Raw genomic sequence first — 144,179 nt, forward strand, 5'->3', positions numbered from 1 at the left:
TGTATGTATATAAGTGTACACTTACCCCATACAGGGGTGAGTGTCATCCTGGCTTGCATGAGAGTTGGATTCATGCATGCTTGTGTACCGGTCCTGTGATTTTCCTTTTGAAATTTTATAGGTGGGTGGGAGCTTTTTCTCCTCTTACCTGCATGTGCTGCCCATCCCTTTTCCCAGGGAATTGGGCAGTGATGGTGAGGGTTCAGCATCTTTAGATATAAAGTCAGAAAGGGAATCCTCCTTGGTTGCTGACTTGCTGAAGCTGGTCACATGCTGAGCCAGTAAGTTTTGCTCTTCACCTTGATTGACTTCAGAGGTCAGTAACTTGGGGCCAGACAATTGCCTGGGATGTCACATGCTGTTCCTGTAGCTCGTGGGAAACTTAATTTTACAGTTGAAGCATTTCACTGATAGTAGCACAACTTTTTTCAGTTAAACAGGATGCTTTTACAAGAGCAGGGCTTTTGAAAGCAATGTGGTGCTTTTTCTTTGACTTTTAGGAAATGCTCACTGTGAAGGCTCAGTGTTTGTAGAGTAGGTTGGCCTGTACATGAATGCAAGAGGTCAGGTGCTAATGGAATCAGCTGGAGCTGCATTCAGGTTCCCTGTGGCACTTGGCCTAGCTGGTCTTTAAGAGATGTTTTGGAAGACTTGTAGCAAGTGAGAATGATAACTGTGCTTAGACAGCACAGGCAGGTAAGCTCACTCTCTACAATTTAGTTGTAGCTGGGAGTTTTCCACCAGAGCAATGTGTTGGGTCAACCACTCTGCTGACATTAAAATGTTTCTGCAAAAATGTGGCTTTTTATTACAACCTTCCAGAGCTATGAGGACTGTGAGGCCTTCTTGGTTGCTCTGCCTCGTCTCATGTCAGTGCCAGGCTGCATTGGTAGGGTCCAGAATGGAAGCTGAGCTGCCCTGGGAGCTTGGATATTAGGCATACACCCTTTGCTTTTAACTGATGTTTTAAAAATGTCAGGGTTTTCTTTTTGCATGTATGTGGGTTTTTTGTTTGTTTGTTTGGGTTTTTGTTTTGTTTTTAAATACTTTCTTCAGATCATTAGAGGTAGAGTGGGGGAATCCTACAGCTCAGCACAGCTTAAAGCTAAAGGAATCTAGACAGATCCTCTGACTCCTTTCTTCCATATTAGCATGAAAGGTTTGGTTATATTTGACTTCTGCTCATTGAAGTTATCCCCGGAGATGGCACGAATAGCCTTAAATGTTACCAGATCAGCCATTTAAAGGTCACTGTCTTCTATAGCCTGTCACCTTTTCTGGGCCTCTAAGGCTATCATTTGTGCTGGAGTTTTCCAGTGTGTCTGGGATGAGATAGTAACCAGCACCAACCCAACCTACAGCCTCACAGGTGAGGACCAAGGATTCAGCTGTGGTGGTCTGCTGTGATGAATTTAAAAACCAGACAAAAATCTTTTGGCAAAACTAATTTTCTTCTAAAAGTGTCCTCCATTACACTTACCCCCTCAGTTTTATAATGGAATGCACACAACAGTACGCATATTGACTTATGTTTTCAGTCAATATCAAGATTTATTGTCCCCTGAGTTAAATGAATCACAATATTGACCTCATTGTAAGCCAATACCAGCTTAATGTATTTTTTTAAAGTATTTTGTATTCATTTTTAGTAAGGGCCCATACAGTAGTCTATAATATTCATTTGTATTCCCCTTCTTGCTCTTTCCCCCTTTTTTTTTTATTTCCTCATCTGTCTCTGTTGATGGCTATCACAGCAGTAGACACTGGATTCATTTAATGAATGAGAAATAAAGATGTCCAATAGCTGGTGTATCTCCGTTACAGAGACTGAATGAGTCATTTCCACAATCAGCTTGCCTTCAGCTTGAGCCAGGAAAAACAAGGTGCAGTGCCTCTAGCAGGCACTGGTATAAAAACAATAGCCAAGTGTTGCTTGTATCTTACCACTCCTTCCTTCCTTCCTTCCTTCCTTCCTTCCTTCCTTCCTTTTTCTTTTTCTTTTTCTTTTTCTTTTTCTTTTTCTTTTTCTTTTTCTTTTTCTTTTTCTTTTTCTTTTTCTTTTTCTTTTTCTTTTTCTTTTTCTTTTTCTTTTTCTTTTTCTTTTTCTTTTTCTTTTTCTTTTTCTTTTTCTTTTTCTTTTTCTTTTTCTTTTTCTTTTTCTTTTTCTTTCTGCATTTAAATTTTCCACAGGAGGGGAAAAACCCAGTACTTCTTTAATATTGAATTCCATTTATCTCCATAAATTGGTTATGGTATACGATCTAAAGGACTCAGCTGTTTTTAAAATAGGTTTATTCCTTTTCCTTTAAGATTATTTCAGATTATTTCCACACAGTATAGGCGAGTTATAAGAAGACTCATTTTGCAGACTTCAGTGAGAGCTGCACATTTGCAGTGCATCGTTTCAGATGTGGAATGTTGAACAAAGAAATTAAATTTATATGTATCACCTAAATTATTTCAGATTCATGGTTCAGCAAAGAGTTCAGATCCTAATCAAATATGTAGTTTGCATGGGCACTACACCTTTTCTCAATAATAATATGGCAGTTCTATTTACAATGCTTGACTAGATTTTGTAATAATGCTTTTACTGAAATTTACCTTTTGTTTTTTCTGCTGCAGTCTTGGCTGCCCATTAGACATGTGCACTCTTAAAGCAAAGGTAATGATTGCAAGTAACTTTTCTTGAGAGAAGGGTTGAGAGAGTGAAATCAGGGCTTCTGTCAAATATTCCTGCCTCTCAGACTTTTCCTATGACTACTAAAAGACATGCTCATATGGGGGCAAGTAGATCTATATTCTGTATTAAAAGGAACAGTTTGAATATCGAGGTCATGAGAAATTATCTGAAAAGCTGCCTCGCTAGAATTGCCCCAACTATCATCTCATCAACATCCGCTGCCTCTACTGCGGCATGAAGGAGAAAAACACCAGCAGAAGATGTAGAGGAGGAGAAAGGGTTGGGAGAAGAGGACTAAGACATTATTGGAGCTGAGCCCAGGGTGGGAAAAGGTGAAGGAGCATCCTTCTTTCATGTGCTGGTCCTGGCCAAGAAAGGAGGAAGCTCTGAAATGCCTTCTTTTGCTCTGGCCTTTGTAACAGTCCATCAATGGACTTCAGGGTGTTCTACAATGCAATCCCCTGCAAATTAAGAATGTAGAAGCAAGTAATAAGCAATCTTCCCCATTTTGTTGACTGCAGCTTCCCCACTTGTCTCTGAGCAGAGCCTGGATCTGTGAGAATTTGGGTGACTGTCCAGGGGAAAATCAGTAGCCCCACTGAAATAGTACTGAGCTGAAGCTGGGCCACAAAAGGCTGCACTTCAGTCTTGCCTGAGCTTAATTGACACACAGTGTTTGTTCTAGAATTGAGATTTTTAGACAGCAAGGGAAGAATATCAGTTTCCGTATTGTTGAGGGATGACTACAGGTGGATGCTGTGTCCCAGCATAGAACACCTGCAGAGCTGGGAATGCAAACACTCCAACCTGTATGAGCAAATCAGTCACGTGTGTTCCCCTGAACAACATTTCTCTGATGGGCAACGTGGATTCGCAGACGTGCCCCTGATGCAAGCCCTGCTGGAGTCCCTCCAGAGCCTTTGAACGAGACCCAGATCTTCACTTAGCCCACACTCACATGAGCCAAGGCTGCCAGGGTGGTGCCTGAAGCATCCTTAGGATAGGGATTATTGGTGGGGTCACAAGAGTGCGAGCGTGCATGTGTGTGCTTTGAGAGAGGAGTTCTGGGGTGTTGGAGAAACCCTAGGCAGCATGAGAATTACTTGTGGTTTTGTTTTTCTGCACTGAGGGTTGCTGTCTTGTGCTGAATGGTTCTGTGCTGCACTCTGAGCTCAAATCCTGTTAACTGGTGTTTTGCTGGGCTCTTTTTTTGTTTGGTTGTTTTTTTAATGACAAAGGAAAAATTCCTGCTTTGAAAACAGCATTGTGCCTTATTTTGGTCCATTACTAAGAATAGGTTTAGGTTGTCCTGTTCAGTGATTTCCACTGGTATTACACACCTCCAAGCCTGCTTCATGCCCTGATGGTGGTGGTTGTATTATTTTAAAAGATCTCTAATTTTATTTGTTATTTGGAACATGCTCTCTGTGTGCATCCAAAGATCTGAAAAAAAAGGACAAAATTATCTTCTAATATGAGTTTTTTGCTTCTCCAGTCCTTGTTAGGAGGAAGTGGGAAACCCAGAGGGGAAAGCAGTCTCCCCCAAAGAAGTTTTTACTCAGACTTTTATCACTTTAACTTTCTCTTTTTTTTTTTTTTCTGTGGAGTTGCTTGTCTAAAATTCTTATTCTGACACTGTGGGTACAGTAACATCACTGCTTCTGAATTTTGATGCTGAAAATAGGCGGATGGGGAGCACATGAGAAATTGTTATCTGTAAGGCTAACTTCCTGCTGGAAAAGTCTTGCCATCTTGCTGTCCCAGCGTCTTTTCTGTTTGAAGAGCTCTGACTCCCTGAGCAGCTACTCTTGCTTTGGCATGCATTCTTATCTGGAACCAAGTAATCCAGAAAACAGCCAAAGGATGATGTTCTACCCTCTAAATCCTTCCTCTCTTCTGGAAATACCGCTTCCTTTCTCCTTGGTCGGGTGAATGAAGACTGAGAGAGGAAGTAGATACAAACGAGATATGAAGTTCCTCTGTTTGTTTCTAATGTTTTATTTTGTTCAGGACAGAAACCACAAACTCAACGTTCCCAGAAATAATAAAATAGAACAGAGAAATTACACAGGAAGGGAAAAAGGAATTGCTTGGAGATGACTGCCCCACCTTATGTATTGGGGGTGAGATACCAGCTGTGTAAATCTTTTTGGCAGAACTTCCCCATTTCAGAGGTAGGAAGGAATTCTTCCTCTCCCTCACAGCTTAAAAACTGCAAGGTGAAAATATAAATACAAGTTTATAATTACATTTTAAAAGTTTCCTTCTGAGTCATGACATTCCTAAGGCTGCATGAGCAGTGAAGGGTTTCCTTGAAGCAAAGAAAAAACCAAAACAAGTGAGAAGCTTGAATAGTCAAGCAGGGAGTGAGCTGTGGTGATGCTGACAGAGAAGCTGTGAAGGAGCACACTAGAGAGGGCATAGAGAATTTGGATTGTGTATCCTACAGCAAAGAGAGTAGATCTCTGTTAGTTGTACATTAATTGGTACAGGAAGGCAATTAGATGCCAAAAACGGCAAAATGCTGGGCTTGTAAATTCAGTTTTCTGTCCAGAGGTGCGTCTTTGAAAAATCCCTGGCTTGTTCAAACTTTGATCTCATTGATCAGATGTTAGCACCAGGTAATTAAATGATAAAATAGAAAGAGATAGTCCAATAAAAGCTCCTTTTTTTCTTAATGATGATGAACTTAACATTCTCAGTAGCTGTTTTCAGGCAGAAGAATTACATTTGATATCTGGTCAATAGTGCATTTGCTTATTAATAGAGTGAATGATTTAAAATTAAACAAATGACCATTCAGATATTTATTAGTAGGCATGATAATGCCTGTAGTTCTAATACAGTGCTTAATTTATTTTAAAAAGTATCCTTCTCCTACTTTGTAATGTTTCTGTAATGTAGATGTTGCTTTACTGGGAGAAGGAATGGCAAAAGAAATAAAGTGGTTACAGCTCCATCCCTTTTATACATTGCTTGCTTGGTCTGGCACAAAATGCCCTTTTTTATTTGTGGGTTTTTTTTTTTTTTTTTGTGCTATACCTCCATCTGTGTACTGGGGGAAAAAATAATTTTTAATCTCAAGAAGGGATTTTTAGAGAAGAAACTAACAGGAGGCAAAAATAGCCAAAACCATCAGTTCTTCTAGGTGTGGGATTCAGCAGAATAAAAATATTCTGTGACTTTTGGGATTGCTGAAATGAAGTGAGTTCAAAAAGGCAAATACCAGTCTCCCACAGACTGAGTTAAGCTTTGGGGGATTAATGTGCAGCTGATGGCAAGCTGAGAGGGGAGGGGGCCCAAGGTGCTGGGTGTGGTGCAAGGGCATGCAAAGCGCTTTGCAATTTTGAGATCCTTGAACAGTGCCGGCTCATCCCTGTTCCACTGTGGAGGTCTGCTGGAAAAAAATGCTCAGGAAGCACTCGGGGGCATCCTGTGCAGCGGAGGTAGAGGCTCAAGGCAGAAGAAGTAATACGAAAGAGTTAAGTGGAAAGCTTTTTCAGTGGAGATGCCAGGCTGAACAGACCTGTAACACAAGGTGTGAGTCTGTTAAAGGAGATAATACCACGGGAGCTGGGTCATACCAAAAAGCATCATTCCCTCTTTTGCCCTGCCTGTGTTGAGTCCTGGTTCCCCTTTGTGTCTCTGCTGTGATGTTTAGAAGCCCCAGGAAGGGCTTTGCCCTCCTGCAGAATGCAACCAACGCTTTCAGTGAGCGCGTGGAAGGAGTTAAGCATGTGAGTTCAGCCTGAAGCTCGGTTTCCTGGCTATGTTGGTTGTTGCCAAAATCTTAATGTTGTTTTAATGCATTTTTGTGTTCATGAATCCATTTTCCAGAGCTGCCGATTGCACACACTAACCCTTTTTATGTGACTAAAAGCCAGCTGTAGTATCCTTGAAGAATCAAATGCTCTCATAGCTCTGGAAATTGCTCTGGGTGTGCATGGGTGTTTATTTGTGTGTCAGCTCTTTTAATCTTTCTACTGAAAACCTAATATACTGTAACTGGGACATTTTCAAAAAAGAGAACACTTCAAAACAATTCTAAATATAAATTAAATCCATTTCCAAATGGCTTGTTAAAAAATGCAGATGGTTTATATTTATTATATCATTTTTTTGTTTTATCACCTTGCAAAATTTTACAGCATAGAATCTTATTTAACGCGGGGGCATTTTAAGCAGCAATATTAGACAGCTGTACGTGCGTCATACTAAGAGATTTTTACAGGATATTAAAGTTGGTTCTGATGTAACCTGGTGTTTTGAGCAGCATTGATTAGGCATTTTCCATGTTTGTAGGTTTTTTTTAAGTAGGTGTTGTTTTTTTTTTTTGCCCCTCCCAAAATAGCCTTTTAGTCCTTGATTCCAATTGTTCTCAAGGTGTAAGGGAACTCAGGCCAGACTGATTGAGAAACTGCTCTCTGAGCTTATATGAATAACAAAGCGTGGCCCAGATATTATCTCAGCTGAAATTAGGGGTAATTATACTCTATAGCAAATTATATACATAGTTAAAATAAATAACAAAGCACAGTGTTCATATTCTGGTGATTAATTTTTTTCCCCCAAGTTCTGTTTGCCTTTACAATTTTTCCATTGCAATCAACATGCGAATATTGCTGGGTAGCAGCAGCACCTGAATAAGTGCCAGCCCCATTTGTTTTTTTTTTTTCTTCTCAGCCTCCAACAGGCACAAGCAGGTTTAATGCTAACTCAACTCCAGCTCCTCTGCTGGTTCTCACACCCTCCAGGTCAGAGCTAAATCCCCTATTAATTAAACAGAAATTATATCCGAAATAAATCACTTGGCGCAAGAAACCCACGGTGGAATTTTTTGAAAGATGTTTGCAATAATTAAACATTCTGTGACTGGTGACATTTTAAATAACTCTTAAAATACCAACCTGTGTTGATATTTAAAATAGGCTCTTCAGTGGAAAGACAATGATCCCATTGAGCAAATAAGATAAACCACGTCATCGTATAAGAAGGGGAAAAAAAGTCATCCAACAGCAACAAAAAACTCCCAAATGTTTTCATATGGCAAGAGTCATAAAAGTGCTTGGAAGATGGAGGTTGGGGGTGATTTTGTGGATGCTTGTGAAGGAAGAGCTGATAAACTTTCAGTATCTGTGCACTCCATCCCCAGTTGTTGAAGGGTGTGAGGTGGGTTTCCGGGCTTATGGGCACTGGTATGGGAACAGAAGGGATCATGGATTTTGGCTGGTCTTTTAGGGTTTTGCTGTCTGTCACCTCATGCACTGCACCTTTCCTCCTCCTGACCTGGCAATTTCAGGGGCATTTTGTGCAATCAAGCTGAAGCCCAAGTATTTCATCATTGTCCCCAGGCAATGTGCCACTTGGGCTGATGGGAGCTCGCAGCAGTGTTGCTGCACACTTGCACGGGCTTGCCTCACCCTGTGCCCACTGGCTTTGGAAAACATACAAACAAAAATAATACCTCACCACTACCAAAAAAATCCTGCCGTGGTTCCCTTCTCCCAGAGTATGTGGGGGAAATAAATAGTGAGTCTTGCCTGAATGCAGGAGGAGAGGAGGTGGGGGAATGGTGGTGTAGGAGCAGAAGGAACTGTGTGCCTTGTTGGTGGGGACTGGTCTTTGTGGTCAGTTGGAACATCTCTGTGCAACGCCTCTTGCAGGCTGGAGAGAGGGAGAGGATTGGGTGTCTTGCCAGGTTGGGGATCAGTGTAGGTGAAGTGGCTTTTGCACTTCCTTCTTGTGCTCGTGGCCTGAGTGAGTGTGGCCACCAGCTGGGAGAAGGCAGAGGAGAGCAGCCATGCCCTCTGCCCTGAGAAGGCAGGGAGTTTTTCCAGACCTGGGCAGACCTAGGGACCTCTCCAGGCCTGTCCTTCCCCTGCCCTGGTCTCTGTGAGCTCCTGCAGTCTTCGGGCAGGCAGGGGGTGCCTTGAGGTTAAGTGAAAAACCAGCATGGGAATGAGAAGGGTCTTCCTGTGGGAAGTACAGGCATCTCACATGGGTCTACTGCTAGACTTTCATTAAAGGTGCAACAGGTTATGTAGAAGTGGATTGTATCTATACAGTGACTGAAGACTGTCACACAGTATAGCTATACTCTAATTTCTTCAAGATGCCTCATGTCCGGCCTCTTTTCCAAGCAAACTGTCACTGCTGCATGCTCTCTTAGCTGCCTATTGCTCTCCATCTAGGTGGACCATGCCCTTCACCTGTAATCTCTGCCTAGAAAAGGACCGTGTGTGCAGCCAAACCTACTTTCTCAAGGAAAAGTCAGAAAGTCCTGTTTGTCTTGGTTTAGTCTTTTTTTTTTAACTGCATTTTACATTCCACCTGGATTTTATAGCAGGCAATTTCAGTGAGAGGCACAGGAACCAAGAGACTTGGCATGTCTTTACTTGAGGAAAAATTGTCTTTCTTACTGCTGCAGCAGTCTGGCTCCATGTCTGGAGCTTCCTTGTATTTTGCTGGAGCTTCTCTCCTGGCTGCTTGCAGGGAATGCAGCTGAGGAGTGCATGGCCAAGGAACATGGGCAGCGTGCTGCTCATTTGGAACAGTCGAGTGGCAGCTCAGACCAATGGCTCGTACCTGCGGGTTGGATTTGTAAGCATTTGGGAAAATACAGCTATTCTACCCAAACCATGGCTTTGCCAGTCTAATCCTGTTTTCTCCTTGAAGGATTAGTTTCTAAGATTGGGACAAATCTTTCTGGGGGTAGAAGAGGAGGAGTAAGCAAACACAACTGTCACTTGGAACAAGAATTAAGAAGATAAAACGTGAAGAAATGCTGACTTAGACTGATCTAGTCGCCAAACTGTAGTTCAGGGATGTGAGCTATGGAGCTGAGGCTTGGACTACAGAAGCACCTGGACAGGTAAAATACAATAATTCCTCTCTGTGCTGGTGAATGCATGTCCTCCTCCTGGTTTAAGGCCTGAAGGTCTGGCAGTCGTCGGCTTGTGACTGAGGTTACAATAGTGCCTGACAGCTGTGGCACCACTGCTCCAAGCTTCTGATGGTCTGGGAGGGTTTTCAGGGTCCAGCTCTGCCACTTGTGTTGAAACCCAGCCGTGATGCTCCTCCTGCTAGGGACGGTGGGCTGGGGACAGTGGGTCGCCTGCACCTATCAAAGTGTTCTTTTACTGTTTAATAGTTGGTACCGGCAGATATAAATTATTGCTTGTCCCAGTTGCTTGATGCTTTTAGGTGGAGGGTGAGGACTGTATCCTGAGTGACGGCGTGGTGGTTTATTACTCGTCGTTGTTAATTATTCGGGAAGCTCTGGTTAGGCTTGCACTGTGAGCACTACCGCAGGGCCGGCTGCGTGACGGCGGAGAGCTGCGGGCCGTGGGCGCGGCGGGGCCGCGGAGCCGGGGCTCGAACCCGCGGTCCCGCTCCGGGCCGCTGCTGCGGGTGGCCGGCAGAGGGCGCCGGGCCCCCAGGCACGGGGGGGAGCCCGGGCGGGGGGAGCCCACCGGGGCTGCCCCGAAGCCTGAGACCCCTGGGACACCGCCCCCTTCTCTCCCTGCGCCCCTTCCCCGTGGGCACGGCGCAGAAAGGGGGTGGGGGGAAGGATAAAATAAAATTTTAAAAAATGTAGGGAAAAGAAATTTAAAAAAAAATCCCAGTTTTAGCCAGACCAAACTTTTTTCCCGTGGATGCATCACCCTCCGCGAGGAGCGGCGTGGGGAGCGCTCCAGCACGCGGCCGTGGGACCGCAGGGCTGCCTGCGTGGGCTGGGGGTGCACAAACTCATCCTCGCTGACGTTCACTACGAGGCCGCGCAGGGAGGACTCACCATTCTATATATTCGTTGGACCACGTTTTTGGCACGTTGGGGCACTTTAAACTTGAGCGGATTCATGTACAAATCAATTCGGAATTGGGAAACCATCACTTCCCTTATGTATACATCTCTCCTGCATTACCAGTTTTCCAGCTGGGAAGGCTGGCAGGCAGACGGCTTCAGAGGTGGTTGCCAATGCTGATTCATGACCCAACCCACAAAGGATATTAATATGGTACCATAGGAACATTTTTCCCTCAAAGACAATGAATGTGTAACTTCTGTGATGCAAGTGGAGGTCAGTCTGATGCTGCTCTCTTGCCAGTAAGTTATACAATAAGTTTATAAGTGTACTTGTTGGACAGAGCCAAAACCTCAGAATCGCTTTCAGAGCCAGTTTTTTACCCCATTTGGTTTACTGTGAGCCCCTGGTTTTTTGGCCAGCTATAGTCATACTATAAATTAATTTTATTCTGCAATTTTAGAAGGCACTATAAGGTTTAGGAATATTTTTTCCAGTTGTCACGTTTCTAAATATGCTGTCTTTTTTTTTGCCATATTCAATGCCAAAAAGCACAGCTTAGGAATGTAGTAGGAACAGAGGAATTGCCACAACAGTCCATCTTGTCAGTCTCCTGTCTCTGTTGGCTGCCGGTGCCAGATGCAAATTCTTAAAGCAACTACGTAAAAGAAGTTCTCCTAAAATAAAAAATACTGAGATGTGGCGGGAGGGTAGGAAAATAAGAGTTGCAGGAGAGACTGGGCAGAAAGCCTTTCTATTTATTTTATTTATTTATTCATTCCAGCTACTTACAGATTTGTTTTACAGAACTTTAAGCTGATTTTCATTTTGCCTTCACTTGCTTACTAGTCCTCAACATATGGGAGGTAGCAAAAACAGATCACGGAGCTTCTTACTTTCTGTTTCAGGAGGAGGGAGCTTACTTTCTGTGTTAGGAGGGGACATAAAAGGCTTCAAAAAATGCCAATGATTTGTCAAAGATCATGGGAAGATGCAGCAGATCATTTAGCAGAGGCGACAGCGAGGATGCTTTGTGCAGCGCAGTGCCGGGAAGCAGGATATGCTGAATGTATTTACAGCAAGTTCATCTAGCCTGTCTAATGGCTAGTTGTTGTTTGAAGTGCTTGCATGAAAGCACAGCGCTGTGTGAGCGCTAGAAAATTCAATGGTACAAGGGAGTTATTTAGCTTATGCCCTTGAGATTAATCACAGGCTTGGTAACTTAACTCCAGAGCAATCTCTTCCTGCTGTAATGTGACTTACTCAGATAGCAGCTGAGCAGCCAAGGACTGGGCACTTTGCAAAAATCATGTCAAATATTTTTGAAGTGGAGTGGAATGCCCAGTTTCCGAAGAGCAGCTTTGCAGCCAGCTGAGCAGCAGGACCTGCTCCCTGCCTCAGTTAATCCGCTGGAAAACAGTGTTCCTTATTACCCTCGGGAGCCTGTCGGCCTTCAGTGGTGATGAGGCACATGAGGGAGAAAGCTGGAGCAGGTACAAATCTCGGGGACGCTACTGTGAGGTGTGAATGTTCCCGCTGATGTCTGTGGAATCATTTTTTATGCTGCAATTTAGAGTGAAATATCCTCCAGGTGCTCGGTGTCGAGGATTGTGACCTGGTCTTTTAGTGGGTTCATTAGCTGGACAAAGGGGACTCTTATGGCATTTCCTGGTGCTCTCGTGTGCAGGAAGCTTACTGGAGACTTCAGACGAGCATTCAGTGTGAAAGAATACAGACAATGCAGTGGATTAGAAGAGGCTTGTGTATAAAAGTTACTAACCCTATGATGGGTCATATTCATAAAGGATTTTAGGGATCAACATATTCCTCGCCCAAGAATCTTTCCATCCTCACTGATAAGTGTACTGGATGAAGGACATCATTAATTTAAATGAATGTCTTGTGCTTATGTCTGAAGCTTATCCTCGTTCACTGATGAGGAAAATAAATGCTTTTTTCTTCTCTTTATTGCAGCTCTGTGTGGTGTGGGCCACCAATATACAAGGAGAGATTTTTTCCATACACATGTCCCCCCAAAATGTCGCCCTAAATGATCAAGAGGAGAAAAAAATAAAAAGGACATTCCACATACATAAAATATGTAATTAAAATGATGAATTATTGTAAGATAGAATATTAGCCTTTTGACATTTTAATCTGAGCAGGAGAGAGTGAGAGAGTGCACTTGGAGCCGCTCAATTAAATTTAGAATTTTTTCCCCTCCATTGTTATGAATAAATAGAAAGATTCTGTAGCAGTCTGCGGAATTATTAATTGCAAGTACTGTAGAAGGTGCATGCACCGTATCATGAAATGGAGTATCATTGTTAGTGACTATATTTCTTGGTAATTAAGGCCCAGACTAATGATGCAAGTTTTCTTCAGCATGATTTTCATCTGATTATGAGGCTGCTTCATTAAGAGCACTCAGACTAACGAGCTGTAGCTGTAATAAAGTAATTTTCTGTCTTGTGCTCTGATTGATAAAGAGTTTCTATAGCTAAAAGGAATTGAAAATATAATTATAATTAGAAATGGTTGAATAAAGTTATTACAGGATTGCTGAAGGGTAGTGCAATTGACACCATAATGTTTTTTGGAAGTGTGCATCTTAAAATTAGACTTTATAAAAGGAAGGGGAGAAAAAACCCAACCCGCAACCCCAAACCCTCTGTGCTAATAAATGGGCAGAACGTTGCTGCTTCCATAAAATGAACTGCTAGATTAAAGTAAAATGAGGTTTTCCCACATTGTTCAGAACAAGAAAAACATATGCAGGAAGAATGCTGTTGCTTTTCTTCCCAGCATTCCTCTTAAGTGAAGTAAAGCTTATGAAAGTGCTTTTTACTCCATTTATAAAAATTTTCATGCTGCCATATGTTGCAAAAAAAGATCTTTTTGATTAAGCTGATGTGTTTTGAAGCATACGGTATAATTTCGGTGTTTCCCTTTAAAAATGTGCGAAGAGTTATGCGAGTCTTTTCTGTGTATTTGCATACAGTAACTAGTGGTCTTTTAATACATGTTTTTGAACAGAGTGGTTTTCCTTTCTTTCTGTCTTTTTTTTAGTCTCCTTGCATTGGCCAATATCAAAATATAACTGGGTCAAAGACAAGGTCTTTCTTTTTTTCTCTAGGGGAAGCAAATCAACTTTTTATCCCAGAAACCTTATTCTTTTTTATGATGTTCATATTATAAACAGCACAAACTCTGTTAGAGCAATCCTTTGTGCGTATGTCATAGGATATATATGCTGTATTGATAGAAAAAACTATAATAAGGGTTTTATTTAGAATTAGCTGATGCACTTTAGTACTCAGAAGTTGTTTGACTTATTTAATTTGGAGGCTTTCTGTATTGCTGTATCTCCCTCTTTGGAAGTCATGCATATATTTTAAGGCTACAGTTATGCACATTTGGTTATGTAAATCTGTCCCATGCAGACTCCAAGGAACTTTATTGTATTGTATTGAAACAAACAGTAGATCATCTAGATGTATATTTATGCTAATTAACTTAAAGCCAGCATTTTGCATTGATTGCCCAGTCATAATGCTTTTTGGAAGATTTTTAGAATTTTTGAAAATCATTCTTAACACATTATATGGTGATAAAAGTGTGTTATTGGAATACCATTAGCAGGAATAAAAAAAGAGCACAATTTTATTGGTTGTTCATTGAAAATGTTAGCTGTGATTAGTTACATAATCCTACATTAACCTGTAAATTAAAATTCCTTGGTGCAATTTGATGGCTGATTTAATTTTGTCTTTCTTTGTTTGCCGCAGGCTAATTCCATTATGAATTCTTTATACAGCCTTTTCCCTCAATGATTAGCAGCTTCTACTCAAGTTCTGATTACTATTGTACACTTAGCACTACATAAAGCTGGGGATTAATATTCCCCTGAAGAATTGTTGCTATGGATCTGCTCTATTCCTTCTAAGAGATGTTTCTGCAGCTTCAATTGTCCATAAATTATGATCTCTAGTGAATTATCAGTGGGAGTGAACTAAGCTTAACAAGCTGAAGAGAGCACTCTAGTTCTGAAAGAAAAAGGAAGAGAGAGATAAAAAGATTCTCAATTATTAATTGCAAGGTTTCCGTAGTACAGAAGTGGTGATATTTTCGCTATCTTCATTCCTGTGAGCATGTAAGAAATCAGGGTGAGTCAGAAATACTGAAGTCCTTACCCCCTCCAGCACTTAGAGATAAAACCTACAGGAGGATTTTAATTATGTGGAGACAGAGGTGGAAAAACCAGCCCCGTCATCCTGGGTTTTAAGTTTGTATTTTGGCTCTTCTCATTTCTGTTTCGCCATCTCTGTCCTGCTGGTATAGTTTTCAGTCTGTTGATAGGACTATTAGTGGCCTGGCTCAACTGCCTTTAAAATATAGTCAGGATTAATAGGGGATTTAATTGCAGATGTCTGAGGAGCTTTCATATTTGGAGAGGTTTTATTAAGAGACAGCTATTCCAGTTCAAGTTTGTGAGCACTTTGCTATGCTTCCATCTGTTCCCCTTTGTTAGGGCTTTAAAGTCATATTTCTCCTACTGATTCATGGCTGTTTTCCTTCTCCTCCCTTGAAAAATCTGTCTTGAAGGCTGCACTGCAGCGTTATTCTTTCTTGCCGGGTATGTTCGATTTCCCTAAATGAGATGATCCTGTCCTTCTGCCTTCCAGCCCCAGCCAAGCCCCCTCTTGCTCAAACTTTAGGCTGCAGATTGTTGGGGTTAAAGACTGCTGCAGATGTGAGTTTGTGTGTGCCTCGTTTTCAGGGGAGTCCTCGGGGGGCACACAGCTGGCTCTGAGCCACTGTGCCTGGCTTCTGCCAGGCTGGGGAGGCAGTGACCTGGCATCACTGCCCAGCAGAAGCAGAGCTGTCTTGCCTTTACTCAGGGTACTGGGTCAGAACATCTTTGGCTATTCCATGCCAAAGGGAACACAAATCTCTAGACTGATGGTGTGTTTTAGGTTGTCTTGAGACCCGAAGGCATTTTTAAAAATTTTCTTTATGCTAAAAGCACTGTTGGATTGCATCTGCTAAGCTACCTCATGCATTGTGGTACACTATCTATAGTGGTAAATCATATTTAGTAACACACAATGTTAGAGGGACTCTGTAACTCTAGGAGTTACTGTACTTTCTTGAGGCCTGTCTGATAACCTGCCCTAACCCAAAAGAGTTGTTTAGCCGCTGGAGCTGACAGTGTTTCAGACCTATTTCAAGAGAAAAAAAAAGACTTCTGACACGTGACTAATAGAAGGTGTTTTTTCATCTCCTTTTTCAGAGCTCCACTTGATAATATTCAGCAAAATCTGTCTATGTTTGAATTAAAACCAGCAGCTGAGTCCAACTGGTGTTTTGTGCTAGGAGCTAGTGACAGAAAGAACAAAGGTGGGTTAGTTAGGTTACTGGATCTGAATTCTGTGGTCTGCTTAGTCCACTTTGTGCTGCCTACTGAAACTGCTGGGGACGCCCATCAAAGAATTCACTGTGGAAAACCACAGTGTTGCCTGTTGTCTCAGCCTGTAACACAATCAACAGAATATGGTGTTTACAGAGGAGTTTTTGACTATCCCCAAGTGCTAGAGTTGGGGCTAAGAAAATTGAGGAGATTTTAGGGTGGTCCCTGCAGAAGGGCAAACTTCTTGATTTTTAAAATTTTTGTTTCTTTCTCACCTCTGTGTTCTCTGGAGTACTGAAAAACTTATTGTAATGCACAATTTGGCCTTATAGTTTCCATTCAGTCTGTCGTGTTGAATAAGCACTAACAGACTATTCTTGAAGAAGCTGATCTTTCCACTCTCTTGTCTTCATAGCCTCCTTTTTCAGTGGCTTCCTCAATTTAATTGAGAGCTGTTGAAATTTTACTCCTTTTGCTAGGACTTTGACCTGCCTGGTGTTATTTGGGGGTTTTTGGAGCTCTGTTGTGAAAAACAGCGTCTCACACATTTGCCTCCTGAGTTCCCATCACAATTTTAAATTTGCTATGTCTCCTTTAGATAGCTATTTTCCACCCTGAAGATTACTGCCTTCCTACTCTGTCTCCTCCTGTGATCAGGAGCTGGTTTTCCTTCTTTGCTCCTTCCCCATTCTGTTGGATTCTTTTCCAGGTGGGACAATCAGAACTGCCTGCAGTCCTCTAGACTTGGATGTATCGTGAGTTTGTCATAATCACATTTTCTTGAATTTATTGGCATTTTGTTTTCCAGTGCTGAACAAGTCCTTGTGGGCTTTGGATGGGGTAGTCCTAATATTTGCTCTCATGTGCAGACAATGATCTTTCTGTTAATCCTTCTATGTTGACAGTGAAGGCAAAAGAATGAATGTAAAAAGTTCCTTCATGTGAGTGTTTGTTACTCCTGTTAATTGATGTTGTTATAGCAAGGGTCTTCACTTAAGCCTCAGGCACAATCATGTCAGTGAGTTACTTACTGACATCAGTGCCATACTAGGCTGTGGTGGCCATTACTTCTTTTCCTTTAATTTGGCAATGGAAATCATCATTCTCCTGACTTCTCTGTTTTCCAGCTGAGATTCTAGTTATAGGATCATCTCTAGCACATCACTGATCAAATACAAGGAAGTGAAAGAGACATTAGTCTCTTAATCATTTTTGGGGGTTGGGTCTAGCTGTGACTGAAGCTGGCTTTGCTTCAGTTTCAATTCAGTAAGATTTTTACTAAGATCTGGATCAGTAGAATAGGTGAAATCTTGGTCTGAGCTTGTTTTCAGTTCAAGTTTATTTCTCCAGCAGGGATAAACCCCTTAAGTTCTCTGCTTGATCCTCTCCAGCCATCTCCATTTGAGTGCCTGATGTCTCTGCAATGTTATTACTGCCTCTCTCTCATCTCCCTGAAGTGCTGGCTTCTCTCTCTGCTCTGCTGTATTCAAATGGACTAAAAGTGGTGAAAGAGGGCAGCAGAGATCCTTTCTAATAGTGTATTTGCCTCAGCTATGAAAAGGAGAGCTCCTAAATAGAGAGTGTTTGTAGCAGCCTGGTGCAGGGCTGGGGATGATGCCAGTGGAACTCCAAGGGAGGAAGTGTGGGGATGGAGAATGATGCAGCACAAGGCAGAGATGCTTGTGTGCACTTTTGAAACCAAGTCAGCACAAAGCTAGGTCAGTCCTGAATAAAGTAAAGGTCTCAGAATTGTACTGATGATAGAGAAAATGGGGTGCAGCCCCAGAATGCTATAAACATTCAGGTCTAAATGTGTGTATCTATTCTACAGGTGTGCCAAGCCAAACTGAGCACTGAAAATGATGTTCAGTGATCTTTTCCAACCCAAAAGGTTCTCTGAATGTGAAGGTAAGGATGACCTAAAAGAGGGGGAAGTGTGAATAATGTTGGAGAGAAAGCAGTGAATCCCCTTGACTCATTGCCAGGGGGGTGTCCTCCAATTCCATGGAATACAGAATCCATTAAACACTGGGCTGGAAGGTATCCCTGCTGTGTGTGTGGAGTTAACAGCAATCTAGGTAGAATGGTTGGATGCTTTCCTGTGGCATGTTTGCCCAACCCACTCTGAGGGGCAATCGGTGATGGAGGTTATGTAGCTGCTCTTTCTTTTGTGGCACTTCTTTCTCGTGCTTTGCAGTGTTTGCTGTAGTCCTTACCTTTCATAGATGTGTCTTGAACCTCCCAGAAACGTCATCCCATTGCTGCTCAGCTGCATCCACTCTTGAAGTCAATGCAGTGTTCCTGTGAAGCCCTACTGACACTGCAGAGAGCAGGGAGATTATTCTGTGTGTTTTGATACCTGTTTATCTCTTCCAACATTATGTTTTCTCTTTTCTCGACAGCAGAGCCATGTGGACTCTGATCCAGTAACCCCTAAACATGTTTCTGGAGAACTGCTGTTTAACCACATGCCTCCTGTGTTTGAGCAGTTAAATACTCCAACATCATTTTTTCTGGTCCTGGTTTAATTTTGCCCTATTTTTTTCTGTCTTTTTCTGTGATTTATCAGGAGCATTTGAACCTTCTTCCTTCAGCTCTCTGCTACCATGAAATGTGCTAAACTTTATACAAATGAATTTTTCTCTTCCTTGATTTTAAATTGGGCCATCAAATCATAATTATTCTTCTTATACCATGAGCAGCTGACATACATTGTTCTGTAGGTCCCATTGTCCATGTAACCTTAAAGGAAAATTTTTGCTCCTTTGTTGATGGCTTTAACTCTTCCTACGGGAAATAAACCTGGAATTTCAGGGCCAGAGGGCAATTTTTCACGTTTAAGCTGTCTTGCCTAATTTGCCATTTTATTTGTTTCTAAGTCAGATCATAATGACACTGTGGCATTTTTCATTAAGGATGTATCTTCCTGTCAGAAAAGTCATATGACAGTGAAAAGTGACTCCCTAGAAAACTTCATCCACACCCTTGGCTGTCTTTCTCAGACATTTTTGAGTTTAAAGATTTACTTCACCTCCCCTCCTGTCCTCCTTTCTAGCAATGTCAATGCTTTATGAGAGATCTACATGGCAGAGGTACTCCTTGAAAGTTTCTGGTTGAGCACCAAAAAATATTTAAGCAATATGACACAGGAGCCAGTGCATTTCGTAGGAATCATTGCACATCTCACATAGAAGTTAAGGGCAGCAGCCCCTAAACATCTCAGTGCCCAAGAAGGGCACAGACTTGCTGTACTGAAAAACAGTAATAGAGACAAGAAAATGAGAGAGTAGAGGCAACCTAGGCAAGATGATTTACAGAGTGTTGTAGAAATAAATACGCTGCCAACAGCTTGTCACATGCTCCATTCACGCATTTACTGAACTCTGCAGAAATAGATGTGTTTAATCAAAGAACTGGAACTTTTTAAGATCTGTTGGCAAGTGAACCTCTGCCAGATTTGTTTTCTGGACATAAAGCTATGTCTATAGCAGGGTGGAAAATATTCCTTGATTCGAAGATTTACAGCAAGGATGAATTTACCTGTCAGGTAGATATTACACCACATTTTCACATGCATAATCCAAAGATTATATGTCTGAAAATGAAACTTCTAAACTTTGATTCTGAAATTTTATGGGCCTTATAAATGACCTATTTGGCATAGAGATGTTTACTTCTACTGAATCTCTTTCTCCATAGATGGTTTAACCTAAAGGTGAGGAAATCTTTTTGTGGAATAGTACCTCTAAATGAGAGTGGATGATTTGGAGTGCATGAAAATATGATAATTCTCATTATTGCCTTTCCTTTATTTTTATATTCAGTAGCTCCCACCCCTCTCTGCAGCAGCTCTGATAACCAAAGACCTACATGCTGATTGCTGTGGACTTGGTGCTAACTTTCATTGATGAAAATAGGCTCAGGGCCAAAAGTCCTGTGTGAATATTTGCAATTCCTGTTAACCTCAGCAGTGCGTAGCACACATTAAAATTCCTTCTGGGACCTTCACCATCTTTCCTATTAAATTGCTCACTTGTAATCTGGTGACTAGTGGTGTTCCCCAGGGCTCAGTATTGGGCCCAGTCCTGTTTAATATCTTTACCAATGATCTGGATAAGGGGATTGAGAGCAGCCTCAGTAAATTTGTGGATGACATCCAGTTTGGTGGGAGTGTTGATTTGCTGGAGGGCACGGAGTCTCTGCAGAGGGACCTGGACAGGCTGGATCCATGGGCCAAGACCATTTGTAGGAGGTTCAACAAGGCCAAGGGCCAGGTCCTACTCTTTGGCCAAAACAACTCCCCTGCAGCACTACAGGCTGGGTGGCAGAGTGGCTGGAAAGGGGCCCAGTAGAAAGGAGCTGGGGGTGTTGGTTGACAGCAGCTGAACATGAGCCAGCTGTGCCCAGGGGGCCAAGAAGGACAATGGCACCTGGCCTCTATCCGGAACAGTGTGGCCAGCAGGACCAGGGCAGTGATTCTTTCTCTGCAGTCAGCACTGGTGAGGTCACTACTCAAGTGCTGTGTCCAGTTCTGGGCCCCCCAATTCAGGTAGGAAGTGTTGGAGTGAATCCAGAGAAGGCCAACAAGGCTGGTTGAAGGGTCTAGATGATAAGTCCTGCAAGGAACGGCTGAGGGAGCTGGGGGTGTTTAGTGGGGAAAAAGATGGCCCAGGGGTGACCTTATCACTCCCTACAGCTCCCTGAAAGGAGGCTGCAGCCAGGCAGAGGTCAGGCTCTTCTACCAGGCAACCAGTGGCAAGATGAGAAGACACAGTCTCAAGCTGCTTCAAGGTGGGGTTCAAGCTGGACATCAGGAGAAATTTCTTGACAGAAAGGGGTTTTAAACATCGGAATGGGCTGCCCAGGGAATTGGTGGAGTCACTGTCCCTGGAGGTGTTCAGGAAATTACTGGACATGATGCTTGGTGCCATGGTCTAGTTGACAAGGTGGTGATCAGAGGTTGGACTTGATGACCTCAGGGGTCTTTTCCAACCTAAAAGATTCTGTGGTTCTGTGTAATGGCTCCCTATTAAATGTTAATATATTCTGCTCCTTTTTATTGGGTATTGTTCACCATCTATTGTCTTTCTCCACTTTTCAGCTTCTGTCCCTATATTTTCATATTTAAAGATAAACTAAGTAATGATCAGAATCTCCACGGACATACCAACAGAATAAAAACCATTGTGCCTCTTCAGACCAAAGGTTCAGCAAATCCAGCATCCTGTTCCCATTGATAGCTGTAAATGGATGCTTGGAGAAGATTAAGTGTGTAAGTGTTGAGATTGTTTTGTCCTTACCAGTACTCTCCTAATGCTATAGTACTTTCTGATCAAAAGATTTCCTGATCAATGTGTGGTATGTACACATGGAGCTTTCACCTTGAACCACTGAAATACTATGTAGTCCTAGCATCCTTTGCTCAGGAGTTGTCCAGGTGGCTCTTCGTACAACAGAGGTGTTAGACCTCCTTCACTGTGTTTTAAATTTTGCTTCCACAAGCTTTATTTGATGATCTAGTACTGGAAGATTTGGTTAATAGTCCTTCCCTTCTGTCCTCTTGAGGTTGTGTGCAATTGTTTAGGCTCTTACCACACCCAAAATAATTTCTCTTGCCAGACTGAAGTGTCACAGCCTCTTTTGTTTTGCATAGAAACATTGTTCAATGTGCAAGTGTGTGTGGGTGAAACCTAGCTTTCTGCCTGTGGTGGATGGCAGATGACTGAGCCGTGCATGAAGGCTGTTGCAAAGGAGGTGGCTGAGTCCAAGTTTCATTCATTCTCATGCCTGTCCACTCCAAGCAACTAATTTCTGGAATTAGTGAAGTGTTTGCTGTTCTTTCCCTCAACATCATCACAGTGTTTGTTGTTGACCAGTTCTCCTGCAGAGAAGCTGAGTATTTTGTTTCTGTTGTGTTCCTGCTCTGAGCTGGCATAGAGGAAAGAATTGCGGACAGTCAGCTCTTGGGCTGATATCAATCAGCACAGCCCTGTTGATTTCAGAAAAGCAGTACAGCTGGGTTAGCCAAGTCTTTTCATGTGCATGGGAACTGCTTAGTTTCCTATCGTAAAAGTAGTTAAGAGTGTGCCTGACTTTAAGCATCTTCCAAAGAATAGTGCTGAAAAGGAATTGATGCAATAAACCTTCTCCACAATACTATATTCCTCCTCTGATGTTTCAGTATATGCAGTAGTCAAAATGTTTGCACATGGGTTATTATTATTATAACCCCCAGTGAACTTGTCTCCCCAGCAGGAGCTCAGATATACAAGATAAAGTTAATTGGGCTCCCTTTCAAATGGAGAATTTAGACCTCCTTCCGGCTTTTCAGGTAAAGGAACGTGTTTTGAACTGTTGTTATCTCTCCCTTCTCCCTTGAGCTATGCTAAGTCAAATACTGTAAGCTGATAAACATTATTCTAACATTGGTAACACTTGTATAAACTCTAGTGCCGTTCCCTTCTTAACACCTCCCACTTCCTTGCATCCGTGTAAATTCTTTGCCCCAGCATGGTGCACAAAGGTCCGATACGGATCGTGTAACATACCCAATACAATGAACGCTTTCTTTCCATCTTTGCTGGACTCTGGAACTCTTTTGCTTTCCTTCTGTTCAGCGGTGAAACCCAGGCCAGCTTGCCAGTGATTTATTGGGTATTCAGGGTTTCCAGTGATTTACATTTTCCATCTTCCCTTGAAAGCATTCGTGCTGCTTTAGGAGGATGTGGTGTTTGGCTTTAATGTAAAATATTCTTTGCAGTGATTTGACTTCTGAATTCAATAGTCTTACCTTCTTTGTAGGAGTTTTAAAAGCAGTACTACCAGCTGGATTTGGGCTTGAGAAAGAATAAAAGGAAAGTTTCTATTTGCAAGCATATAAAAAACATAACAGTTTTGCTTTGGTTTTTCTTTGCTCTGGAAAGAGAGGAAGAAGCCTTGGTTTGACAGACCCCAGTGAATTCGTTTGGAGTATAAAATGAAGTCCATCTTTTCATAGATATTCATCTAATTGGAAGATGCTCTTTCTCTTCTGCTCAGGGTCTAGGCAACAAGTAGAACTCTTCCCTTCCATACAAAATCATTAGTGAAGGATCAGCCTTTCTATTTGGGAGCATTTCTGGGAATATTTATGAAGAGATTGCATCCTTTGGTTAAAAAGTACGATCAGACCATTCCTTTCTCTCCCCCTGCCCCCTGTTAATTTCCAGGTTAGTTGAATGAAAGTTGCCATTTAGCCTTTAGTTCAGGGAACCTGAAGACACTTGTTTTAAGGGATTCACCAGCAACTTCTAAGTCTTGTCTTTTGTCTTGTCTGATGCTTCAGGCAGTCAACTGCCACAAGAAAACTCCCCACCCTAAGAAGAGCTACATTCCTAGGAGCAAAAATTAGAGCTTCCTGCTGCAGTAATTAAAATCATTTTGGTTTTCCAGGTAGCTGGGTGTCTACAGGACACACCTCCCCTTTGTCTGGAAGGTCCAGCTGACCCCAGCATTTTGAACTGCTGGGGAAGTAATGTGGGCTGCAGAATACATGACTGAGGCTGTGCTTCCCTTTCCCTTCTGCTGAGGTGTGTCTTCCCTACAGGCACTGCATGCACCGTTGGAGAATGATTTATACATCCCCTGAAAGCATAGGAGACCAAAATGGCAGCTACAGCATAAGGTTTTGACCCTCCCAAGATACTGGCAGCCTTGTGGAACTGGCTGTCCTCCCAAGCTTTCTCCCTTTGTGCCTGAAACCTCCCAAGCATAAATTGGTTGGGCTCTGCTCCAGATACAAGGCACATCTTTCAGGTGTGACAGCTACTGCCCTGGGTATGACTGTAAGACAAAGTTAGCTGCTGGTGAACCTCTTCTTGCAGTCAAGAGTGGTTCAATCTCTTTTTTGCTGTTGACAGACTCGTGAACATAGAGTAGAGGGGGTAGCAGGAGAAGGAATAAAGGGAGAAGGTGGAAGTTAGTACCATGGACTAGTGCTGTTCCACAGTAGCATTTGCTTTCATTGTGAATCCAACAGCACTGAAATGAAACCACAGGAGAGCATGATTCTCCCTCTGTGATGGTTCACCTGCTGCAGTTCCACTGGCTTTCTCCAGCCTCATGGCTCAAGCAAATGAAAAGATCACTTAGGGCATAATGTCAGTTTGTTTTATTTAGCTGTAACATCCTTGGGCCCAAAGGGAATATCTCAAATCCATCAGACAGGATCACTTGTGATAACTTTGAATAAAGCTGTTGAACTTAAGCTCCTGTAAAACCTATAAAGCAGTTTGTCTTTCTCTTAATATCATTGTTGCATGCTAAAATTTTAATTGCAATGTTCTTTCTTGTGAGGCTTTTAAGGATTACTTCTTGAAAGGTGTTGGAAAGGTGAGAATGACAATTAAATCTTATCTCAAGTGTAATTTTATGGTTATATTGTACTATTCCCCAGAAGTATGGTTTTGAAATCGTTGTGGGCTGTGAGCAAATTTCTGGGGCATAACTGAGAAGAAAGTGTTTTAACATGACTCTTTAGCCCAATTATTTCTATGTCTGCATTGGAATGAATTTTCAGCTTCTGGAACGTCTTTGATCATTTCACTAGTGTCATTAAGTGATTATAGTAGAAGAAATAGTCCTATCCTTAAATGTGCTGTGTTTATCACAAATTGTTGGAAACTAGAGAGCTGAAAGGATTCTTTCTGAATTTCCAGAACCAAAACTGCATGTGTGTTCAAATGCAGACTTGCATAGGCATCTGAAATGTGCCTTGTAGTGACTTCAGTCCTGAGCATGACTTATTCTTTCTTGGTGTTTCAGTTAGAATTATTTTATTTTTCAGGCAAGATTATTCTCAGCTATCCCAAAAGAGAAATGGAGATTCAGTTTTGTGGTTATTGAAATTATTTGCAAGTCTGGATGAAATTCAAATGTTAGTTTGGGCTGAGTAAAAGGACAGAATCTTGGGAAAATGTAAAGAAAATGTTTTAATGTTGATCTACAGAAAACTTTTCTTTCTTTTAATAACATTTTTTCATTCTTAAAAAATACATTGTTTTAAAAATACTTTTGGTGCAATGTGACGCTTGCATTCTACCCCCAGAAAGATTTTCTTATTTATTCATTTTTGCTGAGAAAAATTTGGTTTCTGGTCATCGTGAGCCTATGCATTTTAAAACTTTCTTTCATATTCATGTAGCTGCAGTTAAATCTGCAAGGTTAGATCATGGGGATAATTGAATGAAAGGGAGAGTTGGAGGACATTGCCTCTGCAGAAGCTTCTCACAGCATGGGGCTTCCTTCAGATAGGGCAGTTTGTTAGTTCATGCCTGCAACCAGCTGGACCTTGAGCCAAATCTACCTTGAAGCCCATCCACCCTGTGGTCCTGACAGTGTCACTTCTTTGTGGGTGACCTCTTCAAACTGGAGTCAACATTCATGACCAAGCTTAAGCTTTTTTTCTGTGTGCAGTCTGCAGGGGCAACTTAAAAGCTGAGGTTAAAAGGATGACTGAGCCCAGCAAATGCATCTGCAGCTCCTGAGCAGAATGAGACTTTTGTAGAAGGATTGCCAACAGGAGATCCTCTGTCTTGCTGTGAAGGAACTGTCCAGGAACTAGCAAAGATGGATGGTAAATCTCAGATCCTGATCCTAGAAATGATCAGACTGTACTGGTTTCAGAGCTTACTCATCTGTCAGAACTTACTGGTTTCAGACTCAGCCCTGGGCAGTATTCCTCTGAGAGCAGGAGGAAACTTAGCATTTTGGAATGATTCTGCTTGCACACTTTGGAAGGGTGTAGCGTATGTACCTGCCTGTGAGCTCAGCCTGAACAGGTCCCAGGTAGAAGTACATTTGGAGAGGCAAAACCCCAGGAATTATTCCAACACTGCTAAGCATAATTTGCACAAAGAACAGGAAACAAACTGAATGTTTCTGCTAATAATATTTAAGCCTGCATAATATTACATTTTCATCAAAAGCTCATGTGGAATGTAATTTATTCTAACTTTTTTCCTTTTCTTCTTTGTATTTTAGATAGTTCCAAGATTATATTTACTGTCAAAGTGCTTTACAAATCGAGGGTGTTTTAAATTATTTTTTTCTGAAGGGATTTTTGAAATTATGTGTGTCTAACTCATATTTTTTAAAACTTCCTAATGAAATCTAGGTCTAGACAGAGGTTGATTTTGTAGAAGTTAGGCCATATTTCTTTTTCCCCCTTTGCAATCTCACAATTGAATGACTTCTTCCTGACATTAACAGGAATTGCACATTCATAAGGAGAAAAGAGCACATTCCCACCCTCTTGCTTTAAAATGTATCCAGGAGATAATATGAAAGGCTTTATAGTCCTAATGATTTTTTTTCCCCTAATGTTTATTTTAAAAAGTGTTCCTCTGCAGGGAGTTGATCCAAAGCCCATTGAAGTCAGTGGGAATTTTTCCATAGAATTCAATGAAGTTTGGATCTGGTCCTTAGATAGCTCCGGGAGGTAGCCTGCTCATTTTTTGCAGCTGTCCTTGGGGGTGTTGGAGGAGAGCTGCTGCACTGGCAAGTCCATTCAGTGTGGAGCATGCTATTGATTATAAAGCATAACTCCTGCAAAATTTCAGCTGGAAGGGAGTGGGAGGTTCCACATAATAATCAATAGCACAATATGAGACTGTATCAAGGAATTGGCTTTTTAACAAACACTTTTTAGAACAACAAAGGAGATGAGATGGTTTTCATTTAAAGGGCAAACTCCCCTTTATTCTTGAGATTCCAGGCAGATTAGCCCTGGTATGTCCTCAAATGCTGTACTGAACATATTTGTGATGCTTTCTGTTCTCTTTGCAAAAGCAGCACATGAAATACTTGCCTTTCTAAAAGTACTGGTTAAATTGAACTTTCTCGTTTGCTTTGTAAAGCTGCTCAGTATCTTGTGAGCCAGAGATACTCCAGCAAAAACCAGAAACAAATAGTTCAGAGGGAAGCAAACTGAAGAAGGTGATGAACCTGTACAGTATCTACTTCTTCCAGTTCTATATTTTCCCAGCATCTAGTGGCATAGGAGTCCTCTGAAACATCCATTTTCACTGCTTATTTGTTCAGTGCTTACTTAAGTGTGCTAATGAAGGGAGATTCATAAGGGCAGGTAATGCATGTGTACTGTTAGAGTGTATTAAGGTAAAAATCCTAATTTAGACCCAATGTTAATCTTGAAAGAGAAAGTTGGGCTCATTCTGTTCATGGCAGCTCCCATACACATTCCAGTCAAGGCAAACCTCTGTAAGAGTTTGCATGGAGCAGCTGGATGGAGAGGTTTACCAGCTGTGCATAGCCAGATCTCTGTGCCTGCAAGGAGTCCCATGGATTTTGGCCTAGCAGGTACTGCTCAGGTTCAGCACCAGGTATGTAGCTGAGGGGAGAGGACGGAGGACATCTAGAAATGTATTCTTGTCTCTTATCCCAAGGGTTAAATGAACAGTTTGGTTGTGGTGCCATTGATACTGAAACTATAATTAGTCAAACGCAGTGGTGATTCCATCCAATGCAGGGTGGAAAAACCCATTTGTTTTTCTCTGCACTACTTGTTTTGTATTGAAACATAATCACAAAGGGCCATGGATTTTTTCCCTTTTCCGCTACTCATGAAAATATGTAACTAAGGCCCCCAAACATCTGGAGATCAAGGTGATATGGGAATCTGAGGCTAAACAGCAGTTAGAAGGCAAATACTTAATGGTGATAATCTTCTCAAAATTAATTGTATAAAACATGATAGTCAGACAAGGCCATAGTTCAGTTCCACGTGGTGCAGCTGCTTCTCTCGGGCAGCGGGAGACAGTGTGTGAGGAGGCATTTCCTGGACAGGTTCTCCTAGCTTACACCAGATTGTTGTGATGGGGTTTTCTGAAGAGCTAGCCTTTATTTAAAACTCATCAGCGGGGAGCTTTTGTCCCTTTGTGTCCTCTCCCATAACTTCCCCATTCCTTCTTTGGCTGTTAGAGTTGTTGGTGTCCTGGGGCAGGACCACCAAGGTGAGAGTCTCCCTTTCATCTTGTAGCACTTCCTTTGAAGTTCATTTGGTATCCCTCAATTCAGGGTTGGAAAAGATTGACCATCCTGGTCATCATCTTCATGACAAAATTTTATCTCTTTTTCCAAATATGCGAATGTCAGGAGAGTGGGAATTGGAAGGATCAAGTTTAACACTTTTATATGTAGGCTTGTTCTGAAAAAAAGTCATTATTTTGAAATATTAGTGATTCTATTTACAGAAATCTGTAGTAACTATGTATTATTAACTTGGACTTTTGTACTAAAGTTTCTTGTAACTTAAAACACATTTGTTTTTGAAATTTAGCTCTTGGGAGTTTATTTAGTTTTGACTGAGAAACTGTTAAATTCCTTATTACTGTCATTTTTTTCTCATCTGATAGAAAGATTGTCCCATTTTATTAATGTTCTTATTTGTCACAGCAAAGGTATATACAATAGATCTGTTTGTATCTGTTTTGTATTTCTGCTTCTTAAGTCACCCAGCCTTCCATAACAAATGTTCAAAACATTTCTTCTCCTCCTCTCTCTCTTTATCTGTCTTGGGTTGAAACTGAATAGAGCTGATTAATGGTTGTGGGAGTGTGGGGTGATAGGAGAAAGGACTGTGTGAAACCTCTAATTACTTTAATCCCTTTTCACATAAAATTTGGAAAAAAAAATAGACTAATTCCCAAATGTAAAATGAAGAAAGCCACTGGCTCAGAAACAGAAGAGCTGCCCATAGGGCTCTGGGTGGATGGATGCAGGAGACTGGCTTGGCCTGGTGCTCCACCAGTGGAGTGGTGGGGTGGTCCTAGGTGGTAAAATACTTGAGTAAGTGCTTTCGGGGAACTGGTGGTATTCCTGCTGGTCACTGACAGTGGTTGACATTGATTTATTAGAGATGGGTTTGGTCCTTGGGGCAGGGGAATACAGGTAGATGAGCACGGGTTCTGGACTGCATTCTGTGTTGAAGGTTACCAGATTACCAGGTTCTGGACTGCAGCAATGATTGGAACAATGCTTCCAGTGGTTGTGTGTGTTCTCCAAGTCCCAGTGAAGATACATGTGTGCAGATGTTGCAGAACAGATGTTGGTCAGTGGGGTAAAGTATTCCCCAGTCAAGAGAGGGTGGGTGCTGCAGTACTTCTGAAGGCCTTGTGCACCTTCTACGTTTCTGCCCTGCAGCTGAGAGGGCGTGCATTGTGCTTTTCCCCTTGATGTTGCATGCTTTTAACATCTACAGTGTCAGTGTCACCTTTGTGTGCATGACATACCATATTTACTGTATGTCTGCCTGTGTATGTAATATATAGTATCTGTATATAATAGGCATGAGGTATGTTTTGGATTTAGCCTTTCCCTAAATTTGTTTCTGTATCACACGTGGCTCTCTGTTCCTGTATGTGCTTGGCACGGTTGGCTATGTTTTTATTTCCCAGAGATGAGTCTTTTCCACCGTCACTGTGAGGTGTGAAGGATCCTCGCTCTCAGTTGTGTTTAAATGGATTTAGGGAGCCAGTTGGCATTGACTGTTCTGGAAGTGTGATAAATATTTACTTATACCTATAGATGCATTTAAATCTCACTCCTAAGACCCTTTTCCCCCCTCCACTGAAGACATAAATGCTTTTTCTTTTTTCATCAATAGTTCTACAAAAGAAGGAAATTTATATTTAATGAGGGCCTGTCTCCTGGTGTTTACAAATTCCTCTGTGACGAGACTACAGCACTAGCACATGGAGACATTTATACTCTAATAGGATTTACCTTTACAAATATCTGAAAACCTTTTAAAGCAGAGATTAAATTGTTTAGCTCAATATTTAATCTGTTACTTCCTCTTTAAAGATGCCCAGTGGAATTTGTCATACACTGAGCTGATAACACATAATATTGATCAGTCATAAACATAAAACAGAGAAATCTCAGGAAGTCTTCTGCAATCCTTTTCTTTTTAATTAAATTTTGATCTGAACTGCTTTTGATTAATTTTCTTATTTGTAAGTATGTGAATTCTGGGGGCCAGCAAGTTTCTTAAGTTGCCTGGCATTGGTCTCTTGTGAGTGGCTTAGCTCGGGAACAGTATGATTGCATTTTTATGGTTTTCAGATATTTAATAGCTTCTTCCTGTCATTTTCTGAATGAGTGAATAAGGTTTAGCCCTCTGGGAGCCAGCGCAGCATCAGAGAGTGGAGAAAATGACTCGAATCTGTGTACTTGACTGATTGCCTTAGTCTTAATTGTTCTCTTAATTAGCTGCAGTAGCAACTGCATCTGGGGAGAGATCATGGTATTGGTAAACAGCTCCACCTTGGAGCCCTGTGTAATGCCTTTTGGAAACATGACAATGAGCTCTGCATCTCCACTGAGACACAAACCTGCCAAATCTTCTGCCCCTGAAGTCTTTGGTTTCCTCGTGTGATCTGTCACTCTTGTCTGTGAGATGCAGGCCCCCAACTGTTTGTTCTTAAACAAATTAAGCTTTAATATGCCAAAAGCCAGCTTTATTGAGCAGAATAAGGGAAGGGGAAAACAAAAGAGTGTCGGTAGAGGGTTGTTCAGACAACTTGAGGGTGTTATCCAGATTAGAAGTGGGAGACAGATGTGCTTTAGGGAGTCAAGGCAGGCTTGAAATGTTTTATGGTGGGAAACGCAGGCAAACTGAGGTCAGAGAAGATGTCTCCTGTCAAAGCAACCTTCTTCCTGTGGGGGTCGGCTTAAGCCTTCAGTGTGAGCTGCTGGCACAGCCCAGCCACAGCCTCCAAAGGGAGCTATTTGGCATGTCTGTGGAATGAAAAATATTGGGTGGTGGTGGAATTGCCCACCAGTCCAACTTCATTTCTCATACACTCAGTGATTCTCTGAACTAAACTCTGGGACTTGCAATGAGAGGTGTGAGGTTTAAGGTTGTATAAAGATTGGTGTAATTCAATCCCTACTTCAGCTTTGTAATGTAGTCTTGCTACAGCACAGAACCTGCAATAATAGGCATGGTGGATCACTAAAGCCGGTGGGTTTTAAGGATATCTACTAATTCTTAGGTGCTTTCATTGCTGAATAGGTGGCCCAAGATTTAGACTGAGATTAAACTGGGTTTTATTCATCACTGCATCCACACTGTGAGTGCCCATTACAGCGTGTATGGCATTCCATGCAACAGGGCACTGGCAGTAGGAAGTGTGAATTAATGGGATTTTTAAATCTGACTGAGGCAGGTTTGGTTTTGGAGACCAAAAATGTTTTGTTGTTTTTAATTAAATTGCTGCTTCTTTAATCCTGCAAGCAAATAAACTTACTGTGATATTGCAATATTCCCTTTTCAATAAAGAGCATATTCCTTTTCATGTGCCTATCCAAATGAAGAGAATACTGCTGGATTGTTTAGTTTTGGTGCTGCCAAAAGGAAATGCATGGAAAGGCATGGAAAGGCATGAAAAGGTTTGTTGCTGTGTCTCACCTGGCTTTCAAAAGGCCTGTTTTTAGACTAGTGAGTATGTCTTTCATAAAGGCCATCAGTGCCAGAAGTTGGGTGTTTTCTACCTCTTACAGAGGTTTAGCTCATAGCATCGTCTGTTGTGTTACTGTAACTCAAACCTATTTATTAGCAAGATTACACTTAGTCTGCACAGTTCACCTGATCCCTAATTAGCAGCAATTTGTGATTATTTTGCATTGTAGAGGTGTTAGATTTGGAAGACTTTTTCTGCAGGAATATTTTAGATATCCTTCTTCTGGAAGCTTCTCTGTGCTTAGATACTCTTTGTAACTCTAAATCTTCTATTGAACCTTTGACTGAACTTTAAGCTGTGGAAAGAAGGCAGGTTCAGGTGAATGATGAGCAGATAATGTCCATGGGATAAAAAAGGCCGTTTAGTCAGGTTTGTAGTAGTTAATTCTGAAATTAGTAGTGAAGGTTAAACTACATTTTATTATATTAGGGGCAATAAAATTCTGTAGGGAACTATGGATGCTGGAATCCAGTATCAGCAGTGGTTAAAGTTTTATGGCAAATTAACTCATCCTATGAAACAAGCAGAAATTAAATCTAGGTAGCAAATTCAAGCTATTTATTCTAAGCATGGCTTTACTATTTTTAGACTGCTGTGGAAAACTGAAAGGGCAAAACAGATATTTAAAAAAAGTATTGTTGAAGTGAAAAAATGAATGCATTCACTGTAACTGTAGCGAGTATCCTTCTTGCTGTTCTGCGAGCAACATAAGCATGAAAGCCATTTGCAGCTGCAACAGAGAGATGTGAGGTGAGAGAACATCCAACTGGGCATTAGAATTTGGAGAAATGTGATTCTAAATGGGTCATCCTTTCCTTGTTACTGCTTAGCCCTTCTGATCAAACATAAGACAGGTGTGAAGGTGAGTAGTAGACACTGAGGGAATAAATGAGTGGATTCTGTATCAGGGCTCTCAGATGAAGTTTTGTTATATGGGATGTGTAAAATAGAGGTGAATGAAACATCAAATTCTGATTTTTATTAAAAAAAAAAAAAGTTAAAGTGCTTCCTCCTGATATAGCACCCGGTTATTTCTGTGTGTATTCACTCTTGAAAGACACTTATGTCAGCTCATTCTCTCATGGTGACTAATGATAATATTAATACTCTACCATTTAAACCGAACCTAAACCCTCAGAGCCAGTGAGCAGACTATTACCACAACTGTACCAGTATAAATCCAGAGTTACCCCTGCTGACTTCAGTAAAATTGGGAATTATTGGAGAAACTTGTAGCAAGATCTTAATGTGATCTAACGTAAATACCACTTTTAAAAGCCTTAGTTAAAAGCCATGGGTTACTGAGTAATGTCATCTAAGGCCCAAAGATAATTAGCAGCAATACACCTAAAACTCTGTTTTCTAATTTTTGCTGTCAAACTGAGATTGCAGTTTGCTTTGCATTTGTCCTACAATATTTTAAAGCTAACTTGGGCAAATTCCACTTTGAATTTCCTATTCCCAGGTGGGTGAAGATGGCTTTTGTTGGAATTAGACACTTGTGCCTATTAGAAGTTTTTTTAATAAGGTGAGATTAAAGTGAGATTTAGAAATAGTTTGCTGGAGATTTCTTGTTGCTTCATTAGCTATGTGCCTTTCTCACATCTCTGTCTCAAGATGCTCCTTTGTGTTAAAGAGGATGATTCAGAAAAGTTTTGTCTGCTCTGTGAAACAAAAACCATCTGTGCCTGCCTAGTTTCCTGGTTTCTCCAAGCCCCTTCTGGATGTGCTTGTCTGCGCTGCTCATGGAGAATTATGCATGAAATCCCACAGTGTCTAGAAACCTCAAGGGCCATAATCATAAAAAAAAAAAAAAAAATTGACAGTCAACGCTTGATTATTGGGAATGCCAGATATGTTACGAGCATAGCCATAGATTCTTTCCCTGCCTGTGGTCTGGGAGCAGCAGAGCCATGTTTTGTGGGTTGCTGTGCTGCCTGGTGTGCCTTTGGGGTGTGTTCAGGGATCCCCACGTTCCACAGTCAGCAGCATCACAGATGTTCTTTCTCTGTTGAGTGCTCACTGTATGTCCCAAATAGTGGGTCATGCAGTTAACCCTGTTCTTTTTCTGGATTATTTTCTACTATGTTATTACACAACTTATTGAGAGTTCACCATAGTTGAGAGTGGTATTTCTAAACCAGTGTAGTAATCATAAATGTTAGCTGCAAAGGCAGAAGGTGTAGGTTTATCAAGATGGGAAGTTAAAAGCTGCTCTTTGTGATCCTGTTTTATAAACATGATGCTTATTGCTAGAAGTTAAAGTCCCTTACTCTGGCTTTCAATCTTACTATGTGCTGTTCATCTTAAGCCCTGATCAGCCCAGTGTGTTTATTCTCCTGCTCAGAGAAATTATCTTCTTTAGAGACCTGGGCAGCTGAGGCAAAATGAGAACAAATGAGCTCAAAGTTGCCAAGTTCACCCAGAAGGTTCTGGGGGGCAGGGAATGCCTTGAAGGGCATACTAAGCAAATCCATACAAAACACCTCTTTCCTATCCCAGCTTTTAAAGAGAACAAAAAGCTGATCATATTCTCAAACCTGTTTTGCATTTGTTTCTGCAAGTAAGGGCTATAAATATGTGCAGTTATAGTCAGATTTTCTCAGGGAGTCCATTAATCGCAGGTATCTGAAATTCCTCTCATATATATATATCACTGTGCTTCTAAAACACCCAAAATTTCACTTTGTGGTAAAATAGATTTGGATTAGATTATGGTTTGAATGACCTCAATATCTTTCTGTCATGTGTTGACTACTTCCAGTAAAATTATAGGTAGTGGATACATTTTAATTTACACCATGGCAATAGAATTAAGCAGATTTTTGGTTAATCTTCATAGTGACTAACTAAAAAAGAAAGATTCAGATCTGAGTGAATACTTAAATCACAATTAATAATTTATTCAATAAATTGTTTGTGCAGATTGCAGAATTCTCTGATTTATTTGCTGTAGGAAGTTGCTCACAAAGTTCTTCAATTAATAATTAATTGTTTGAAGATTGTTCATAAATACTTAGAAATAGTTTGTGAGTTTCTGATTTGCAATTAATATTTTATAATTGTTAGTCTTTTTTAGCCTGCTGTCTGGTTGGACAATCAGCTTTCCTGATTAATAAATGTAACTTGTGAATATTGCAATTCTGTATTGAGGTAGGCATAGAGATGACTTTTTTATTGTTTTGTTTGTTTGGTTTTTTTACTTAAAATGTGGTATTTTCAATATTTGATCACTTGTGCCATTCATGTCCAGGAATCAAAGTTTGGCTTTGAATGCCTACTCATACACTCAATTTCCATGTGTATATTACGCTGAGGAAGGATGATACAAAAGGTCAGTTAAATCAAAACCCAAAATGACAACAAAGGCAGCCAAAAAAATTAGTAAATCTCCTTTGCTGCATTGAAATGCATAGTCATGGACAGATTCCCCCCACTTGCCACTGTCTATTCAGGTCTACAAGAATCATATTCAGGTCAGCATAAAACTCTTTAATTGTCATTAATTCACAGGTTGATAACAAAGGTGACTGAGGTTTTGCTCAATGCTTAAAAATGAAAGTGTAATTGGTAACACTTTGGTTTTTTGGTGACCTTTATGTGTCTGGAGATGAAAATCTGGCATCACCGAAGATAACAGCAATCATCATGATTTTTGGGTTCCTCTTGGGTGCAAGAGTAAGGACTGATTATCAAAGTCATGTAATAGCTAAATTTATGTAACCTGCACAGCCTGGGTTCTGAGAATCCAAAGTTTTTTACTCAAATACTGATTGATACAATTTTTTTTTTTAATATATGCTTAATGCCAATACCTGACAAAACTTTGCCAATGGGAGCTTGTGGAGTAGGATTTCCTTTGTCTGTGACAGACCAAATCTCCTGGGTCTTCGAATGGGCCCCAAAAAGATCTCAGTTCCAGTGGTGTTGATCAGAAGCCAGAATGTTTTCCTAAGATTTAATAGGAAGAAGAGGTGTATTAAAAATTGTCCTAGGTGTTTGGAAAAGATCTCCATGAATTTGGGCATAAGAGACTTCTCAAAAGAGTTCTGATTAGCTTCCTACTAAACCAGAAGAAAGATGTAGCATCTTTTTTACATCCAAATTTTAATCGCTCGTTGAATACTATTAATTTTAGATAAGAATGACTTAACCTACTAATGTCAATCTTCTTTATTTTGTCAAGAACTGATTTAACTCACGTACTAATTATATAAACAACTGTCCACTCTGGGCCAAATTCCATCCTTGACTGAAGGTGCATTTGGGATACAATGGCCCAGAGCTGTTCAATGTAAATATTCCTGCAATTCTGAGCATTACCTTTTTTTTTCTCCTGACTCTCCATTGTATTATTTTTGGAAGGGAATAATGTCAAAAGCCTTTAAAATGTATATATATTATTTTAGTGATTATGTTATCAAAACCCCTCTGGGATATCCTTGCCTCTCTCTCTTTAACACACTACTTCCCCAGGTCTCCCTCCCCCTGCTCTCTCTGGTGTTTTTTTCTGAGAAAGCAAAGTAAAAATTAAATAATAGTTGACATCATTTGGTTGGACTTGTGCTCAGATTCTCTCTATTATTCATGTGATCTTTCTTATTATTTTTCTTTTTCATTCACTGTTATATTTTATTTACTTTAATGAGCTGGATGCTGGGCTTCAGCCTGGGACTGGAGAGAGACCTGGCTTGCTTTCAAACTATTGTTTCACTGTGGTTGAGATTAACGTCATCAGGATTTTCCTCTCTGTTATTTATTAAATCTTTTTCTTCCTCTCTCCCTTCCTGCCTCATGTGTGAGGAGCACCTTGGTGATGGTCATGAAATAGAAGATGCATACAAATGGTGAATAGAGGTTTGGAGTCTTTCATTCACACCTTTGTTTATGGAGACAATGTTAAGTGTAGCAGATCTCCAATTTTATTTGTTTCTCTTTTCAAGTCTGAGTGGGATTTTAGCAGAGGAAATATGTACATTTAAATGGCACTTGTGTAAATTCCCTAAATTCTCATTTTCTGTAGAAATTTCTGGTCAGCAACAGCTCTGTGCAGAGGTAGCCCTCTCTAATAAGCCAGTGTATATGTGCGGTGCTAGTAAAACAGTGACAGAGGGCAATTAAAGGCCTCCATACCTCAGCTGCAAAGGGCAGAATGGAATTGAATTGCCTTTGCAGATCCCGTCTGCAGAACAAGTGTGTCTTTTTGGTCAATTTGTTGAGCTAAATATGCACTTGAGGCTGTTGTCAGGTGCCTTAGATCCTCCCACCTGCTTTTTGCTGGCTCTAAGCACTCAGAGGTGCCTATCCAGGAGGAAATGTTACTCAATTTTAGACAGAATACAGGCTGTTGTGGTTTTTTCCCATAAAAGTATAATTTTGGGGAAGGAAATAGTTAAGCCGAAAATTTTGGTGTTCAAGGGATAATTTTTGTCTGAAAGCAATGTTTTCAGTGTGTCTGACAAGGTGGAGCATCTCATTTTTGGTTGATGGCCATGAAAATTAAGAGGATTTATACCTGGGAGTTCAGAAAATATTTCAGTTTTGCTTGTTCTTGAGATAGACTAGATATTAACAGCAAAAGGAGGCACATGGGTTGAGTGCAATAGCTGGAACAAGGATTCTTTCCTCTGCCTGTGCATGCCTCTTTTGAAAGGTACCTGTCTGTGCTGGCTTTTTTTATTTACTGCATCAGCAGTCTTCAACACTAGAATAAAAGGACAAGCTGAGAATGTAATGAAGTCCATGGCACAATTTCTCTTCAATGAAGACATACTCAAACGTTTTTTGGCTTTTTTTTTTGTTGTTTGTTTGGTTTTTTTAGGTTGTTTATCACATAAGATTCTCAGATGGGTTCCAGCATCCAAGTTGTTTAAATCAAGACTGTTTTTTCTGTTTTCAAAGAGCTTGGTTCCTAGGGAATCTACTTAAGCCTATTCAGGGGTGTTGAAACACGTTCCCTTTTTCTGTTGAACTACATTGCTATCTGAAATTTCAGTCATTGTGGAAGAGTATTTTTGATTTTGTTTGTATTTCCTCAGAGTTAGTCTTCATCCTTAACCCTCGTTCACCTGGAAAGGCGTTTGTATTGATCCCAACATGTGGGTCTCAGACTGTGAAACTTGGGAGCTCAGAGCTGACCTTTGAATGTCTAGTGAATCCATCCTCATTTGTTTTAGCACAAACAGGGACCTGAATGTCTGTTCTCATTTATTCTTTGGAATCACCCATTTTTCTCCAGCCACTACATCTGGGATAGATAATCTTTAAACTCTTCCCGTCTCTGAAAAACTCTCTAGGTTTACCAGTCCTGTGGAATAACATGAATTACAGATCTCTAGTTAAATGCGCACTGAGTTGGGGCTATGCTGTGAAGGCACCAATCCCAAAAGAATTTTAAGGCTTTAAGAAAATTCAGTCTAATCCATGCTCTGGAAAGCATCTCAGAAGGACTCTTTTGAAGGGTTGTTTTGAAAGGGATGACTCAGTGGAAGATCTGTCAGTTGAGGCTTTCCTTTGTGAAAACTCCTTTGCAATGTGATTCCACAAATGTTGCTTCTGCTTGCCATGTTAGTATAGAATAACTCTCTCTGATTCTTGTGTGTGAAATTACAGATAAGTTGATCCATAATAATTGATCTATACTGCAGATGGACCAAATTTGCTACTCAGGAAGCAACTCAAGATGCTGCCCTAAAGTTTCTGCCTTCAAGAGATACAGTTAAAGGGAAAAGCATGGTAAGGCTGTTTGTGTTTCGCTAAATACACATTGTCTTGGGCTTGGCACAATGGAGTTCTCAGGTCTTAATGGCTTTGCTTTATCCTGACTACATTTGCTGGTGTCTTATGGGCACCTTCAGTAATATCTTGAGCTAACCAGGTCATGCACCAGAGTGGTCCATTTTTTGGCATTAATTAATTTAAGGGGTGCAAGGGAGTGACTGCAGCAGCAGTTGTAGAACTAGTTCATAAAAAAATGCCATTTGTGCATTAACTCTATTCGTGGATAACAACCTGCCATCCATATGTTTCTGGCTTATCCTTGCAACTCATTTTCTAAATAAAGTTGGAACCTAACTAATATGGTATTGAGTCTCTTGCTGTTTCGGTTTGTCAGACTTTCCAATAAAAGGCCTGTGTATGATGGCTTCATGCTTTTGGTATGTGTCAGAAACAGTTCTATGCATATACATTACGAAATTAGGATTTAATTTTTGTTGTGTAGCCATAAAAAATTAGATTATATAATTATTATGTTTTCCTTTCTTATCTTTCATATTTTTAATATAATTTTTGAGGATGCCACAGGGCACTCCTGCTGTGAATTAGCTGCAATAAACTCTCTTAAACAGATAAACATCAAAGAGCAGTAATGTTTTAAAACGAAGCAACCTGCATTCAAAATCCAATTGCTTTATGTTGTAGATCTTGAATGCTTCAGCTGCTAAAAGTGGATGGGGTTTCTCAAGGGCACAGAGGAGTTGCATTACTGGGATTTTAATGCAATAGGAATCATTTGAGTGAAGTTGCTAGCAAAATACATATGTTTTCATAGGAACAGGCTTCCTTCTATTTTTCTTCTTCCTTATGGAAAATATCAAGATGTGAAGAAATTCTCTGCTACCAGGAATCCTACAGTTGTATTTAGACTGTTCTTATTGAAGGGGTTCACAAAATCTTGTGGACTTCATGGTGAATTCTTGTGGATAATTGATTAGCTGCAAACTTCAGTAGGAATATTAACTGAATAATTCCTTTTTAAATAGTTTAGAGGGTTTTCTGTAGTCCGGCATTCATGTTGAATCTAGAACTGCTACTAGAACTGAAGTACCAAGCCTAGATTCTGTTGAAATGCTGTCAATATGACAAAAGGTCCCAAATTTGGATTGTCTGCATTCTGGACATCTACATCATATAGCTAGGGCACTCTACCTCCTGAGGCTAAGGCTGCTTGGAAAAGCCACCTCCTGATGGTAATGTGAATACAGGATCAGAAAAGCAGGCACCCATGTTGCCCAAAAAATACTCTGTGAAAGTTAGTAAGACCTCACACACAGACTCTTTAGGGTCTTACCATCAAGGGTTATGTTTGGCCTGAGCTCTTCAAGATTCTCCAGTTTTCAACATGTCCTTGGTAACAGTTGTGCTTTGCAGGTGCAAAGGTAAAAATATTTATATTTGCGTACACAGCTGCATTTGGTTGCTCTATGCTTTTGATACTGCTTTAGCTGTGTTGCCTCTTTCATATAGTTTTCTGATGATCTGGGGTCCTGAAACAATGGTTGATAAATTGGTACTTTGTTTAGTTTTAACTTGAAATAGATATGAGGCTGGGGCAAAACCAGAGCTGAATAAAGCTCCCTATTTCTTCTTTTCTTCTTAAAGCAAAACCTGTGTTGAAAGATCCAACCTCCCTGATACAGTAATTACAGGGTGCTATCCTTAGTGATGTTAAATAGCTCCCTTTAGTGTATCTGTTTGATCTTGAGCTGTGAATTCCCATTCTCTCGTGGGTGTAACTGTAAACAAGAGGATTAACATTGCTTCAGTGATGTTTTGCTTAAGTGAATCAAAGTTGAAAGGGTGTCTTGAATATCTGTAGAAAGCTTTGTGTGTTGCAGGATTCCTGTTCTATATATATGCACAGTGCACCTTTCATGGTAAACTCCAGTGATGCTTTAAAGTTTGAGTTCATTTTAAGCTTTTTATATTTTGGTTGTTTTTGTGGAGTTTTGTGAGTGGGATGCTCTGTCTGTGGTAGTGGGTGACCACAAAGAGGCTGTGAAGTTCCAATCTATTATATCCATCCTTTCAGCTACATAATTTATTTCAAGACCTATCATGGAGAACAGATTTTCACCATAAGATATTTGCCAGATTTTAGGCTTTCTTATAGTGCAGTGATGGCAAGTAGTTACTACACCAGGGATGTGGGTCTGTAGGTGAGTGGAAGTCCTAAACCACTGTCTTCTATTGGTGCTTGGAATGCAAGCAGAGGAATATTGTTTTTTGACAGGAAGATCTGATGGCATCCCATGGCTTGGTGCCAGTGTGTGTTGTCCATCATATCCGTAAGACTCCTCATACATTGTTGCTAACCCAGTGCAGGACTCTGAAAAGGAAAAAAGAAAATGGGGAGAGAAGAGTGTGAATATTTTCAGTTCAGTCCCTACCTGACATGGAGAGGCTTCTGTGTCATTGTCATCAGCTGTGAGAAAGGAGAGGAAGGAGCAGCATCTCTAGAAACTTGTCCTTCCTCTGCAGGGCTCCCCCCGCTGCTCTTCCAGCCTTCAGCAGCCAAAATCTACTGTTAGGGCACCCTTTGCACATGCATTTTTTTTATCAGGACTCTAATTAGAAAATACAGTCCTCCTCCCTTCCCCCAGTTATCCAAGTAAGAGCCTAATATCTTGATTCCTCTTTTTTAACCTTAACTCAGCCAGATTCTTACTGTGCATGACACCTCTCTGTGACATGATTGATGTATCGAGGGTTTCCCTGTTATCTCCTACCTTCATCTGATATGACACTCAGAGCTTGTCAGTGCCAGAAGTTTCATCTGCCTCTTTAGTTGTGGCAGGAGCCCAAACCATGTCTCTTGGATGGGACTCCTCCATGATTCCTTTCCAGGTTGTCAATTAAGTCTGTTGTTTTCATTTCAGCACGCCTGGTTGCTCTGATCTGAAGGAGACGCTCTGCTCTGCTGGGAAGCAATACTTCCGGGAGGACAGCAGCAGTTATGTGGGCCCTGTTTTCCTGCCTGAATCCTGCGGAGGAAGAAGTGTTCATGTTCATACGCTATTCGTTGTTTCAAGATTATTTAAGAAACCACTGCTGTTGAGCTAGCAGGGGATCTTTCCTTCAGTGACCTTTGCCAGAGCAAGCTGATTGGTGTGCCCCAGCTGCAGGCCATCATTTTCTTGGGAAAGTTTTAAGATTGTCAGAAAAATGACCATCGTCTTTCCTAGCCCTTATTGACATGGATGGGCTTTGCTGGCCTTTCCAAATCCAGTGTGGGAGGGGTTGTTTGTTTTCCTTTTAGATGTTATCCTGCCATCCTCCTTTTTTTAACAATGCTGTATATACATGAAGACTTGCTGCGTATTCAGTGTGGCGCATGGATGGAATGGATGCTTTGAACTGCTTTTGCAACAATGGATTCTGCTTGACTGATAATGAAACCATGGGACAGACCTCAGGGAGGTGAGTCATATGTTAATTTGTTCTTGACGTTTCCTTGGTATGTTAAAAGCTGTGATCTTTCAGAAAAATCTCTTATTTTATTATATTTTTTTTTTTAAAGCTACTTCCTGGGGCCATGGCAGATGCTGTTTTGGAATGGCACCCAATGAGTTGTTCTAATGTAGTTCAGTGCTTGGTTGGCATTCTGCTATTGTGCGAATATTTTTGGTACTTCTTTTACCGCAAAGATATTTTATTAAGAGTGGCACATTGTTATACACATGTGGTGCTATGGAGCTCCAGAATATGCATGGGACATAATGTTGAGCTGCAGAAACACAATAGCAATGAGTCACTGAAATCCCTTGTTGGTCACAAGAGTTTGAACAACTGCAGTGATAATCTTTTGAGACAATGTACAACTCCAGTGGTATTTGCTATCTGCTCTGTGGTCTCCCTCAGTTAACTGCTTGATTGGCTTGGCTTTGTGGGTATCCTAATCATGTTGGCACAGTCACTTTGATTAACAGAGACATGCAACTTGGAAATCTCTGGGCTTACACCGACCTCAATAAAGTTGTGTGCTTTTTCTCTTTCCAAATTTCAGCAGCTTCCTGAGGGCACAAGAAATGTTTTGCACAGCTTTCCATGATGGCTGGTGAATATCAAAATGTGGGGTTCAGAGGAGTCCATGTGCTTCTCTGTAAATTGGAGGTTCAGAAAAAGGAAGAGTAAATAAAAAAAGAAGGAAGGGAGGAATGCAAGATTCTTAAATCTGTGGGGTTTTTTCATGGCCTTTCATATACGTCCCAGGTCACTTTAAGCATTAGCTTTAGTCCTTTCTTTGGTAGTACAAGAGAGTAGTCTCATCAACATGACTTCATTTGTGCCTAATCTGGCCAATCTTCTCCTGTTACATCTACAGTATATTTCTAGGCGTCATGCTGAATGCTCTCTTGATCTTAATTAATTTCTGTACTGTTCTGTCTTCTGAGAGAGTGGGCTTGTTTTTACAGTCAGGTAAACAGCCTTGCAAGTCCTTTGGCAAAATGAGGGAAAGCTTAATTTCTGTTATGCCTCAGACAAGAAGAAATAGGTGTTTAGTATCTCATATTACACTTACGGAAACTGAGGGTATATGAAATCCATGTGATGGTTTTACTAGTGGTTATTCCTCTGCAAGTTGACTATTTTCCCCAGTCTTCTGCTGGTGTTTTTTAAGGAAATACAATATTTTCAATGGCCATCATCTACTGCTATGTGGTACTTGAATTACCATCTCCACCACTGAAGGTAAGGAGGTCTTCTAAATACCCTTCAGTCAAACCAGAAGGGTATTTAACTTAGATACTGTGAAAGGTGAGGTGTCTAGTGCTGAAATTTGAAATGAAATGCGATTTTCGAGGGAGACATCCCCATCTATCCACAGACAAATATTTTTAAAATATGTTTTATATAGGGCAGTGCCCCCAGCTGTTGAAAGTGTTGTTTTAACAACAGAGAGTTTGTAGATCCCTGCAGTTACATTTAAGGTAGTTTCCAGGACCCGTTTGCATGGTCTCCTTGTTTCCAAAAACCTCAAGCCTGTTTCTTGAAACCCTCTCTCCTCCTTAACTCAGCTCTGCCTTGTCTCACAGGGGTTATCAGGTCACATGCGAATTTCAGGGGAGTCATCCTTCAAACTTAAAACCTTCCCATCCCTCTCTGTGATGTTGTTGTTAGGGGTCAAACCTCATGCTTCCATTTCTCATTGAAGAAAATGTTACTTAAAATATACCACAACACCTGCTGCCTTGACCCACTTTGCCTTAAGCCCTTTTTTATAAGATTTTTTTTTTTCATAGTGGTAAAGAGACGAGGGATCCTGAGGTCACTGTGTCATGTGGGACACCAACTGAATGTGCCAAATAATGTGAACATGAGTCTGCTCACAAGTGAGTCGTTTCCTGGTGTTGAAATTTCACCCATTTACATTTATCCTCCCATTCCTCAAAGATTTTTCAGGTCTTTAAAAAAATTTTTGTTCTTTAGTTGTAACTTACAGTAATAACCTCTTGTCCAAAATAATTTTATTAGTAATTACTTTACTCTAAAAAAATTAGAATCATTCTAGGAGTAGAATCTGCATTTTCAATCTTACAGGAAAAGGAAGGGAATCACATTTTTTAGCTTGTTTTGCCTCATTAGGAAAAAGCCCATTTCATTTTGTCTTTTTCTCTCTCCTCCTTCTTTTCTCTCTTAATTCACAAGAACATTTGGACTTATAGACATAAGTAATTTAAAAATAATTTTGGTTTTTATTGTTATAGAAGCTGCTGTCTTATCATGCATATTAATTTGACATTGTTAATCCTATACAAACACATTTCTGGTACTGGTTTCTTAGGAATGCAAGTCTTTAAAATGTATCAATGTAAATGGAGTTTGCTAGCCTGATGGTGTAGTGCATATGTCATTATTTCACTTGACTCTCCTGAGACACCACTTATTGCATATGACACCTTCTTTTGTGTTCTAAATTATTCAAGTTGGGGGAAATTTAAGCGCCCAGTAGCTATGAAAATTATCTTTTTTTCGGCTACAAGCTGGGTTTTTGCCTATGAGACATTTATTCACTTTGAAGGGAACTGGTATAACACTATAGAAGAATTTAAGACATTCGATAACATAAGCATCTGTATGAGAAGATGATTGTTTCTTTGAGAAAAGATCAAAAAGAGAGGACAGGTGGAGTTTTCCTTTGTTTTGTTTCTGCATGTTTCCAAAATGAACTCTAAAATAACGTGAACTGTAAAACAATATTAAAATCGGTGGTGGTGGTACTTGATGCCCTCATACTTCTCTGCCTGCTGCTGGCAATGCTTCCTTGCTTAAGTTAATGGACCATTTACCTTGGTAAGAAGAGTGTTGAAAGACTCCACCTGGAATGCTTCAGAGCAGAAACCCCGTGAGGATGCTCCCTTCCACTCTGGGCAGGAGCCCGTTTGCCATAAGGAACAGAAAAATCCTGGGGGAATCCACATGCACAGATTCAGAGGATTTTGTAAGTGGCTTTTGTCAATTGAAGCTGGAATTGCCCCTTATTTTAACAAAGAATATTCTCCTGTTACTTTGGCTGGGAGTTGAGTGTGCAATTTTATCTCAATGTCATGCTACTGCAGATGCCGGATGGGAAAAGAGGCCTTTAGATGGAGTCGAAAATACTGCAACCAAAACACTGGACAGCTTGGGCTGCTGAAAACCTTTTGCACGAAGCCCTGGCTCCCTTAAAGTAGCTGGCAGTGCTCCCATTGAGTTCAGTACAGCCAGGATTTTGCCTTATATATTTATTCTGATTTATGAAAAGCTCAGTCATCACGGTATCTAAGCACTGAGATACGGTATTTAGTTACAAACAATCATTTTAAGAGTGATGCCAAAATCTACACATGCATTAGACTTGGAGATTAAAGAACATGGAGCTTTGGTTGCATGGTGCTTCTCCAGTTGTAATTATTGTTCATTCTAAACACTGTAGACCTCCGTGCTGTCGGGCACAGAGGGGCTCCAGACTGAGACAAATCAGAAAGATTATGTGATATAGTAAATAGCTATAAATTAATGGATCTTGCTGAGGTGCCAATAACTACCTCGGTTTCCCTGTCAGCCCCAGAGGAATCAGTAATTCCTCAGATTTTAGCCAGCCATTGCAGGAAAGGATTTTAATCTTCTGCATTTTTTAACCGAAACTGTTTACCTTGCAGTAATTTGTAGAGCACTGTGTGCTCTCCACTCTGATGTTGCATTACAATAACTTGCTGCAGAAGAAAGCTGGTTGAGTTCAAGTGAAATCTATCCCAAGGAAAGAGTATCCAGAGCAGCTGGTTTCATTTATATATTTTATTTCTGAAGCTCATGAGCATTCCAGTGAGAGATGGTATAATTGATTTAAATCAAATTATGAAACACTATACTTTTTATTCTAAAATCCACTTTTCTGGCATTCAATTCTGTAATGTATCACTCACAGGTAATGCTGGTTGAAGTTGAAGAGGCTAAAAAACACTCCTCTGCACCATGCAGTCCATTGTTGCATGTTCTTGCCTCGGAGCTGAAGTCAAAGTTCCTGTTTGTAACAGAATCATCATATCATTAAGGAATTGAGGCTCCATTGCTTCGGGTGAGATACAAAACCTTATTCCTTGAATATCTTAGTAATAGAAATGTTCCTAGGTTTTGGGAGGAACATCTTGGTTCAGTGTTTTCTTTCAGCTGATATAAATGTACACAGAACAAATACAGGGCAAGCAGAACAGAGCTGTTTTCAGAAACGGATAGCGTTAGACATTCATTCCAGCACAGGTTAACCTGCATTTTAAAGGTTCAAAATATTCAGTGTTCAATTGTTCACTCAATTTTCTAAGTGTTTGCTGAGGTTGAAGGCCTTGTTAGTGTGTTAAAAGCTTGCCAGAGTGTTTGTTTTCCCTAATAACTTCTGAACTGGCCGATTTAAACCAGATTTTATGGAGGTTATGAAATTCCTATAAATTTTCTGAAAAATTTTGGCTCAGAGGAAAGAAGAGGGAACAACTGGTGCTACCAGTAATGGAAAGGCTGCAGCTGGAGCTCAGCCGCTCCCTGCTTAGGTTTGGCCACCCAGCTTGGCTGGCTGGGAGAAATATGGAAGTGTGGTGCACGTGTGCAGCTCTGATCTAGGGCCAGCAGATACCTGCCCGTGCAGGGCCGTGGAGGAGGGATCAGCTGTGAGCGGGTAGATGTGTGTGCAGAGGAAATGTGTCCTCCATAAGCAGCACAGCACAGGAACAAAGGTTCTGGAGAGTGTCCAGACAAGGGCAACAAAGCCGTGGAAGTGTCGGGAGCACAGTTCTGATGAGGAGCAGCTGAGGGAGCTGGGAGTGTTTAGCCTAGAGAAAAGGAGGGTCAGCAGAGACCTTATCACTCTCTACAACACCCTGAAAGAAGGTCGTAGCCAAGTGGGGGTTGGTCTCTTCTCCAAGGTAATAAATGATAGGATGAGAGGAAATGGCCTCAAGTTGTGCCAGGGGAGGTTTAGATTGAACAATAGGAAAAAATTTCTTGCAGAAAGGGTTATAAAGCACTGGAACAGGCTTCCCAGGGAAGTGGTGCACATCCCTGGAAATGTTCAAAAAATGACTGGATATGGCACTTGACATGGCTTAATGGTGAACATGGTGGTGGTGCTGGGTCGATGGTTGGACTTGATGACTTAAGAGGTCTTTTCTCACCTTAACAATTCAGTGATTTTATGTGAACCTTGCACAAATGACAATGTGATGACACACTTTACAGATCTCTGTAATTTCACTATTTCCAATGGCTGGTTTGAAGCAGCTGCGGGAGGATGACTGGGGACATGTGCCCTGACCTCACTGGCACCATACTGCTGCATACAAGCACGTTGGAGCTACCTGTGACTCACAGCCTGGGTTAAGATACAGGACAGCAGATTGGAAGGTGATATTGCAGCCTGAGAAACAACTGTACCTAGAGGCAAATTGCTTCATTAGGAGGTGTTACTAGCTTTAAGGAGCCAGTCATTACAAGACACCCATGACAACGGATTTGTATTTATTTACTGGCAGCCACTCAAACTGAATGTGCATCTCTGAGCAGTGTCAAGTTTCAGAAGTGCTGGTGCTATTCCATAGAATCCAAGCCCTGGCTGGTGTATGTGGACATGGTCATGGTTCTATGTTTTACGCTTCTGCCCTTTGCAGGGCCTATGGGTTTGGGGCATTCGTTTGCATGGACAGGCTGGTAAGCAGGCAGGAGATTCCAGCTTTCAAAAGCATTTTGCTAGAAGCTGGTAAATCAAATGCTTTGTGCTCTGAACTTACCCAAAGCTTGATGTGGGATGAAGGCCTTTTCAATGCTTCTCCTCTGTTTTTGTTTTCCCTTCCAGTAGGAACTTTTCTGCCAGGCTATGTCCACTGTAAGTCAAACTTATGTTACGTTTCTCAGGTGCTCAGTTTAAGTGTGTTTGAGAACCACACAGGTTTTGCTTAGTCCTCTAAGAGGAGTCTCTATCAGGGATGATGTATCCAGATTTCCTTCACAGCCCCTCTTGATGATGTTGGACAAACATTTATCCTGGACAAGGTGGTTCTCAGCTCCTGTAACTCAAATCTGTACTTATTCAGACGGACCTTTCAAATAAGTGTCTTGGTGGTCAGTAATTGTATTAGCTATTCCTCTCTGCTTAAGAATAGACTGAGACACCTGTTTTAAAAAAGGTCTACAGATATAAGTAATCCATTCTGATCAGTGCTTATACCATCACTAGCTGGATTTGAACCTGCTTCCAGTTCAATATCTGATTGCAAATGCTTTGAACTGTCTTTCAAGGTCAGTGAAGTGGCATCATAAATGAAGTATAAAATGTATCATACCAGTGGTTTACAACAAGCACAGCTCAGTTGGTTGATGGGCCATCTCTGTTTATGTCAGCTGTTAAAAACTCATGCACACAGCCACTCTAAATACTGATGCCATCAAATGTGGTCAACACAGACAGTTCATCCTGTAAAGTGAGCCAGAAAAGGCATTAAAATGCTTAGTCTATTACATACTTCCTTATTTTTGTCATTTTGACATTTATGTGTTGTATCATTGAGGCTTTTGAGAAAGAAGACCCAATTCCTGAAGCAAACTGAACTGAGATGTTCAGTTTATAATGCCACAGCCGTCTGGTTTGCATTCAATTCCAATTGACCACCTGCATGCTGTTAACCTCTGGAAGGTTACTGTGATCACAGTTGTTGTTGTTTATTTAAAAGTTTTGTAGCTCAAGGAAAATATTAGTAATCAGTTACTTAACCTACGCTGTTTACTGATCTCATTGAACTTGCAGATGCAGCTTTGCTGGCCAGTGAAAACTGGGAGTCGTTTGGTGCCAGTAATAGCTTGCACTTATTTTTTAGGCCGGAATAGGTTGAGCAATTAAAAGAATTTTTTTTTCATAAATATGCTCTTTGTCTCTTGGCTATTTGTCTTAAAAGTCAAAATCCAAAATATAACTTAGAGCATGTGGAAGGTAGCTCTAAATAAGCCAAACTTCCACAGAGGCATGCTTGAGTTTTGAGTGCTGCTGGTTACACATGCAAACCCCCAGAGCTGCATGTGAAAACATACAGGAATTGCAGAGGTAATTCAAGTGAACAAGACAGATGCATTCATATTAATGTTCTCTGGACAGGAGTACTTAAATTGCTGTAATGAAGCATTTTACTAAATGACAGCATTCAAAAATTAGGAATTACTTCTTCAAAAGTACCAGCATTTTTTAAAAACATGCTTTTTGTCAACACCCACCTAAGCCTGTGAATAGAGACCCTGTTGCTCCTTCAAACCACCCCTTTCCTCCAACAAGAGCAAAATGCCAGGACTTGGTGACTTTTAAACTGTGTCTTCAGCTGCATCTGTATTCCTCCAAGAGCTTAGCACAAGATCATAGAGTGGATGATCTCCAAATAGATGACGAGTGTTTGGTTTTATTGCAAGCATCACCTAACCTTTCAGTTTGAGGACACTCTGTTGGTGTGGGCTACTGGAAAAGCTTTTTCAGGTAGGACTGATTGGGTGTATAGGGGGTAAGGGGAGACAGTTATTTCTGCCTTCAAATTCTTGAATTTTAATAACAAATCAAAGGCTAAAAGTGGTTTGGTCTATGATGGTAAATATATATTCTAGCTCCAAATCCATTTCTCTGATGAACCTGGGTTTATCTGTCATCCTGGTTGTCCATGACCATAGTGTGCTGGGCTAACTACTTGGACTGAAGACTATGAGGATATGTGATGGCCGACCAAATAATACTGCAGCAGCAGTTCTAATTTCTAAAAGAAAGGGAATTCAGTTTCCAGCTAAAATTTAGTAACACTGAATGTCAACACCTTTTTCAAAGAGACTATGTAGTTGAAAACCAAATTTTCCACCAAAAAGCCATGAAGTAAAACTTTCTGCCAACCTCTCTTAACCTCTCTACTGCTTTATTGGGTTTTTGTTTGCTTGTGTGAGTGTCTGTGGGGACACTTGGGCATGTGGATTCAAATGAGCTGTTCAAATAGATTAAACAACTTTAAACCCCTCTGTGGTCTTTGGAAGTGAATTAGATTAAAGTGAATTAGAGCTATTTTAATTCTGAATGAGTGAGTCCACATGGGCTTAATATAGTTGTATATAGAAACCCACATTAAAATCACATCCTTAGTTAACTCAGATTGTTTCCCGTGTAGACAAACCCATCCTGTGTCTGTTTAGCAGGGCATACAGAGCTCGCTTCATCCGTAACTTGCGCTATCGACAAGCAGAGGAGCTAAATCAAAAATGATTTCGTACTGGTACAAATGGTTCCACAAACAGTCGGTCGGTAATGCATCTGGCCTGGGATGTGTCCAGAGAAAGAAGCTGGGCCTGAATAGCTTTTAGCTCTCATCATTGAAATCAACAATCCTTGCCAGAAGAAAGCCTTCAGCATTAATTCTATAAGCTATAAATTATTACGGGGCTCTGATTCCTTGGAATGAAATGCAATAGATAGATGGCAGAGAAATATTATTAATGGATGGTTTACTACGTTTCTAACTGCACTGACTTCATGAGAATACATTATATTACTATCTGGAATAGCAATACTCGGGATTTATTAAAATGACTGAATACACATTGTTAGCTAGGATACCAGGCTATATTGGAAACATAAAGTATTCTGCATCAAAGCATGTAATCTACATCTTTCCTTTTCATCCTTAATTTGATTATGAACTATTACCATGCTTTGTCATAAAATAGGAAAGTTGTACGTTTTGATGGTTTCTCAAATGCTGATTTTACTTTCTGCACAAATACTTTGTATCTTTTCAGCATAATTATTTAGCAGCCATTTCGGGTTAATTATTGTCATTAACAATATGAGTCCTATGAGGGTATATCAATTAAAATATGCACAGCTGAACTTTCAAATGAGTAAATAATTTAGTTTTTGAAAATGACTGGAAACAGCAGGGTAACAGTCAAAAGGGGAACAATTATTTTAATGCTTATTTGACAAATGAGTAATTTTTACAGCAAATTAGTTTCTTATTGTAGCACCCCTACTGGTAACAGGAGAGAAACTGTTAACACGAGTTTTAGAAATAAAACCTGCTAAGATATGCATGCAAAGTTAAGGAAATCATTTGTATGAAGAAAAGGTGATTATGATACACATTGTTAGCTGAAGAATGTTGCCATGGGAATCTAATTAGGGATATAAATCACACAAAATTGTGTTTATATATAGGGCTGGATACATTAAAATCATATGCACAGTTATACATCAATTTCATTCTTTGTCAAAGTATTGAAGATAGACCCTCATTGCTCTTCATTCTTGACCCCACTAAATAGAGCAATTGAAAGTTAATAATTTGATGGAATTGCTTATCACAGTAGCAATGGTAAGAAAAGTTAACAAATGAAGCATGGAATTCCAGGTGTGAATATATGATGTTCGGTCATTTGCATAACAAAAAAGAATGTAGAAAAACTTCACAAGGTGATTGAGTTTATCCCTGTTTTGGGGAAAGTTTTAACATACACATTGACTTTTTAGCAATGCCACCCTGATTGTTTATATAGTTATTTGGGAGGGGCAGGGTGAAAAAGTAAGAAAAAGTGTATAGAAATCACAGCTATTGAAAATGTTTGCGGTTTTTCTGAAGCACTGAGAAGGTGTTTTGAGGCCTTCTATATGAGTTAAAATGGAAAGAGAATTTCAACAAAGATGTCTTTTGTCTTTCTCTTATTTGCATGCTCTGTTTCATATCTGATTTTCATGTTCAGCATGATTACTGCCTGTAGTCAGCCCCAGTGCTGCTGATGGTTTCCCACAGCTATGATTTGGTGCAAGTGGGTAGTTTATAGTGAAACACTGATTACCAAAGACAATTCAAAATTTCTCTTAGGTTTCAGTGACTTTTTTTTTTTAATCCCTCTATCGAGTGTGTCAAACTGCACTACTTAGTTGCACTGAGTGCTACTGAGACTTGTGCCCAAAGGAGTTTCAGTGAAGGTGACCAAACCTTTTAATGATACTGGGGCTTGCTGGACCAGGGAGTGCAAATCGGGTGGCCCTGGCATGGTAAGGAATTAAAAGAAATTTGGAAAAAAACCGCAATGACAATGAAAAATGGAACTTGCCATTTCTTGACAGGAGTGGGGAGTTGTTTCTACTCTCACCAACTGGTCAAATTCAGTTTTAAACTTTGTTACCACCAAATGTTTTGCACTCTGTCCGTGCTAGTCCAGAGGCACATTTTGGGACCTGATTCTAACTTGCTAGGAAGTAATCTTCCTTTTCCACATGACCTCTGTGCAATAAAGGGAATTGCAGTACCCCTGGTGTGGTTACACACTTTCTGTTGACATCCACAACTGAGCATGTAATTAAGTGTGTAGATTTAGTGCTGTCTCATTCGAAAAGCTGCTAGAATTGCAATGTCGCTTTGACAGAGATATTCCCTTACTGGGGTATATCTTCCACATCTTTTTTTTTTTTCAGTGATGTAATGAGACAAAGGAGAAGAACCATATAAGTTGTTGAGAAACTTCATATTGTATGCTGGAGTGGCTACGGCTGTTGAAGGCTGGAGTCAAGGAACGGCTGTGAGCCAAGGAACAGCCTGTCTGATCTGTTTTTAAGGAACCTTTCCAGTATTTGTGTAAACATTTATTTCACAGTAGAGCCTCTTTAAGACGGTTTTACCTTTTTTACTCGTCCACTTCAACACAGCATTCTCTCACCCCACCTCAAGCCACCACACAGTTTCTCCCTGAAATCTCACAGCACAGAAATTCCATAGGAAAACACAATGATGTCATTTCAGTCAGACCATAATTTTCCAGCTGTTGGAAGAAGGCACATTGTGGTGTTTATTTCACTACTTATAAAGATTTGTGGCAAGGAGGGAAATACTTTACTTCCAAGATCATTGTTCAAGCAATTGAAACTGTTCATCAGGCTCTATGTGCCAAAGTGGGGGGAGACAGAAGGGATGATGTGGGAGAGCGACTGCATGCATGGCCTGTAGGTAACTGCATGGATGAAGCCTCAGAGGAATTAAGGGATATTTTTCATTTTTGTTCTTGTGGCAAGAAGGAAAGAGGCATGGAGTAGGCAGCTTTTCAGCATATCTGTGCCAATGTGAACTTTTGCAATTCCCATTACTGGCTTTGCATTTGACAAGGCTTCACGTGGATCAAGCAAGCTCTCACCTGGGCTGGTGTCAGGTTGTCTCTTGCATCTATCATGAACAAGCCTTTGTCCTGAGCTGCTGGCTCTGCTGTAAGCCAGAGCTCTATAGGTGGTAGAAATGGCTTATTGTAACATTGGTCAATGTAGATTTGAAAGCCTCGTGGCAAAGATTTCCAGAGTCAGCTGGGAATTTCAACAGCTTAGATTTTACTGAAAATGAAGATCCTTGGATGTTGCTTCAAAAACCGAAACCACCAATCAGTCCTGAGCCCTGGAATATCTCTGTTCAGAGTGGCAAAGCTGCATTGTGTTGTATTAGTGGCCCAAGTGCTCCTCATGCTTTACAAAAGCCCTTGCATGTGTGACAGTCTAGAGACATGCCCTCTCATCTTTGGAGATGACCAGCTGTCCTCAGGCAAATGAAGGGGGAGGAAGCAGGCAGGTATCTGAGAGACCTCACATACTTTGATCCACTCATTTCTCATTAGTTAAGTAGCGTAGGGGAAAGTGGGGTGGCTCTGACATGTGAAACTTTTGGGACAGTCCCTCTCAGTACTTCTGTCAGGAAGTGTTAGCCAAGCTCGCCCTCCAGTTCATCTGAGAACTCCAGAAGGGCTGGATGCAATAACAAACAAAAGCCTTTTGGATGCTGCTGTTGTTCATTTTTTCACTGTGTGGGTCCATTAAAGCATTGCTGCCTTTTGGGAACTCAGCTGGAAGAAGAAAACAGGCCTGGAAAAAATAACTGCATTATGTGAGACCACTGGCTACTGCTGGAATTGTGTCAGTTTGTAACATGTTAGGCAGGTTCCCTGTGCATCCGCTGTGAAGCTTCTGCTGACAGGACTTGAGGTCTAGCAACGAGAGCAGCCAACAACAGCAAAAAAAACCTGTGGGCTCTTGGATCCTGTGTGATCCCAGAGGTTGTGGGCAGCGTAACTCAGTAGGAGAGAAAATGAAACTGTTAAAATATTCCCCTGATGTGCCCTGCAGTTTGTAAAGACAATCACCTGTTCAAAGGTGGAGGTTTCTTAGGTGGAGGGAAGATGTGTAGATGAGTGATAGACAAAATAGCTGCAGGTTTGATTTAGTCCCCAGATTTTTCATTATGGTCAATTCCACATAATTTAACTTCACTCTTTCCCTGCTCTATGTGCCTTTTCTGTCACGCTTGGCACCACACCTACCTCTCAAAATGCCAGTTTAAGAGAATAAAAGTAGTCTAGCACAGAAATGTTTGCTAGCTGTACACACAGTAGCCACCCCTCACAGCCTATTGAAGCATGTACAGAAGCAGAGCTGAAGTTTGTCATTGATTGGGTCTAGAAATTGAAACAACCTCTTGAACCTGACACATAAATATAGTCACTTCAGCTTTTAACCCTGCTCCCCATTACCTCATCATATTTTACCATGAAGGAAACATATACTATAATGTATTCTTTGTCAGATACAGTCTGTACCCTTATGTAAACTGCATTTTCAGTCCTCTTCCCATGCAGACACATTCCCCAACAGGCATTCCTCAGACATGCCAGTTAACGCTTTGCTGCTTAGCAAATCTATCGGATTAACACAATTACAGTAAAAGTGCGGGACAAAATAAATATTCCCCAAAGAACCTTTAGGAGGATTTTGCCATTTCTTGGTTAGTAAGAGATGATCCCTCAACAGACACCAGGCTGACCCTGCTTTTGTTTCTCTTATTTCATTCGTCCCAATGGAGCAAGAAAAATATATCACTGTATAGGCAGCAGGAGAATGAGCAGCCTGGTATTATCTGTACTTTTTGATGCAGTCTGCAGGGAAAGCTGAGAGTCAGGGGAAGAATCAGGGAACTTTGTGTTCAGCCAGATTCCAAAGCCTTTGGTGTCTGGCCAAATTTACAAAACTTAATTGTACATTTGTATTGTGTGTTGCAATATCTTGGAGATTTGCAAAGTTGTTCTCGTGGATCCCTTTCAGGTGCTCAGCTACTCCAGACATTCCCACTAAACACGTGCACAGCTTCCATGCTTACAGTACAATGTCCAGTGTCCCCACACTCACTGGTATGGTGGTCCCTTACCTGTCTAGTCATCCCAAGGGAAACACAGAGAGAGGCTGAGTTGCTCAGTTGATCAGCCTGGAGCTGTTCTGAGGCATGTTTTTCCCCAGGGTGTTGGCATCAACTCCTGCTTCCCCATCAGGAACGTAGCAGAAGTGGGTGAGAGCTCATCGTACCTGCCGCAGTGTTCTCTTCCAAAGTGCCCTGAGGCAATGTTAACCGTTTTGGTTGTTCATTGTTAGTATTTTCCTTTGAATCTTGTTGCAGCGGATGGCAATGCTGCTTTTTCCTTACAGAGGCACCAGTGATGTTTTTTTTCCCACCACTCTTAACTTCTTGGTCCAGTTGAGTCATTCAAGCTTGGAAATCTCCAGTGAGTTTGGACCTGAATGTGACTGGATTAATCTGTGCTACCGCCAATACTTCTTTAGGGGATAGGGGGAGAGAGAAAGGGAAAAAATGAAGACAAACATTGAATTTATAGCACTCCAGATGTCAGAGAAATGAACATAAAAGTGCAGATGCCTTATAGTCAGGCAGACTGCTCAAATGTATGCAAATGGGTGACAAGTTTATGTGAATATGGTTGAAAAAAAGAAAAAGTGAGGGAAAAATGCTTAAATAATCCTGTTCTCATTGCGGTAAGTCTTGGAAATTGGGTTTGGTGGAAGTCAGAATTGTGATGGCCTAAAGAAAGCCAAAGCTCTGGTAAATGTGGCCAGCTGGATAGACTTTGATTGGTCTTAATGTTCTTGGACATACCATTAAAGTAACATAAATTCATACGTTCTAAGTTATGGGGCCTATTGATCAAGCTTTTCCTTGCACAGCAGTATTTAGATTATTCTGCAAATCATCTTCATGGCTAAGTGTGAGAGATGGCTACAGTGTCTTCAGTTAGGTTGGTGTAAATGTATGGATTTAAGTGAGAGCAGATGTACTTGCACGCACATTTCACATAGGAGCTTCTCGATTGTTTGGGGGTAACAAAAACAATTCTTTCTGTCAAATGTGCTTCCAACTTGTGAATTAATTATATCTGCCTTCCTGCAAACTGTTTAAGAGCAGCTGGTCTTCCTGGCATTTTTATTAGCACGCGAAGAAGCTTCTCCAAAGCATGAAATGCCAAAAGGAAAAGCCTCTGGCTAAGTTCTACCATGGATACACAGAACTGAGTGGTGTTTGTCTGCAGCCAGATGAAGGAAAGAGCCAGTGGTCATCAGTCTAAGGCATCCCTCTGTGCAGGGCCTTGATTAACTTTCTGTGCCTTTTTGCTGTTGGATAAAAGCAACTTAAAATTATAGTCGTAAGCAGCCATAATGTTGAGGAAAACTGATACAGTCTGGATAATCTGCTGCTAAACAGCTTGTGTGGGTCTGTGTCCAAACCCCATTTCTTTAAATAATATTTCAAGCCAACTAGCTTTTCTGGATTCCTTTGCTTAAAATGCAGAAGGGATTTTTGGATGGCAACTGCTATTAATGTTACTAAGCATTGCTCGGGTGTGTTCTTTGTTCATTTGTGCGGGAAAAGACCTACTGTATCCATAGCCCCATGATGCAATACTAGAACCTTTTAAAAAGTTATTAAACAGGTTGTAAAATCCCCTTTAAAAATATCCTTCGATTTGTACAATTTTTAGAAATGGCAAAGGACAAAACCACATCCTTTCCCCCATTAAACTCCCGAACACCCCTGCTACCCTCCCCCCTATGCCAAAGCCTTAATTTACAATATCTTGGTTTTACTGTATAGGAAAGGTGAGAAAAACAATACAAGTTATACAGTACACTTACAAATACCAGCTTATATGAGCTAACACTGGCAGTTAACATCTTAGATTTTTCTCAGCAATAAGCTACATCTGCAGAACTTATGAGTTGGGTTTTATAAAGTTCACAATTCAAAAATGTCTCTGTGCTAAAGGGCTTTGGCTTCCTAGCTCAGGGCAAATTTTATATGCTACAGTCTGTAACCATCTTTGTTTCTAGAGACATATATGCATGGATCATGGATTAAAACGTTTTACTATGTGCCATGTGGGTTTTATTATCTGAATAGATCATATCCTAAACAGGTCAACTGCCTCTGATTTAAACGCATGGAGAATGGGAAACAGCATTTATTCATGCAGTGGGTTTATCATGTGGTACTGCAGCTATTCTTCACTCCCAGCCGCTACTCAAAAGGGAGAGCAGGATGCTGGGCATCTGAAATCAACATCAAATCTAATCCCACTTCATTTCAATAGATGCAAGTGTTGGTATAAAGAAATAAGTCTCAGCAGTCATTGTGATAAGGCATTATATATGAGACATTGTATATGAGGCATTATATATGGCATTATAGTGTTCTTTCTTGTTCTTCCTGTTTACAAGATCACCTCTTTGACAAAAGTTTGGCTCTGCACCAAGAACCATACTAGACACCAACGAGAATGTATATATATATATATATATATACATTGGTATAACTGCACCCAAGAAATAGATGATCAGGCGTTCCTGGATGCTCCAGGAATCTCTACAGATGCTAAAGTGCATTGTGTACAGTGGAAAACACAAAAAGTGTGAGTATTCAGAAATCAGAGGGGGAACAGAAGAGTAAGTAGGTATAATATCTGCATGGAAACGGTTGTCTCTTTGGGACAAGGCCAGGAGGGGTAATATTGCTACTACATATTTATTGTTACAATTAACTACTATTAAATATGTTTCAGTATTGTATTACTGTTTTCAGTGAGACCAAACTGACTATTATATAGCTGTGCAACAATTTCCCAAGGGAAGTACGGGGAAGCTATTTACTGATTTGCTTAAATCTCTGTTGAACAAAGCAGTGGAAAATATTTTGTAGGAAATAATGATCCATTGGCAGGAGGCTGGAATAGGTTACATAATAGAGATCATATTTCTGTGACAATGAATGATTCTGTTTATGCAATATTCATTGCTGGTCATGTACCCTAGACTTCCTTTATTTTTATCTCATCCCAAAATGATAAGAAGATAATTCAACTTACATTTTTGCCCAAGCATTCTAGAAAATAGTTCAGTGTTTCTTGTCTAAATTTGTGCATGGCACTATCACCATGCACAAAAAGTCTTGCTTCTCCTGGAGACATACATGTTTTTCTGCACTGAATTCTTAACAGACTGTAGTATCTATCTATAAAAAAGGGAGAAGGAAGATGGTCTTGGGAGTTATGCACTGATCAGTGTAACCTTGATATCTTAAGAGGTATTAGATACTAGAACAAATTGTTAAGCAGTCCATGTGTAAGCATCATCCAGATAAAAAGGTGACAAAAAGAGAGTCAACACGTATTTGTCAAGAACAAATCATGTTAAACCAATCTAATTTCCTTCTTTCCCTGGCTTAGTGGATAAGGCGAAAGTGGTAAATGTAATACATCTTGATTCAAGCCGGGATTTTTGACAGTATGGGAGATTATATGCTCTCATGTAAACTGGAGAAATTTTGGCTGGATAACAGGGGAGGGCCTGATTCTTTAAAAACCCCACTCTGAGAATGCAGTTAGCAGTGATGACCTGCTGAAAGAAGAATTCACTTTTGCTCTTGAAGAGGCTTAATTTTGGGCCTGGTTCCCATCAATATTTTCATTAGTGGCTTGTATGATGGGATAGAAAGTGTAAAATTTAGACTGAGGATACAGAAGTGCTTTAGAACACAGGACTAGAAGAACAAATGAACATGATACATTGAGAAAAATATATCAGTATGATGGCACTCAGATTATAGAACGGCAAAGTAATATGTGTCAGAGAATCTGTAACTGCAAGGGGGCTTGGCAGCAGGAGAAAAGATGGAGCCTTAGTGCCTGGAAAGTGGAACAGGAATAAAAGATGAGATATTAAGGGAGCAACTCTTAGTGTGCAAGACATCTCTGTCCAGTGGCAAGAAGTCAGCAGCTGGATTTTTGGACCTGTGTTTTTTCAATTCTTTTTAAAGTGATGCAGACAAGTGGGATGTAATCTAGAAGAATGACCCACATGATTTGAGACTTAGAAAATATGGTCTGTGCTGAAAGATTGAAAGATTTGTGTGTGTTTGTCTAGAAAAGGTATGTCTGAGGAAGGGTATAATTCTTGTAGGAAACTGCTGTTAGAAAGGGGATGCAGATCTATCAGTCACCGTGGCTGTGGAGCGTAGGATCGCAAGCACTGTATTTTCACACGTGTTTAATAGAAGGCTCTCTGTAGAAATGAAACTGAACTCAGATTTAGCAGATCAGTGCTTTTCTTGCTCAGGCATGTGAAAGGTGTATCACACACTTAGCTCTCAGCACTGCCACAAACCCTGATCTGTGCCTGTTGCTCTCTCTGCCCAGATTGCCATCATGTCTCTGTATTTAATTTGATATCTATAGGTGCAGTGTGTCTATAGCCTTGCATTCACCTGTCAGTGTTTTCAAGAGGGTGGAGTTCCTTAGGTGTAGATTAACCTAAAGTGTAGATTAAAGATGTGAAAAAAAATCCAGAGACTGGCTTCACCAGTAGCAAAACAAGGCTTTTGGTTGTTTAAAAACTGTCTGTATGGATAGGTTTGTTAATCACTGGAATAGGTTACCCAGGGATGCTGCAGACTCTCTTCTAAAGGTTTTGAGAAGTTTGATGGACATATGTCATGGCTGCAAGTAAACCTGGTACTGCTTCTAGGTAACAAGATAGACTGGATGCCCTCTTAAGATTCCTTTTAGTCTGATGTCTGTATGATTTCTGTGACATGATTTTTTGGAACAATATAATATATTTTATATCCCTGCAAAAAAAGCATAGAACTGACATAATCCAGGCAGTTTTGCTTTATGTTGAGAGATGAAAATGTACGTAGTCATTCATAAAAGTCTCAGGAAAATAAATGCCTGATTTGACTTTAAATATAAATGAACATGGCAAGAATGATATGCTGAATAATGACCCTGCAAAAAAAGAACTAGCTCAGTTCCTCAGTACTAACTATCACAGGGCATTGATTATCTATCATGTCTAGTTTGTGTGATAACGTAAGAATTTAAATTGTAGCCTCACCCAGAACAAACACAGATGCGTTTTCTCTTGGTGTTAATCTCCCAAAGGCCCACAGTCTTGTAATGTAAACAGACCTTGGAGCCCCAGCCTGGTTCACTCTGTATCAAATAAGCTGTATTAATATCCTGGGTCAAAACTTCCTTCAGGCAGCCTGAGGGCAGCAGCCATCCAAATCCATGTGCACTGACACCTTCCCAATGACAAGCCTCTCGGTGCTGGACCCTTGATTTATGACTTGTATGTTTTCTATTTGTGAGAAAAGTAGTGTTTATTTGACACATGAGGCTTCTGATAACTCTGCTGGTTGTTAAATTTCATCCTGCTTCTGCGGGGAATGCTTACCCTGCCCCCCCACCCCCCCCCCAAAAAAAAAAAAGCTAAGGAGGGAATGAAGGGGAAGGTTGCAAGGAAATCTAATTGCGCTCCTTAAAACACTGTTTTGAGAAAGGGCTCTGGAGTCAAGCCTTCTCATTCCAGCCCCCACTCTTTGCATTTTCTTTGTACTAGAGAAGCTCGACCTGGCAGTGGTGAAATTAATAAAATGTTGGTGTGAAACTGTTCCTTTTTTTTTTCCTGATTCACTACCATACAGCCCCTGGCTCTTAAATTGGAGTATGTGCTTACTAAATCAGTTGATTTGGGGTGATCTGTTGCAACTCTTCCAGGAAGGCTCCTTCCATTTCTTCCATGCTGGCTGTAGGAACTACCTTGGGTGCTGCTGGAGCCTATTTTGGGAGGGTAGCTGTATTCTGGTGCCTTGCCTTGTTTGTGCTGCAAGTGGCCTCTGAAGGCAGAAAGGCAGAGGGCAGTCTTTGTCTTCTCTGCACAAGGCCTGAGAGGCTGTTAATACATGGCACATGTCCACGGAAAACAATAGCTACATGAGAGATGGCTGTGTCCCATGGGTGGCCTTTCAGGAGCAGGGAGATTTTGAAAGAAAGATGCTGCTGTGCCCAACTTCCCTTGTGTACATGCTGCTACCAGAAGCTCCCCCTATGAATCCCTTTTCTTCAGAGCTGAAGCCAAATCCTGCTGCAGTCCATAACCAGAGGAGCGTCCTGCTGACTTCTACGGGAGACTTGTCTGAGGGTGGCATGAAATGGTTCCCAAACGGCAAATCCTTTCAGCTCCCTTCTTGTGAATACTGTGGCTTAGCTCCACTCCTGGTCTGGAATATGACCCCACCCTCACCGATTGCTGGTTAACCCTTGGGAATCTGCTAGTCTTTGTGGTGGCTCCTCTGTCTGTGGCCATGGTGGGAAGATGGGGATTGCTGCAGGGTTCAGTACCAAATGTGAAGTGTTGCAGACTTTCTCTATTTATCATATCAATTCTGTGTTGTTTTACTGAGTCTTTGCTCATAATACAGAGTGGTTGCAAGCCCAGAAAGAGCTCCAAGTCCTACCTGAAGATAATTTATATGAATTTTAAGGAAAATCCTTGAAAGATTTGACCCAAAGAAAAGCTTGCACTCATTTTTATGGTTATTTTTGGCACTGCTTGTCTGACTTTGAGATACATGAAATGTCAGGTCTGGTCTCATGGCTTCAGTGAGGGACCCCAAGCATTTGGGAAGCAAATTACTGTCAGTTAGGTTTCAGCTGGAATAATGTATTAAATTTTCAGAGTAGGCTTTCTTTGAGCACAGTGTTGACAGCACGCTCAACTCGTAGCACTTGGAGTTAGATGGATATTTACCAAAGTAACACATCTTACACAATTTAGCAAAAATGGAAACATGCAAAAGCCTCAAAACAAAATACTTTTCTGACAGATTGGTAGTTACTGTCCTAGTGTGAGTGAGTTTGCTCCTTCCTCCATTGTCAGTGTTTTTTCCCTGAGATCTTTGCTATTACATCCCCAAAATTTCCAGCCTTCTAATTACACGAAGGCATAAATAAATAGAAATAAGAACAAATAAAAGGCAAGACCCTGATGTGTTTTCAGTTGTACATTGCTCCTAATGAAAGTCATGTGTGCAAAAACCTCAGTGATTTTGTCCTGGCTCACTGAAATTAAACAAAGAATGATACCTATTTATAATCCTGAGAGTTCTGCCAGTAATATATTTTATCGCTATGGTTGCAAAAACACAAATAGCCACTAAGGAAGTATTTTTCATAAAAATGAATGAGCACAGAGGGTTCCATGGAAAGAGTTGCTGCTTGTGGTGGAGTAGTGGGGAAATGCGAAGCAAGTGAGAAGTAGTTAAAAGCAAAAAGGGACTTTACTTTTATTATGGTGCTGATATTTACTGTTCTCTTTCATTTCATCGGCTTGGTTTGCAATAACCTTCTGTCACTTACATAGGCTAGTTTTTATACTTTAGTTTCAGCAGGGAAGAAAAGCGGGATATTTAAAATAATTTTGTTTATTTGTAATTAGAAAGCAAGTAACTTAATTTCTTTTTCTTGAATTGAATTGATTGCATTTAATAAATACAACAGAGTGCTTACCAAAATGTTCTCAAAGTAACGTAAACCACATGTACCATCCCACAAAGAAAGGACATCAAAATTGAATTTCTGAATGGTTTTATGTAGATTAATTTATTGTGGCTAAATGCAACCAGCCTCCTTTTCTGCTGCCCCATTGTGTTCAGAGCTCACTGCATAATGTGGTCCTAGAAGGGAGTGGCTGGAACACCATAATCGTGATAGAGTGAGGCTATAGGTGAGAGCAAAGCAGGAATCCATCCTCAAACTTTAACCAATCCAGAAAATGCCTATTGCAGGCAATATGCTATGTGTGACAGGTCTGAAAAATGTAATAGCAAGATTCAGACCGGGTGCCCATCCGTTTCAAGGAGCATTTGCAGAGTTCCTTGGTGGTGGCAGCTATTTTGGGAAGACTTCTGCAAGCTGTTTGAAAAGTGAGACTCCAATCTTTACCGGGGCATTCAGGGTATGAACACTACTCATCACCAGTGGTAATAAGCCTGAAGGTGTGGTGTTCAAATCCTGTTTGTCACACCTTCAAGGACTCCTCTAGATGAAATTTTCTTTACACTTGTCATCTTCTAAGAAAAAAAAAAGTGATTTGTTCCTAGGGAGGGAAACTTTCAAAAGACATTTACAGCATTAAACCTTTCTTTTTTTTTTAGGTGCTGCAGCCCTTTGTCTCTTGCAGATGTGAAGAGCTGGTTTAGGTCTGGCATCCTCCATAACCCCACATTAGTACTTGCCTGTCTTATCAGGTGTGTAAAACTAGTCTGCCTATTATACAGTGAGCTGTGACTGAATCCTTTATTTATGACTTCTGCCCCACGTTGCATTAATTAGAATGCAAATTAAGTGTTTCCTGGAAAGCTGCTGTTTACTTCTGGTATACTTTACATGTTTCATTAGTCTTAGGACCCTGACAGTTAAGTTATGTCAATTTAACAAGTTATCAGTCAGCAGAGCTGCTGTAATGGTACGTACACATGCGCGTGGGCTTTGTGGGCTGCAACGGGATGCAGACTTGAGTTTGCCTCCAGCAAAAGGCACTTAAGATATATTGCCTTGTCTTAGCTATTGGGCTCAGCTAATTAGAGGTAAATTTTTTCCAACAGCATAGCTTGATCTTGTGCGCGAGCCTTTAGTTTACACCAGGGCTTCTGAATTTGACTTTGTAACATGTTTTTAACGGAGAACCTCTCTTTCACTAGAGAGTAGGTTATTTGGCCACTGCACTTGATAGTGGCTGAACAGTCTGTATCCCTGAGTAGCAGGACATGAGAATCATTGGTAGGCACCTTAAAGGTTATCTAGTTCTAATCCACCTGCCATGGACTGGGATGCCACCTACTAGATTGGATTGTTCAAAGCTCCATTCAACCTGGCCTTGAACACTTCCAGGGTTGGGGCATCCACAAACCTCTCTGGTCAACCTGTTCCACTGCTTCACCACTCTCTGAGTAATGGATTTCTTCCTAACATCTAATTTAAACCTGCTATCTTCCAGTTTAAAACCACGGCCCCTTGTCCTGTCACTATTTTCCCATATAAAAAGTCCCTTTCCCTTCCTTTCATAAGCCCACGTTAAGGTACTGGAAAGCTGCAATCAAGTCTCCTTGGAGCCTCCTTTTCTCCAGGCTGAACAACCCCAACTCTCTCAACCTGCCTCCATAAGAGAGGTGTTCTATCCCTCGGATCATCTTCAGTGATCTCCTCTGAATTCAGTCCAGCAGGTCCACCTCTATCTTGTGCTGAGGACCCCATTAAGGACCACATTGAGGTGGATTGCAACTGAACAGACCACAAATTACAGAGGGTTTTTTTTTGTTTTAATAACACAGTTTAGCACAGTCTGCATTTTCATCTACGACCCTGTTTACCAGCCTTTAGGAGCTGGCACTTACTTGAATAAAGTGTCTGTGTTCAGTGCCTCTCTAGGCCTGAGGGCAGCTGCTGAGGTTTGGCAGTGTGGCTTGTGTGAGGCTCCCTCAACCTTCCTGGCACAGACCCACAGAACTTTGTGAGGACTGATGTCCTGTGTGAAGCTTCTCTTGTCTCTGCTTGCCTGTAAGGTGGTGGGTCTGGAGGGGAAGCCACATGAGGAGTGGCTGAGGTCACTTGTTCTGTTCAGCCTGAAGAAGAGGAGACTGAGGGGAGACCTCATAGCAGTCTGCAACTTCCTTGTGAGGGCAAGAGGAGGGGCAGACACTGATCTCTTCTCTGTGGTGGCAGTGACAGGACCCAGAGGGAATGGCCTGAAGCTGAGCCAGGGGAGGTTCAGGTACAATATTAGGGAAAGATTCTTCACCCAGAGGGTGGTTGGGCACTGGAACAGGCTCCCCAGAGAAGTGATTGCAGCACCAAGCCTGACAGAGTTGAAGAATCATTCGGACAATGCTTTTGTACACATGGTGGTGTGATTCCTGGGGAGACTTGTGCAGGGCCAAGAGTTGGACTGTGAGGATCCTTGATGGGTTCCTTCCAGCTCGGGGTGTTCTATGATTCTGATTCTATAGCTGCGCAAAGTGCAGAGTTGAAAGGTTGCATTTTCTGTTTTGTAAAATATTGGGAATTATGTCACTTTGGAGGAAGATCTATTTTGAGGGCATGGTTTAAGAGTGAAAATGGTGGTGTTGCTGGGTTGATGGTTGGACTTGAGGATCTTAAGGTCTTTTCCAACCTTAACGATTCTATGATTCAAAAATAACTGCTACCTTCTTAACCTTTCAAGGTGCTGCGATGAAAAACATATCTCTGAATGTGTTTGAACCCCAGAGGAAGAATTTTCATGCAAGAAAGAGCTTACACCAAAGTAATGAAGAATTTGGCCCCTGGCACCATTATTTTCCTCGGCTCCCATGGTGACAGAAGGGGGTGGAGGGAAGTAACCTATCCCATTTCTGTTTGAAAATATTTAGCTTGAGTGATATGAAGATTTCAGTAGATCTGTGACAAGATCAAAGACTATAAATTATTTAACAGTGGTTCTACTTTTGTGGAATTATTTAAAGTATCATAATTGCAGCTCAGCTTCCCAGCCTTCATTTTCAAGTCTGGAATTCTGTTGGGAACTATCATAATCACTGAAGAGTATAATATTACAGGCTGGGTATAAAAATATCTTTTTAATGACTAGCAAATTAGTGAAATGTCTTGACCTAAATCTAGACCAAACAGAAGACAGTGTTTTTATGGAGGGGTAAGAAAGACTAAATTGTCACCACATTGTTATTCTTGTTAAATTCTCCACTACTTAAAATGTCAGTTGATTAGATAAAATTTGTAACACTGTGCATCAATGCAAGTGATGAAGGGCTGTGTGTTACATAGTATCTTGGCATTTCTGCACTTTTGTTTTCCTTTTAATGGTAGCATGTGCATTCTGTGACTGAAACTTGGAAAAATAAAGGCTATTCATTACTTTAGTACCCTGTGAACAATAGAGATCATGAAAGGCATCGCAGGGAACTCCTCTGTATGTTGGCTGTTCAAGAAGCAAGATGAGCCCTTGGAGGGTTTTCTCATAGGCTTCAAGAATTGTTGTGTGCATGATCTGCCTGGCTAAACTCTTTGTGTCTGACTTAAATAAGATCTAGAAGACACAAGAATGTCTCACTCCATACCATGTGACTCATAGTGTTAACCAAGTCTCTGTTAACACAGAAACAGGAATTTATTCTCCAAATTCTGGTTTGCAAACGACTTAAGGAACCTGAGCCCTTGTGTTCCTGTGCGCAATCAGTTTTCAGTGGCAAAATCCTCAGTTTGATGAATTTTGACAATATACTGAAGATACCATGGAGATCTCTGCAGGTGAGCACTCTATTTCCAATTACGTTGCCAATTTTCACCGCGATTTGGGGCAAGTCACTGGCCTTTCTGCTCTTCATTGCCCCCAAATCTAGCCAGAAGTAACACTGGCTGGTTTACATGTTAAGCATTATGGTGCTGCAGCTGCATTTGCAGTGCAGAGTCTCTGTAAGGAGGGAGGGAAATAAGAGTGGTGGTGCAGACAGGCTGTCTGCATTTCTGCCTTCGAGCCAGGGTACAATGGATGTTTCTGACACAGAGACCACCTTAGTGTCCTGTGTTCACGGAATTCCTTATGCAACGAGGCTGCAGTCTGTAACTGAGCACCAAAGTGAGCAATAGGAGCCCAGGGACAACACAAGGCAGGAACAGAGGTGGTCTCCATTGCTGCCTTTCTCTCCACATGGCCAGGGCCCATGGTGCTCTGCATTGCAAAGACAAATGACAAATTTGTTCAGCACCTGGCTGCAATGAATGTGATTAGTCTTTAATTAATATTAATTAAAGCATGAAGCATGCATGGGCATGAAGGAGATTCATAAATTAAATGGAAAAGACTGTTACCTTGAGAATTTGTATCCTGGTAGGACCTGTGTAGCAGGTTGGAAGCCATCTACAGCGAGGTTACACTCAGTACCTGCATGGGTTGTGGATGCATGTCAGACGTGGAATGTTCTCCCAGAAGACAAACACAATGTGAACAATCATTTTTACTGGCAAATGTCATCTGTTAGATATCAGCCTAGTTTTGTCAAGTGACACAAAGCAGACTTCACCCTCGCTGTGTTGAGCATTTAGTTTGGCTGTATGCAACCTAGGGCTCTGGCTCAGCTACTCTTTCAGGCTGCGTGTTGACATGCACTGGGGATCTGGAGTCTCCAAGGCGTTTAAGCAAGATTGTATCGTGGTGCAGCCATTTCTTTCACTTCTCCCCACTGAATTACGTCCTCCTACTCCTTGAAAACATGGTAGAAATTGCTTGAAGAGTTTACTCATTTTGTTACCATTCCTTGCTGTCTAGTTTTGCAGAAGTTGTGCTGACAGACCGGGAAGGGCTTAGAAAAGGACATTAGGAGAATGATCAGAGACCTGGAAACCCTACACACATAAGCTCAGTCTAGTTAGTTTATCTAGCACCATGACCTAATGATTCCTAGATGTACTTTGAATGAAGAGCTTTTTGATTAGTGGATAGATTTTTCCTGTCCCAGGAAAAGGCTGGACAAAATAGGAAATGAGGATTTTGTTTGGGTATTTTTATTTTGTTTCTATTTTGTTTTGTTTGCTTTTTTCCCCCCTTCAGTTGTAAGAGTGATTAACCCCTGTTTTCCTGGGTGTGTGGTGAGGTCTTCATCACCTTCAGTCTTTTACACTTAAGCTTTTCATTTCTGGAGTCAGGAGAGGGTTTTATGGCCCGTGGTTTTAGGAGCTCATGGTCAAGCAGACTTGATTCTTCCAATTGTATGTGACTGGCTGCAGTGACTTTTCTGGTCCTTTCCAGAACAGTATTCCTAGGCCTGTGTCTTCCAAAAAAGCCCCATCCTTTGATTTTCAAGAAGGTTGAAAGTTTCAGTGAAGCAACCACTGACCTTAGATTTTCCTGTGTAAGAGCTCAGGTGTCCACAGTCCTTCCACGTGGCTATAAATCTTCAGCTGTACAAACTCGGCTTGATAAGTGGTAGAAGTCCTCTTCCACTGAAGAAGCTCCAAACCCCTCTCTTTACCAATAAGATTTTGCCAGGAAGTCTCTTGGTGAGACTGTGCTGTATGCAAGCAGGCTTTGGAAAGCTTCCAGATACATTCCACACTGTACACAAGCTAGACCGGGCTGAAATCTCATCTAGTGTGTGTCCTGGAATTACTACTCATCCCTCTTTATAATAAATGAGTGCTGTTTGGCTATAATCTTTCTAAGCTGTAATGCACTGGCATCCTGGAGTGCAAGAGTCCTATCTTAGATGACTACATTCAAAACATACCCTAGGGACTGTTAGAGAAATTTATAATCGTCCCTTTAGAATCCCAGGATTAAATTCTAAGTGGCAAGCAAATAAATAAACAATGTTTCTCCCTAATGCCTATTTATTTACTGTAGATCAATGGAACATTCAAGGATGAAATTGGTTTTCTCAGAGGATTAAAGATATATTTAAAATAGGCTTTATTATGAGAATTAATGTTGTGGATTCTGGAGGGGTGAAGGGTTAATGTGAGCCAGGTTATCATAAACAGTTCCATTCTGAAAGAATTATTTAGGGGTAGGAGAAGAGAAATTAAGTTAAAGGACACCTAATTTTGGTTCATCAGTTTGACATCCTGACATAAAAGGAGTCTTTGAAATTGTCTACTGTTGGTGGGAACTGGGCAAACAATGTGGAAATGCATTGACACATGACATGTGGGCCAACACATGGGATTGCAATACCTGTTCAGGGCAGGACCTGCTGTTTGTCTATTTTTGTGCCTGGTCCAGAAGAGCAGATGACATCTGTGTGCATGAGAGGCAACCTCAGCAGCTGCAGAGCCCAGCTGCTGGACTGCACCCCACTCCTACATCCTCTGACCAAAATACACCTGGCCATGAGGCAGAGGTGCCCCCTGCTCTTGGACTAGCTGTGGTAATTGATGCTGTTTTCCTTCTCGAGTTTTTACTGGGCTCCTCATCTGTCTGAGTTTGGAAGATACTTTTGATTCTGTATTGCCAAAAGGAAAAAGAACAGCAGCAGCCAAGAGTCCAGGGCTGTTTAACTGAAGTGCAGAATGGTTTAGATTTCTGTGGATTGGGGCACCGATTGCTGCCACCTCATAAAAAAAAGTAAAGCACTCTCTTTTCGTCTTTGGGAAAAAACCAAACCAAAACCCCTGAAAAAACAATGTTAGCAACCAGAGAATGAAAGAACAGCCCATGCAGTCTGTAAGAGAGGAGTTGTTAGACCACAACATCAATAAGTGCCCTGGTGAACAAAAGACCTGTGAAATGAAAACCTAATGTTGAAGATATATTGTGTTTGTATAGAATGTTATTTTCTTCCCTCTCTGGTTGTCATTCTCTGTGGTTTCTGAGTGAGTTGCAGTGTTCTCAAAGATTGACAGTATTGCAGCTCTGTTGACCAAGATGTAGATTTGAATGTAGCCTCTACTGATGAGAGAATGAAGTGTATTCTGTATTGTATACATGGAATCTATAAGGGTGTGCGTAGATTGTCTAAGACTATTCTATATGCTGCATGTAGCTTCTGTACCCTTCCATTTTTTTAATATTGTTTTCCCTGCAGTGCCTGAATATGTATTTTTTTTTTTATTTAGTCCCATTTCTACTGCAATCTTTATCCAAGCTGTTCGTTTCTGTGCTGTGATGGTGGTGACACCTGAATGTTTCACTTTCAGGGCTGTGAAATCTTCCTGTTGAAGCTGTGTGTATGGTATTGCTTTCTAGTGCACAGGCAGTGGAATTTGCACCTTGTGCTTCCAAGGTAGGGAAGAGTCAGTTACTAAATTTCACAAAGGCTGTAACAACACATGAACATGGCAGAACATGAGGGAAAGTTCCTTTTGATTAATTTTTTGGGCACAGTCCTTTTTCTCTGAGTTAAAACTTGTGTTCCGCAGGAGGCAATGATTCCTGCCAGGCTGCTGTGTGCCACTCCAGCCAGGCAAAGCAAAAAAGTTAAATGTTGTTGAGTATCTGTGACTCACAGGCTTCGTGTGGAACAGAGGGATGGCAGTGATCAAAGCAACTATGAAAAAGAATAACTGGGGCATTTGGTTAATGATGGCTGAAATCTGAAGAGGAAGGAGGGTGAGAAATTTGGGTACTAGATAGTGAATAGGAGCCTGAAGGAATGTGGAAAATATGTACAGTGGCAAAAAGAGATACTGCAGAGGTCTATAAATGATGCAGGGAATTGTGAAGGCTAAGATACAGTTGGGGGGTTGATTATATATATGCGATGGACTTAAAAATTCTTACAGTTGTCTGGAGAGGTTACGTGAAAAAGAAAATTTGCATGATGGGACTAAAAGGCATTGCTAATTGATAACTGTAGGCTCTGCTTTTGAAAGGCCATGAGAATTTTAAAAGATGGGAGGGATGATTGTGGGCTTTGCAAATGAACTCTCTGTGTCAGGGGGAGGTGAAATATTCTTCTACACTTTGTTTGAGGACTGGAGTTTTGGGGTTGTTGTCAAGGAAATGCTTATGGCAGTAAATTGCATTTTTCTAAACACTCTTTAATTTAAAAACCCTTTGTCCCATTTGCTGTATTAGTCTTACAGCTCTTGCTTTAGGCTTATATTAAAAGTTGGCAGTCTCAGCTGGAGGAAAATTAGGGGATAGGTCAGATTCTAATTAATTTCATGCTAATTGTGCCATAATTTGAAATCCAGTGGATTAGTTTTCTGTTGGAGAGCTGAAATATATGGAAAGACAAAAACGAATAAGGACAATTAATCTCTGTAAAATTGCTTGGGATGCTCTAAGAAAAGAGGGTTTGTTGTTGCTTTTATTTTTTGTTTGAGGTGTTTTAAAGGCGCCTGTGCTGGGGATTATATGGAAGATTCATTTCTGCTGAAAAACACCTTTTTGTTCCTGAAAAGCCTAACAGAAATACCTCAGTGGCTGGCTAAGCTCTTGCTGAGGGTTCCGTCCTCATAGGATGAGTCCTTGAATTTGGACAGAGTTCCTGTTTCCCCACCATGGGAGGGTGGTCCAGACCTTTGAACTGAGTGCCTGGGAGGGAGAAAACATTACTTATCCTAGGATCATAGAGTGCTAGGTTGGAAGGGGACCTTGAGGATCATCTGGCCCAAACTTTCTTGGCAAAAGCACAGTCTAGACTAGGTGGCCCAGCACCCTGTCCAGATGAATCTTAAAAGTTGTCTATTTATTTCTTTTCTAGAAGTAGACAAGTCTGGAATGGACAAGGGATGGATGCCAACCACTTCTCGCTCTCTGCATTTCCCTCCTGCCGAGTCTCCAGTGGCTGGTTGGAGAGCTTGACTTGGAGCCAGACTGGAGGGAGTAATTTACTGCTGGCCTCTAATGGCTATAAATTACTACACGCCCTGGGGAATAGCGGCTATAAAGGTAGAGCTGTGACTCAGAGGTGGGTACCATGCTCACCACCTCTAATGTCGTTCTCTTACACACTGAGCACCAAGCTCTGACTGACATCAAAAAAGCTGCCTCTGTGTTTCCAGGCTGGTCCCATACAAAATATCTCTGATTATTGGAGTTTTCTCCATACGTATTGTCAGTCTACTAAAGTTCAACAACGTAATTCTGAACCACTGGGGAGCAGTGACTTCCCAAGAAATCATCTCTTGTTCTGAAATCCAACGAGCTCCAACTCAATGAGCAGGCAGGGGGGAATGGCACCAGTTTCACCACTGAACTTTTGTTTTGCCTTCTGCTTATGAACACCAAGCAGAAGTTCAAATAACATTACAAAGCAGAAAGTTTTATGATTAATTATGCCTGGTACAGGTATAATTTAAGCGTATTGACTTGTCTGAAGCAAGTGCCAGACGGTGCAATAGTGGAGACAGGAAGTGGCTGGTCGAGATTGCTGAACCAAGCTGGAATAAGAAGTCAGGGAGAGGAAGTGCATCATCATTTAACTTTGCTTGGCAGCTCAGCAGAAAACTGATGCAATCGCTGATGGATGCTGATATCAAAGGGAGAAAAATCATGACAAATTCTTTGTGCTTTTAAAATTAATGTAAAGCTAATCAATAGCTTGACTTGGTGCAATATAAAAATGTAGTACTGGGACCTCCATTAAAATGATTTTTCTTTAAACCTATATTCTGGGATTGCTATTAGAGAGGCTTTAGAGATAATAATTGCAGTTAAAAGAGAGCTTTCCAATTCCCACCAGGTTGTTGCATTTCACAGCAGCTAGTCTGTAGCTGTGCTGGGAACTAGGTAATGTCAGCCCTTGAAAGATTATGTTTTCTTTAGCATTTTTTCTTTACCCACCAGTGGGTCCCTAGAAATATTTAAGATAGCACTTAAATGGAGTCAGGGATGGAGAGGAGAAGAAACCATTTGACTCTTACTAGACTCACTGTCCTAAAGGAGATCTTGGCTGGTTTTTTTCTCCCCCCCCTCCAGAAAACTGTGACCATATGTGCATCTGTGATCCAACCAGCTGCCTTAGGTTTCTGATAACAGATCATATTGTAGTGAGGGCTCCCTTACCTCTGATAACCCATGTGTCTAAAATCAGAATATGTGTATTTTTCTCAATTTAGTTGGTGTGTTTTATCACCCTGTGTGCACATTCTTCACTCTCTCACTCAAGCTGGTCATAACTGTTTAATGGTTATGAGTGTGCCATCTGTAAAAGTGTTACATGGTTCACCACGGTCCTGCTCAGAGACATCTATTCCCCCTAAATTGTGTCTCTGTGGGTGCCGGTCACAGAGACTCCACAACTCAGCACTCCTGGAGCCGACTGGTGATTCATGCCTCCACAGTTCCATGGTGCTGGCTGTGCAGAAGCCAGAGGTGAGCCTTCTGCCCCACGCATTTCTCCCTTCTCCTTTCCTGAAATGAGCTGGGCGTCGTGAAATCGCAGCTATGCAAAACTTTTGCACAAAGAGTGAATGTTGTGCAACTAGGTGAAATTTGCATAGTGTGGTTTTGGAAATGGCTTTTTTTTGTTGATGCAGGGCACTATTCCAGGTTTTCTGGCTTTACTTTTCTTGTGTGAGTAGCCTCTGCTCTGGGAGAGCTGCAGTGTTTGCTGGACTTACCTTTGGGGAATACAAAGTGGGTTGGTCAGGCCTGCCTCCTCTATCACCTCAAATATGATCTGAGCTTCCCCATCATCTTGGATTAAATCTCAGCTTCCCTGTGCTGGTCTTCTGACTCCTAGTGCTCCTGTAGAATTTGCAAAGTCTGAATCATGGTTCTGTGGCAGCTTCTCAACTACATTTTTCAGAGGTTCTAGAGGAGATACTTTTTGGGATTTGGAGTTCCTCGTTCTCAGCAGCTGTTGCCAGTATTGGTATGGGTGAGATAAACTTGCAAAATGTTTTGGTGTTGCATGCTGCACTTCTACTGAGTTGGTCCTGAGAGCTTTTTAATGGTAAGTTACAACTTCATCAGGAATGCTTACAGCATAACCTCACTGTAGTTCCTTTTTGACAGCTGTGGCCACAAATATGATGTCTCCGTAAATCTGTTTTTCACCTTAGTGTGAATTGTTGCATCTACTCAGGCCATGACATTGCTAATAACCCATTATATGAGGCCAAAGCAAGTCCAAAGAACGGGAATACTCTCCTTTTACTGCCTCGGTGTGACTCTTAAACATGGCATGGGATTTGTGATTCAACTCTTACTTAGGGCTTCATTTAGATAGATGGGGGCATGGGAATGAAGGGAACCTCTAATGCTTAACATGAGCATCTGGATGGGATGGTAACGAGGTTTCACTGTGGGAGAGATTTTGAAGGCACAGAGATGGCATTGTGAGTTATTCTGAAAGCTGCCAATTGTTGTCAGTATGTTGACAATTATTTGCAATTTGTTTTGTTTTGGTTTTTAATTGTGAAAATGTTCCCAGAAGCTTAGTAAATGAGGACAAGTTCTAATAAATATTGAGCTAAAATGTAAGAGCTCACATGGTGCAGCTTTGGTTACAAAACCTACTTCTTGTAGTTGGTGTCATTTTGCCCCTTGAAGGCCTGTGTTCAGAAGTGGTGCCTCTAGTTGTAGTATGAGGGTATTTATATCAACCTAAGTGAGATAAAGCTTAGAATATGCTTCTTTTAAACTGCACATGCAGCCTTGCAAATAGATTTAATCCCACTCCAGCACATGACTCTGTTTGTGAACACAGGCTACCAGAAAACAACAATATATTCTGTATGGTATTTATAAGCTCCATGCAAAACTGCTGAACCAAAAAACCTACAATTAAGATCAGGATTGTGCTTGCAGAGGTGTTTTGTAGTTTGTTTTCTTTCATCTCTTAGACATTTCATTTTTCCAAGGTCATGGACGTTGTTGAAACTTCTGGTTGTCCATTGCATTCAAAAATAGTTTGTGAAATACCACCTTGAGTGGCTCTAAGAGATTTCCTCCTCCTTTTGTGCATGACCAAGATCAAAATTAAGTGACTTCCTTGCAGTAGATTAGTTAACTATTCCCAATAGTGTAGTGGGGATATGGGAGCTCCGGGTAACCATCCCACAGCCAGTTTCTAAAAGCCAAGTGTGCACTGATAAGGCCTGAAACAAATGGAAGTTTTTAACTTCTTGCTCACATATTTACATGAGTCTTATGGAAAATGTGGAGCTTGTTGCCCTTATGTTATTTGCCTGCTAATAACATCTCTGTTCTTGTCTATGCAGTGAAAGATAAAATAATGAGCAATGAGTGGACTAAAGACTTGAATTCCACTTGATTTCTTGATGGCTCCAAGGAGCCCTCCAAATGAGTACTCCAAATGAGTACTGCTTAGAGAGTAAGTTATCCCTCACTGTGAATATGAGTGGCAGAATTTAGGTCTTTTGATTCTGAAAACCAATGTTTCTAATTCTATGCATTTCAATTCTGCAAACTGTTTATCATGGCTAGAGAAATTAAACTTGCAGGGATGGTAAGTTTTGCTTTGCTGCTGCTAAACCTGGTCCTACAAATACTTTTTAAATGCAAAAATAACCCCTGCTGACCTGTGCAAGGTAACACCTTGATTTATACCCATCCAAGATTCAAAGCATTCAAACTCATTTGTGGGAAGGAAATACATTAAGGGAGGTTATTAGGAATTCCTCTCCTTATGTGTTTTTCCATGTCTTCTGTGGTCCATCTGTGAAATGGACCATAAGGGGGAAGCATAGGGATTGGGAGATCAGCATAGTGGGAAGACAAAAACAATGAAACCTCAATGAATTGATGATGAAAGGAAGGGAGACAAAAAGACTCCAAAGTGAGCTGTGGGTGAGCTGGGGGAAAAGAAAGGAGAACATAGTGTCCGAATGCCCAGAGGAAAAGAAAGGGCCACAGAACTGTCGGCTGGTTAAGCAAAAATGAGGAAACGAATGAATGGGGAGAACAGCAATAAGCTGATGCAGTTCGCAGCATGCAGAATTAGAAACAGAGTTTGCAGACAGGAACAGAGTACATTTTGCCTGTTGTGTTTTTATTGAGTAGGACCTTGTCCTGCTTTCAGCTGGGATACAGGTCATTTTTTTCGTGGTAGCTAGTACATGACTGTGTTTTGGGTTTAGGGTGAGAACAATGTTAATGCGCTGATGTTATGGTTGTTGCTGAGCAGTGCTTCTCCTGGGTCAAGGACTTCTCAGTGCCTCCTGCTCAGCCAGCAAGGAGCAGCACAAGTGAGGGAGCATGGCCAGGACAGCTGACCAGAACTGGCCAAAGGGATATTCCATACCACAGAGCATCATGCCCAGTACATAAACTGGGGGAAGTTGGCTGGGAGGGGCTGACCACTGCCTGGGCTTTGGTCAGCGGGTGGTGAGAAATTGTGCTGTGCATCACTTGCTATCTTGCATTTTTTCATTTCTCTCTCCTTTTTTATTACAATTATCATTATTATTATTAGTGGTAGCACTACGTTTGGGGTTTTTTAAAACTTTGTTTTAATTATTAAACTGTTCTTATCTCAACGCATGAGTTTTCCTTTTTTTTTCTTTCCCTGATTCTTCTCTCCTCCCCTTCCCCCTGGTGGGGGGAGTGAGCAAGCAGCTGATTTGGGACTTAGTTGCTGTCTGGTCTAAAACCATGACAGACCTTAATCTCTGAATGGTTTACCTGTCTTCATAGTGGACCAGCTGGAGAAATTGGGTGTGATTCAGAGTGAATGAGAGGGGCAACATCTGGCTCTAAATTTGCTGTAATCCTTCTGCTTCATGTCAGTGCCACAGAATAAAGTTTTGTATTAGGGAAATTGGGACCTCCATTAAAAATGTATATCACGCTAGGTGATGTATTACTCTTCCAAACCCTGGTCTCGAACATCCAAAAATAGCTTGCCATGGACATGTGAGTCAGGTCATAGACTCTGGTGAACAATATTTAGTGTTCCATGGGGATGGGGAGAAATGCTCTGATGAAATCACCAGCCTTGAACTAAGCTGCTTTTCTTAGGTGGCTCCCCCAGACCTCAGTAAAAATGTGTCTGTGCAGATTCAGCCAAGCTGCCTGTTGAATAGTTTGGCCAAATGCAGGAAGCAAGATCTTTGACCTTCTGCAGTGTCCTCATTGTAGACGCATGCATATAATTTCCAGTAATTTAACAGGAGCTTTAGTTTGAAAAAGATTTGGGTTTTATTACTTTCATTCATCATCATTAACTCATGCCATGTGGCGGAGAGGAGGGAATGACATATTTCCGCAATTAGATTCAGTATTTTGCATGAAAAAATGAGCTGTTACAGCAAATGCTGCTTTTGAAATAGGGACTAAAAGCAATGGAAACAAAAGTTGTGATGTGTGCTTGGAAGACAAGAGTTAAAAAAGGATATTTTTACTATGAAGTCTTCTTTAAGTTGTGGTTAGAAATGATTTAACCTTCTAACCTGTTCCTATTGTGTACTTGGCTTATGTTCAAGAAATGTTTTTATCCAGTACCTTGATGCGCTTCTAATTTGTCTGTTACAAATGTGCTCTATTTCTGCTTACTCTTAAAAGGTGCACTGGCTTCATCTGCTGAAAGTACCTTTGTGTAGGGCTGCTTCACTGTGCAGGGGGAGTGTGAAATTTCATTTGATTTTAAGTTCATGTGGGTTTGCTTTGCTCGAATTTTGATTTAGCTGAGCCCAACAACTTAACACAAAACACAGGTAGGAAAATTGTATTTCCCATGGTGCGGAATGAAAAAGGGATCAGTTCTTAGGAGTGGCTTGCTTCTGGACTGAGGTGCACTTTGAGCATTTTGCTACACTTCATTTTTTAACCCTTTGCTGAGCAAGGGCCTGATCCTGTTCTCCATGAAGTCGAAGGGAAGTTTGCCATCATGGGAACAACATGGGGCCTGATGTAGGTAATGAAACCCAAAAGCGGGCGAGTTTTATGTGGTTGAATGTTCCTGCCAGCATTCCTCACGACTGTGTGTGTGACACATGCTCCCTTGATAATTTAATGAAGAATATGTCTACAGCCAAACATGTATTTTATTTTACAGAGCATACTGCATTTTTGGTAATTTGCCTTTTCTCCTTGTATGTATCTCATTCTTGTGGATGTTCACATGAGCCAGTACTCCTGATAGCTTTTCTGCTTTCCTTCTTGGAATGTTGGTTTTCTTTTCTGCATGTTCAATTACATGTACGCATTCATCTATCATTAGTTCCTCTTCACTGGAGAATATTTTGCAGAGCTCTTTACGCAGCATTCTTAATACTCTCATCCATGATCTGGATTTCTTACTGACAGCAAAAGTTCAATCCTTTTTACTGCTGTTTTATTCATTTTATAGCTTTATCTAGATAAACTACTTTCAAGTTCTATAGTGGAAGTTTAACAATTTGGTTGAATTTTTTCCTTCTAATTCAATTGTGCATTGAATTCTGTTCAAATTTATATTTATTTGTACTGGTTTTAAAGCATTTAAAATGTAAGGTCCTCATTTATCAGGATTTCTCTACTGATTGCATTCTTACATTGTTGTCATAATTCTCACTGGATTTTGTTGTTGTTGCTCTCGCTCTTCTTTGGAAAAATGATTCTCATTGTTTGATTATGCTTGCCAGCTCATTTCTGTTTCAGGAGAAAAAAAATGATCCTCTGTGTTACTGCACTCTATTACCTATGTTAGTAGTGAGAGTGTACGTGTCTAGCTGTGGGTGGGGGGGAGATGTGCAAACCACTGTAGTTTCTCCTTGCACCAGCTGCCTTCAAGACTATTTTTGCTAGAATATCCACCATGAGAAAGACATTGAAAATGTCACCTAAACTCAGTTTATAACATATTTTCTTGTGACCTCACCACAGGCATGAGAGGAAGAATTCAGACCTAGTTTGATTTCTTTCCTGCATCTCTGGAAGAGTATGATGCCTGCCTGGCTCTCTTAGGAAGGTTAAAACTTGCCCTCTCCACAAAGGGTGTGTCTGGGGCCTCAGTTCTTACTCCTCATTTCAAACATACACAGACGCCAGCACAAGACTATTGGAGTAAAAACTTTCTGGTTTGGATATATTTTCATAATGATACACTAAAATGTGTAAGTGACAGGCATAAGTGACAGAGAAGAAACTACACCAATAATTTATTTCTTTTACTAATAATTAATCTGGTTATTGATCTAGGTTGAGTTTGGCTCCAGCTCTGCCCTTCAGCAGTTTTTTGTAAACAGGTTTTTCTTATCTTCGTGAGTCAGGGTTTGACATTCCCACTCTGTGCCATAAATTACACCTGTGTCTTCACTACTATGCTAATGCCTGGGATTTAGTGACAAAAGGAAGGAATTTGAGCTTAACTTTTTGTCTTGGAAGGCTTTGTCTTTTCTATTACTCGGGCTCCACACTGACACTTCTTTCTCTCTACCCCCTTTAGTGCCTTTACAGAGAGAAGAGCAGAGTGAAACAAATTCATTTCCCACCTTTGGAAATCGATGTTTTAGTCTACCTTCTTAAGTTTTTGGGGTTTGGTTTTAATTAAATTTAAAGGTAAAATGTGGAAGGTTCTCAAGTATACTCATCTAAGAAATGTATCCATAGAAGCAAATAGACTCTCTACACTCAGGGAGATTATTAATACGAGGCGAATTTACTCAAGAAATTCTAGGATCAGGCCCATGATATGGAATTTGATTTAATTCACTCATACATAATGATTACCCACAGCTCTGAGCAGATGCAGTAATGACTACAATTACTTGCAGATCATTTTTTACTATGATTAAATCTGTACATTATATTATTCTTGAGGCAGCAGTTTTTAATATTCAGCTTGCTCCCCTCCCTCATCAACATTGACTGTATACAAGCTTAGAGGCAAATCCCCAGTTCAGCAATGAATAGCTTTTTGCCAGGAGCAAGTGTTGGTTTGTGTTGAAGTCCTTTGGTGTATGCATCTAATGCTCTGAGTTCAGCTTTGAAGCATCAAAATTGCATGTGTGTGTGTGTGTTTGTTTTCAAACGTATTTCAATTGTGAAGCCCCCCCTGCCCCCAGCTTCAAGAGAGAACTTTCACAATAATGTTGAGTATGTAAAAGGAACTCACCTGTAATGTGTCTCAGTGACTGAGGACTGAAGCAATGGAGTGACCAGCAACCTGACCTAGAATTTTGATCATCCCTTGGGAGTTGTCAGCTGACTCAGGTTGGTTTTGCTGGGGCCAGCAGATTTCTGCGTTCCACTCTTGGTTCTGCCCAAGTCTCTTTGTGTAAGCCTCGAGAAGTCTACAAGACTGCTTTTTAATTTATTCTTTAGTGAGATCAGGATAGGAGTTAATTTGAGAGCAGAAAGACTTGAATTGTGTTAGGGAATGCTGAAGATATGCAAAAGGTCTTGTACTGGTGGGCTTATGAGAGAACAGGACTTTTTGAACAGGGCATTTGCCAAGTGTTTATCATTCATGTGTGATATTTGTCTCATCTTTTAGATTAAGCTCAGCAAATATTGCAAAATGGAGACCAAATGGAGATAAATACAACTGAACATTAAAAAGTCACTTTATAAGCTTGATTGTTCTATTTTTGGTAGAAAAATAATTTTGGTAATTGGAGACCAGGTTAGAGAAAATCAGAAGGACATCATTGTCTGTGGACTAACTGAAGATTTTCTAATTAGGAGAACAAATTTCATCAGCCACCTCCTCCCTCAGTATTTCCATCTCAGCAAAACAAGTCTTGTCAAAAAATACTCACCACTCTTGACTGTGATTCTTTATCCACATAGGGAGGATCACAGGCATCTGTCACAGTTTTTGTCATCTGTGTTTGTTTCTGGATTTTTTTTCTGATGAAAGGCATGACAAAACCTCTGATTATGATGAGGCAATCTTTAAAAGCATTGAATTGTGGTTGGGAGGTGAAAAGTTGTTTGCCTGTGGAATTTCTACTCAGCTGGGTGACCAAGAAAGAACCTGTTAAGGAACATTTTGTTTTGTGTTGCTTCACGGCTAATAGTCTTGATTTCTAGTTTGCAGTAAATTTTAGGAATGCTCTTGATTGCAGGAGATGACCTAAAACAAAATTCTGGAAAATAGCTACTCACAAACACTTCATGTTGCAAAAACCATAATTTTAAACCACTGCATTACCCTTAGGGCAATGTGATAAAGGAGCAGAAAGAGAAAAAAGGAAAAAAAAGACTGATTCACAGTAAAATGTCAAACTGTACATGTAGAAATCAATTCTTTGCATAAAGCAGCTAAAAGGAGTGCCAGTACTCTTAACAATTCTATTTATCTTAATGATTAGCTGCAGTAACACTCAGGAGCAGTGGACTCTGCATTGATCACAAGAAAATGATGCATATTGCTTGATGCGGATGAATGATGTTCCGGAGTGACAAGTTGATGTCTTCAGATTGAACAAAGCCCCCTGTGTTTTATAAGCTGGCCTCTGGTCAGAAAGGGTTACTGTGATCTGCAGTGTCTTGAGGTGTGCTAATAGCAAGGTGGGTAAGAGCTGACATGATACTCAGGGTTTGGTTTTATAAAAAGTCATTGACCACTTTAAGGGACACTCTTAGCACTCTAGGCATAACTGCAAACTGGGAGGCCATTTGTCATAAAGATTATTACTAGGTGGTTAAGCACTTGAAAGGCTACCACTTGATGCAAGACCTTCCCTATAAAAGCTTGGCTATAGGTCGGTAATTTGCCAATATTCCTGGGTCAGGAGAAAGCAGCTTAAGACCAGAAATAATAATAGAACATTTTAAAGCTGACAGTACAATGCCAGAAATGGGGGAAGTATTAATAATTTTCATGATAAAAAGACCCTATCAGGTTTAGGGGGAGGAAAAAAGTCACAAAGGAATCTAGTTGAAGATTTGAAGAGATACTTCAAAGGGCTTCATTAATATAAAGGAAAGATTAGCCCAAGAACAAAAGAATATGAGAGGAGTTTGCAGGTATAAAGCCGGCAGAAGAATTATAATAATGTCATACATGGGCTATTTGAGTGAAAAGCTAAAGAGAAATTAAAACAAAGCTATCTTTAAACTTTTCAAACCAATAATGTCATTAAGGATATCCTCCAAAAGTTAAGATGAGGGTTTTTTATGGAATGCTGCTGTAAAACTTATTTTCACTTTTGAACACAAATGCAGTGCTGGCACGAGGAGGGATAAAAAAAGCAGCAGAGGACTTACAGCCACTTTCATACACAACCTAGGGCCAAATTCTTAGTTCTTTGGGAATTTCACTGCTTTTGTGAGACAGCAGCAACTGTAATTTCTTCTTTTATGGCTTAGAGTGTAGTCCAAGAGCTTAATAAAACAACGTGAAGGAAAGCTCATTTGCTTGACTTTGTATGCAAGTTCACATTTGAAACTGAAGAGCAAACAGTGCCATGAGATACCCATTGTGGCTCATGAATGGAAAATGAATTATGTTGTTCAAGTATCATGTTCACTTGCATATTTCCACGTTGCTGAACAATGGCTTACAAAATACTGCACGCAGCATGCCTATAATTTTGGGTTGGAGTTGAAGGGCAATTTAGTAATATTTTGCCCAAAGGCTCCAAGCAGCATTGACACAGTTTTGGCCCCTTGTGATGATCCCTTTTTGAAGACACAATAATGACCTGGTTTTTGTCCCAGGGAGCTTACAATCTAACTGAAGATCCAAGAATGCTGATGATAAACAGGAAGGGAAAAAATAGATGAAGGGAAAAGGCCAATATCCATTTACCTACTGGTAGCAGCAGTACCCGTCCCCTCTACTGCTGTGCTTCCGTTTAAGCGCTGTTCAATGTGTGTGATGTCCCTACTACGGCAACAGCGTGTATTAATTTGGAGGCTGTACAACTTGGGTTGACTGAGCTCTTCAGTCAGTCTGGATGGCTAGAATTTCTTTTGGATTGAGGGAAAAGCGTGTGTCTAGCTTTCTGCCACTCCTTGTGCTTGTACCTTAGTTTTTAGATGCTTTATTCCATGTCATAGGAGAAGTGTGCAGGTAAGCTGTAGCCCAACGCGTTGAGGCTCTGCTGCTGTCAGATCCTGGGCCATTGCAAGTGTGGCTGGTAGGAAGGAGCTGCTTGAGACGATGTCTGCCCTTGGATGGAGGGGGAGGTGTCTTCTTCCCAAGCTGCTGGGAGTCCAATGCAAAAGCTTGTTCATTTCTGCCAGAAGGCAAAGGCTGTCCTGTCTGCAGAATTTAGGTTAACAAAACATCCTTCTGGAAAAAATGAGCAGTTCTGTTGAGTAGACCCTGTTAATTGACTTCTTTTCCCGGTGCGACCACATTTTTGCAGAGAGACACTTTAATACCCACATGCACCTCATTGGCAGCTCTTGTAAATAAGTTTGAACTGTTTTTCTCCATCAACATCCTGATTTCTGTGCAGGCTCTTTTCATGTCTTGATTATTTTAGCCCACTGTTCATTGTTTGCAGAGGTACTGTATACACACTATTTTTAATTGACTATCCAAATGAATTACTGTTGCTGATTTGGTTACACTAAACCCTCTTCTGTTATCAAACAAATTTGCTGTCAAATGAAAGATCAATGTTATTATACCATGTCCCACTTCATGGATTAAAAAGGGTATTTATTCTAATTAAACTATCAAGAAAAGCACACAGAATGTTCCAAAAATGGGCAGCACTTATAGTCACAGCTGTTAACAAATGTGGTACATCTGATTTGAGATTAAGATACAAAGGAAGAGAAATTAGAATTAAATAAATTACATAGGATCTTAGGGCCAAGGTTACAGTAAAAGACAATAGTTTAAAACATGCCTATAAGAGAAGGTAATTTACTATGTATGACTTAAAAGCATAAAATCTTTCAATGACGCAGTTCTGGATCAACCACATAAAATGATGATGATGATTGCCATTATAAATGGTTCTGAGGATGGACATGTCTTATGTACTTTTTTTGCTCTTGTGAGTAAACGTGTGGGTAAGAATTCTTCCAAGACTAGAATGCATGGCTATCAATCATTTATACTAAGTGCAGACAGTCCTGCTCACCTGTCATGGCAGAAAGTGCATTTATTCCTTTTCTGAGAAAGCTGCAGTAAGATCTTTCTTTTGTTGTGGAATGTAGGCTTACTCTGTCACTACTGAACTTTTTGCCATTTGAATTGTAAGGAAACAGAAAATACTCAGTTGGTTTAACTTGGTCTCGCAGTATACCACACAGAGCTGTACATTGTCTTTAGGCTTTCTTAGCTTTACATACGGTCAGATAAGTTTTGGCTCCTTCTGTCTAATGCTGTTTCCTCTAATGGTTGAAGAAATGGAACATTATACTACCTAACATGTGGGGGTCACATTAATCACAGAAAATTCTTTTAATGTCTCAGAAGTAACTGTCAAACTGGACATACTGAATCTATTTAAACTAAAGCATGCCATTTTTTATCTACAGTGATCTTTAATTCACATAAAAGGGTCAAGAAAATGTGATTAAGTGACAGTTTTAAAATGTACTATAATATTAAATAGCTTGATTAAGTGACAACTATAAAATGTAATACAATATTAAGTATCTGGCTATGTCCCAAAAGAACTTTAAAGTATTTTGAATGGTTTGGGAATTCTCTAGCCCTTCATGAGTTACAAAAGAGCATTTTTATTAAACGTAAACAGGTGAACTCAGGAGAAAACCCAACAGATAATGTCTTGTCATGGTGCAAATAGTGTCAGTCCTGGCTTCAAATTAAAATGACTGCCTTTCCAAACAAGATCCAAAGGAAAAAAGTAGGACTCCTTCTAATGGTGCCGCCTTCATGGGAGCACAGGAACAAAGAACTCTCTGACTAAGGATGTACACAGATTAGTCCAGTGGGTCAAGTAAACATTTTTATGCTGTGTGGCTAAATAAAAAAATCCATGTGTTGCATTCCTAGCTCTCCAAGTCTGCAGTATCTGTACAGTGACGTGCTTGTCACTCTGGGGAGTAAAACCCTCAGAAATCTCCAGCAAATTCCTGTTTGGCTGGTATGCCCTGTACTTTGTTAGGAGTCTGTGTGTGCCATTGGGCTTGAAAAAGAAAACTGAAGTGAGGGAAGTGCTTTAAAGGGTGCAACTTGATCCGAATACGACCTTTGTGACTGTAAAAACATAGTCTTTGCACAGAAAAGAAAGGTGGTCAGTGGGGAGAATGTGATTTTCAGTATGTTTATGGAGAGCTGCATTAGTGGTTACCATGCTGGAGAAGCTAAGAGAAGATGTGTTGCTCAGCAGTTCACTCTCCAAAGTACAGAGTGCTGGAAGTGGACCTGGTGTGCAAAGCACTGAGAGATTTTGGGATCACCTTTGTGAGGAAATGTCATCGCCAGTGCTGTCTGTGTGAGCATGAACAGGCTTGCATGAACTGGGGAATGCTGTTGTTTCACTCACCTCTTTGTACCAGATTTAGCTTTTAGTTGTCTCTTTTCAAACAAAAATTGATGGTTTCACATGTGTTCACTTCTGAGTTTAGCACTGTTTGGTATTTTAAATTCCCTTGGAATTTTAGTTTCACAGGTTTTCCCTAGGTAAAGGTAGCAAATTTGCTGAATTTGGGCAGGGGCATTTTGAAATTCTAATCTGTAACACGTCTAGTCATTCAGTTTCATCTGTTCTTGGTGCTTCCTGGGTTTCCCTGAAAGCATTCAAATAGATGTGAAGCTCAGCAGTTCTCACGCTAAGATACTTGAAGCAGAGTTTGAGAGGTGTGGGATGCATTGATAGGAAGTGTCCACAAACAGGGTTATGGAGTTTGCTTATTAAATGGCATCCAATTCTGGGTTAATAGGAGCTCCAGCCCCTCTGGTGAGCTTCTTTTCATGTGTCTACTGTGTGGTTCAGGGTATACAACCACTCACTCTTCTACATGGATTCATATACAGAACAAATATGAATGAAGAAAAACACTCCCATACTGTGCTGGCTCTGACCAGTCCTGGAGTTTTCAAGTCAGATGCTAAACCAATTTTAGCATACATTTTCCAATTTCTTCATGCTGAGCAGTGCCTTTTGCATTTTCTCAGGGGCTATGTGGAGAATGGGTATGCTTTTCCTTTAAATATTGTGACCCACTCTGGAGTTGCAGCAGTATCTGTCACAGATGAAAATACTATAACTATGTTTCTTCGTAATCCATTCATTGGTTTATGGACCCCAGATCCTCAGGAGAGGGTCACAAATCCACATAATGTTCTTACATGCTGGCTTTTGCATTTGGATCTCTGATGTAGCTGACAGATGTGCAAAATCCCATCTAGCCAGATATCTCCCTTCTGACTACACAATCCGTGGAGATCGAGAGCACACATTATTCCAGCTAAAGCCTTGAATCTAGGCTAATAACTTTCCCTCCTGATCTGCTGGTTTCAGATACCATCCTATGAATTAGGCTTCTTAAATGTTATTCTTAGTAAGTTTAGGACAACATATAAACTTTGCTGTTTCAGAAATTCAGTAATTAAATGATTTGTCAGCTCACTAAGTGATAGATCATAAATGAGACTTAGTGCACCAGCCACTCTGCTGCAAAACCTTAAATACAAACTTTTATGTTACTGATCTGAGAAGCAGAGGAATTGTCACAGCAGACCAGGTGTGAGATCTATCAAGATCTCTATGGACTGTTTAGAAATGTCCAAAAGCAGAGGATCCAGAAAAGGAATAGGAAGTTAAAATTTTGGTCTCTGCCAGTCAGCATTGGGTTTCAGTTTTAAAATTTAACTATTGTCCTTTGTAAGAGGAAACCCCAAGCTTTGTGCTGGAGTCTCAGAAGCACCAGCAGAGATGTTCCCATCTGTTGGTTCTGCAGCAGGCACAGTTACCTCTGGAGGTTGAGCTCCTGGGTAGGGTAACTCCTCCAACGTTTGCAATTAAACATGCACAATTTATATGTCAGAGACAAGGTAGTTGGCTTGTGTGTGTAGGAGTCACCCTGAGCATCCACCACCTGCGCTCTAATGTTAGCAAGGATAAACATTGGAGTGGAATTGTTTCTGACCTTAAAATATTAATTTCCACAATGGAAAAACCAAACAGACCAAAGAGAACGCAAAGAGATTTTAGCAATTGCGCTGCTCCTAAGTAAAAAAAAAAAAAAAAAGAAAACCAGTTGTCTCCAATTCTCCTTAAAGCAAGAACCCATGCTTCGGCTGAGATGAATGGTTTATAAATGCTTCAACCAAATACACTAACAGGATATATATACACATATTAATTTTGTAGGTAATATGCATGGCTATTAGAAAATGCTGCAGTCACATTGGTGGTGTTCTGTGGGGTGTTTTCCATGGTCAGCTGATTTTCTCTGAGGCGCTTTACCCACAGAGGGAGAAATTGGATTTCTGACACGCTGGTTCATTTTCACACTCTCTCTCCACCTCCACTGTCCTTGTGGAGATATAGGTGGTCCTGTAGAGGAATAGCTGCTTGCTCCAGGACCCACTGGAGTTAATCTCAGTATTTCAAAAGGTAAAAGTTCCATCTAGGTGTCTCATTCTGGATTTTAAGGCTGACTAAGCAATTGCAGCTTGTGAAGAAACAGCATCAAGATGAAGAAGGAAGCCAGCAGAGCACAGCTCTATTCAGGACTGGGTTTCCTGAGGATTGTAAGGGAGAATGAGGACAGGATCCATGTGTTGGGACTGACTCCCATTAGGTGAGATTCCACTGGGAATTACTGAGCTGTTCTGATCGTGCAGCATTGTGCATACTTCCGTATAGGAAAGCAACCCCGCCTGTTTCTTTTGCAGCTGATGACACGTTTGTTGGTAGCATATGCACAGCCTGGATATTTGCTTTCATGATGAATCCAGGCAGTGAGTAAACACCTACCAAGTAATAGCCACCCCCACCTTCTTCCAATCAAATAGCTGTCACTTAGGTCTTGTGTTTTCTAGGCTAACTAGGCTGATGTTGAAAATATGAACTCCTATCCTTGAGTAATTTTAAAGCAAATTGAAATCCATGCTGGGAACCTGATGTGCTTGCTTTAGCTGACTTGCTAGCAGCATGTAAATTATTTTAATTACAACTTGTGTTTGATGCTCTACAAGACTTGATCCTGCAATGCTATATCAGTCCAAGAGCTTGAGATTGGCTTGCAGGGTGATGCTCCCCGATTTGTGTGAGCCTTTAAAACTGAACTGGGCTGGAGGAGCCTGATCCAAAATGTTTTGAACTGAAGGGGAAAAGCAATCTATCGGCTTGGATTTAGAGTGAGGGATTTGTTTTGACTAAGTCCATCTTTTCCTTCAGTACTTTTCTGGTTTATGATTTTATGTATTCCGAGTTCAAATGGATCTGATAAATTTTTTCCCAAATGTTCTTCCTCTGGGAATTGACTGTTTGAAACATGAGGGATATTTTTTCTGACTGGCTGCGTAAGTCACCTGCTGGTGTTTCTATTCTGTCATTGGTTGTGTAGAAATATTCTTCCAAAGTAAATAATGGCATTTGCTTTAACATTTGTTTTCTGCAAATGCTTGTGCCAGGAAACCAGATTGTATGGCTGAAGTGAATGAGTATTTTTATCCGCATTAGTCACCCAAATCTAATTTTAAATCTCTAAGGAAGAGAGAGGTGGGAGTTCGTCTGATTTGTGCTAATCTTAGTTGAAGATGTATGTTAGTGCTCCAAAGTCAGATCCTTTTAGTACCTTGCTTAATAATCAATAAATGGGCTAAAACATAGTTTGAAAAGATTTTTACATTGGCAGTAACAAATTATTTTTAGTATATTTTTACTGTATTTTGTTTCTTTTTACTTCTTGTGGGTGCTATTGGCCAAGGTTGCTGAAATGACAGTGGTGGCTTTATTAGAATAATGGAGGCTGGGGTTTCCAAAGGGACCCAAGAAAGAAGCGCCTCCCATTGAAATTCTATGGAGTAACCTGTATTGTCAGGATCTTGCATTATAGTCTGTTTTGTGAATGCATTTTTGAGGCTGTGTTGTACTGCAGACATAAATATTTATGGCTGGGGCTGTGATCCTGCCTTTACTTATGCATGTGTCTAACTTAAACACGTGAGTATTCCCCTTGCCTCCAATAGGGCTATTTGCATTCATAAAACTGGGGATGCATCTGGTATTTTTTCATGGAATTGTTAATAATTGCACTGTTTGAAAGTGCAGATGCATTTTTGTGAGAGAAAAACTACACCTCTACCTGGGAAGATGCAGTTCTGTATCAATTGATGCTTCTATGACCTTCACTTTTATACTGCCAGGACAGAAATCCTGAGCTGCCTCACCTCCTCGGACACACTGACCATTTATTCATTCCCTCCTATGAATTTTTTATAACTGCTGTCTTTGTAAGATACAAAGCAAAGAGACAGATGCAAAGTTGGCCATCAGTTTTCTAATGGAGCGAGAGCATAATTAATCAGAAATAACACCTAAGAATAACTGGTGCAGAAGGGTATTTCCCAGGGAGGTAACGTAGTCTCCTCGGGATGTAAGTCAACTTGTATTAATCACATGATAAGATTAGTGACAGTTTGCCTTTGCAACCTTTTGGACTTGTTAGCCAGCAACTTTCTAGCTAATTATTCGGATTTGTGGGGGATTTGATTTTTGATAAGGGTGAATGGAATATTAGGCCAGAGATCAAAAGTCAAACAGAAATGCTGGAAAACAATTCTGATGGTGATGAAAGACAAATTATTTGAATGGAGACAGGACAGAGCATCACCAGAACAGCAAGTGTTGTGTCCCCTTGACAGCTCTGACAGGATCATTAATGTACTGCAAGCAGGCATCAGGGCTGAGCTGGGGTGTGAAAACTGTGTCATGTTTACTGCCATTAGTGAATGGCACTAAATGGGGTCATAACTTTCACTTCAGACTCTTGCAAAAGATATCTTTTGGAAGTTGTATGGCTGAGAATGGTCTGGAACCTGGAGCTGTTCTAATTTCTTTTTTAGTGGCTCTGTGGTGATGCCATAAATAAATCCAAGAATATGCTAGTGTGCTGATGATATAGTTTTTGTGACTCGGATACCGTGTCTAATGTCTGTGGCTGTCTTAGTCTGGGAGCAGTCTTGTGTTATTCATTGTTTGTCCCACAGTATTCCTAGCAGAGAGATAAGAGATAAGGCAGTACGATGGGCAATCACATCTTATCACATTTTGCTTTTTTTTATAACGCCTTTTTCTCAGAAGATTTTAGTTATGGTTTTCACTGTTATTCACAGCTGTTAGCAAGTGCTTACAGGTAAATGTGTGTTTTGAGCTGTTTTCTGGAAAAAAAAAAAAAAAGAGAGCCTTAAGCACATGCTTGAGTGCTTTTCTGAACCCAGGCCTAAGACAGGTTTGATTAGAAAAAGATGATGCTTTGCCCACATGTATAGTAGTGCTTTTGTTTCCTCCTGAGCAGTAAGCTGGACATTTGGACTTGGTTCACTTGGTGCTAATGATACATGACCCTGCAGGCTGTGGTCTCAGCTGGCTTCCATTTTGAGTTTGCAATTTCCTCAGCAAATTTTATAATGGCTTTTTGAGTTGGTGATGAAATCTTACTTCTCTCTGTACCTATCTGAATGTGAGTGCTGGCCATGGAGAGATTAGCACGTAAGGAGAGATCGTGCTTTTTTCTGCAGAATGTGGGGGTACGAAGGACAAATTGAACATAGGTATGTTTTTGCACTCTTCTGATCTACTCCTCCTTAGGAGAACCTTCTCTTTTCCACTTTACTTTCTTTAAAAATCCCACGTGGAGGTCTCCTTTGCTGTGTGCTCTTGGTTGTCCAGCAGTCATCTCCCTCTAGTTCCTTATCATCCAGCAGTGTATTCCATTTCCTTTGCTGTAGTGTTTGTGTTCCTATCTTGTTTCACAGAAGTCCTGCCAACTGACTTTCCCAGCTGCTCAGGGGCTCTGGTGTGGTGCAGCTAATGCCGTCATTCACTTCTGCTCGTACACAATTGGACACTTCCCAGTCTTTTCAGAAGAGCTTATTTGCTACCACCCACAGCATGATGAGGAGTGTGGTAGAAATGCTTATGAATTTGGATTAACTTCCATGGCACAATGTGCAGGACATGTTGGACAGTGTTCTCACAAGCCATGTTTTTGGCAATACAGGTAAGAACATTTTCTTGAGTGATAGAGAATGCTAAATTGTCAGGAAAAAGAAGTCTCTTTCCTGTATTGAATTGGTTGTGCAGAAGAGAAACTATTCAAAAGAAGTGTGGTTTTTTTCCCTGTTTAATGTGATCCAGGGATCTTGCTGGTTCTCCAGTTTGTTGGGTGGTGGTGCGAGATTATTTGAGCCAGACCTGAATTTCTACTCTAGAACCCAAATGGTCAGGCCTTCTTAAAAACCCGTAAGACACTGAAGTTGCACAAATTCTGTTTTTCTTTGGACAAGTCTCTGTTCCTGCCTTAAATAGGAAGTGCGTCCGCTTTTTTAATTACTGTTGTAACCACCAAAGAAAGTTTTGAGTTCCCATACAAGTAGGCCAGAACTAATAAGAGCCATGGGCCTTTTTCAGGCTACACTGATTTTCTCCAGTTGGAGGCTGGATAGACCTTGTGTCTGATTTTGAGAAGCTCTTAGCTTTTCTTCTTTGACTCAGACTGTCTGATTCTCTATATCTGAACAAATTCTGATTCGTGTTCACGCTCTTCCCATTTCTCCTTTGCATCTGGTACTTGCTGGAATAAACAGTTGATGAACTGTGGTACAATAAGTGTACAGATGTTCTCTCAGCATGCCAGCTGCATTTATGATTCTCCTCTCCATAACTGTATATCTTGCACCTTTACTACACTTGAGATTACTTGTAGCTGTTGAGCCTGGTTTTATGTGGGAGAGCTCCTGTTGCGTAGCAGAGGTTCATGTCAGCTTCCTGGGTTTTTTCTCCTTAGGTTAGCAGTGCTTCACAGATTCCTCTCTAAACACAGAATTCCTACAAGAGCATGAAGCATTTTGCAGAACAGTGGGCATTAGGAAAATTGGAGAGTTGAGGCTTTGATTTAATTCTTTATGTGCCCTCCACTTGTGTATGAAAACAGATGCCATCCATGCCATATACTTACAGGAATATTCACCCTGTTAATACCCTAGTATTCATTTTCACAGCAAGATATTCTAGCCTTCTTATACACAAAACCCCTAAGAACTAATTTTCTCCTTAGAATTATTTGACAAGCTCATCAGTTGTGCAATGATTTTCTTTAATGTTGGGTTTTTTTTTTTTTAAATGTAATTCCTCTCTGGATTTTTATACCACAAGAGGTAGCCAAAGATCAGGTATTAATTTCCACCCAAGAATGTTTGTTTATATCTTCCAGGTAAATTAAAATATGATTCAGTGCATCATCAAGCTGTAAATTACAATACTAGGAAATGCTAATGGTTTTATAGGAGCCAGGACCAAAATTTATATGAAGACTGTTGATCTGTTTGGGAGTGTTATGTTAGGCTCATCAATTTTTCTTGGGATGACCTAATAATTACCTTCATCAGGGCAAGGCTTGTACGCCTTAAATTCCTGCTTGCTTTGTTAGTTTATACTGTAAGCTGGTTTTGCCAGCACTTCAAATACAGCTGTCTTTGGGGGGAGTGAAAATAGGACTCTTAGATGGGACTTTTAAGGCTCAGGGGCTTTTTTGATGGGGGAGGCATGTGTGGAGGAATCCTAAAAAAAACTCTCACAGGAGGAATTTCCTTTTAATGTATTTCCATGCTATTAAAATGGAATAGACTAGTTCTCCTGAGCTGTGTTTAATTTAGCTGTCATGGTGTACAAGCACTGGAGATGTTATAGCCCAGACTTTTGGATGTAGTTCAGACTCCATGTGAGACATGGGTGTCACTGAATTTCAGGTAACTGTGCCCTAACCTTCCTGTTCCTGAACTTCCAAGGTCCTGGTCCCTTTTGCCTGCCCAGTACAGATCCCACCTTTCCTTTTGAAGGAGACATCTTGTTTGGTCACAGACAAGGCATGCATGGCAAGAGAGGCTAAGAGATACTTCACCATCCCTAGTTGCTGATAAGGGGCAGAACTTCATAGGACACCTGAGAGGTTTTATCCAGGTGGCTGAAAAAGGTTTCTCAATCTAAATAAGCAGACACTTGTACTTTGTGGATGTTCACAGTCATGATTGCTAATAACTAATTATTTATTTCATTTACAAAAATTTAAGACCATGTACAGTGGGTTTTTTTTAATATCTCCAAGGATGGAGATGGTTCAAATTTCTGGGCAACTTGCTACTGTTTAACAACAAGTACAGTAATATTGTTTCTACTATGTTTAAATGGAGCTTTCTGTAACTCAAAGTGCGCCAGTTGCCTCTTGAGCACGTCTGAGAAGAGCCTGGGTTCATTTTCTCCCTCCAAAATCCCCATCTGATATTTATGCACATGGATAAGATCCTTAGTCTTCTCCAGCCTGTGCAACCCAAGCTGCCTCAGCCTCTTTCCATGACAGATGCTCCGGTCCTTTAATCACTTTAGTTGCTCTTCACAGGATTTCCTCCTGCGTGTCCATTCCTGTCTTGTATCAGGGAAGCCAAATCCATTTCCTGCAATATCCAAGTCAATGTATGTAAATTAAAAACCACACAGTCCTCTCCTTTCCAAGTAAGGTGCCCTGAGTTTTCCTGAGGGTGTTCCCAGTGAAGCGATCACGAACACTGCTGCCTTCACTTGAGTCCTGGCTGCAGCAAAGCACGGGAGTGTCCCTTCCTCCCTTTGCAGCAATGTTGGCTGCAGATTAAGTGACCTTTTTGAGTGTAACCAGAGTATTTTAGATATAAAAACCCTGGGCAGAGTGCAGTGAAAGTGGAAAAAGCTTGCTAACATAAAACCTGCTATATTGAAGCATGGCTAGAGGTTAATGCAGGAAACACTGACCTGTTTTATGTAGAGAATAAGACTAGAAAATTTTGGGGGCATCCACTTGAGTTAAAAGGCATGAAATCATGGAGTCAATTTACTTTCTGAGCATCTCTATATCCTGCTGAAGGCAATAGGTTTTTGCCTAAAAAAAAGATGTATAACTTTTGCCAAATTGAGTTAGTCTCATCTCACTGATATGAGTTTCCAGCATTCTGCTTTGGGATGTCCTTAAATGTGTGAGGTTTTTGTGATGGTAGGGCCACCAGCAGTGGTGTTCTGTAAACGCTAAGCTGACTTTCTAGCTGTGATTTTATTTATTTACTTATTTATTTATTTTTCTGATGAGCAGTCAACACCTAATGGCACATAAATTGTATTTGCCAAGATTCGGCATGAGACGTGGCTGGCAAGTTAAAATGTTTGACCTTTAGGGGGAAAGCAGGCTTTATGGAAATCACTTGCCTTTAAGGGCCAGCTGAAATTTTTTGAATTCAAAAACTTGCTTTGCATGGAGTAGGTGATATCCTAGGTAGATAGGTTTGGCACAAACCAGTGTGGCTGCCTCATGCCAGTGAGCTCTGCTGTGTAAATACTGTGAGTTTCTCCAAATACTGTTCAAAAGCATAGGGGAACATTCTGGTGCAAAACTCTAGAAAGAGAAGAGCAAAAGACTAATTATTTTGAAGAGAGAAGGATAACTAATTGGCAAGGAAGCCCAAGCTGCTGGGAGAACACGTGGGGGCTGGTAGCATCACTGGCAGCTGCAAACTTTTCCTCATTACCACTCGCCCTGGTCTTTCCTTGTTTGAGCTGGAAAGCTGCTGAGAGTAGATGAAGACTCTGCAAAGTACATGTGGTGTCAAGTCTTCATGAACTCAATGTGTCCTGTTAATCCTCAAGCTAAAGGGGCATGCTGGAGCAGGAGAATCCCTTGGATGTGACATCCCTTTTAAATCTGGTCAAGACAAAGAGCAGCACATCCCCTCTTAATATTTTTGCAGCCCTGCAAAGGGGAAACCTGGTGGCTGGAAATTTTTGCTTAGCAAAGACGCACAGGGGCTGCCTGGATGTTTATGGGTGAGCACATAACTATATGAAGCAGAAAAAATCAAGTAGAGCCTCAGCACCCACACTTCCAGAAGGAAAGTGTGTTTGTAATGGTTTCTTTCACTCATTTAGTGATGTGAGCTCCTACTAGCTAATTCAGTTTGGATATCTCTCCCCTTTCTCAGATGTTTCAGAGCATAAAATTGGTGGTCTCTGTGTCAGTTATTGAGAACAGGACTTAAAAGGAAAAATAACATTTTTCATTTGGAAATTTTCTTTAATTCCATTTCCCGTTAAGTGTGGTGGAGGGGGGAGAGAGGCTGCACTTTTGACTGGTTAGTGACCTTCAGCAATTTACATAAGCTATTTCCTCACCTATGGAATGAGGATAATGATACTCTAAAGTCTACTTAAAAAATTGCATCAGGGCTGGATATTGTTGAACTACTACTTTAGTACAAAGAACAAATCTTTAGTATAGCAGAAAAATTTCTGGAGACTTAGAAGTCAGTGGAGGAAAGTGAATCTTCAAAAATGTGTTATTTATAAAAATCTTTAAATTAAGACAACAGGGAAGAATTAGAATGCTCTTAACTTTTTTTCCTTCCTCTTTTCTTCCCCCCACCCCCCGATGTTCACTTTTCAACATGGTGTCGAAGTGGGTTTTGCTTTTGTCTATATCGGTTCAACCTCCAAGTTCTCAGCACTGCAGAAGTCTCTATTTATTCCAGAACAACTCTTTGCTCTGGAATTTTTGTTTTAAAGTCATAGGAATGTGTTGGTTCTTGCAGCATGCTGGGAAAGCTTATTTGGCAAAAAGCTATAATTTCAGCCAAACTTGAGATGACAGCACTGGCGGTAAAGTTGTGATAAAAAACTTGACAGAAACCAGACAATTCTAAGCTGAAGTAGATATTCTCTTCTTATTCAGAGTGGCACATAAGAAACTTCATAGCAAAGGAATGTTGCCCAAATTCCAATCTGAGGCATCTGCTGATTGCTCAACAGGTGGTGTTTGTACCAAATTTGAGAAGGGCCAACTATCATTAGCCTGTCATTAGCCTGGCAGCAGTTGTGCTTTCTTAAAATTCAAGCTTCTGAAGTCAAGATGTTATGTGAAAATCTTATCTTTCATTAAATCCTGAGGTCCCAAGGCTTTGGAGTGGACTTGAAAATGTGAGCACCAAAGACTCAAAAAACCCCACAAAAAAGTAGAAAAAACATTGCTTTGTTTCCTCATTTAAATGACAGTTTAATAAGGTACTCTTTGAACTATTAAGGAATCCAAAGGATTATTTTTAACACTCAAGGCAGTCTGTTTGGGAATTTGTGTGCGTGTATGTCTCATCTCATTTAAGTCAATTATTTACTGTCTTCCCTCCTAACTTTTCTCTGTGTTTGGGTAAAGCCATCCTACCCTGCTGAGGGTGATGGGTATGTGTTTTCTCACTGAGATGTACATCTCCACATGCCAGTAGCAGGAATGCTCTTTCTCAGTGTTTCCACTCCCGTCTCACGGAGAGCATCTGTTTCTTCTGGACAAACTATAACTCGTTCCTATGAGTGCTGACTAGCACTTGGCTCTAGTGAGAGCTGCTCTTGTGCTGCTTTTCTACTTCAAAGTAGCCCTTGAGGTGGCATCGTGCAAGATCACTATCACTATTGTGGAACATCATCCCAGAGTGACAATATCAGGTGCTGTGGGAAACCATATAAAAGCCAGTGAACTATTCCTTCAAATACTTGGACTTCTTTAAGCATGTCTAGGCTGCCAGCAGCAGATTGTCAGCTCCCCCGGAGACAGCTCCCCTGGAGACAGCACTGTTGAGTTACTCTCTGAGACAATACTCTTGGCAGAAGCTTGAGGAGCAGTATAGTTGTCTGTTAGGGGGATTCTTATTGTCTTAGGGAGATGATCTGAGCTGCCTTGCCTGGCGATGTCAGGATAAAATCCTACATACTGTCAGAATGCCTTTGGGGGCTGTCCTACTTCAGCTCTATTCCTTTCTCCTGTTGCTTGTAACACCCCTTCCTGTCAAACTGCTGTGTCCAGTAGATGCAGTTAAATGAGATGCAGCTTTTCCAGAACCAAACCATGCCCAAGATTACAATGTTAGCTGGTGATTCTTCATCATCTGCCTGGAAGGGACTGGAGACACTTCTTCAGTGTCTGGGGAAGTGAAAATGTGCATGCCTGAGAAACACGGTAAAATATCACATCCTGAAATCCCTAAGACCGTTTGGGAAGCAGCACTGTTGTTAAAATTGGTCCATAGGATGGTCGCATTTCATGAGCTGCATCTGTAGAGTTTATTCAACAAGCAGCTTGTGATGACATGGCTGGTTTTGGTAGGGCTTGGGCAGCCCTTCCAGCAGCAGCTGTCTCCATCCTCTTCCCACCTCAGTCTTGCTGTTGAGACCAAACTCCTCATTGCCAAATCCATTTTGCTTGCCACCTTGAAATGTCTCTAGCTGTCCCATAGTCTGAAACTGGCCTAGTGTTTTGGCAGAAGGAAGTAGTGTGCCTAGTGAACTCTTCCTGATGGACACTGTATTTATAAAGCTAATCTCATTTCCTTCCACACCTTGTGTGGACAATAAGATGCCCTTGTGTTTTTCATTGTGCAGAAGAATAGAAACCCCATGCAGGTGTTTACCTTGCCGTTTCCTTTCTTCAGCAGAGATGCTGGTTACATGTTACAGGCCAGCTCAAAGATAAGCTCTTGCTACTCTGTAACTGACTGAATGGCAGAGTTCTTGTGCTCCCCACTAAGTGTGTACACACAGTGTTCCGTGTCTGACTGAAGTACAGGTGTTCATGTCAGAAGGACCTGCTTTCAGTCATAAGTTTTGAGTCATCCCAGCTTTTCAGCAGGAGAGTTGTGCCTGTGGCAGGGATTGATGAGTCTGGGCTGGGTCCTCAGGCTTCCAAACAAGCTGTGAAGATATTGGGTAATACCAGTGGATGCTCTCCCTGAAGAAAGGAAAATTTAGGGGTAAGCACATTTATTCACCCCTGTTATGGGTTGGGGTTTTTTGTTTTGGTGGGGTTTTTTGTTTGTTTGTTTTGTTTTGTATTGTTTTGTTTTAGCATTCCCTTGCCTGGACTTGTAAAGTGACATTTAGGTTGTGTTCAAATCTGAAGAAGCTGTCCCTGTATAGCTCACTTTCAGGATAGGTTTTCAATAGGTTTCACAACAAGAGCACGATTTCCAAAGCACTGCTGGGTGGGTTTTCAATGGGACTCAGCCAGCCTGGATGCTTAGCTTGGTGACTATCTGGGTGCTTATTTGTCTCCAAAAAGGGTGTCCTGGATGTTGGTAAGTATCCTCAGAAAAGTTTGGAAACAAGTTGATGGGTTCACTTCTGTTTTCTATGCTGACTACATCTGCAGGTTAGCGCTGAGCAAAGCACCTTCTTTGAGCCAGGGATTATGGAATATACAGATAGAGCTCTTCATCCTTAATGGTTTTGAGTGAGGTCATGTTTAACGTGCTGGAAAAAGAAATTCCTTTTTGGCATTGCCAATTCTCCAGTATACATGAGGCTACTTCTTTTGCATGTTTTGCTTGTGGGTGTCAAGCAGTCGTGTCACTCCTTCATAAATGAATGTATATTACATCTTGCTGGTCATGGACAAGTGCCAGCAAGTTGTATCATTGGGCAAAAAGGAAAGAGAGGATGTTTCAATGTGTCAGGGTTCCTACTTTTGAAAATTTGTTGGAGTGTTTGCTGTGTTAAGCAAAGACCAAGCTTCCTCCTGAAAAACAGATTTCTTGGAACCACGTCTGTCACCATATAGCTGATGTACTGAGGCAGATTCCCTCTGACCTGTCTGTAGGCAGCCAAACCAAAATTCTCACAGCAGCTTGGAAGTGAAGATCCTTTCACAGAGAAGGGCTTCATGGGCAGCACACATGTGAACACATGCACATATTGTCCTTTCTTCATCCCTCTGGGGGCAAGTGGGCAGGGGTGTGCATTAAATTCTCCTATTGCGTTTTGGATGTGCTGACTGGGTGAGTTGCTGGAGATGAGATTAATCACTAGGAGTGGTTGCAGCAAGTCAGCATTGCATCCCCTCCTGCTGGGTTTTTATTTGACTAGTTTGCTGATCACAAGGCACCGCCTTTTGCCTCTCTAAGAAAGCTGTGCAATGCTATCTTATTTTATCGTGCGTTAAATGTACAGATTGTTTTATGAATCACTACTCACTTCTCATTCAGTTTCTCAACGAAGTATAAGCTGCAATACAACCTGTGAAATACTTCGCTGTTAGCAGAAGATACCATATTTGTGAAACTGGTCTGGACTCCTTTTATGACATACTGAGTCTTAAGCTCATTTCTTTTGAAGTTCCTGGGTTTTCATAGTCTGTAAGGATTAAAAAAAATTAAAACCCCATGATGTAAGGAAATAACTTGTGGTTTCTTTACAAATTAATAAGCTCTAAGAAACATTGTATATTTCTTTTTTAAAGTGTTTAATAAAAAACAGAGGAATGTGCTGCTGCACTGATGACCACAGTGGAAGAAAGACTCTTTTTCTCTGTTTTGCTGTGGTAAAACTCTTGGGGCTGGTGCGTTCTTAGGCTGATACAGTAGCGTTGTTTTGGGTTCCCACTCACTGCCTGGAGCAGTCCCACATGGCTGGGTACAGAGTAAGTACTGCCTGTGGAGTTGGAACATGAATATGAAGCATGCTAATGCTAGTATCAATTAGACAGTGACCCAGAAATTCTTGGAAGAATGATTTTTCAGCTGTATCCTGTCTCCAGGGCTTACAACCCTAACGGTAGCTCCTCGCTGACTCCTATGTAGAAAGCTGGAACAACTGGGGAGTGAGCCAGGGGAAGATGAGGGGGGACAGAGCTGAAATGCTGCTCCTGAGAGAAACAAATCATTCAGGCAAAGGCATAATCAAAGCTTTCGGATGAATAACGAAATAACCGTTTCAATTATATGTGCCTAGGTTTGTATTGGGCCCAGATGTCATCTAGACAGATGTACTTGCAGTTTGCTTTCCATAATAAGTGTTGGATTTTTGGAAATATTTTAATGACATCTGGGCATTTTACTAGGCCTCAAATTCTTGATAACTTTCCAGGTCATGCAGCCACCTTTGCATCATCTGGCCTCTCAACCTCTTCCATTCTTTCAGAGTCTTATGAAGAACATTAAACTTGCAGATGCAATTGTTGTATAATAAAGTATTGATTTCCTAAGGAACTCTTTAACTTTATGCTTTCATAATTAGCATTTACAAGGCATCCAAAATTAACCATGTCTAGCCTTACAAATTAATTACAAGGCCCTTTTATTTCTGAAATAAATATCAGTGCCTGTGTGCTGAGAAGAGCTGAGCGTCTTGTCTAACTTCACTGAGTGCCAACGTATGATGTGTCTAGATAAGACTAGTGTAGAAGCGGAGTATTAAAAGGAAATTTTTGTCTTTCATATGCCATTTGATAATTGCCTTTATTTACTCATTTCTTTCAGGTAGTTGGCATTGTCTTCCTATGTGTGTCTTAATATTTTTCCCCTCGTAATTTCTATTTTCTGCAGCAGTGGCTCTTCTTGAGAGTAGCTCTGGTCAACTTCAGGCATGAAAGCAAATAAGGCATTTGTTGCTCAATTAGATGTTTCCTCTTTCAATGGTATAAATCTCAGAGGGATGTTATGGTTTAGTTTTAGTCTCTTAGAGGAGTAAACTCCCTGGCAGGTACTGTCTAATCACAAGCCGTCCCTCTCCAATTCTGTTGTTGCAGATGAAATCTACAAGAAAGAGTTTGGTACCCCATAGGTGCTGAAGACCTATGGAGGGGCTTTTCTTCTCTAGGTAGAATGGTGGTTCTGCAACAGTAGCTGCTGTTCTAATGTGTATGGTCTTCCACTCTCATTAGTTTGGGCTCTGAGTTCCTCAGCAACCCGGAGATCTGTTTCTCTTTGTGCCCACAACTGCCCCACTCTGAGCAGTTTGTTCCCTGCTTCCCACATAAGTGTTGGTGAGACACAGAAAAATATGCTAATGCTTTTTATAGGGTCATTTTTCAGGCTGTCTTTGGACGCCTAAAAAAACTCAGTTGTGGGCTTTTTGGTCTAAAACTGAACCAGAGACAGGCAGTAGTGCCCTCTTTTCTTAGCGAAGGAGGAACCCTGTTTCAAAGACCTGCTCAGAAGATTTTACTTGAACAGGATTAAGTTCCATGGCCCAGAGCAACACAAGAAAAGACCCTATGAAAGGATGTAGGAGTGGTGTGGGGATTGAGAAAATTTGAAGGATGCTTGTTTGTGCTTCTTGGGCTAATAAAATCATGAGAGTGGAGGAAGAAAATATTTTTCATTTATTAGTAATGGGTTGAGTTTGGCTCGTAGCAAAGGGAGGATGGTGAAGACTCTCAGGAGAGAGAAATCAAGTGGATTAAATGAATTAACTCACTACATCTGATTGGAGGGGGTTGGAAGGAATCCCCCCAAAAAACAGTACAGGAAAGAGAAACTCCTATAACTTAAAAAATACAAAATTTAAATTGCAACTATTGACTTCCAGGGAGTATCAGGCTGATATTTGCCATAAAACCAAAGCTCTGTTGAAATTTTAGTCAATAACCATCTCACAACACCATCCCAGTGTATCCAGATTTGGATTATGCTCAGATACTTTTTAAAAAGTGCAGATTTATGCAAAGTTTTGTCATCCAGAATCAATTTTCAAAAAGAGATTTGAGCAGGGGAAGTAGGGGAATATGCATCATTTGGAGGGGATTTTTCTATTTTTAGGAGCACAAGTATGGTATCATTTCAGTTGAAGAAAATCTTTGTATCATCCTTCATATCTACTGACCAAGCCACTGCCTTTTACACAGATTTTAAAACTCTGTGTTTAGCTGCAATATCTATAAAAGTGGAAACATCAATGTCTGATGCCCTACGTGTCTGGTCAGAAGTTTGTTTCCAGGAACAGCCTATACTGCACCATTCAAGGTGTGGGTCAACTCAGGTTTCAGAAAGGCAAATTCTCTGTGGCAGGCGGGTGTTATCTGCTGGTATTCCAAAAAGGGAAGGTTCTCTACCACAGCCTTCACCTTTTCCTGTTGGTTTGGCGGTGCGTGTTTCTTGTTGGATAGACACAGCACAAAAGCCTCTGCACCAGGCTTTGATAAGTAACAGTGACAGAAAATACACAAGACTGCCAATCTACCTGTTCACTTCCTGACACTTACACGTGGAGCCTGCTTTTCCTGACAATTTGCACAACAGAATTTGGGTCTCTGTTGGGTTCACAATCCATTTGGATCCTTGGAGCAGGTATTTTTCTGCCTGTTGTTATCCAGGGGCTCTTCCCAGCTGCGGTGAACTCAAGAAGAGTATCTATGAAGGTATTGGGGTCTGCTGAGGCCAGACATTCTTGGAAGAGCCACAGCATGCCAAGTACTCCCAAATGGAGATGTGTAGCTGAGACCTGCACTTCTGTTGGCTCAGGGACCTCTGCCTAGAAATGCTGCGTTTCTTGACTGGTTTCCATTTTAGGTGAGTGTTGAAAAGAGAATGTCCCAAGGGGTATGTGCTGACCCTCGTACAAGGGCTGATCACACAGGTGTGCTGTGAATGCGTTACTGATCTATCCCACATTCTTGTCTTACTGCAGTGCAGATTTCTGTCTCTAGTTTAAGTGTCATCCCCTTCGCTGTGCTTGGCTTGTGACAGGGGAATAGGCATCTCTGGATGAGAGCTGGCCACTCCTGGGTGAAAGGCAGGAACACTGACCTGTGTGCGGTGAGTGACAAAACCCTCATTTGTGCTGCTGCTTGAAGCTGATAGCAGGTATGGCTGTCAGGATTAACCCTGCATTGCTGAAAATTCCTTTTAAAAAATCACTTGCAAAGTGACTGTGGGCAGGGTGCTCCTCTCTGGGTACAGGTAAATCTCTCAGGGTTGTACAGTAGTTACTGCATTAAGAGCTGACTCTAGGATGGACACATGCACACACACATATATTTGTCTTATCTGGGGTGTGGAAAGAGGGATTACTTAGATTATCTGTTCAGAATTTTTTTCTTTTGAAAGGCCCTTTGTTTGGAAGTACCAGAAAGGATGAGACAAACTGGTTGCCTTCATGGCCCAATGAGCAAAAAGAAAGCAGTACTCCTGTTACCTGGAGACATTCAAGAAGGCAAGTGCAATTAGTCAGTAGATAATTAAGCTGAACATAATCAGTGTAGTGGAGACAAACCACCTTGTTCCACAAATGTAGCAGAGCAGGAGAAGCCCTTTTTTAGAAACTGCATGACAAGGAAGGGAGAGAAGGCAGAAACTGCTTGATCAACATTATTCATGCAATGGCCTTGGCAAACAGAAGCTCCATTGGGGCCTTTTCTTGCAGCCTTCCTCCTGGGAATGCTGTCAAGGGAGGGAATGTTTCAGATCTTGTTGTCTTCACTGTGGTCTTGCTGAGGCAAAAGCTTCACTGGTGGAAGCAACTTGGAGGGCTTGCTATTTTAGTCTAGTAACACTAGGAGTGAGGGTATTTAGGAAACAAGCAATGCCCAGGAGGATTGTTGATTGCTCTTGGTCTCACCCCTGTTCAAGACTGCCCCAGTGCTTGGTGCAGGTCTCAGAGAGCTGTTCCTCAGGACCCCTCTGTTGCCCATGAAAAATCCCTGCCATGCCTATGGGGTGGGGTGCCCAGCTGCAGGGGGGCAGTGGAGCTCAGCATTTCCCTCTGCCCAAGGAACCCATAGCTGTTTGCGTCAGGAAGCCCGATGGGTCCATCAGGCTGCTGGCTCTGTAGCAAGACACACTTCACTTAACCTTCAGGAACATTTATAATTAATGCTTAATTGATTTCCATAATGCAAGATCAACACATTGGCCTCTTCCTGTACATCTCTTCTCACATGAACAGTCCTTACTAACCTTATTTTGTCTTTTCTGTGAGGTTTAACCTCAGGCAAGATTCTTGATGAACTTGCTGCTCATAAAAATATCCAAATGTTCCTAGCACAGATCAAATGCTGGCCTCAGGCCCCTTGGTGTCTCTTTTCCAGGAAGGGTGGCTTCTTTTTATCATAATGTTAGGAGTCTGTGTCTTTTCCAAGACTCAATTTTCTTTCTTGTATCTGCCCCTCTGGGGAAAGGTCATATTCACTTCACTTCACTCTGGTTGCCAGATTTTGAAAACTCTGTCTTAGAAAAGTGATCCTGTGTAGGATCACCTCTGACATTCTGTTCATATCAATGTTGAGTTTTTCTTCTCTTCTGTACATCTGCAGGAGATTTACCCACTTGGAACTGAGATTGGAGTATTGTCCCAGTAAAAATAGCCTGTGCTAGATTACTTTCAGCAAAAGTTGCCCAAATCAAGCTCTCCAAACTTCATGTGAGAGGTTCTTGTTGAACCCAACTAGAGATTCCTCAAAAAATCGATGATCAAAGGAGTCCAATGAATGCTGTGTCAGCCACCCGCCTTGGCCCTCAGTCTGGGGAGGAAGGGAGGACTCCCCATCTGAAACAATGTTTTGGCTTTGCTTCATATCTGAGAGAGTGAGGGCAAATGCAGGAGCTGAAGGAATTTGGAGAAAGACATTAATAAAGGTGATAGAGAGCAAACAGCCTTGCAGGAAACAAATAGTTCACGGTGTCAGGGCAGTGGCCACTGTAAGTCTGTCTTTGCTATTTGTCTTTGCACTTTTGAGGTGGCTTTATTCAGGCCTCACCTGTGTGTGTCTTCACAGAACAGGTGCAAGATTGTATCATCAAGATAGAAACAAAGTGTTGCCATTATCTCTATCCTTTTAAAGCATGAGGTCCGAGGTTAGAAAACAAAGTCAGCAATGACCTGCAATGCTGCTTCACGTTATCTTGGTCCAACCATTTATTTTAGTTAAGCAAAGATCTGGTTGTTGTTGGAATTTCTGTAGTTGTGCCTAAACAACATTACTTTCTACACACCTCTGACAATTCAGCACCCTAGTTATGTGTTGCCTCTGTGCCTGATTTCTTTCACTTCTGAGGTGAAGGAATTGGTAAAAGGGTTAGTTTAACCTGAGCATGTATTTTACATTTTGTGAGTTGCACTTCTATTTTCTCTTTTTACAAATGACAGTCTGGTGATACCCTTGACCTTCTACCTAACACCTTTGCAGACAGGACAGATTTTGATTGTCTGAGGAGGGAGCTGGTCTTCTAGAAATCATGGACAGAAGAGGAATCTACCATATTAAAAACCCACCAGTTTCTAGAGCAGGTAAAGGGAGAGGACTTTCAAACACACGTGTGCTAGAGAGAGGAGAAACCAAACTCCTGTGAAGCTCAGCAGGAACTTTGCTCTCAGGAGGGGAAGCATTTTCCAAGTCGCAGTTACAGTTCTTCTGTACTATCTGCTGCTGTGAAATACTTGGATAGTAATGACAAATAATGATGGATGCTGCTTCCTTGAAGTGGGAGAAGAAAAGCATTGCTGGTGGATTGTCCTGTTTTGTTAATTTCAAACATCAGTTAAATCTTAGTTTCAGTAAAAGAGTGTAATTCACTGAAGTCACAGACTGTTTTGTGTATATCAAGTGTGATTTGATAACTAAAAAGAACAATTTTCCTATTGGCCCTTAAAGAGAACCATGAATTTTATGTTAAATGCTCTTTTATTCTGTTTGTGTGAGCATGCAGGAACACATGGGAGCCTCAAGTAGGCATCAGGAACACATGCTGTGAGGTACTGAGATACAGAAAGTGAAAATAAAATCTTTCCCAAAAGAAGCTTGTGGTCCAAATACATCAGTTTTGAAAATTGGCACATGTAAAAAGAAATTCCAAAGAAATCTACATAGTAAAGAGAAAAAAAGGGCTAGTGCAGACAATTAACTACAGGATCTGTGTGATAAATCTTTTATCTGAAGTTAGCAATGTGTGTATTGAGTGGATCAAGATGAACATGCTACTCTTATAGAAAACTTGTACATGTGAAAGCTGTCATCTCTTATTAAAAGACAAATGACATTGAGGCATTACATAAATAATGGAATCACATGGCCACCTGATCTTGGTTATTTCTTAGTGAAGGGTAAGACATTTCAAATGTCCCTTTATTCTGAATTGTAGAGCTGTAATTCTCCTGAACTGTCAGCACAAGTTGAATAGCTCTAAAGGCTTGGAATGAATTCCTAGTCTGTTTGAAGTCAGTGGGAGTGGTGTGCCTGGCTTAAATGAAGCAAAGGTTTTCAACTTCAGTGCCTGGGAAGGGGTGCCTCTGGCTCTTGTTTGCTAAAGGAGATGTCCAGTCACTGTCTGGAGAATAGAATTTGCATCTCTGTTTTCATCTATTCATTAGTAAATTCTGCTAAAGCAAAAATTTAGTCTGATGTTCTTAGTTTGGATGACCTGCCCAAGCGGGGCTTGGCCTTTAGGAGGGGATGCTTTGTGCCATGAGTGGCAGAATTAATGAACCTGGATTTTCTCGTTATCCACATCTGCCATGCTGTTATGCTGCAATGACACTGGCCTATGTGGCTGCACCTCTGGTTGCTGTTGGGTGTGTGGTCTACCTGGAGCTCTGTACACACAAACTAGCAGGGGAGGGGATTCTGCTGCTTGGGTGACTGCTCCCAAGCAGCATTTTTAACAGCTGAGCCTGCTGTTCTCTCAGGAGGCAGGTGCTGATTCAGACCTTTCTTATCAATCCAGCTGCTTTTCATGACATTTTTAGGAACTTCCTAATCCCTGAAGTTTGTAGCCCTCTAGCAAATCTTGTTGAAACTGGTCAACAGATTTAGAAGGTATTGATGGGGTTAGGCAGACAGCAGGAAGGCATCAGCTCCAGTTTGAGTGAGGGGATAACAAACTAGAAATGGCGCAAATTGTTTCCTCTCCCTTTATTGAAAACACCAGAGAATTCGGTAGGGACCAATCAATTTCATATAGGTGTTGATTCAAAACTTCGATTAAATGCGATAGCCATTCTACACAAGTTATTTAATGAAGAAGAAAAACATTCCATAGAAACCTACCATGAGTATTGTTACAGGTGTGAAAAACAATCCGTTTCCTGTGCTCTGCAATGGGCAGCAAAAAAACTTGCTTGAATTCACTCTATTTGAATTAATTCTATAGTACCTGTTTGGAATCCAGGTGGAAGTCCACACCATTTTGTCAGAATTGACCACAGCTGGTCACTGAAGTCAATTGATTTGTACCTGGGGACACCATATGTGTTTGTGGTCTTCTGTCTTTCAGTGGTGGTTAAGGTCTGGACTTTGGAAGAGATCCAAGAATTCATAGGACTTACCAAATGTACAGGAGAACATGTTTGCAGCTGCTTAGCATGCCCTCCTACCAGAGTTGGGTGGGTCTGTGGCTCCATTTCTCACCTTTCTCCTTTGTCTGGAGGGATAGTTGAAGGTGTTTCTTCCCAGAGCTGATAAAGGTTGTTTGGGAATGATTTGCATTAAAAAATCAGTCAATTTCAGTTGAATTTTAATGTGAGGAAAAAGCTGTGAGATCTAGGGCTGGAACTAAACCAGGATATATAACAAACAGAGAGTTTGGATATGATCAAAATAAATGAAACAGTTTGCATATCAAGTTTTATAGTCAGTAAAGTTTTAAATGACAGATTCAGTCTGATTATACAGACATTATATAGTGGCTGAAAATTGCCTGTATGGAGAAATTTCCTTACAATCTTAAACATACTGTGTTATATTCTGGCCTTAGCTTATGGAGTTTTAAGTAAGATTGATTTATTTAGTGTAGATTTACATCCAAACAACAGAGATAAGATTCTCTCTTATTTTCAGCATTGGCCTAACCTCTACCTCCTCAGACCAATTATTATGTTGACACAGATGCATCTTCTCTGTTATTCTGCTATTTGAAGCAGTTTTCATATATCTCTCTGTGTCCTTCACCTCCTTTTCCGGTAGAAGTGCCATTTGGAAACAGAGTTTCTTCTTTCCTCATGGCTCTAAATGCTCTTTCACTGCTTCTCTCATCTATTACTTACTTTTAGCTGTAGTATTTGAGGTAGAATTACAAAATTAACAAATAGGATATTCTGAAAGGGATCCAAGGACCACTTGTACCCATCTACGCAGGACAAGATGAATTCAGCTGAATAAGGATGATGGGGAAGCCTGTGGCTAAATCTAGGGAAGGAAATATGCACCTATTCATTTTGATGGATGGTCTTAACTTGTCCCTCTAAAAAGGGCTTTGAGAGTCTGGATAAAGAAATCAGAAGTCTAGAACACCATGATAACCTTCAACAACAACACAGTAGCGGCGAGAAATCTGTGAGGAAAAAGAAAAAAATGGTGTGAAGTATTTCGGAGCAGTGTTAAAACTAAGAGCATTCCTGCTACCTTTCAGTCCTTCACATTGCTTTCTCCAGCTGATAGGTATTCCATTGAATTTGTTTTTTTCTCAGACTTAGAGGAGTCTTCAATGACGTTTCCCACATACTGCATGCCAAAGGCAGATCGATCCTCATGTTGTTCTCCATTAACGACATGGTATTGAAAATATACAGGCATGTCAGGTTGATTTTTTCCAAGCATTTTCTTTAGAATAATGGGTGTCTTCTGTGTTTGCATACCACTGTGTCTCTGTTTATGTATGGTTTCTAAACATAACACTATAAACTTTTTTTCCTCTTCACAAATCAATGGTATTGATGGTTTCTCTTTTCATTGTTTTTCCCTTCTCTTTTAGAGAGCTGTCAGCTGGCCAAAAAAAAAAGGACCTTGTGCATTGCAGCATGTTTCTTTCTTCATGTCTTGGTATGTTTGTCATTATTACATAGTAAAGAATTCATACTTGCTGGCTTAATCTCTATTTATTAGTAGTACTTCCTATGGGCTAATTAATTCCATGTTTAAAAACCCAATGGTTAGTGATTATATGCAAATCATTAGAGAAGGTATTTATGTATTTACTGAATTCTTAAAGAGGAACTTCTCTGTTAGAAAAGGGAAATTAATTTCTTTTTTGCACCCTTGCTCTCCCCTGTTTTCAGGATTTCCAGAATTATTTATTGAGAGAACCTTATGGGGCCTGAACAGGGAAGAAGTTGAGACCCTGTCTCTGAACCAAGCTGTTTGCAGTTTCTCCATCATTGGGTAGTTTGTTTATTTTTTGCTATGTTAGGGCTGGTTTCCAACATTTTATCCCTAATTTAGCACCAAAAGTGCACAGTGGGGTTGGCTTTCCCCAGGCTTTTGTGTGTGTTTTTGCAATGTTGGCATTGGTTTCCTCCCTTGTCTTATACAGCACTCAAGAAACAAATGCAGCTTGTCCAAAATACACGGATGATAACTTTCCCAAACATACACATTTTGCTTTTATTCCCACATATGTTTTGGCACGGTAAAGAGCTCATTTGGCTTCCTATATATTTGAGCAAGGAGGGAAACTGTCGTTTCTCCCTTCTATTCTGTGTTTTTATTTATTCTTCATATTGTTCTTTCAACCCGCATAAAGAAACCCCAAGCACTATCAGAACTGGCAAAGATTAAAATCAGTGAGTAATATCCTTGCTACAATAAACTTTACCAACCCCTAGCACAAGACATAAATAATACAAAAGGCCCTCTCATATTTTGAGGAACTGATATGAAAATTATAATAATTGTACCACAGTTAATGGTACAAGAACTCAGTAACACTTCAGGACCTCCATACTGGATTTGATTTTCAGCCAGCTGGAGCCTTTCCATTAAATCAATGTGGTTTAGACTATGCCCCAAAAAGAGGTAGGTAAAATTTTCATATTCAATTTGGGCTTTTCCTCCCTTTTGAACTCATTCTTAGCAGCTGAGCGAGAAACACTTGAAGGGGTAAATAACCACTTGAGTGGTTATGAGATGACATGGTTGCATTAACTCTGCGTTTAGAAAATCTGTCTGTGTTCAGGTCTGTGCCTGGAGCCCTGGGCACAATGCTCTGATCTTACAGGGGAGAATGAGCCGGCCTCTCACCATCAGCCAAATAATCTAATAATTGCAGCTCTCTGAACACTGAAGCAGATCCAAAGCCTCAAATTAACCAAAAGGAGGTGCTAGGGGGACAGGTGAAAATAGCCATTTACTTTTCCTCAGGACTGCAATTAGTTGAAAGGATATTTTCTCCTACGTGGAGTGTGTGAATGGATGATATGAAGCAATTGATTAAGCCTTGCCCCTTGGATCTAAGCACTGTTTTCAGATTGGCTTGTGACCCAATACAAAATCTGATTTAGAGATGGGAAGTTAACGAACTTCATATAATCCAGGCAGGTGAGTTTAGCTGATTGTTTTGTTTGTCTGTTTTTTAACACTGAGTTTTCTCTACAGCAGTAAAATTCAGAAAAATGGTTCAAACTCTGAAATAGAAGTGTCACAACAGTCAGGTTTGTTGACTGTCTCCACCAGATGTGAGGTTGAGCACACATTGCTGTTGGTGTTCAATTCAGCAGAGAACACAAATTAAGGATGAGGTTCTTCAAAGACTTTTTATTAGCAGTAGAGCTGAGAGTTACACTTGAATAAAAATTAAGACTCGAGCTGGCACAATTTGGAGCTGACGCCAGCGAGATTTAGCAAATGGCCATGTTCCCAGGCTGCTTGGGGCATGATGTCTAGTGGCATATGGAGATGAAGGACTGGAAACACTAAAATAGCCAAAAGAAATCCACTGGGCAGTGGGAAAGTAGTGCCTGATCCTTATACCCTTGAGGGACTGTGGGTTCACTCTCCCCAGTAAAAAGCTGGAGAGAAGCTATCTCAAGGACAAGAGCTTAACTTCAGATGAGGCTTCTTAAGCTTTTTCTTTTCTTTTTTTTTTTTTTTTTAATTTTCTTACAGTCAAGTCTCATAATCTTCTGATTTTGATTCAGAGAAAGTTACCTTTTAACCCTGTGATTTAAGGGAAAATCTTGTTGAACAAAAAGTGGAAAGAAATATCTACAAAGTCAGGATTATATGTAATTGGTATGTATTATAAATACACAAATTCATGTAGCTTTGCATTAATTTCAATAATTTATTTTCTGCTACCAATGTCAGAATTGGAAGGGACATTCTAACCAATTTCTCTGTTTGTGTGAAGTCTGGAAAAGAGAAGTCTGGCAATTGGTAGAATCTTGCCTCTATTAAATTAGGGATAAAACTCACTGACTTCAGGGAGTTGAGATTTCAGCCTGAGAAGCAATGTTTTGATTTAAAAAAAGATAATAATTGAAATAACTTTTGAAGCTTTATCTGTGAAAATGGGACAACCAGGAGACTAGAAATATATCACAGCAGGAGGTGACCTTTCTCTTATTTATCCAGGTAAAATAATCTGATAAATAATCTGAAATAAATATGAAGAACCACCCATCTTCTGAAATGACACACAGTATCTTGTGAGACTTTCCTTCTATGAAGGAAGGCAGAGCACCCCTTGAGATAGCAGCTGCAAAGGATATCAATGCACTTTCCTCTTCAGATGCCACACACATGAAATCTTTGTACTGCTTAAGAGTTAACTGGTTCCTTGTTTTGAACTTTATTTTGGTTGTTCTATAACTGCAAGAATCTCATTAAAGCTTTGATGGGCCCCTTAACTGTCTCTTGCTTCAGAGGAAAACATTTTCTAGGCAAAGAAATTTTAGGCCAGGAGTGTGTTTTATACAAAAAAGAACTTCAGTGAAGTTGCAGAAACTGGCTTATTTGTATGGTTTATAGGTAAAAGGCTAATGATTCCAAATAGCCATGACTTTGGAGTCAGGCCCAAGAAATCATGCTACTAGTGAGCATCAGAAGAGGAGTTTCAGTTCTTGTTGTGCATGTTACCTTTAAATCTCATTTTCCTAATTTCTCTAATGACCATTTTTGCTAGAAACTGCCTTGCAGATTAAATAATCTCATAATCTGCATGAATCCAGGATCCTGTGCTTTAAGAAAGATAGCTCTCTTGAGACCTCAAAAAACCAAAAATCCTTGGAAAATCCTCCTGCAGAACTGTTGATTAAAGGAATACTCACTTTGAAGTTCATCATACGCGTAGCCTGTGTGAGAAAAAGGATAAAATGAGATTTTAACATTCAATAACAAATTGCTATTTGAGAAGAGTCACTTCACAAAACTATTTCATATTCATCATTAGGAATTAAACTCCCTGAACAAAGCCCATTTGTTTCACGGTGTAATAAATAGCTACTGCAAAATATGAGGATTTGATTTAATGGGAACTGCACAGTTAAAATTGCCTTCAAGGAAAGTCATGAACATGGACATGCGCTCAGAGTCTTCAACAACTCCTTTTCTCTCTTCAATTTGACCTGTTGCAGAGTGATACTGGATAGTTTTCACCAATTTTACCCCCATTATAGAACTCTATATGCTCATGAAAAAACCAAACATGACATGAAAGAGAGATTTCCCTATTCTGCCCAGCTGAGCACTCGGAAAGCTTGCATGGGAGTGTGAAACACTTCTCGTGGATATATTAAGTGCTACCATCTGTTTGAATTGTTTTGAAATGCCTTTTTGGGCCAAAGCCTGCCCTTATGAGGATCCAGTTTAACATGAAAGTCTCAGCAGTTCCCTGAATGTGAATAAGGCAGCAAAACTGAGTCCTTTCATGCCTCCCAATCATGCCCTTTCATTTAGCTACAGTAACGGAATCAAAATAGAGCTCCGAAAATTGAGCCTGTGCTTGTCTTGATGACTCCTCACTCACAAGCAGTTGCACTGGTTTCAAGGGTTTTTTCCTCCACTGACTCTGATATTGCATTGGGCAACAGCAATGAGTTGAACACAGTTTGTGGGCAAACACAAAAACAGTGACATTTTTTCTTTTAACTTTGTAGTACTTTTTTCTTTTTTTTCCAGAAGCCTGAAAAAAAATTGAAAAAATATGGAAGAAAAACTTGTACGTAAACTAGTTTATGTTCTCTGGGACCAATAAAAAGCCCCTTAGAATACTATATAAGGTGATATTATTACTGCCACACTTCAGAATTTCTGTCTGAGCTAACAAATACATTTTGAATGAAGTTATTTTATCAAAATTTACAGCATTTGGCAATTACAATTCCTATCTGTTATAAGCCAAACTTTATTTTTAGTCCTTAAAATTGTGTTAGTGAAGTTATAATTAGCATATATGCAGGAATAGTAAGTTAATTTTTCTCCTGAAACACCACTTTTTTTTGTATCTCAAATAATGACGTCCTCATAAACTAAATTTTATACTTTAGGTTTGATTTAGATTTACATGTCAAAGTCAGTGATGTTTTTTCAATATTCTCTTTTCCTTTTTTTCCCCCCTCCTCTCTTATATCCCAAGGGAAAAAACCCCAAACCAACCCCAAAAGTTAATGTGTAGCTCATATTTGTAACTTTTTCCAGATACTGTTATTCTGAAGTGAAGAATGTACTCTAATCACTTTCCTATATACACCAAGTATTACTTTCTTTTGTGATATATCTTGAACTGCTCCGTCCTTAACTCCATGTATGGTTTCTCCCTATTTGCCTGGATTTGTTTGCCTTAGATGAAGAGGAAAAATAGACTGAGAGAGGCAATTTCAAATTTTTGGCATTCCTGGAAGCGCTATTCATCCCTTGCAGGGCCCGTGCAGTTGAAGCCACATGTGCTGGTTTCAGCTGGGGTAGAGTTAATTTTATTCCCAGTGGCTGTTACAGGGCAGACTTTGGTAGTGAAGCCTCCTTTTTCACCAGTGTTTGGAGTAGAGCAGCATTTCATCACAGTCATGTGTTGTATGTGTGTGAAGGATCTTGGATAAGTTTTTGAGCTGCTCTGGCACAGCTGTGTCTGAGCCCTCACCACTTACCTGCTTTCCTCCTTTTCTGACTTGCATTACGCCATTTCATTTTTGTACCCATTACTGAGGGTGCAGTTTAATATATCCAAATGTGATAGAGATTAACCAACAGTGCTTAAAGGAAGGAAGGAATGACTTGGAGAGGGGCGTGTGTTCTGGCATTGAATTAATTCTTTGACATTGAATCTATTCTTGAATTTTTTTGGTGAAGAGTAAAAATAAAGATCTGGATCTTTGTTTTCACTAGAAATATTGTGTCCTGACTTGCCACTCTGACAGCCTGAGGACCTTCTGAAGTCTGAAAAAATGGAAAGTTCATCACCAAAGTCTGAAACCTAAGATGCAGCAAACTGAACTGACCAGGCTGAAAGGTGACGTTACTGCTGGGACCAGTTCTGGAGCAGCAAGGCAGGATAGCTTCTATATTGAGAAAGGTGAAAAGAGCCAAGGACCAAAGTCAAACAAGAGTTACCTGGATGATAAGAGCAAGTTCAAGCAGCTCTTCAGCTTTCTACTGAAATGCTTCCCAGAGTCCTCTTCTTTATACTGAAGTGCAAATGTTGTTGCATCCATGACAAAAGTTTGTAGGTAGCAAAAATGTCCTTATCAGCTTTTCAGCTCCCAGGTGCATGGATTTATCTCTGAGCCAGCACCACCCAGAGGTGTTTTCTGTAATCTGCAGAAGAATGTGTGACAGGGTGCTTGTCCAAGTGTACATGTTCTATTGAAACAGATTGGTTTTGTCCCAGAACTTTGTTTTTGCAGCTCACTCTTCTCTGTTTGTCACTGTTATGCCAGACAGCATCATGCTGGCCATCTCTGCATGTGGCTCTGCTTTTCCTGACATGGACTGAAGATTCAGGAGGTATTTTTGAGTTATCTGAAGAAAACTCACCTTGGGAGGCCTGTGCAGACTGAAGTGCTGAGGTTGTGCCTGTCCAGTATAGTGTTTCGTTCACTGTATGTTTCACTGGCCCAAAGTTACTGTTCTGTAGTAAAAAGAGACAAGAATAGACTGAGATCACCAAGCAGAGCTCTGGGGTAGCTAAGGCTTTTGCCCAGGCAAGCCTGAGCAGTATCCTTTATGGGTATCAGACAAACTCCTGGCACCCTGTATCTGCAGTTTCAGCTGAGAGATTGTGGTGTCAATGGGACCAGCTGAGCTCGAGGCAGAGAATAGGCAGGTGGGTTTTGTTTGCTTATTTCTGGTCAGCTTTCTTTGTCCAAGCAATATAAATACACATATGCTTGTTCTTTGCAAAAATAAATACAGGGCTACATCTTACAACCCACTTGGGAAGCGGATCTGGTCCAGGATGTGGCAATTTGTTATTAGACATGGTCTCTTCCTTGAGTGCTTTCAGCCAAAGCTCCTGTGCTGGCTGATCTCTGAAAAGTTTTTTTCCTCTCCCAGTCATAATCTTAGCCCTAAATGGAACAGGACTTACCTCTTGCTTTGAAAGATGCTGCCTCATTTGTCCTTTGAGACTGTGCAAGCAAGAGTTGCTGCTCCAGCTTTCGTTCACTCCCTGGTCCTGAAATAGTTTCTGGATCTGAGTCATCTCTTTTCAAGGTGATGATAGGGATGGGAGCTAGGACAGAACTTGTGCATGGCAGGGATGGGAATTTGAGCCTGGGATGACTGTTTTAGTTGGCAGATTGTTGTCTTGGACCTGCCTACTTGTCTGCTCAAGCCAAGATCATTGCTGCATGTGAGGTGTGCACATCTTGACCAGCAGTGGGGCTGAGCTCTTTGGCTCCCTCATGAAGAGATGCTCAGTTTTACTCAACCTGGGATGTTGGTGACTAAAATGCTCAACTGCTCCCAAATTACCATGTTTTTTCCATAAGTATGAAACAAAAAAATTATGCTGAAATGAAACCTCATGGTGAGATCACTACATTGTGCCTTGCTTGAAAGAAGATTTTTTTTTCTTTGTGTGTGTGTGCTGCAAGGAAATAGGAGGGGAAGTCCCAGAGAGAAGTAAAACTTCAGCAACAGAAATTTTCCTTTCCCAGGTCTGATCCCTAGGGGTAAATCTGTCACACCCTGCATCTGAAATCAGCAGGGTTTGTACAGATCCATTGCCTGTGTCTGAAATCAAAATACTGTTGCACATAGTCCCAGGAAAGATTTTGCCTGACTCATTTGGCCAAATACAGTATATTCTTTAGTGCTTCTCACCCTGTTGAGATTTGCTAAAGTCTGTAAAGGAAGCAGAAGAAAGGACTTGCTTTTAAAAACGTGTTGACTTCCTTCAAACCATCTGCGTTTCTGGACCTTCAGAAGGTTGAGAATTTGTTTTATACAACCTGCTTCCCCTCCCAGGTGGGCTTTAATAAACTCCTTCAGCTTTAGACTCCAGCCCCACAGCTGAATTTCATTCAAACTCCAGGTTTCTCTCTAGCTTATGTACAGCATAAGGACAAGTCATGTGCATTCACTGTCTCTTGGAGGGTGTTGAGCACTTCAAGTTGACTGGCAACCATCCCCAGTCCCTGGCCAATGTCATCCCTCTTGTAAGAAAAATACAGCATAGGAGAAAGGCTCTGTTATGAAAACTGTTATTAGAGAAAACATTGCTTATTCTTCAGTCTTAACCAGATTATGTAGGGTTTTGAATTTTCAGTAACAATAATTTTCTGGTGTTCCCCATCAGGAGGCAAGGACTGCTGTCAGCTCTACTGGCATTGATCCAGCTTTCATCAGAAGAGGGATTCTGGACTGAGAAGGAGAACTGAATTTTTATCATAGTACTTTAGTTCCTCTACAGTTAAAACTAAAAAACAGGGCACTTTGGGAGAGCTCCAGGGTTTGGGTTTTTTGTATGAAGCAGGGAAATTGTTTTCTTCCAATTCTAACATAGCCTGTGATACTTAAATATTTTGTTAATACAGTTGGTCATGTGTTTAGTTGTTGAGCTGTTACACACTTTTTTGAGGCTTGAGTTAACTGAACTCCCTAATTTAAAAAACAAAGCAAACCTTTAATTTAATTTTAACAGTGCACAAGTATATGGATATTTAAGCAATTAAGAATTTCATATTCTTAACTCTGTGGGCACTTCTCTAGAACAACTGGTTATTTACTAGTTGTGGGCTGCAGCGAGATTTTCTGTTAGGGTTAAACCCCATTATAAAGCCTGAGCTTATTACATAAATTACCGATTCACAATAAGCTGGGCATGTTATCTGTTTGCTTGGTGGAAGCAGTTTGCTGAAAACTGTCTTTAGTTCCTTTTGGTGAGAGCGTGGAGCAATACTTGACACCTTGGCCTGGTTTGGAGCCAGTCCTTGGTCAGCGCATGCCACCAACAGGAGCTGCATCCGCTTGGACTTGTTGCCAAATCTAGTTCCCACTCAGCTACCAAGGGTCACCATGGAGACATTTTGTACTAGAACAGCTCATTTTAAATATTAGATTTCAGCCTTTGAGCACATATTGGAAGTTTACGGTTGCAGTTACTTTAGAACATCTGCTTTTTCGTAGGAGAGGAAAAAACACTTCAGGAAAGTTAAAAAGCCTAAATGATAGATTTGGCATTGGATGTTTGTTACAGTAGTAACTAGTTGCTTAGCAAAGAAGGGTCCATCTATAAATACTTTAATATTATTTAATAAATTATGGTGGATTTTAAAACCTACCTAATAATAACATTAAATGTTTCTGTGGTTAACAGGCGTACACATTGTTTTAACAATAACTCCAATTTATGTGCTTTGCAACAGCTTGCTATGGCTTCATCTGTTAGGCATTTAGTATGCATTCACTTTATTTATTTCTTCAGGAAAAAAGGAATTCTTTCTAGTAAGATGCAAAGGAATGTAGCTGCATCTAATGACCAGTTAACAAATAGGATCACGTTGAAAATGTTGAAATGTAAAGCTGTATTGACATATAGGTATAACTCACTAGGGCTTGTCTTTTGCCACCTTCCTCCAAGCTCTCATAGCAACATGACCTTGGATAAGGCGGCTGTACTCCTTCAGTCACCATTACCTGCTGCATGAGGGCAGTACTGCTGGCTGGGCTGGCCTGGGTTCCTGCTGTGACTGGGGTGATAGCACAGCTTTAATGAAGAAACAGAAAAATAGGCTTGATCCGTGGTACCAGGAGTGGTTGGGACTGGCAAGTAATGTATTAAAATGAAGGTATTTTGTATCAGGACACAGCCTATTTTGGTAAGTAACAGCTTTTCCAAAGCAGACCTCTACCTTCTTCCCTTCCCACAAGTACTGTGCTCACCAGGCTATGAAGGGAACTGTTCAGCTCCTCTTTGAGAGGCAGCATCTGCTGGAAGGATTGCAATGATGTGTTTTCTGGTAAGCTCCACCTCATGAGTGTCAGGCACTGGCTGTCTTCAGCATCTGTTTCAAAGGAATCTGAAGGTGGAGTTCAGTGTTCTGCTATCAGCAGGTAACATGTCTTTATTGATATATTTATTATAAATATATAAGTCTGATACTTATGAGAAGTTCTGTGCATATAGAGAAAGCTCTGCCTGGGAGATTTATTTCTTGTTTTTTTCCTCACAAGACAGAGGCTCACAGTTGACATCCATTGTTAAATCTAGGTGAAATCACTAATGCCTTAAGAAAAGGGAAAAAGCAGGGAAGTGATTGTCCTTTTTCAGGGAAGTGATTGTCCCCCTGGACTCAACACTGGTGAGGCTGTACCACCTCAAATCTGGTGTCCAGTTCTGGGCCTTTCACTTCTAGAAAGACATTGAGGTGCTGGAACATGTCCAGAGAACAGCAACAGAGCTGGGGAAGAGTCTGTAGCACAAGTCTGATGAGGAGCAGCTGAGGGAGCTGGGGCAGCTCAGCCTGGAGAAAAAGAGGCTTGGGGGAGACATTACTGCTCTCTACAACTCCCTGGCAGGATGGTGGAGCCAGGTGGAGGTCAGCTTTTTCTCCCAGGTAACTAGTGACAAGACAAGAGGAAATGGCCTCAAGCTGCACTAAGGGAGGTTCAGGTTGGATACCAGGAAAACTTTCTTCACTGAAACAGTTGTGAAGCATTGGAACAGACTGCCCAGGGAGGTGGTGGAGTCACCATCCCTGGAAGTGTTCAAGAAATGACTTGACATGGCACTTAATGCCATGGTCTTGTTGACAAGGTGATCAGTCAAACACTGGACTTGATGACCTTGGAGGTCTTTTCCAACCTTAGTGAGTCTATGATTCTTTGAAAAGACAGAAGTTTTTTCTGAATATTTAGGACAAGAGTTTAATTGCAGATTATTTTTGCTGGAATCTTTACTTTGGGTACCTGAAATTACAAGATGTTCCATTCTGATGATTAAATAGGAGAGACCAGCCAGTGATTCCCAGATCATGACAGATAGCAATTTCTCTCACTTTTAATCCCGCTGTGGTACTCCCAATGCAATACTGGAGGAGGAGTGCACCTGTGTGGAGCTATCACTAACCGAGTCTTACAACACCTGAAACCTTCAATTCCTCCTCTAGCAGTCACTGTCTGTGCTGTGAAGGTGGGGTATGTGTCTGAGAGCTCTTAACTGGATATGTGCTGCACACTGGCAGGTTTCTGCTCCACCACAGCTGCTAAATAAGGAATTGGCTCTTTCCACGGCCAAGTGTTTACTGAGGAGGAAACCTGTGGCCAATAGGAAGAAGACACAGAGAGACTCATTGGGTTTTTGTCCAGTTTTTTGCTCCCCACGTATTTCCACAAGTTGAACACTACTAACTAGACACCAAGACACCAAATAGTTAAGGCAGAGGTTTTTGGAGCATGGGTAACTGATACTGGCCTTGCAAGGCTGTTGCATACAAGACTCCGTGTTTAAGTGCCTGAATGGGGGATGTTGGTGCCTTGCTTCAGGCGTTTGGTTTGCAAATGCTGGTGTTGGGTATTTGCCAGGAATAGAATTGGATTTTTTTGACTTTGTGGTTTAACTCCTAGGCAGCATTTCTTCTTCTCAGGACACTGTATCCTGTGCTTATTTGTATGGAGAACAAGCATGATACTTCCAGAGGGAAAATGATTTTTAGTGATGAATGAGAATATGTGGAATTTGGAATTGTTGCATTGGACTTTTTTTGACTGCTGTTGAAGAAGGAGTGTTTTATTTTCTCAATTCATCCCTTTCTTTGGAAGAGAACTCCCTAGCATGGTTCCTTTTGCTGAGTTAATGGATGACTTTAGGGTTTCTGAGCCAGACAGTGTAACTGCCCAGCCTGGTTTAGGACCTCCTTGTGCAAAAGAACAGAGCAGTTTCAGCTGTCCAGGGGAGGGTTACCATCTTGCCATCCCGAAACAGAGCATGTCAGCCAGCCTTCTCTGTCTCTGAAGTGGCAAGGAACAGATAGGAAAAACTCTATGGCAGGAAAGGGAAGGACTCCTCACATCTTCGCTTCTCTTCCGATCTCCTTGGTTTTAGCACGATTTGGGAAGATGAAGGAAGGAAATAAATTGGACTTCTGGAAAATGATTTGTGCCCGGGATCGGCAGATGCCTGGCAGGGATGCTCCTGGAAAGTTGTCTGTGAGAGCTCTGTGAATATGGAGCATATTCAGAGCAGACTTATCTTGAGAGAATTTTGCTGGTATAAGTGCAGAAAACATGCCTGAAGTGAGGGTCTTCTACAGAGTTAGAAGTCCACCAAAAAGAAAAATTGGCCAAAAGGGAAGGGGGATGCAGCAACAGGCTTGATACAGGCAATCCTTCCCCAGTGCTCTAAGTTACTGCTTCAGAGCATATGGTTGTGAGAACCTCTCCATTAAATGGTTATTGCTTTCTTTTTTTCTATACAGACAAATTGTTTTTCCCCCCTCACTTCATTCTGGGAGACAGCCGAACTGTTTTAACTGAAACTTTCCCAAATAACTCAGCCCAAGACAGAGACATTGGCTAGGAAAATATAATACCAAGCACAGAGAGTTTGGCAATGTCTTTAGTAAATGAAAGCCGAATTTCTTAATGGAAAGTGTCAGGCACCCTTAACCATAAGTAGTATTAAAATGCAGCCTATAATTATGCAAATGAAGAGGGGACATCTTTGCCAACTGGACCCATTTCTCAAACATAGCATTCACTTTTAAGAATCTGGAGTAGTTGCATGATATTTAACAAGGTGGTTATAAAATGAGATTTTGAATGTGGCATGAGCTGCCACTTACGACAGTGAATAAAGTCTTTGTTGGGAAATGGTAGGTGAAATTCAGCCACAGCAAGTCCTGGAGATCTGGGACTGGGAGGGGCTTCAGAAAGTTTGGCAAGTATTTTTCTACTGATAGTAGAAACTGATGATCTTCTGACTGTCATAGTTTTTGTAAGCAAGGTAGGAGTTACAACTGGTGCGTTGTGAAAGGCAAGTTTGATGAACAGAGCTTGAAAGGGGTAATCACTGCTGCTGGGATTGGGATTTTGCGCTGTGTGCAATGAGCAGACTAGGAAATACTTTTTCTTGTCTCTCCTGTAAATATAATTTGACCTCTATGGGGTTTCCTTTTCCTCTAAAGGAGTAGAAATTTGCCAGAAGTGGAAACAAGTAGTTCTAATGCAGAGAGTGAGCTGAGAATGGTGGTTCATATGTCTCACGTATGTGCTCAAAATTAAGGAGCTAAGAAAAGCAGCAACTGTGTTCTTACATTCTCTGTACCTTCTTGGGCTATGGAATGGGGACTGTCAATGTCCATCTAGACTTTTTCACTTAACTAGGTTTTGGTGACTCCCTTGTTCTCTTCTGCTCTCTTCCTTTGGCACACTTGGATGCATTAGATGTGGAAAAACTAATGCTGTTTAGTTTGTTCTATGCTCTTGGGATCATCTTGCCTAGGGTTTACAGAGTTGCTCAGAATAGATGCTCTGTAAACCCTCTGGGCCGTGTGTCACATGGCAGTCGGCCATACACCGTGACACAGATGGTTCCTGCCAGTCTTTTTTTCTACAGAAGAGAGATGCCAGCATTAACTAATCCATAAAGCTCCCTCATGCTGGGCATCCACCCAGTTAGAGCGGTTTAAACCTCCATGGTGTCTTAAACACTCTTGTTGATGTTGTTGCCTTGGTGCTCCATTTCCTCCCAGTGCTAGCTCCAAGCCTTTACTGGAGTGCGGGTAGACGGCGCAGAACCGGGCGACCGGCAGAGATCACAGTGGCAGTTTTATGTTTGGAGTACAGTTTTTGCTCTGGGAAACAACCCGCTGCAGTGGAAGGGCTTCTCTCAGATCTGCTCCTCTGGCTGTTCTTTTAGGGTGCAATCCTTGCTAGTGAAACAAAGAGTATCCTTCTTAGTTGTTTGCTGTCTGGGATGTGGTGTTGCAGGCTGTGCAGTGTTTTTTCAGCGTAGGTAAAGCTAGGATATGCCCTTATGGCTTCTGTCTGGAAGAAAGGCCAGCCAAAATCCTTCGAGAATAAGTGTCTTGTGGGGGAGGATCCCTGGCTGTAAGGCATTAGTACTCTGAGCTTGCTGAGGGTGGAGAACAGCCAGAGCACTAAGCAAGTCAATCACTTGGATTTCTAGAGGGGCAAGATAGAAATTACTGAGCAATTATAAGAGGTGGCAGATGACAAATAGAAATGCCTTTCTCTTAATTTTTCAGCAGATGATCTCATTTTACAGCAGATCCTCAGCTGCTGTAGATCAGACTACTCCCTTGAAGCCTGTGCCGATTTGCACCTGCTACAGAGCTGGCAGTGGCATGCTTGATTTTAAAAAGGAAATAATTGTGCTTGTAGTGTAAAATCAGCTTAGTTTTGGATTAGAGAAGCTTTCAGCATTTCAGTCACTCTGGAGGTTGCATGCACCACATGTTTGTGAAGTTGCAGGCTGACACACACAAACTTCTTTCCTGTATTTCAGGTGAATCTGTATGTTCATCTGCTTCAGCGGCTGTTTTGGAAAATTCTCAGACTTCTCCCTAAGTGTTTTTCTGCATTATTTATTTTGAAAGCAGGGGTTTTTAAAAGAATTCTTACCAGACCCATTTGGCCCCACACCCTGTCCTTGAGTTTAACTCATGCAAGTCTAATTCTGTGATATCAGGCAGGAATATGAATACTGTGAGATATTAGATACTGTTGTCTTATTAAGTTGCAGTTTAAAATCTGCTAAAAGATAACATTTTTCCCCAGAATAGCCCCTCAAAAATTGGTTTATTTTCTGGTGCAGAGAATGTAATATGGGCCCCTGTATTCTGTGATCTCAAGGTAATGTTTTGTCTTCTCTCTCCTCTCTCTTTGCCTGTTATAACCCACAATTATTTTTTTTCTACATGCAGCTGAGGAGTCAGAGATGCTGCTGTTAAGACCACATCAGCTGTTCCTAGGGTGCAGGCGTATGCGTAGACAGAATACGGTCAGCACGTCATGCTGAGGGTTACTTACAACATCCCTGTAATGCAGATGATTTACATTGGCCCAGGGGAAGAGTGAACTGGAATCATGAGGAGGCTCTTAAAGTTAACCATGTCTCGTTCAAGGCAGAGAAAAATATCCGTACCATCTGATAGGAGAGTGGTGGTTCAACTCCTCCAGCTTTTTTAAGAAGGCAAAAACAATACACTGCATATTTACATGGAATCCCCTTAAGGACATCTGTCATGCTGGAGATTAAACTAAAAGTCTCTCCCCAGTTTAATGTTATGCCTTCAGGCAGCCTAAACCCAATAGATTTAGTTACTCTGCTCTAGATCCTAGATTACTAACACAGGCAGTTTTTATTCTCGCCCTTATTTTCCAGAAGCGTAGAACCTTCGCTTGTAAATTACTGGCTTTGTGTGGGTTTTCTAGGCCACTTCCACTTATGTTTTGGAGCCTGGCCCTGTGCTGGATTTGTGGTTAGTGTTTTTTACATTGGCTTCTAGCAGCCACGCTTCCCTTGCTTCTGTCTCCATATGGTGCATTAGGCAAGTTATTGAACTCATTTCCTTCCCTTCATTGTGACACACATCATAGGAGCTACGTTTCCATCCATCACCTTTTATCCAGAAGTTTGCATTGCCTTTAGGACTTGAACTCTAACTACCACGAAAAAAACCTCCCAAAACCAAAAAAACCCCTCCAAACAAAAAGTCCCCCCAAACCCCCCAAAAACTGGTCAAAGAGCAGAGAGGAAAGCAACTATTTGAATGTTATTATGTTGACTTCTAAAACCAAGTTTGCTTTCCTTACTCAAGGAATTACTCACTTTTGCTGTCCTGCTGCCACTGAGTCTGCAGCAAGGATTCATTTTGCTCAGCCTGCTTGCTTGTTTGCTCACTGTGTGGCCTGAATGCTTGGGAAGCTTGGCCACAACATTTGAAAATACATGTTAATTTGTGGAAGAAGAGAGGATTCCTTTGAAGGAGGAAGCTGCAGAGGTTCAGAGGTTTCCCCAGTGGAAGTATCACTTGGCCAGTTGACTTTACAGCTATAGATGTGTCTCCATTAAAGTAATTGAAGGAAAACAAACAACAGACATTTCAGACACCTTCTGCAGGATGAAATTTCCAATTCCCAGTTTTCACCGGTTGGTTACAAATAAGCCAGAATTGAACAGTAACTCTGTCACCAATGTCAAAATTCCCCCTGCTTGAAGGAGAGGATTTTTATCCAGAGCCTGTTGGCAGGTGTCTGACAGAGAGCAAAGGATTATCTCCTTTAAGTGACCGTTTATAAAGCCAGCTTTACTCATTAGATGTAAAGTTCAGTACTCTGCCAGCAACTTTCACATTTGTGAGCTGAATGTCCCATCTTGTGGCAACTCCTGCATTCTACAGTGTTCAACTTGCCCGTGTATCCTTAAGGCAAGTGTGGCAATAAGTGAGGCAAGTGTGAACGCCACTTTCTCTCACTGTTTATCCTTGATGCTTTTAAGATACTGTATGGTTGCAAATCCGATGTATTGTTTTGCAGTTTCTGTGCATGTTGCTAAGTCCACAAGTCTTAGATTAGACACAGCAATCTCAGATCAGGCTTACCCAGTTAATTACTTGACTTCAGTCATTAATAATGACAGATGAACATTCCTCATAACCTGTCTTCCAAGATGCTTCCAAATGAGCAGCCCCTGGTCAGTGTTATAGCTCTGCCACAAATACTGTCATTCTTTCCCCTTGCTGTCTGGTTAAACTATGAAACTTGAACCTCATCAGGCAAGCACAGAATTTGCTGGGGGCCTTGAAACACCTCATTAGCTATATAAGGGCTTTCAAGGCTCTTAACAGATTTCTCCATTAAACTCATAGATTTCTCCATAAATTCCATTTTATATTTGAATCCTAGTCAGTACCACCAACTGTGGCACCATCAAGGAATAAATTAAGACTGCTAGGAGGCTCTCCTTGCTAGTCCTTCCTATTAAATCTCAGATGAACTGGCTTGCAGTAGGGTAGGTGCTCATATGCCCAACTCCATGCAGTACCTCCAGAGCTTCTCTCTTGCAATCTGACCATATTTTAAGGGGGTCTCTTGCATTCTGTTGGTCCAGCTTTCCCCACACATCCAAAGGGCCCTGTCCTTCCATCACCTTTCTGTACAGTGCTGTTGTGTGGCTGGTTATACTGCTATCCGGAGCATATATGCATTAACCTCAAAATGGTTCAACTGCATTGGATTTGAGTTTAAATTGAAACAGCAGCAGCAAAGCTGTGCATGATGACTCTTACTCAGTGAGCACCCAGTAACCACCCAAAACTAGAACATGAGAGGGGCCAGTAGGAGTCTGTCCACTGCAGAGCCCAGAGAAAAGGTTGCAGTGGTGAAATGCTGTCCATGTGATCTGTGCCAGAGGACCCTGGGCTAGTGCCTACATGAAAGTTGCAATCACAGAGCTATGTAGGGATGAGGACACATAATCCTGCATAAAGGATGGACAGAACAGAGTTGCCCTGGGTCTGCGAGCCATTTACCTGGATGGTGGGTCCTTCGCTGCATGAGCTGTGTGCTGGATAGAAAGACAACACAACCTACCTTTCACCTCTCAATTGTTTATAAATTGCACAGAAACAAAGTTTAGTATGCTTATCGAGAAGGAAACAGAAATATAAGGATAATGAGAGTGATGTCCCCCTCATGGGTATCAGCCCACAGAGCTTGTGGGCTGCTTAGGGGAAAAATAAGGTATCTTATAAGATACATATCAGGACAGCTGCACTCAGCCCCCTCATCCTTTCCAGTCTGTTTTTTTGGTTCCACACTAACTTTTTAATATTCAAAGCCTCCTATGGCAAGACATTCCCCAGTTCAGCTAAGCCCTGTCACAGCACTGCAGCTGCAGATGCACCTGACAGCTCTGAAGGATCTCTGGCTTTTTGGGGGGGCTGTGCTTCTGTGGCACCCACATTTCCCAGGTGTGACCAAGAGAAATGGTCCAACTTATAAGGACCTAGCATTGAGAACAAAGGTAAGGTCTTTAATTTGTAACTGGAAATGCTGAAGATGCTCAGCTAAGGCTTTCAGAACTAAAAAGCTGTAACAAAAAGGCTTGATAACTAAAGAGGGATAATTCAGTGGTCCTGAATTCAGAGTAATGCAAACATGGTACTACATCAGAAATGAGCTGTGTAAATACCTTGTGGGGATGGGGGTGGGCCTCACCAAATCTGCTTGTATGAACTGTAGAATTTATTTTGTGTGACACAAAAAGACATGGGCAGTATTTTAAGGAGGGAAAGAAAAATTTCAAGGGTTAGAGCCTGCATTTAAAATCAGCCTGCGAGAACCGTTTACATAACCAAAGCTGTGACTGTGCCATTAAGGTGGCCCCTCATGAGTTCATCCAGTTCTAATTATAAAGCCACATTATTACACTCTGTGGAAATATCAGATACAGAATATGAACCCAAGAGCAGTCCTAGAGGTTGCAGTCTTCACAGTTAAGTATTTCCTTGCTCTGGAATTCTTAAGAGAATGAGTCAGATAAACAGAAAGGACCTGGCTCTGAATTAAACTCTGAAGCTCTCAAAGTTATGGTGCTTGCATTGCTCTCTTCCTTTCCAATTACTCTAAGACTTTCTTTATCTTTGAGAAAGATTTAAATATACTGAAGAAACACCATTTTCAAATTCCAGTAGGTGATTTCAAAACCTCATTAACAACAACCAAGGTGTGGAGAGCACATGCTTCATGCGAGGGATTGGGATCACTGCTCAGTGCAAATGTGCAGAGCTTCTGTGAGTTTGGGAGCACTGCAGATTTGCACCAGCTGGGCGTGCACAGTTGCCTTTCCACCAGCACATATGCTAACCCTGGCAGAGAATTGAAGCCCAGATTGTGAACTGCTTCCTCACAAGGATGAACAGCTACTCATAAGCGGTTAAATTGACTTCACTGGGCCTCTTAGGTGAAGAGCTCCTTCCTGGGGAGAGTGCAGGGTTCAAATTGCAGCCCTGGATTTTTATCCTGCAAATAGCTGCTGGGTTTGCTCAGTGCTGTGAATGATCATCGTTTTGCAATGGGTGACCAGAGTGGATGATGAGATCTGAGACTAAAGGAATTGATACCTGCTAACACAAAAAAGAGAAAGAGAAATTCCTTTTACCTCAATTCCATTACCTCCCTCTAAAGAGATGTTCCTTCAGCTACGCAGGAGCAAAAGCAGATATGTGGTTCTGTTCCACCAAGCCATCAAACATTATAAAAGTCAGTTATATAAACATTTGAAGCTGGTGACATTTGATTCCAGGGCTGTGTGGGCAGCCTCATTTACAGCAGAGTTTTCTAAACAGGCAATCCAGTTTTCCAGGTAATTAAAAATGTTTGCACAGGCTAGTAGATTTATCTTTTGAAACCATTTTAGCACTAGTGCTCTCCAGAGTGGTATCAGTTGACACAGTGCATAATCTAGAAGAGACTAATTGCTGCATGATTTCTAATTTTTCTGCAGTCATGTAAATGAGCTGGAGCCTGCACAGGTGGAGCCTATTAGAGTGAATGATTTTGCTCTCATGTTGTTATCTTCATTTGCTGTTGTCTTATCAACTCAGAGTAGGGAATCTGCTGTCATGAAAAGCAGGCGAGGGAACAATGTCTGACTGAAAAGTCTTGTTTCATTATTTTTTAATTCATACAGTACTACCTGCCTAATGCAGTTTTCTGATTACCATGAGAGGCAGCCAGTAATGCAGTTTTATTCAAATAAGGGAAGTAGTGCTTTAATTTAAGCTAAGAAATCATCCACATTTCTTACCAGGCAACAAGGATTGTGATTCAATAATACATGAATTTAATAATGCATAATGGTAGATTTTGCAGGTACTAAATAGCAAGATCAGAATGAATTAGTATGCTATGTTGTTCTACGGGAGTCCATCTCCTTTGCGCATGTGCTCTTCCTCTGTCCCTGTTTTGCTTTTCCTTGGGCTATTTCCCAAAGAGATAGGATAAACAAATTGAGTTTTAGTTTCTGAAACTCTCATTACAGATTTTTTAAAACCTTTTTAGGCTGCATAGGAAAGACTAATAAGGTACTCTGTGCAGCTGTCCCATGTTATGCAGAAACCCAGGTTTGCAGCAGCAAAGCCAAGTCGTGCAGTTTTCCATGAAGGAAATCCTCACGAGACCTGAGCAGCAGGGCACTGCTGTGGCTCCTCTTAGAGGATCATCCCAAGATACAAGTGCTCTGCTAGTTACAGGTTTGGTGCTTGTTCCAAGCCTAAATAAACTCATAGCTTTGTGCCATTTTTATCTGTTAATATGAGAAGGTGTTCTCTTTCCTTGAGCTTCTACCCCAGCAGGTTTCAGCTAGCAATCACACTTTTATTGTGTGATGATTCTATGTAGCTCTACTCAAGCTAATTTAAATTGATCTGCCCTGGGTATTTGTAATACTACATGCAGGTTTCATGAGCCTTTTTAAGTCTCTAGATAATGGGGAGATGCAAGATGAGAGGAGAATCTGTATTTACGTCTTCTAACCAGTGTGGCTCAGTTAGGACATTAATCCCTCAGGGCTTCCTCCTCCATTCTTTAGCTGTGAAGCTGGCAGGACTTTGTCCCTCTCATGATTAGGATGGACTGCTGAAGTGTGAGTCCTTGTCCCGCACCTCCATTCATTAGGTATGACCTCCAACAAGCTGGCTGTTCAAACAAACCTCCTGAGCATCTACTGTTTTCTGCTCCTTGAAAAAGGAGGCACAAGATCCTGACAAAAATACAAAATGAGAGTATACTTTCTCACTCTGATTCTCCTGTTTTGTGGTCCTTGACTTCTGTAGCTTCCTCTTAGAGACATTTCCCCCAGTTCCTCACCATCTCAATGCCTCTGTCTCACCCAGGTCACTTCTTGGAAAGTTTTGGGATTGCATTATTTACCATTTTTTAGCACCCTTCAGTTCAGTGAGTCCTGCATTCCAGCTGGCTGCTTTGCTGGTAGCTGTCTTTGTTTTAGTTGAGAGGGATGTTGTCACCACAGTCAGACATGAGCACCCAGACCTGGGCTCATCTGGAGGGCTGGCAGCTGGAGAAAAGAGTTTTCTGTAAGAACACATAAGCAAGTGTGGAGCCAGGAGGAAAAACAAAAAGCAAACCGTGGTCCCCATTCTGCTCTCATCAAAAGGGTATGTAGATCTCAGTTAGTTTCCATTCTGCAGCCCTCAAAAATGTTTCCTCAGTGCAATCCCATTGGTTTAAATAGACTTATTCCTAATTCACACTGTCCTCATATGTTTATAATAAAAATTCTTACCAGTGCCATTAATACCCTGCAGATTATTCAAACTGAAAGAATTTTTTCAGAACAAATTCAACTTTTGTCATTTATGCTTTTTGTACACTCCTTGCATTTCACTCATCACAAGCAATAAAATCTTACTGATCAGTTTCACTTTTATTTACAATCCAATTAATTCCCTGGCACAATGACATCCTGTTTAGGCTCATGACATTGGAATGCATTGGTCTGAATTTTTTTTGAAAAGCAACCTATTTCCATTGCTTTTTTTTTTTTTTTAAGTTGATCTTCTCCTTTTATTGGCAGTTTAGGAAATAAAACATTTTTATTCCTTAATAGCATTCCTCCTAATTCTAAAATGCCCCTGGGAAAGCTCTGATTAACTGTACTACATTCAAATGTAGAATTATCTAATTACTGTTCCCATACCGAGAACTTCCAGAGGACAGGATTATGTTGTTTTTAGCTCCTTTGTGTTTGGAGAGTACTTCTGTATAATATCTGTGTGTATATGCTACACAGAGACGTGTGTAGGGCAGGGTGCATACATACAACAAATACATGGGTGAAGAACTACAAAAGGTGACATTTTGTTCCTTTTCTATCTAGTCTCCTTTGCTTAGTTAGTTTTCCTTTCAGCAACAAATTTTGTTCATCCACTGTGGACAGAAGCTTGCTTGAAGTTGTAAAATAGATTTCCTCTCACATTGTCCTGTTCAATAAACCTCTTGTTCCATTGTGGAATCTGTGGAAGCCTTCTCTGGGGACAAAGCTAGGATGTGGAATTCATTACGTATTGCCCAGTGCTCCAAGTGAAGCACTCCTCTGGATTCCTTCAGCACAAAAACGTGCTTCATACCATTGCAGGGGCTTTTGAGAATTTTGAAGTAAATCCAGCTCAGAGCTGGTATATCAATGGCAAATCCTCTTAGCTCTGGTTACAGGAGATCAGGATGTTATTTCAGCATTCATATTTGGGAGCTGTTCCATTAACACCTACAACAGTTGATGCGGATATATATTTGGCTGCTGTTTAGGAGGATCTGTTTGATGACTTATCCTGACGACAGGGTTTCAAATTCTGTTCTTACTTGCAGCTATGTATCTCCACGGAGGTTGCTAGTTTAATATTTCCAGCATACCATCATCTCTCTGCCAAGGCAGGGACACTTAGCCCAAAGGAGGCACTCACTGTCTTGAATCACTGACGCCATATCCTGTTAACATCCTCGCATCCCTAAAATGTCCTTATTCAGAGGCGCAGTCTTTAGATGTGGATTTATTGCAGGGAATAGTACTGCTCATTAAGACCAGCCCAGGCCCTTTTCCTTCCCCAGGTAGCTCATGGCTTGTATCCCTGTCCTGTAATTTGTGGCCTGCTTATGGTCAGCCCAAGCAGTCCTTCTTCTAGGGCACTGTTTGCAGGGAAAGATGTGAGGAGGGTTTCAGAGCCACCATTCCTTCCTGTCTCGTATAAAGTGTTTGTAGGGTGTCTTGTAAGTGAGGAGCTGCTCAGCTGCTGTTGGGCTCACAGATGTGGGTAGTGGAGGGGTGACCTGGAAGCCACCAGGGAAATGAATGGTACAAATGCCATCAACAGAGACACAGCTCACAAGTGAAGGGACCCAGAAAGATGGTTTTCCCTGGGAAACCCTATTTAGAGGGCTATTGTCAGAGCTGAATTATGGCAGTGCTGAAAATGGTATTTCATATTTTCTCCTGGTGTGTATGGAATGTGGGACAATTTTCCAGCATTTTAGTTATAGCTCAGCAATGAGTTTAAACAGATTAATACTTATCAACTTGTCATTGTTTCCCACTGCCACTGTCCTCCATCAGCTCATCTAAAAGCCTTGAGGGGCATGGAAATTTCAGCTGATTTCAAAGCTGGCTCATTGGTGGGGAGCAAGTTCTGCCAGCCCATTTCTTGCTTTGGGTCTGCGCTGAGCTTTTCAAAGGTCTATGTTCTGGATAGCAGCAGAGATAAGAAATACTTTTCTGTGTCCAAACTTCTCGTAGTATGCAGTGATGGAAAGGGTTTTCGCTAGGTTGATATTTGGCCCAGGAACAATATTACAGAGCAGAAGAGGTGGTAGGGAATTAATGTTGCTTGTATGATTAGCCATTTATATACTTTAACCACCTCTTAAATAAGGGCATCCCTTTTTAAGCACCCAAAATAATATGCCGTTTAATTGACGCTGTTATTTTCCTGATTTTCTTGAGAAAAATTTCCTGTGTTTTATATCAAAACTTCCCTAATGAATTGCCCTTCTGTCCTCATTGTCAGCTCATCCTTCTTTTTTGACCATGACTCTTCTGATACTTGATGTTTTGCATTTGCTTTCATTTTTCCCTTGATCTTGCAATTCCTGAAGGCATGCATTCAAAGAAAATCCTCAGTGTTCCCTTAAAGAGCTAGGCCTTCTGTCTATGGAAAAGACCGTGAAGATGTGGCCATTAGAGAGTATCACATCCATGAAGGTGTAAAAAATGAGTTTTGAAGTAGAGTATTTTCAGTATATCACTCATTCTCAGGTTATCCTATGATTTCTGGGTGACTGTCCTATGATTCTGAGGTGCAAGAGGCTGCAAGTTTGGGGTTTTTTGTGTGTGTGTTAGGGGATGGACAGTGAAACTTAAAGTACTGATCATTTTGAATGGGGTTAAGCACAAATGGTTTGAAGTTTTCTGGTTTTGTATTCTAAAGGAGTTTAATCAGTGTCATTGAAATGCAAAGCGTTGTTTCATTGAGCTTTGAAAGTGGGAGTTGTCATGAATTGTGCTTATTACTGTAGGGCATTTGAGGTCAACACAAACATCCTTTGCTGCGTGAACATGGAGCCGTAGGTGTCTCTTGTCTTCAGAGATATTCCAGTGGAAATGGGAAAGGGATCACAGTTATGGTGGGTGGAAGATGCCCTCATGGAGCATTGAGGCTCTTTCAACTCCCCAGCATGGGGGAATGAGCTGGATTTTGTGCAAAAGAGATCAGTTTGTCTACAAGGGAAAAGGTAACAGAGGAGGGGGCAGAAGAAGGGAAGGCATAAGGTGGAGGTGAAGATAGGCTACAGTCAAACGGCTTTGGAGAGGGAAGGAGTATTTGGAGGATGTTTCTGTGTGTCCAGAAGCCTCTCTCTTGGCAGTGTCTACAGTTGGATTTAGCCTTCTGGAGGAGGGGGGCCCCATCTGGAGTCTGTGGGGCTTGGAAAACAGCGGCTGTGTCTGGGACTTTCCTGAATCCGCGGGGACGAGTAGGCTGTTTGGGTTTTGGGATTCACTTACCTCCTAATGTGTATTTCCTTTGCTTCTGGTAATTCTTTTCCTTTCTTTCATTAGTGTCTCAGCAGTGAAATGAGGTGATCAGGAGCTACTCCTGCCTCAGATGTTCCATGGGTACACCAGGAGTGTTCTGGAACAACTTTAAGGATAAAGCAGTCTGGAAGAAGAATGAAGCAGAGCTTTATAAAATCAATGTTAGCAATCTTTTTAAAGGACAAAGTTGTACAAGGTTTGAGTGACAAGATTCCTTCTTACAGCACAAGTCTCCATTTTATAATTTGGTCTCCAGATGGCTGTGATTACTCTCAATCTGGAAAAAGTATATTAATGAAGATTTGGGGTTTTTAAATTGCATGTGATATGAATTCTCTTTTAATTGAAGCTATCAATTTTTTTTTTTTCATTTTGTTCAATGATAAATTCAGTAGGGAACTGTAGACCCTTCCTACCAGAAAGGATTGATGTCATTTTCTCAGCTTGCCAGCTGCATCATTTGGAAATGAAGGGCAACTTTTTTTCTTTAAATATCCAGGTAGAAAAGAGAAAGGCTTGCTGAAGTTAGTTAGAGCACAAACTCTATACTGGGAGAATTAGACAGTCCTCCTCCATGAGAAAAGGGTCTTTTGTACTGTATAGGAATACTTGCAGGAAAGGGACAACCATGAATACTGGTGCATTGAGGCATATGCTGGACAAGCAGCGACTCTCCTCTCCTGGTATCAAGGGAGAGGAAGCTGTGGGAAGGAGGCTGGCCTGTTTTGGTAGGAGAGGATGAAAAAAGAACAAGAGTAATTACTCTAGATCTAGAATTCCTTTTATTTTCTAATAAAGTACACTATCTCTTCCTTTTTTCTTCTTTTTTTGTGTCTGGAACTTGCTTGATTTTGATGCCTCCTAGCTCTGTCTTCTTGGAAGACAAGAAGATGAGAGAATAAGAATTGCCCAGCTCTCTCTTGTTCCTCCTCTCATCATCTGCTCTAACAAACCATCCAGAGGGTCCTTCTTTTCAATCTGGCAGGTCACAAAGCTTCTCTTTGTGACTTTGTGGCAAGGCAGGCCCAGAGTCCAGTTCTCACTGCTGTTAATTCTGTGTTTTCTGTCAAATTTGTTGTGGCTTGCATGCACTGTGTTCTTCAGCCAGCATCCTCAATGCAGGATGTACTTTTTTTGGTAAGGAAATTCTGCATCATAGCACATTACCCTTGTATCTAGGAGAAACAAGGCTTTGGTTGTTTGGCTACATTTTGTCATTTTAGGTGGAAAGAAAGAGAAAATCATGTTAAGCACATGTTCTTTCCGTAAGTGATAATGATGGTGGATTCTAACATCTCGTTTAAAAATGTCTCCTCTCCAAAGACACCTCCCTTCTGATTAGACTGAATGACAGAACACCACATTTACTGTCTGTTAGAGCAGTCTTACCCCCCAGGCAGCTTCAGGAGTTATGCTTAAGGGACTCAGAGGTAAAGGTGCTTTCTGCGTTTTGTGAGAAGGAATCCAGCCAGTCCTGTAGGTCAGAAAGTCATTGGGAGCAGAATGACTGTGCAGGTCCAGGAGATAAAAAATTAGTTCCACAACACAGAAACACATGGCTGCTCTTGCGATGGCAATGGATCTGCCTGGAAATGTAGCAACTCGTAAGACATGTAACCGAATTGTATTGTTCAAGAGTGGAACAAATTAATTAGGCTAAATGGAGACTTTGGCTGTCATGACTCCAGTGAGAAAATTCACAGGTTGCCTTTTTCCAGCAGCTTTCCTCCTTCTGCCTGTGTGGACTGGGTTTTCTATGCCTGTTTTGCTCTCTGCCTCTTCATTCAAGTCTCTGTTCCCAGCCCCAAGAGCTAAGGGGCTCCTGCTTCTTCCCTGGATAAAGGACTAGCACCCAGCAGTGAGGAGGAGCTGAAGTCGAGGATGTGCCTTTCCAACCTCTGTGACTACTCACAGAGTCACAGTTCCTCCTCCCCGTTGAACTTAATCTCTCCTTTGAGCTCTTTTCAAGCTATTCTTGCTGTGCTGCTCTCTACTCCATCCCCGCAGTGAGAGGGATGCCATGAACAACCTGCAAATAGCATGTTCCTGGAGGGGGGAGACCCTCCTAGTTGTTCTCAGGAGCAGAGTTGAGTTTCACTGCTGTGCTGACTGTGATTCTGATGATTCCCTCATGTTAAATTGCCAGGTTGTTGGAGGAATTTTGGCTGTGCTGCTTTTAAATTTTTTTTTTAAATTTTTTTAAGTTTCTGACCCTTTTGCAAACAGGAGTGTATCAAGGGAAGATGAAGGATGTGAAGAAGTAGCACCATTGAGATTAAAGGGACCAAATTTTACCAGCAATCACAGCAAATATCTGACTTGCTTAAGTGAAGCCAATTACTGTATTATTGCCTCCTTTTGCACTATGCACAGTAGGGATGTCACTGGATAATGGTTTGCATGTAGAGTTAATCACTTTGATGCATTTCTGACTGATCCCAGCAAATTATGTTTTGGTTCCACTATATTAAACACAAGAGCAGGGGATTATCATTAATAAATCTAAGGCACAGCATGCATAAATCTTGAATAAATCAAATATCAATTACATAGGCAGTATCTGCTGACATCTGCTTTCATCAAATAATATATTTGAAATAGATTTTATTCCACTTTGTTGGAGTCAAAGGAATGTTAGACTGGTGTGCAAAGACCCTTACTCTAAAGAGTTGGGTTATGTATGAGTGCTATTGCTTGCTGAGCAACATAAAACAGGTTTTTTTTATTGCCTTTCATTTTTAGACATAAATAGCACATTGGTTTCATAGAGTAGTTCACACAGTAAAGGGAGGACTTGTATCTTTTGGGAGAAGCTATTCTGCGTGTTCTCTTTTCAAGTATTTTATGAGGGTTGGTTCTGATGAGGCTGCCGTGTACTTGCAACCTTTTCATGTCACGGCTGGCTGGGTGGGGTGAATCCGGCCTGGGATTTCCCTGTGGGTTGTGACAGGTGGAAAGAAAGTTAGTTAATGCCTGATTTCAAGGGAATTACTGAAAGGGAGGATTAGGTGTGGGCAGAGCTCAGTAGCTGTGGGTGTTGGAAGGCCTGTGGGCAGGGTGAGTATTTATCTCTGAACACATGATCTCCCTGCCAGGGGCAGGTGGGTGTTTCTCTGGCTTGTGGGAACACGCAAAGCAGGAGTTTAAGGCGATGGTGAGTCCTCTTCAGCTCTCCTTCCTCTTCCTGGCTGCAGAAGCAACTCCCTCTATTGTGTGCCTTCCCTGCCTCCCTCCCCTAGATCTGAAGGCACACGGGAACTGAGTCTGCACTGTTCCTGTTCCTGCACTGCCCCAGGGTGGGGGAGGGCTCCTCCCGGCTCCCTCCGATGATGGCTGAGCCACTCCTCCAACAGGGCCTGGACCAAGAAAGCAATATGATGTTGGCATATCAGTGCAGTGTATTCAAATATTTTGGCTTCCCCTTTACTGTCCTTTTCTTATCAACTACCTCTTCACCTCATTTCCAGGTTAATGGAGACTGTGATGTCGTGACCAGTGACATGACCTGAGGGAATGGCATAAAGCTGAGTCAGGGAGGTTTAGGCTGGGTACTAGGAAAGGGTTCTTCACCCAGAAGGTGGCTGGGCACTGGAACAGGATCCCCAGGGCAGTGGTCACAGCACCAGCCTGACAGAGTTTAAGAAGTGTTTGGACAGGCACAAGGCACATGGTGATTCCTGAGGTGTCCTGTGCAGGGCCGGGAGCTGGGCTTGATGATCCTGATGGGTGTCTTCCAACTCAGCATTTTCTGTGATTCTGTGACTCTGAGCACCCCATAGCATGAGAGCACACTCTCCTCCTACTGAAGAAAAAAACCCAAACAAGATAAAACAAGTGTGCTCCAAGCACTTCCATTTCCAGCTCTGCTCAGCCTGCTGAAGTCCCATGTTGGCCTTAGCTCCATGGAGGCACTTCAGAGGTTGGAAGTGCTGCTTAACAAGGCCAGTGGATCTGGAAGTTTCATTTCATGGTCTCTCTGGATAGAAAAAAATTCATCTGAAGACCCTGCGGACATACCAGACGCTTCTCCAGTGTTTTCTGTAACACAAATAAACTGTAGCGGGTTGAGTTTGAAACCGGGCGGAAACACCAATTAAATGTAGTGGTTTTGATTCAAAATATTCATTATTTACTTATTTTCCTTCTGTGAGATAAGAATTAGGAGAAAAGCAAAGCAGGCCACAAACCTTAAACAGTTGCAGTACAATGAAAGAGCTTTATTACTAACAGAATTAAAAGTAAAGAGAAAACAACAAAACAAAATTAAAGTAAATTCCCCCCCCCCCCCCCTTCTTTCCAGCACTTCTCTCCTTTTATCCAGCTCACACAAGGGATAACAGAACATGGGATGTTAGTCAGTGTTGCAGTTCTTGAAAAGTCTCTCTCTTATGCTTAAGGAAAAAAGGGTTTTCCTTCAGTTGCACGTGGTTCCCAAACTGCCACCAATAGCAGACCCGCCCGGAAACAAACAGTCTGCTATGGGTAGAACATCTCTCCCATGAAGAATTTCACAGTTCTTTCACACTACAGAACATGGGCCATCACATGGGGTTATTCATCTTTTTAAGGATAAGTTATTTTGGCCTGCACACAGAGGCTTTTCTTCGCCACAAGTCTCTAACAGCCTCTTACTACTTCTATATAGCCTGGCATAGGCACTCTTCACAAACTTCATAGGCACACGTTGATTCTCCACCACCCCCCCCCCCCCATGTTCTTCAAATGGATTAAAGAGACAAACAGTTTGTGGTATTACAGTTTCTTACCACGGCATGCAAGAAGGTTTCTTTTAAGCTGCGCGCCAGAATCGCGGCACCGCCCTCTTTTCTCCCGTCGCCATGCTCAGCTCCGTCCCACGGGACTCACTTCTCTTTCTCTCTGACTCTGAAGCCGCCATGTTGAAGGGTGTTCTTGTTCGGGCTTTACGGTGGGGAAAGCCTCGCTCCCTCTGTGCTGCTGGCTGCGTGGTGTCCTCTTCAGTTCAGCACGGAGTGTGCTGGCTGCAGACAGGAGGCTCTGCCGGCTCCCGCTGGCTCCGCCGGCTCCGCATGGAGAGGAGAGGGACCCGCCTGTCCCCAGAAGCCGCGCTGGATGGGTTTAGCTGTGAGCAGTCCATGGCTGGTTTTAGCTGCCTGCGGCTCTGGGACAGTCCCCCTCAGTGACCCAGGGTCCGTGCCGCAGCGATGGGAAAGGGGGGAAGGGGCAGTGGCCCCGGCCCGGCCCAGCGGGGCCGGGAGGCTCGGAGCCCCCCCACCTTCCAGCAGGCGAGCTCCAACCAAAAAGGGGAAGTCCCGCCTTTCCGTGCGGTTTAAATATGTAAATTGTGAGAAGCGTAATTGGTCTTAAAGACTGTCCATCAACTCAGGGTCAACCCAACACATAAACTTATACACAGATGTTTCCAAGTATGTGCATACACCATATTAAGTTTGAGTACATGTAGGTGGATTTAGTTTTCTAATGTTGGTTCACCATTTGTACAGTGTGCTTCTTTGTGAACAAAATTATTTCTTTTCTGTCTGGACATCTGTTGAGTGTGTTAATTCTGAGAAAATGTGCAGATATCAAAACTATATTATGTGATCGCCAAGCCAGAAGGAAAGTAATAGTTTTTCTCAGGTTTTTTTTTTTTTTTTTTGAAAGATCTGTCAGCCTCTAAATTAGTAATTTCGACAACTATAAAATTCTTTTAACTTATGCATTCACAGAAGTGAAAAAGTTGCTATCCTATGGATTTTTGTATTTAAATACAGCCTGCTTTCTCTTGTGCATAGTCCTGAAAGGCACTGGGAGCCTTGTCCAATTTGCAGCCAGTGCAAGTTGTTAACCCTGATTCGTGCAGTCACACCCGCAGGTCTGTGGACAGCACAGCACACGGAGTGTGGAAAGTTAAGAAGTGTTTGTATGAAGAATTTATAGGAGTTCTGTCCCTTGGGAAATGTTTTGAAAATATCTGACATTTGATATAATCTACTGCATTCCAAATGTAAAATAAAAAAAAAAAAAAGAAAAAGCTCTTTAGAAGTGTTTTTCTGAGCCCCAGGGATGTCCTCTGGCAGAGATGGTCCAGCTGTATCCAGAGAGGGAGGGACTCCACTGCAACTAGGAAAAATAAATACAATACAATAAAACCCGACATACCTGCTGCTTTTGTTTTGGTGGAGGGATTATCTAAGATGTTCAGCAAGCACATTTAAGGCTTGTGTTCAAATCTGATTCCTTTCTTAAAAGAGCATAAATTACAATATAAAGCTTTAAATTCTCTTCCTATCTGCCTAGTATGATTCTCGTTGCCTTCTGTGGACGTTATACCTGTGCATTTGGAAACAGGTTCTCGTTCCCCCTTTCAATAGAACAAGTCCTATTACTGCTGTCAGGTATAATGATCTGAATCTAGGGGTGACAGTATGGATCTGCAGTGGTGTAACCTTGTGTTATACATGCCCTGTTGCAAAAGGAGCTGTAGTTCACTTGAAAATAGGCAATGTTCAGCTTTTGCCTGTCACTTCTTTTACATGTGGTTTTTTTTTTTACAACTCCAAAGAAAATTCAGAGTAAGAAGTGGTTTGTAAAGCAGAGATCTTCTTGCTGAGGAAGGGATCCAAAATGTTAAAAGAGATGTTGCTCTAACTCTGTAGGAAAACTGGGCCTGGCCCGTGCCACTGCACAAAAGGATCTGTAGAGGTAGATGTCTGTGGCTTTTTTCTCTCACAAATGTTTAAATCTTCTTGATTTGATATGGGTGTTGTTGTGTGGCACCTTGTGTCTGCTGCATGTACACGTGTACATGTGCCAGGGGAAAGCAAAAGCTGAGAGCAGGGAGGGATTTCACAGCCAGCATTTGCAGCCAAGTCACATTTCTAAGTGCAATGAGAACAGCAATTTAAATACGATTTTTTTTCTTTTTCTCAAAGGGAGGCACGTGCAGCATGAATTTGATCTCACTGTGTGACAGCCACCTTGCCCACAAGTCAGGAGGGTGGCCTCCATTTACATTTCATACAGTCTCATTCTTTAATTTGCTGAACTTTTTTGTCTTGCTGGAGTTTCATCACCAGCCACAGGCTACTAGTCTGGGATAGATCAGAGTTTTGAGCTCAGTCATAATGTTAGAAGATGCAAAATAGGGGAGGTGAAGGGAAAGGTGGAGGCAAGTACAAAATGCTGTTGCCAACTCCATGAGGTAGATGAGAGCAGCCAGAACTGACAGCAAGGAGAGCACTGCCCACTGCTGCTGGCCTTCATGTCTCCAGGACAGCCCCACAACTGTGTCAAAGTATAGAGATGGGGTAAGTAGATAGAACAAGAAGAGATGCTGAACGGGGTCTTCCATACAGCCCGTCCTTCAGGCTGATTCCAGCCTCCCTGTCGCCTTATCAGCCCACGAGGGCTTGACCTCCCCTTTGACACAAGCTATGGGCCCACCACCACAGTTTTCAAGGATATGACAAAAAGTAGCCCCTAGCTTGTCACGTGAAGCAGCTCAGTTTAAGGAAAAACCTTTCCTAAAATGAGCTCATCCATAAGATTGTGTGGAATTTGAGTTGAAAGGAAAAGAAATATGCAGGGTTTGTGTAAGATAGTGGGAGATTAAAAATACTGTCATTTCCCTGACCTTGTTTCTTTTTCTGTGAGTTTAATTGGTATCTAGCAATTATTTAAAGTGGCTAGCAACTATAATGCAAGTATTTACAGTCATTAGCAACTCCTCATGTTGGAAAATAAGCCTGTTGAGTATTAAATTAAGTCAGACTGCTTAATTAGTGTCACCTCATGGCTGTCCTAAAGAAATTTCCCTTCTTGCAAGTCTACATGGATGGCAGAGTACACACTCATAAGCTGATCTGTGGGCTTTGAACCAAGCTGGCATGACGTGTTACTGAAAGCAGTAAGATTTGTGTAGTGCAGGCAATTTGCAAGGCCTTACTTCTGCAAGGATGAATGTGGCAGGCTTCCCAGATCTTTTATATTTATTTATTTATATGTACAGACACATCTATAATCTGCCTTTTAGTTAATTAGCTAATGTTTGTAAAGTGCTTTGAGGATTAAGTGCTATGTAAGTGCTAATTATTATTATTATTATCTCTCACTATGTCTTAGTAGACAAGGTCAACCAAGAAGACACTGAAGAACATTTCTGCTAATGAAGGCTGGATAGACTGTTTGCTCTTCATTTTTCTTCCCCGTCCCCCCTCCCTAGGATGAAGATGGTGCTAGACAGTAGGAAGGATCTCCGTAATGATGCAGTTTGGTGAAACCCTGGACTAGGTTGCCTGGGGAGCCCAGTACGTGTCTGCTACTGGGCATCCTTAAGAACAGGACAGACAAACTTGTGTCAAGGATGAAAGAAGTGTTGCAAGTCCTGCCTCAAAGGACCTGGGTGTGCGGGGTGATTACTGAAAGTCCCTCCAAGACACGGGGTATGGTGGCTGCCTTCTACATTCTGTCAGTTTGGTGCTGTCCTGGGTCCATGCAAGTCAAAATGTCCACAAGCTGAACATGCAAGGCATGGAAAGGGTTGTAAAGCATTGGAACAGACTGCTCAGGGAAGTGGTGGAGTGACCATCCTTGAAAGTGCTTAAAAAGGGGTGAATGTGGCATCTGAAGACCCGGTTTAGTGGTGAACATGGTAGTGGTGCTGGGTTGATGGTTGGACTTGATGATCTTAAAGGTCTTTTCCAACCTTCATGATTCAATGTTTCTAAAATGTGCAGGTGTTTCTGGTCCAGCAGGAAAACTCCCCACAGAGGTGTTGCAGTTTTGTTTGCAATCCTTTTAAAAAAGCCACGTGACGAGGTTGTGCTGTTTTATTGCCCAGCACCCCCTCTGTGGGGTGCTATCCCTCCCTGAGCCAAGCGGGCAGAATTTCTGCCCGTGGACCACCAGATCTTGCAGCCCATGCAGGAACACAAATTGACTTTTGCATTTGACACAGATTAATAATGTGCTTAGCACTGCTTTGCTTTATTTGTGAGGGGCCAGCGAGGGGCCAGGTGCCAGCAAAGAAGTCTTTTGCTCTCTGGCACAGATTGTTCCTCTGTGCCTTTACGTTTCACCAAGCAGAGATTTTTCCCCTTTTCACTTCTCCTCAGCTTGATACCATGCAAGTGACTGTTAGGTGCAATAAGAGTGATACAGTGTGTATGCAGTGTGCCTTTCAGTCTTCTTTATGATGTGCAGACTTTAAATAGCCCTCATAAAATCTTTTCAAGCAGAATGGATGTTTGTATTTAATACACACACATAAATATATTTAGAGAGGTCTATGTGTATGTATGTGTCCCAAAGAAAGAAGTAACAAACCAAGGCAATGAAAGGTTAAAGAGAAGCCCCAGAAATCTCATCAGGCATCAGGCTCCATAACTTTTGGTCAGATGTTTTCCATGACAACAGCAAAGCAAATCACATTTCTTTATTTCTAGGCACCTGACTAAGATTTAATTGCTCTTAAATGTTTATTTCCACACTTGCACGAAGGTACATCCATGGTAACATGGGTGTATGGTGTTGTCATTTGATGTGGTATTTGGTTAAGCATATCTTTAATTGCTGGCAGGTAGTAACTGGTTCTCAAAACTTCTGTTGGCCAAGATTGAAGTATTATTCCTTGTCTTCTTTACCAAAAGAAGAGGTATCTGATTTTGGCTTCATGGCATCTTATTTATTTTTGTTAAAATTTGTTATAAGTATGGATAGGGGAAAGAAGGGTTATTCATTAAAGCACTGCTTTCAATTTAATATGATATTCTCTTTTTCACTGCAAAAAATTTTTATAAACTCTGTTTTAGCTTTAAAGTCTCTTAAAATGACCTTAAATAAATAGAATTAATGTTTTTTGGGGATAGAAAACAAACACGGTTGAGAGAGTCTGGAGTTGGTATGTCTGTTCTTGTAGCTGAAGTTCAAGCCTTCTTTCAGGGACAAAGCAACTGCATGTGAAAGGGGAAAGAAAAGATAAGGAAATAGTCAGCACCTGAGACAGAAGCTGGTTTTTTTGCTTACTGACTGCTGCAGTTTCTGCCCTGAGACCTGACAAACTCGGGTCTGCTGGATAATTAAAGGCATTTTGTCTTAGTCTGTGTTTTGCTTATAGTCACAGAAGCCTTACAAAAGATGGAGTCATGCCTGACACAGTGAAATCTTTCTTTATGCAAAGGACAGCAGAAGTCAGGTCAAACAGGAGCAGAAGTAGAGTGAGGAGGGAAAAGGCAAGAAGGAACCACCGGAGAAGCAGCATGCAAGGCTGGTGTGGCTGGTGTTGTAGGACTTTTTCTCTTCTTACCTGCATGCTGATCCTGAATGGGATGTATATCAGTAAACTTCTCCTATCTAGGACACATTCCCTTAAATTAGGGAATTAATTAATTTAATCAGTCAAAGAAATTTATGTTTAGTTATAACTTGTATTGTTTTTGTGTTGTGTATGACATGCATGTATGCATATGTATAAAAAAGTTAAACATGTGTGCGTTATGCTTGTATCATCATAGCATTTTACTATTATAATTATGAGTTATTACGTAACTCAATTATAGTAATTATTGAAAAAATTATATATCATTATGCTATAATACAATTGTATTATTATATATAGGTGTATGTAGGAGCTCAGGAGATATCTTGTGTGGCTGACAGAAGGTTGAACATAAATCTGAGTAAAGCTCAGTTGCTGAATTGAACTCAATGAAGCCACCAAAGTGCAAAATGAAGTTTCTCTTTTCTTGTTCTATAACTGTGCCTGTATTTTCAGGGTAAATAATTTGGCTTCTAAACTCTTCTGGTAAATACAGTCTGGTTAGTTATCAGGACTGTCCATTGCCAAAGAAAAATTTCCTGCATCAGAAAGGTTACAGTGAAAACAGAAAAGCACTGAGAAATATGGTGAATATATGGAATTACATTGTTATGAGAGACAGTAAATAGACTGTATGAGATACTGATTAGCCCATGAAAGTGAAGCTTGGATGAACCTGATAATGGTCTGAATGGTGGAAAGCAAGTTCCCAAGCAGTGGCTTTTTACTGCTATTCATACTGCTGGAACTGGAGGGCACTCCCTGAAATAATTAGGCAGCAAGCTGAAATCAGTGCAAAGGAAGTTTTCCTCCCCCCCGCTTCCCCAACACCCTCAGTGCACAATTGTAGTGTGAAACTCCTTGTCACAGGATGTTGTAGAAGCCAACAGTATAAATGGGTTCAAGAAGGGATTAGACAAATTCATGGAGGAGAAGTCTTCTGGGAGCTATTAAACATGATGGTCCAGATGCAACCTCTGGCTCAGGAAGTCCCCAAACTGCTGATTGCTGGAATCTGAGAGGTTATACCAGAGGAGGGATCACTGTAATTGCCATGCTGCTTATATTTGCTTCTGAAGCACCCAGTGCTCCCCGCTGGGGAAGATGAGATACTGGGTTGGATGGGCCATCAGTGACTCAGAATGGCTCATCTATTTTTACGTTCTTAATTGTTGTAAAATGAATAGGGAAGTTACCTCGTTTTTCTGCTCTCTACAAGCTGAAATTCACTAGTGCCAAGAAATTCAGATTTCCAACTGCTTGGGCCACTCAGGACAGGCTCCTCAGAGCCAGAAACGATGCAGCACAGCACATTAAGTATAACATATTCCATACTGGCCTCTGTGACTGCCCGGGGCCAAGTGAGGCAAGCAGCCCAGATCAATGGCTGGAACCACATCTTCCCTCTGGGTACAAATGCCTATTTGCTTATATGAGTAAAGATACTCAAGCAAAGTCGACTCCAAACTTGGGGCTGGAAATTGAGGAAGAAAAAAGCATACTGCTTGCTGTACCTCCTTCTCTGGAGCAGGTAGGAAGGGATTAAGCAGCAAGGTTGGCAGGCGGAGGAAGGTTTAGCTGCCTGCATATACAATACGAGCATTTACTATTCTAAAAGCTGAGCAGAGAAGGCTGGAATTGGTGGGGTTTGTGCAGTATTGGCATTGTTTCATCTGTAGTGGTAGAGAGGTGAAGGTAACCTAATGTAGATCCAGAGCCATGACTTATGTCCTCACTCCAGAACGGTGCAAAGGCTGGTCTCACTCAGCCTGCCCTGTAACGAGGCTTGTTCACGCTGAGGGATGAGTTAAAACCACCTCATTTGCTTGCATAGCATTGCCTTGGGAAACAGGAATGTGTTGGCCAAAGTAGATTCGGGTAGATCTTTGGCCAAATTGAAATTCATGTTGAAGAGCTAAGAAAGGAACTGAGACTCGGCA

General features: G+C 41.2%; 1 long non-coding RNA gene across 3 annotated transcripts; it reads left to right on the forward strand.

Annotated features, from left to right (window-relative positions):
• The first annotated feature begins 9,352 nt into the window (after nt 1-9,352).
• On the forward strand, nt 9,353-66,195 carry LOC125322420. 3 transcript variants are annotated; one of them, XR_007201986.1, is made up of 7 exons: nt 9,353-9,554; nt 17,730-17,806; nt 41,459-41,619; nt 43,443-43,532; nt 57,278-57,468; nt 63,054-63,146; nt 65,120-66,195. It is a non-coding gene; the product is annotated as an uncharacterized LOC125322420 (long non-coding RNA). The 3 variants fall into 3 exon arrangements; XR_007201985.1 differs by lacking the exons at nt 9,353-9,554; nt 17,730-17,806 and adding exons at nt 33,982-36,266; nt 38,067-38,154 and having other exon boundaries at nt 41,079-41,619; XR_007201987.1 differs by lacking the exons at nt 9,353-9,554; nt 17,730-17,806 and adding exons at nt 33,987-36,266; nt 38,067-38,154.
• The last annotated feature ends 77,984 nt before the right edge of the window (nt 66,196-144,179 follow it).

The sequence above is a fragment of the Corvus hawaiiensis genome, chromosome 3 (assembly GCF_020740725.1).
Source record: "Corvus hawaiiensis isolate bCorHaw1 chromosome 3, bCorHaw1.pri.cur, whole genome shotgun sequence".
Lineage (NCBI taxonomy): Eukaryota > Metazoa > Chordata > Aves > Passeriformes > Corvidae > Corvus > Corvus hawaiiensis.